A 144,179-nucleotide genomic window follows, 5' to 3' on the forward strand; every position below is an offset into this window, starting at 1 on the left:
CCTTAAAACATTTAGTTCCTTGTAAATGATATTTCAGTAAACTAATTTAATTACTGAAATGAGATCTCTATCATTTAACACCTTGAACCAAACTAAAAGGAAACCATCGTTTTACTTCTTCATCAGAAGCTATAGATGTTCATATCTATGATTAACACTCCCACTCAATTATACTACCGAGCTCCCAAGATGTAAGTATGGGCTAGTCCGTAGGGTAAGCTGGTAACGAACAAGTCAAAGAACTCAAATAATACAATCAGTTAGAATACTAACCACTCAGAATTGAGAATGAATTGACCTATGGTCAACTATATGATATGAATAGAATAGATAATAACGGTATGTTTACTTATCTTATCAACTGTCAATATCGGTCCTGTCCGATGTAACAAATACATCTGATCTTATCTACTTTGCTAATGTTCTGGAAAGAACATAACACTGTAATGTGTAAGTAGATCATATCGTAGATTGGCAAGTCAGTGTAAATCCGGTGCACTGACTAATCTTAGGACTAACTTATTTTGAACATATAATCATATTTATATTCCACTGTGATTACGTCACTATAAATAAGATTAGCTATATGCTCGGGATTTAATAGAAGTTTATATTAAACAAATAATCATGAAAATAAAACATGTGAGCAAAGTGATTGACCAAGTCAAAAAAATGATTTCTATTCTTTTATTGATAATAAAATGAGATTACAAATAATTTGGGTTTTAATTAGGGCATAAAACCCCAACAGTTATCCCCAAAAATTGAAGATCGATGACGTGGCAATAGATGTGACAAGTGGCAGTGCATGGTCCATAAACAACACATTAATAGTCAATAAATATATTGGCTCCTCAGAGTTGTGATAAAGTGATCTGGCTTAGGAGTGACCCGGTAGACCAATGAAGAATTTTGACTGGCCAGTCAAGTGTCATGACCGACCAGGCATGACCTTGTCCAACCAGTCATATGATTGTCTGCCCAGGCATAACCTTGTCTGCCTCTGCCTAGGCATAACCTTGTCTGCCCAGGCATGACCTTGTCTGCCTAGGCATGACCTTGTCTGCCCAGTCATGACCATGTCCGACCAGTCATGACCTGTCTGCCCAACCAAGTGCATGTCTGCCCAATCATGACCTGTCTGCCCAGTCAAGTGCATGTCTGCCCAGTTAAGTGCGTGTCTGCCCAGTGAAGGTTTGGCCGACTAAACTGAATGTGATATGGATCGACTAGATAGAGCAGGACTACGTCAAGATTCCCAGAAACAGCTTCAACAAGAATCGGTCTTGGCATACGCGGGAATCTCTCAATTTATCCCACGAATTTAGTGTATTGTTACATTTTGAATATTATTGTAATTTAAATATAATGAGAATAATAAAATATCTCGATTATGGGGGATATCATCTGTACGATCCTAAGCCTATAAATACAAGGCTTATGGCATCATAAGGGGGACTTTTGGATTTTTGAACTTTTGATCTGAATTTTCTAGAGAGAGAGAGAGTACTTGTATTTGAGAGAATTCTTGTATTCTTGGAATCTGCACTAAAGAAGCTCAGTTGACTCAGATTCATTTGATCTTGAGTGCAGTCTATAATCATAACTCTAAGTGGATTAGGCTATTACCATCATATTGGGGCTGAACCACTATAAAATCGTCTGTGTTGTTTATTTTCTCTTGAAGGTTTTATCGTTTTTGACGTTCACACGTCGTTGGCCAAAAACGCAATCAACATTTTGGTGCTTTCATTGAGAGCTTGAAGAGAAAGACAGATGGTCCCTGAAGTATTATGGAGCCAAAGAACACCAATGCGGCCTCCAAGAAGACAGGCTCTTCTAAAGAGCCTGCCAGATCAGAAGGTCCTAGCCTTCAAGATCGTGAAACTGAGCCTAGGGTCATGCTCGAGGACGTGACTCCAGAAGTCGAAGAACTCCAGGAGGCCATATGGGCCTTCCAGGAGGAGATGGCACAATTCCACGCCAGACAGAAGGCGTTCCTTGAAGAGATGGCCAGGTAGAAAGCCGCGTTAGAGCAGCAAAGGCACGATATGGAGGCCAGAAGCGAAGAGCTCAGACAACAACAGGAGGAGGTCAACCAGAGACATCGTGAAGCAGCACTTGCTCTAGAAGCAGCTACCCAATTGGACCAAGCCAATGCTCAAGCCGCTGCACAAGCAGCCACCTAGGGAACAAGAAATAATAACGCTGGTCGGAGGACCACTGACAGAGCCGATTCTCGAGGACCGGGTAGAAGCAGAAGTAACCCCCTGGTCGGGAAGATGATGGGGACCGATCCAGAACTGCCTCGACGCAAAGGGAGCACTCTAGAACCCCCTCCAGGAGCCACCGATCAGAGACTTCTAGATCAGGAAGTCACAAGTCGGGCAGTAAAAAGACTCCACCCAGGCAGGATCAGACCAAGACTCCTCGAGAGAAGAGGACTTCACAATTCAAAGATGGGCATGGTCGTGATGAGGTTGATAGTCATCACACCGACCAGTCAAAGGAAAAGGAGGGCAACGACCAACAAGGAGGAAAAGACTGCCCAGGGCGTACCGAAAGGCCTCCACTGCACCCCGCCCAGCAGTGTAGTGGGAGAACGCAAGTCCCACGTAGTAAGCCCTCTGGGATCTCGAAGAGTACGGTGGTCGATCGAGCAGGAGAGCAGGCTTCCCGGAAGGATCTAAGGGATGTTATCACCAACAAGAGAAGGACCGTCCCGGTCGAAGGGCGAAATCTGGACCGCCCTACCAGTCAAGTAGAAATACTTGACGACGGCGCGCCAGATGGTAATGCCCGACCAGGTGGTCAAGATCTTGGGACTCCATCAGTTGCACCAGCCATCCAAGCCCAACTGGATGTACTAGCAGCTGCAGTGCAAGGTTTGTCAAAACGACCTTCCGGGATAGATGCAATAGACCACCGGAGTGGCAGCCCATTTTGTGCCCAGATTAGAGCAGCCCAGCCACCGGCAAAATATAAAGCACTGGTACTGCCAGTATATACAGAAAAGGCAGATCCCATCAGACATATTGGGAAGTTTGAGGACCAGATGGAATTGCTAGGAGTAAGTGACGATTATCGGTGTAGAGTTTTCCCGACTACATTATCGGATACTGCCCAGGAATGGTATTGGAAGTTTAAGCCGAACTCCATTACCTCTTGGGAAGCATTCAGGAAGGAGTTTTGTAGACAATTCAACACTGCCCGGACTCCACTAGTTTATGCAAACCACTTGGCAGATATCAAACAAGGAAAAGATGAGTCTCTAAAGAATTATATACAGAGATTCATGAGAGAAGCCAATAGAGCAACTGCTGTAGGAGACGATGGGAAGATGGTTGCCATATCCGCTGGGATAACTTATCGGAGCCCTTTGTGGGATAGTATACATAGAAATCCAATTTCAACGCTTCAACAATTTCTTGACTGGGCGGACAAGTATATGAAATTGGATGATGCAATAGAGAAAGAGGAGAAGGGCATAAACAATCCGGGCGGATCAAGTGACTCTGGTGGAAGGAAGCGTGGAAATAACGGGTCTGACCACCATGAGGAAAAGAAAGCAAAGTTGAATTCAAATGAAAATCCAACCAAGTATGAGCCTCAATTCACTAACTACACCAGCCGAGTGGAGATATATCTTGCTAGTCATGAAGAGGTTCCCTACAAGAAACCTCCACCCATCAGGAAAGAGAAGAGGAAGAGAGACATGAATAAGTTTTGTCGTTTCCATGGAGATTATGGTCACGACACGAATGAATGCAATCACCTCAAGGATGAGATAGAATTTCTTCTCCGGTCGGGCAAGTTGAGGAAGTATCGGACAGAGGCACCCCAAGGAGAAGGAGGGAGCAACAATCCTGGTTTCAAGCGACAAAGATCTCCACCCTTGCAGCCCGAACCTGTGGACTTTACCTTAGACACTATATGTGGAGGTCCACACTTGACTGAGGAAAGCAACGAAGCAAAGGAGAAGTATGCTGAGCGGGAGTGCTAGGATCAGAAACCACTGGAGTGGCGAGCATCGAAGGATATATTATTTCTAAATACCACTTTTAGAGTGGTAGCTTGATTTCGAGTTGTTTGACTTGTTATTTAAGTTTGGTTTATGAGCTGGTTATTTGCTAACGAGTCATTTTATTTTTGAACAATTTTGGTTGTTTAAGACTCATTATTAGACATGTTTTGTCCTTTTTAATTTACGAGTAATAAAAGAGACTACGAGCAGCGTGGTCGATTCTTGCTACAAATATGCATGTGTGTTAGTTATCCGAGCAGTGTTCAACTAGTCGGTAAAATCGGACAGTGTTCAACTGGTCGATACGTTCAAGCAGTGTTCAACTGCTCGAATATTTTCAATATACTCTATGTGTTTCACGAGCAATTAACTGCTCGAACAGATTCGGTCAAGTAGCATGTGACTAAGGATCTTTCAACCCTCGATCACCTGGGGGGCACATGAGGTATACTGGTATATAATGTAACACAGGCAATAAGAGCACGAGTTAATATATCTGTTTTTAGGCTGACTTGTAAATTTTCGAAGTCCAAAAAGGCCATTAAGCTAACTTGTTTGACAAAGCTTAAGTAACTTGGAATTTTTTTAAAATTTCAAGTTAGGAGCAGATATTCATGTGACAATAAACATTATGCTCATAAAATGTTAGAGCAATAAGAGTGTGAGAAAGTATACTTAGTATGGACTTATGAAATGTCTAGAATTTCTAAGTTAGAAAACTAAGCACTCGTGCGAAAATATAAGGCATACATCAGAGTGACTTTACTATTCACAAAAAACTTATAACTTTTTAAGTCTAAAAAGACTTAGAATGTTTTAAGTTAACAAAGAAAAGTAAAGTATAAATGCCAACAGCTCGGTTGTACGAGAAAAATATCAAAGCTGCTAAGCAACAATTGTCTTCACAACAAAAAAGAGAACTACTGGCAAAGTACAAAGTCTAGCTGATCAGGTGCAACGTTTTCCTGGTCGGGAGGGATACAACTTCCCTGGTCAGCTGAGCATGTATCACTGGTCGAGTAGGAAACTCTATTGTTGAGCAAGACTAACAGCGAAGAGTCGCTACTTGGAGGAGTATCGCTCGATTGCGGGATGAAAGTATCAAAATGCGTGTGGTTATCACCTCCCCTATAGTCGAAGCGATTCCTCTACAATAAATAAAAATGGGGAGGTGAGTAACCATACAAATATAATTCAATAGAGCAATGTTTATTTTTCTACTTAGAAAAAATTTATCTAAGAAGAAAATTTTTAGCATGCATGGGAAAAAATAAATTTAGTGCCTAAGAGTGCCTAAAAAGTGACCCATGTGCGTGGTGTCCAAGCGGACACCATAGGATGGCCCAGCGTATTCAAGCGGCTTGCATGGTGTCCGAGGGGCACGCATAAGGTGTCCGACCAGCAGCACTTGTGTCCGAGGGGCACGCCGAAAGTGTCCGACCAGTAGCACTTGTGTCCGAGGGGCTACGTCTGGGTGCCAAGCTACTGCCGCGCCTGTCCGAGCGGATGCTGCATGCCATCCGAGCTGCTGCCGCACTTAGGTCCAAGGAGATGTGCGCTTGCTGTTCGAGGAGATGCGCGCTTGTGGTCCGAGGAGCTGCGCCTCATCCGAGTTGTGTGCCTGGTCCGAGGAGCTGCACACCTTGTGTCCGAGGAGCCGAGGGATCTAGTCCGAGCAGCTCAAGCATCCGAGGGTGCGTGTCCGAGGTGCCGAGGGCCCTAGTCCGAGCCCATGCTTAAGCATCCGATCGGACTAGAATTTCCGAACAATTCCAAGAACAATGGCCAATCGGCCATACCCCAACATACCATAAACCCATTCTGAAAAGCAAAGCCCTAAATTCCATCTAGCACAAACACCATTTCTCATCCAAAACACATACTGCAACAAGATCAAAAAATAGAATTTGAATAAATCAAAAGGCAAGTTCAGTCGTGGGTTTATGTGAAAGTTATCGACCGGATAGGAGCTTTTGAATGACCTCAAGAACATTTTGCTAGAAGAAAAGTTTATCATACAAGAAAATCGTATAATAAACTTGGGGGGCAAATGTTATCCCCAAAAATTGGAGATCGATGACGTGGAAATAGAAGTGACAAGTGGCAGTGCATGGTCCGTAAACGACACATTAATAGTCAATAAATATATTGGCTCCTCAGAGTTGTGATAAAGTGATCTGGCTTAGGAGTGACCCGGTAGACCAATGAAGAATTTTGACTGGCCAGTCAAGTGTCATGACCGACCAGGCATGACCTTGTCCGACCAGTCATATGATTGTCTGCCGAGGCATGACCATGTCCGACCAGTCATGACCATGTCCGACCAGTCATGACCATGTCCGACCAGTCATGACCTGTCTGCCCAGCCAAGTGCATGTTTGCCCAGTCATGACCTGTCTGCCCAGTCAAGTGCATGTCTGCCCAGCCAAGTGCATGTCTGCCTAGTTAAGTGCGTGTCTGCCCAGTGAAGGTTTGGCCGACCAGACTGAATGTGATATGGATCGACTAGATAGAGCAGGACTACGTCAAGATTCCCAGAAACGGCTTCAACAAGAATCGGTCTTGGCATATGCGGGAATCTCTCAATTTATCTCACGAATTTAGTGTATTGTTACATTTTGAATATTACTGTAATTTAAATATAATGATAATAATAAAATATCCCGATTATGGGGGATATCATCTGTACGATCCTAAGCCTATAAATACAAGGCTTATGGCATCATAAGGTGGACTTTTGGATTTTTGAACTTTTAATCTGAATTTTCTAGAGAGAGAGAGAGTACTTGTATTTGAGAGAATTCTTGTATTCTTAGAATTTGCACTAAAGAAACTCAGTTGACTCAGGTTCATCTGATCTTGAGTGCAGTCTATAATCACAACTCTAAGTGGATTAGACTATTACCATCATATTGGGGCTGAACCACTATAAAATCGTCTGTGTCGTTTATTTTCTCTTGAAGATGTTATCATTTTTGACGTTCACATGTCGTTGGCCAAAAACGCGGTCAACAGTAATATCCCAAGATTAATCTCAAACTTTTGACCCAGCCATTTATTGCCACTTGTCACCTTTATTGCCACGTCATCGCATTCAAATTTTGGGGATGACACCTGTGTTTTCTAAAATAATTTAAATAGACCCCTAAACCCGATTTTGATCAAAGTTTTTTGAACTAAAATCACAAATAATTTATCAAACTAACAACTCAAAACAAAAATATAGTCATTCTGCGTAAGAATTGTGTTGTTATATTCAATTTTTTGTTCATCAAAATCAGGTTTAGGGGCTTATTTGAATCATTTTACAAAATACAGGGTCCAAACAGATAATGAGACAAAACATAGGGTCCAAAAATGTGTAAACAAAAAAAAATGTACTACCCAGTTGCTGTCAATATGTTTATGCTAGGTCCCTGTATTTGTGGTGAAAATAATAGTTATTTTTCTTAACTATAGGCATATTCTGTCAATCATCTTGACTGTTTTGATATTGTTTAGATTTGATTACTGTTTGTTTTGAGTTGTGTTGGTGTATCTTGTTGACTTGCGCAAAGTAACTTGAAACCTTCTCTAATCATGATCATGGAAGTTGCATTCAGTAGCAGTACAGCCGAGCCAAAACAAAGTAAGTGCACCTTAAATAGAGTTATTCAGTTTGTCAACAGGAAGAATATAAAGAATTATGTATGTACTTATTGCAATATTTCTTTTGTTTATTATATAAAAAATCAAATATATTATTTAAGTCATCTTTGGAGCTAGGTAGAAAATCTGATATTGAAAACAAATACTATTAGAACTATATGACCTAGAGTTTAAGATTGGATTCTAAAATTATATGTAATGACTTTCAAATAGTCGAGTGTAACTAATAAAATCCTCAAGAAATATAACAATGAGCACTATTAGCAATGCTTGTCTAAAAAACTCAATGCAAAGTGCTGTCGAGAAAAAGAAAAAATAAAAATAAAATTGTCCAAAGATTATTATAAGCTGATAAGAATAAAAATGTTTATTTAACAGGATATTCCTCAATAGAAAATAAAATTGGAACGAAATTACTGATCAATTTTTCTGGCTGAGTCGCGGACAATGTCGCTCTCTTTAAGACGTTTCGTGGCTCTACCCTAAGTGTGCACGGCAATCTATCAACCACGCCGTCCCCAAGATAAAACAGCCTCAGTATACAATTCCTCTCTGCACCAAAAGGCTTCGCTCTCTTTACACACTACAACAAAAATGGCATTTAATATCCAAAGTCGCCGCTAATGTCTATTAGCGGCGACATGTCGACGCTAATATAAGTTATTAGCGGTGACTTTAATTTCGCCCCTAATAATTAATATTAGCAGCGACATTTTTCACCCCGAATAAATCGATCGTCACCCCTAATAATTGTGATTCTCAGATCATATTTCACCCCTGATAATAAAAAGTCGTCTCTAATAATTTAATATTAGCGGCGACATTGGATATTATTAGCGGTGACTTGTATATTATTACCGGCGACTGTTATATTATTAGTTGCGACAGATGTCGCCCCTAATAATTTGATATGATAAAAAAATTTATTAAAATAAAAAATTTAAATAATATTTTTTAATTTATAATATCAAAATTAAATATGCAAAAAATATAATATTAAATTTAAATATGCATAAAATTAATAATTTGTTCAAATTACACAACTAATACAATATTATCCAAATTAAATATTCATGCAATAATATATTAATTAAAAGTTATTATTTAATACATCTCAACCATCAACGTCATCTGTATTGTCCCCTTCTTCTGGTGCTTACGGTTGTGGCGGCGGTGGTGGCTGCGGTGCATGTGGTGTGTGCGGAGGCATCGACCATGGATATTGTGGAGGTAACGACGATCCTACAGGTCCATATATGTATGCATAAGGATATGGCGGTGGTTGAGACAACGATCCACTCATATGAGGAGGCGATGGTTGGGAAGAAGGTCCGCCCATATGAAGATGATAAGCCTGAGGGTACGGAGGCATCGACCATTGATACATATATGGATTAGCCGGAGGTTGAGATGGAAAATTTGGTGCAAACGTGTCGGGCCTGGTGAAGGCCGAGAAGCTGAAGCTTGAGACGTGTGCTGTGTCTGAGTTTCAGAAGACGAGTCGACATACTTCTCGAAAAACCGTTGATATGTATTATGTATATCCACGTTTGTTGTTGGACGTTTTTCAGGCGGAAGCTGCTGATACACGTACTGAAGTTGTTCATTCATGACCTTCACAATGTCAACCAATTCACACATTTCCTCAGTCGGTTGTTGAGATGGTGCCTGAGATTGAGATCTTTGAGATGGACGGGTTAACGATTTTCCCTTTAATGTGCGGCCAACTCCTTGATGGTGGCCTCGCCTTTCACCAAAAACTTGACTTAGTATCTTCATTTGATCGATCGAAGAAGAATCATCGGTACCAGATTCAATTGTCTGTTGAGTCTCAGCTTCAAGAGTTGACTTTAACTTAACCTGTTTTTAAAAAATATTATAATACAAAAGAAAAATATAATTATTTGAATTGATAATAAAATTAAACTTACATAATCTCGTTCAGCATCCTCATTGACAAAACTCTTATCTTTTTGTCCAGTAATACTCCTTTCATTCCTCAATGAGGTTCGGGTTCAACTAATAAAGAAAATGATAATGTTAGAAAACTTATAAATTCATACAACTTAATTAAGTCAATATTTTCACTTACTTTTTCGTGACGAGTGGCCGCTAATGATTTCGTGCCTTGTGTTGTAGAGTACTTTATTTGGTCTCGATTTATTTTGTTATTCACTGAGCACGCAATAAACTCTGGACTCCTGAAAAACTCACAAATTTGTTTCCACTCATCGGCGTTGACATCTTTAGGTGGATTCTTTAGGACCTCATCCCAATCATCTGGTCCTTTGTAGAACTTTTTGAAGTGGGTGTGCTGCTTACTTTTCCTATCTCGGTATCTCTCAGACATCTCAGCATCGATACTGTCAATGAGAGTGGTATAATCTGGTCGTCCATCTATTTGATAAATGTGCTACAATAAAGAAAAAATATGTTAATAATGCTGGAATTATAATACAATTATTATTAAAGTAAATTCTAAAAAATTTACCTTCACTTTACTAATGACATTGTCCTTATACTGTTTTGGGACACTCGTCCAATCCTTGTAATATCCTGGAACCACTGATGTGACTTGGGTGCCCAAAAGGCGTACAAAAGCAGCATGTTCCGTTCCCACCACCTTGTACATGATAGGGTCAACCACTATGGGAAGTGGATGTCCAATTTCTCGTCTTTTGTCATCTAAATTTTTCCTAGCGGCAGGCCCACGACCTTTTCTCTTTAGTGGAGCTACTGTATTTTTTTAAATAAGTGCATCATATAACTTGATATGTTGTATAATAAAGTCTAATTAGAAATCAATTTTAAAATACCTGACTCACAACTAAAGGGGATCATAGTAGGATCCGGTGGATCTTGACCACCACCATCTCCGCCATGGTATGAAGATACACCTGCTGACATCGTTAAACTAAATATAACCAAATTTGTTTCTTAGTATGAATATCATATATATATTATTTAGGGATATATAGTTGTAATGACCATATAAAATTCCAAAACATCAACAACATGACAAATCCATAAATCGTTCAACATTTCTGATATATAATTATTTAAATATAAAGTTTTTCTTACACATACACAAGAACTAAGTACAATAGTCACTGTCATCACTTAACAAATTAACATCTAAAGGTGAAACATGATTGGTGTTATCATCTTCACTAAGGTCAACAAGTAAATCATCCTCATCATCTGCTTCTTCTACGTCTTCGATTTCTTCATCATCATTAATAAAATCATCAGTATCTTGAGTAGTTGAATTAGGTCGAGCGACGTTGCCTATGAATGTTGCTGGTTGATTAGATTGTTGAACAACCAACTCCCCGAGCTCAACAATCAATATGAAATTGGATGAGTTTGTGTCATGTACAACATCATTATCAGTAATTTGATCAGATATGCTCGGAATATCCCAAACTTGCCTATGATTCACTTCTTCAACAACTCTCCAATCTCGACCTCTAAGTAAATCATCGAGATAGAAAACCTGTTTATCTTGGCTAGCAAGTATGTATGGTTCATCTTTATACCATTCGCTGCTCACATTTATACTGGTGACATTATTTTCAGTAATTGTTTTCTTTTTTTTCCAGGTCCGTGTTGAACCATTTACATCGAAACAATACCACTAAATATACACCAGTATAAGATACCTCCAATATCTCTTCAAGTTGTCCATAATAATTAAAACCTTCTGTCCCAGCAACACACACTCCACTATTTTGTGTAATACGATTTTGATCTCGATTGTGTGTAACATATCGAACCCCATTCACTATACATGCTTGATAGGAGTACGCCAAAATATCAGACCCAGATGCTAAAGCTAGCAACTCATCTCCATTCTCTAATGACCCGAGCTGGTGCAAGTCATATATCTAAATATAGCAAAACATATTATAATAAGAAACTTATATTTCAATCTATCAACAAAGAATGTCTTAGTTATAGATTACCTTCTCGTGAAACCAGGAACGAAACCCTTTTTTGTGCAAAAGGTTATGATCGCCCAATGGATCTCTCTGTTTGATCTCAAGAAGGTGTTCGTTGTTGATTAACATAGTGTTATTATTACAGTTGAAATATGCTACATTAAAAACAACATAAAAAATAAAGATAGTTAAATTAACCTACTCCATATAGACTTCAATTTCCGAAGAACTCTCCAGTATGAACCATTCACCTATATTCCGAGTCTTTTCATCGAGAGACACTTGAAGTCCCTTACTCAATGGACGACATTGAGATTGAAACACTGATAGGTGGCGTGGAACATAAACTACATCCGCATTTTGATCCGGACGATTAAATTTGGTTTCCACACCTTTGAAATACATGGAACAAAATGTTAAAGCCTCATCCGCCACACATCCTTCAGCTATGGACCCTTCAGGACGAGCTTTATTCCTGACGTAGTTTTTTAATTTCTTCATGTATCTTTCAAAAGGATAAATCCATCTCATAAATACCGGCCCATCCAATAAATACCGACAAATGCAAGACCAAATGTATCATTATGTCAAAAAAATCTGGAGGAAAAATCAACTCCATTTTGCATAAAGTGTGAATGACCTCCCTTTGAGCTTTCTCCATATCATTTACATTCAAGGTTCGCGAACATAATTGTCTAAAGAAATTACATAGTTCCATTATGGTGCCTGATATAGATTCTGGAAGAAACTTGCGGATACCCACTAGAAGTAATCGTTGCATTATCACATGACAGTCGTGTGACTTCAACCCAATGATATTTGAGTCATTATCAGTAACTTTCTTCTTCAAGTTCGAACAAAAACCATCTGGTAGTTTAACACCTTTTAGAAATTGAAGAAATTCTTGCCTATCTTCAGGAGTCAACACGTAGGGAGCATGTGGTTTCATTAACTTTTTATTCTGATCTTCATATATCCACAATGCGTCCCTAACTCCCATATTCTTTAGATCATGTCTTGTATTTGTAGTGTCTTTGGACTTATCGTTATCCAAGATAGTACCAAGGACACTGTCACAAACATTCTTCTCAACATGCATAACATCTATGTTGTATTTTAACTCATTCGTACTCCAGTAGTCAAGTTCATAAAATATGCTTTTTTCCTCCAGTTACTATCCTCCGCACCTCTTTTTTGTATGAAAAGATCAGAATTGAGCAAATATGTAAGAAACATGCTAGCAAAGAAAGGTAGCTGGCAACATAAATACTAGCTCAAAGAAAATCAAAATCACGACACACTTTGAAAACAGAAAGATTGGGTAACTTTCACTGCTTTTATTCTTTTTTAATATCATCATTTCTCAGTTCTTTATGTTTAATGTTTTTATTCTTTTGAGTATATTTTTGTTTTATAGTGAAAAATCAGCTTGTTTGAAGACACAATTACAATGACCCTCATTTGTTTCATTAGTTTTACTAATACAATTTTGTTTTTGTTGTTTTAGGATGGAAATGGAGGCACTTAGAAAAGAAGCAGATCCTAGGGGGAGTTGGTGGACTTATCAAGGAAGGGGTATCGATTTGTAGTTAAATACTTATTTATTTATTTTTAAACAAAACCAATAAATAATAATTATTTATAAAAAAATAGAAGAGAAAGGGAACATACACAGTAAGCAACAGAAAGGGAACATACACGATGGGATTTTTTGTTTCTTACATTCCTCTCTTTTGCAACATCTCCCCTACATGTAATTACACATTTTCAAGGAGAATATTTTTTATAGACTGATCCGAAACTTAGGGATTTTTGGCTTATTTGAGATTTTTTTTAGAAACGAGGCTATGAGGTTCAACATTGAAAACACAATTGAGAAAGAATAAGAGGAAGAACAGACGGGTAGGGAATTCCCTCTGTTATCATATATTGAGTTTCATCTACAGAGTATATATATATATAAAAAGAATATATAAATAATAAGGAGAAGAAACATACTTACCGAGACCAGTCCAAGATTGAAGCGACGAAAGCCCGTCTGAGTCTGCCGTGAGCTCCGCCAGCCTCCGCTTGTGCTGCTGCGTACGTTCTACTGTGGAGAGGGAGAGATGGACAGACGTGAACGGCGGCCCAAAGATAGATAGATGAAATGGTTATGTTTTAGGGTTGATTCCTTGTAACGTGTCGACTATTAGCGACGACACGTCGCCGCAGATATTTTTTTAATCAACGTGTCGAATATTAGTGGCGACACGTGTCGCCGCTATTACATAATATGTCGTCGCTAATATCCCGTTGGAGGGAAATTTCCCACTTTTTTTAATGGTATTTTAAAATTATTTCCCATTTCTTTTATGGCATTTTAAAAATATTAGTGGCGACAAATGTCGCCGCTAGTAATATTTTTAATAAAAAAAATAACTGTCTTATATCAGCGACGACTAAGCTTTTGTCGCCGCTAATAATGTTATTATCAGCGGCGACCCGCCGCTATTAATGTTGTCGCTAAAGAGTGTATTTCTTGTAGTGACACTCTCAATGCTCAGAAAAAAATTCTATTATTACTATGGTGATTTTTTCTTTTCTATCAAAAAATGTTTTTTTGATAACCCTTATGCAGAAGAAGACGATCTGTATAAAACGGTAAGAAAGACGTTTTTCAAACATGGGGGGAGGAAAAATAGGATCACCATTTACTGCTTCCAAAAAAAACTGTTTTTAGAATTAATTAATAAATAAATAATAAAAAATATTTATTTTATTAAATAATAATTTTTTTCTCACAAAAAATAAAGTACGACACCACACCACCCACCCACCAGCCAGCTCGGCTCGGTCGGACAGACGGCGGCGGCGGCCGCGCATGTGGTGGTCAAGTGTGTGAGTTCTCACCCATGCACACAAAATTGGGTACCCCTTGGGGCACACCCCAATGCATGGCACTTGCAACTTATATACACTCCTAGAAGAATGTTTCAATTCCATGTAGGACTTTTCCCATATCACACACAACTATACTTTTTCCAATATTTTTAATAATTCATTTAAAGAAAAAAAAAGTTCCAACAATCCCTACTTGAATTTATTAAAAAAAAATTCTCGAGCAATTTCAAAATCTATAAGATTGTGCATAAACAAATGTATCTTTCGATTTGAACATTTGCGTAGTGAATACAATTTAGATTATACTAGAGTGACACGTAGTCTTGAACTCTATTTCTAACATCGTACCACGCACCAACCTTTCAAGGGTGTAATAAAAAAGCCCGTGCGTTAATGGCCATGCACGTCTATCCCAGTATAGTGAATGCTCTAGAAATTTTGCCCAAATTCCATAGGAAGCGGCCCCACGTCCACATTCACATAGGTGAGTCTATCAAGAGTACTCCTGTAGCTCGGTACTCCACTCCACATAGAGTATAAATCTCATTAAGAGTTTCTATTACCTCATCCTCTCATCGCTTCAGGAATTCATGCTTCTATATGCTTTAATGGAAATAGCATGATCCAACTCGTATCACTTCACAACTTGTTATTACCCATTGAACCTAGTTCTTGGGATCTCCAGTCTTTAGGTTGGGTTACCATCATGAGTGATTCATCATTCTAAGGGCAATAGTCCCATTCCCTTCGATGTTTTATGGACTTTCTCTCTAGCTAAGCCTTTCGTCAAAGGATCTGCTAAGTTATCATCAGTGCGTACATGATCCACTATAATAGCTCCTACTTAGAGAAACTCTCTAACAGTACTATGCTTACGACGTATCTGTCGTCTCTTAGCGTTGTAATAACAGTTCTTATTTTTTGCAATAGCCGCAATACTATCGCAGTGGATCAACACAGCTAGTATAAGTTTTTCCCATAAAGGGATCTCAGCTAGCAGGCTTCTCAGCCAACCTGCTTCTTCACTAGCTATAGCTAGTGCTATCATTTCAGACTCCATGGTGGATTGTGCCAAAATAGTCTGTTTCTTAGATTTCCAAGAAACTGCTCCACCAACTATACTAAAGATATAACCACTTGTTACTTTGGAGTCATCAGACAAAGTGTTCCAGTCTGCATCACTATAACCTTCAAGAATAGTTGGAAACTTCTCATAATGTAGTCCAAGGTTCATGGTTCTCTTAAGGTATCTCATGACCCTTTCAATAGCATGCCAATGCTCTATACTAGTGTAGAGTCCAAGAACTTTACTTAGCTAATTATTTAGTAGTATTATAGTATGTATAGTATTATCTTTGTAACTGTGGATTTTTGGTTCAGACCGGGAATTATTTGGACACTCATAGTAGTACTTGTAGATTTTCTAAGTTTAACCTATAGTCTAAGAATATTAAGTTTAACCTAAGGTTTGATTATATGACTGATATTAAGGATAATATTTATTATACTATAAGGTTTAGATAAGAACTAATAGGATTTTAAGCACATGTTATGAATGGGTGATTAAGAATTAAGTATTTTGAGGATTAAATTTAATAAGGGTAAAAGTTTGAATGCTATAAGGTCAGTCAGCAGCTTTGAATACGTTGAAGGCTTAGTCAAGGCTGTTTACTCCATTCAAACTTAGCTAAAAATGTGTAATTTCGTGTTTAATTAATCAGCGTGTGCCGATATATCGCAGCACGTAGATACGGAAAACACGAGACGATGCACGATTGCCTCGAGCATACTGGCCCAGGCGATATATCGCCTACAGGGGGCGATATATCGCCTCCTTCAATATGTTTTGAAAGTTTTTGAATTCTTTTTCCATTCAGCCATTAAACCTCTTGATAAGTCCAGCATCTTTTTGAACGAGTCTTCAGCCTCTACTGAACGATTATTCAAATTATTTTCACCTAAAAAACTATTATTTTTATTCAAGTAAAATCAAGATCCTTTCATTCCTAAACTCTATAAATAGGACCTAGTACCTAGCCATTATTCATCTTTTTCTCTAAGTTCAGAGGCTGCAAGTGCTAAGTGAGTGTGAGAGTGTAAACACCTGGTTTGGGGAAAATCATAAGCTTGATCCTCATAAGCTTATCAAACACTTTGGGAAGTAAGGTTCTATAGTATTTCAGTTTGTGGTGTAGTGTTGCTTAAATTTTTAATACACGCAAGTGCACGTATCATACAAGTAGTACTCACACAGGTGAGGTCGAACCCAAGGGAATTGTAGCTAAGTACCAACAAAATTGGATTTATATTTCTATTTGGCTACAATAAAATTTGGTGTTTAAATAATAATGCAGAAACAAAATAAGCAAAATCAACAAATAAGAAATTAAGGGTTTAACAATGGATGCGAAGATAGGGATATGATTTCAATTGCTTCGATTACCCAATTGTTAACGCTAGTTGACTATTCTTCTTCTTTCAATGAAATGATAGATTATAAAATTACCTAAACTCTTTTCAGATCATTTAGGTCCTAAATTGCATTGTCAACTATTGCATTTATGAGATAGCACAACAATCAATTCGCATTGAGTAATAATCTATAAGTCACATAAGCTATGCGAATACTTTCGTTTCGCATCAAAACCTATGTTCATACACTTAGAGCATTCCTAATATTCACTTTTCAGATTTCACATTAGGATCATGAATCATGCTCAAGGTGATCAATCTCAAACATACATTAAGCATAAATATGAACAAATTTCATAGACAAGCGAGAAGAAATAATCAATAGCATTAACGATGGGATAATTTCAGTCAATATCCATCAAATCCCTAATAAGAGTTTAGTTCATCATCTCAAAATTCAAATCCATAATCAAACTAAACAATAGCATAGGAAAATCAAAGAAAAAGAGGATGAAACTAGATGGGGAGTTGTCGGAGATCGCCCACGCTTGCTCCAAAATCCGTCTTCTCTTGTCTTTTCTCTCCTTTTTGTCTGTTTTCTCGTCCAAAATCGCGATCCCCATTTCAGAATGAAGACCTCATTCTATATTCTCCCCATAATGACGAAATTGCCCTTAAAATTATGAAGTGTACGGCCGATAGCGCCGCGGCGCCAATTCCTGCGCCGCGGCCCTAATAGGCAAAGGCAAAATCTCGAGTCTCTGGAAAGGGGCTCGCCGCGGCTCTAATACGCACTAGCGCCGCGGCCCTAATTGAAATTTCAGCATAATCCATTCCAAATGCTTGATTTCTACACAATCCACTCCAAATGCCCAAAGCATAAGCTTAACCTGAAATCAAGCAAAAACAAGCATAATTCCGCTCCAAAAACACAAGAACCATTAAAAAGACACTGATAAAGACACTTGAAAAGATAGGCTAAAATTAGCCTAACATGTAGATTGGTCTTACAAGTCTTTAAGGTAACCCAAAACTATAGTTCATTGGTTTTATGTTATTTTCTTTCTCATAGCCTTCTACTCAGTCTTCTAATCTCATTCTTATTTTGGTTAGGAAATCTAAGTTCTTGAGCACATAAGTTTAGGTAAGTATGTTTCTCAATGGTTTAGTCTTCCCATTCCTTTTCATCTCTTTTTCTTCATTAGACTCACTTTTTTTCATAATGGTTATTAGGAGTGTTCCAAAGTCCCAACACTGTCCACATATCCCGGTAACTTTGGTAAGGAAAATAGGATAGAAATGCATATGTTATATGTTTTATATGTTTCTTATGTTATGATAAGTGTTATGAAATGTGTATGTTTGTAGGCTTGGGCATATGACCCATATGACTAACAAGACCCCAAATAGATTATGGGCATATGACCTACTTAGCTAGTAGGACCCCACTAATCTCATGGGCATATGACTTGTTTAGTCTATGGGACCCCAAGTAATAATGGCCATTATAGTATGTGTATGATTAAGTGTTATGTTATGTCTTTATATTTCTTATGAAATTTATGTTTATGAACTATATGTTAGATTTTCCTTGCTGGGCATTAGGCTCATTCCTTTTTGTTTATATGTGTAGGAAAATAGATGTAGTGAGATTGTGTATCGGTGATGAACGGATTCAAGGAGTCGAGAGTTCGATTTCGAGGATGTAGTTGTTTATTTATGGTCTTTATATGTATTTTCCACACTTACTGTGTAATCCCTTTATTTTATAAATCATGTTATGTTTTGTTTTTCAAACAATGGGATCCCATATCCTTCTTGGTATTTATGTAAGTAACTCTTATTTCTATAAGTTTTCTAATAAAATTATGGTATTTTCGCAAATGTAAGTTTTAGTAAAAATTTGTATGTATAGTTTCGTTAATGGTCCAAGAGTCTAGAATAGTTGGGTCATTACAACTAGGTCTGCTAGTAAACCTGCACAATAATCCCACGACATAGGCAATGTCGGGTCTCGTACAATTAGTGGCATATCGAAGACTGCCAATGATGCTCGCATAGTTAGATTGTCTTACACCGTCACCAGAGTTCTTAAATAATAACTTTACACTTGGATCATATGATGTACAAGCAGGTTTACAATCAAAGTAATTGTATTTCTTTAGAATCTTCTCAATATAGTGAGATTGATCCAAAGAAATTCCCTTTTCAGACCTAGTAATCTTAATACCAAGGATTACATTCGCTTCTCCGAGGTCCTTCATATCAAAGTTAGCACACAACAAAGATTTCACAGCATTCACAGCAAGAATATTCGAACCAAATATGAGCAAGTCATCCACATAGAGACATACAATAGTGCAAATGTCATTCTCATATTTATAATAAATGCATTTGTCACTTTCATTCACTTTAAACCCATGTGAGATAACTAAATTTTCAAAATTCTCATGCCATTGCTTAGGTGCCTGCTTAAGACCATACAAAGATTTATATAACTTGCAAACCTTATGTTCCTGGCCATGGATCACAAATCCTTCAGGTTGATCCATATAGATCTCTTCTTTTAATTCACCATTCAAAAAAGCAGTCTTAACATCCATTTGGTGTACAACTAGATTGTGAATGGCAGTTAGGGAAATCAAAACTCTAATGGATGTTATCCTTGTAACAGGTGAAAAAGTGTCAAAGAAATCTATATTTCTCTCTGCCTAAAACCCTTGGCTACCAAACGAGCCTTGTATTTTTCAACAGTTCCACCGGGTTTCAATTTCTTTTTCAAAATCCACTTACAACCTATAGGTTTACAACCAGGAGGTAAATCAACTAAGTGCCACATTTTGTTAGACTCAAGAGAGTCCATCTCATCATTTATTGCTTCTTGCCAGAGGTCAGCATCTAAAGAAGACAAGGCTTCTTGGAGGTTAGCAGGATCCTCCTCTAATGTATAGACACGGAAATCAGAACCATAATCTTTAACAACTCTAGTTCTCTTACTTCTCCTAGGTTCTGATTCTCTATCCTCAATATGTTCATTATTCCTAATCGTAAGAATGTTGCTAGTAGATGCACCCCCACTATTTCTCAATTTACAAAGAAATCTATGTCCATAAAAATCAGCATCATTTGATTCCACAATAACATGCGCATTTAAATCATAGAACCTATATGCTTTACTATTAATTGCATATCTGATAAATACACATTCATAGGCTCTACTTGCTAGCTTAATTCTCTTAGGATCAGGAATACGAACATAAGCCAAACAACCCCACGTTCTAATAAGACAGGTTAGGTTGGTTATTTTTCAAGCTCTCATAAGGTGAAACTTTACTCTTAGACTTAGGAACTCTATTCAACTCATAACAAACAATCAAAATAATTTCACCCCACCAATGAGATGCAGCACCAAAATTCAATAAAGTAGCCACAACAGATTCAGTAAAAGTTCGATTCTTTCTTTCAGCTTTACCGTTCATTTCAGGTGAATAAGGTGCAGTGGTTTCGTGTACAATGCCATGTGAATTATAAACTCAATAAACATGCTTGAATCATATTCTGAAACTCTATCACTACAAAACCTTTTAATTTTCTTATTAAATTGATTCTCAATTTCTGACACAAATAATTTGAACATGTCAAGCGCATCACTTTTATTTTTCATTAAGTACACATAAGTAAAGTCAGAACAATCATCAATAAAAGTGATGAAATAACGTTTACCATTCCTAGTTAATGTTCCATCAAGTTCACAAATATCTGATTGAATTAAATCTAAAGGCTCAGATTCTCTAGTAACTGATTTATGTGGAGTCTTAGTTATTTTTGCTTGACTACAAAAATCATATTTTTCAAAATCGTTATCTGACACTTTAGGAATTAATCCAATGTTACTCATGTTCTTAATGATGCGCTTATTAACATGACAAAGTCTAGCATGTCAAACATTAAAATCACACAACATATAAGCAGAAGGAGAAACTTTATTGAATTCAACATTTAACTTAAACATGCCATCAGTAGCATAACCCTTCCCAACAAAAATACCATTATTAGTGATGGTGTACAAATCAGCCCCAATAGTTTGAGTAAACCCAGCCTGATTAAGCAGAAAACCAGAAACCGGATTCTTTCTCATCTCAGGAGTATACATTACATATTTGAGTAATAAAGTCTTTCCTGAGGTTAACTTAAGCTCCACATTCCCAATCCCAGCAACAATAGTGGTGTGAGAATCTCCCAACAACACTTTCTTATCATCAGCAGCAGTGTATGTTTTAAACATAGCATGATCATAGCAGACATGGCGAGAAGCGCCAGTGTCTACCCACCACCCATCTGATCCACCAATAAGGTTGATCTCAGAAATCATAGCTGTAAAAGCTTCTTTTGTCAAGTTAGCCTACGGAGCAGTGCTTGGCTTGTTCCTACACTTGCGTGCCATATGACCTGGCTTGTTACAGTTGTAACAAAGGAATTGTCCAGAGTCATTCTGTTTAGGTGGAGTCTGCTGCCTTCCATGTTGGTTCCCGTTATGGTTCCAACTCTGATTGTTGTTTTGAGGAGTGTTCTGGTTGTTGCGGTTGGAATTTGAATTCGAGTTGCGGTTCTGATTCTTAAAATTTTTTCCATTTGGCTTCAGAACCGCAGGTGTGGATTCTTGGGGTTGCTGTTAGAGACAACAAGCACATCTTCTTTTTGGTCTTGTTTCCTTGCTTCCTCCTTGATACAAAGGCGGGTGATCAAACTCTCTAAGGAAAATTCCTTAGTCTTATGCCTGAGAACATTTTTAAAATCCTTCAAGGAAGGAGGTAATTTGTCAATTAAAACATCAACTTGAAACTATTCATCAAGGGATATACCTTCTGAGATAATCTCACGTGCAATTTTCTGAATTTCGTGAAATTGGGCCTCCACAGATTTATCGTCCATCATCTAATACTTCAGGTAGCGACTAACAGCGTATTTTTTAGTCCCCGCCTCTTCTGTATCATATTTCTTTTGCAGCGCCTCCCAAATTTCCTTCGCTGACTTTTTTGAGTTATAATAGTCATAAAGATCATCAGATAAACCGTTAGAATGAAATTCTTACATAGGAAATCATTTTCCACCCAGGAGTCCAAGTCCTTCTATTGCTTCTCGCGTTCAGTCTCCTTGTCTTTGTCAGTTGAGGCTTCAGAGACAACCGACTTCAGAGCAGTGAGTACAAACGCAACCTTCTTCATGGTCAGATAAAAGAGTATCTTCTGTTTCCAACGCTTAAAGTGCAAACCCTCAAAACGAAATGGCTTGTTAATATCAACAAAGGCAGAACCAGAAAAATCATCGGTAGAAGCCATAGTAGAACAGAACGTCTTAAAATTGATATTCCTCAATGTGAAAATAAAATTGGAACGAAATTACCGATCAATTTTTCTGGCTGAGTCGCGGACAATGTCGCTCTCTTTAAGACGTTTCGCGGCTCTGCCCTAAGTGTGCACGACAATCTATCAACCACGCCGTCCCCAAGATAAAACAACCTATGTATACGATTCCTCTGCACCGAAAGACTTCGGTCTCTTTACACTCAATGCTTATAGAAAATTCTATTATTACTACGGTGATTTTTCTTTTCTATCAAAAAATGTTTTTCTGATAACCCTTATGTAGAAGAAGACGATCTGTATAAAACGGTAAGAAAGACGTTTGTCAAACGTGGGGGAGGAAAAATCAGATCACCATTTACTGCTTAAAAAAAAAAAACTGTTTTTAGAATTAACTTGAATAATTTCACTCCTACCAGAATGACATGAACTTGTTCTTAAGTTAAAAATTAGTGTCTTTATTAGTGAAAAGATCCATTATGCTTCTTGAAAGTTGATGCATTAAGTTCTGTAGAATCATGGTCGCGCCGCTTTTCTTTTGTAGCGAAACTAAGCCTTTTCTTTAGTTTTCTTTATTGAAAGATTAACAAATTGGAGCTCTTATTTTCTTTTGGAAAAAATCTGGCATGTCATCTTTAAAATCTGAAAAATGCCATGGTAGTTTTAAGTTTAAAAATGTGAAGATGTAAAACGTTTTTATGAATGTTGCTAAAGTTTTATGTGATCTTTCTGAAAGATTTTGATGCAGTATATTATCAAAATTTAAAGCTACAACAAGGGAAATGATTGCTGCACGGAAAGGAGCAAAACAATTCTGCTATTACTTTGGATTTCAATGGCATATACTGATATACACCTGCTTTTATTGTAATCGTACAGAATATGGAAATACTACATATTTTATTATTTTAAAACAAAGTAGAAAAGATTGGAAGCCAAAGAAGTGAAGTTGATAAACAATTTTTTTGCCTTTTCTCTTTTGATATTTGATACACAGGTGGTTTTTCATCTACAGATCTGCAAACAATGAAAAGCACAAGTTTTGTTATGTTATTAAACTTTAGCTCAGACGTATCATGCAACTAACATCACTTTCACTAATGTGGACTTGAAACTAGTACTGAAAAATCTCTAAATTACACTAAAATATTATAATTAAACCGTATATGATAAACGAAGTTGGAATTGAATGTCCATAAATACTAAACCATATATAGCAGATACATACTCATACAAGTGACTTTTGTAGCTGATGAACAAGGGTGTGACTGGATCATTTCTCATAAATCTTACCCAAACGCAGATTTTTTATCAACCGAATCTTCTTCCAATCTGCACCGATGTCCTTTCTGCACCTCATTAACAAATTGTCACACTCCTCAATCTCTAGTGTCTCTAGAAACTGAAGCTTACGAATTGCTTTTGGCAGCGATTTCAAACGGGGGCATAGTGAGATGACAAGTTTTTCTAGATTTTGGAGTTCGCCTATCCATTCCGGAATTTCCTCAGTACCACAGCGCCAGAGGTGGAGTTCTCGCAAGCTGAGTACATGTTGAAGCCTCTCAGGAAGACTCACCAGGTTTGGCAGACAGTCGAATCTCAGGAACTGTAAGCTTTTCAGATTTCGCCACTCAATCTCATCAGCTTGGAAGTCCTCGATGCCTACGATCCTCAGAGCCTTTAACTTGGAGAGAGGAAGAGATGTCGACGATGATGGTGCTTCTTGTTCTTGGGGTACAGTTTTCTGGTTTAAGGTGAGTTGAAATGGCTTCCAACAAGTTGAGTCCAGAGCCAGGCCTTCCTCTAGAGTCGGAAACAGTGGCATGGATGTCAAAGCAGGGCAATCCTCAATAACTAATTTGGAGAGACAAGGAAACGAAGGCAGCTCTTCAATGTCGACTTCTTTTCTCCACCAACTGCGTAGCTCAGGTAGTTCTGTGAGCCAGAGTTCATCAAGGGAAGGAAAGAAGGGTGTGCCTATGCCTAATGAACAACCACTGTCCAAAATGTATTTTAGTGTGATGAGTTCGTCCAATATCAGTACCTTAAGACTCGTCAACTGATCGAGTGGTGGTAGGATTTGACAATTCACGCATCTCCTCAGTGAAAGTTTGACCAGATTGCTAGGACTACAGCTTGCAGAAAATAGCTTTTTACCCCTAAAACCTTGAAGAGTAAATTCATCAAGAGCTAATAACAAGTCATCACTCTCTAGTGGCTTTTCGTTCTCATCAGATTGAGGTGCATTACTTTCCCATTCCAACGACAGTGACTTAACTTTTGATATTACATTCAAATATTTCTTCATATCAAAATTTTGGTATCCCAAATTTTTAATATGAACCTCTTTTCTCCACCTATTCAGTCCAATATTTGGAGAGGTGTCTTCAGTTACAGCAAGCTGTGATAACATTTGAAGATTAGGCAGTTGAGTGATGCCTCGGGGAAGAGTAGTCAGATTGTAGCATCCATCTATCTCAAGATACCGTAGATTGATCAAGTTTTCAAAGCCTCTTGGCAACTTCTTAAGCCCGAAACAAGATGACAGTTTCAGAGTTTGCAAGTTTACAAGCTGGGTGATTGAACTAGGCAGCTCTACTATATCCTCATTTTCAGAAAGATCAAGGTACTTCAAAAGCTTCAACTTTTTAATAGAAGATGGTACTCTGCTTATCCCCAAAGCATGCATATCTAGCGATCGTAAAAATATGAATCTAGAAACAACAACATCAAGAAGTTGATTACCTTCTATTCTTTCCTGTTTATGTAGTAGAACTATCGATCGTATATTCTTTGCTTGCATTAGCAGAACATCAAGTAAACTCAAGCCCTGAAGTGAGACATGAAAATATCTTCCAATGTTAGCACCAAGATCTGAGTATGAGTTATTTAACATTCTGCACTGGTTCTCAGCTACCAGCATTGCAAGTCGATGCACTGAACGATGCATTTTAAATTTGATCACCCTCTCCCTCACATCTGTTTCAGATTCTAGGAAGAAGCCTCTTCTTAGTAAATCCAAAACATAGCCATAACCAGCATCCTCTAGAGACTGATCTTGAGTCTGTGGCTCAATAAAGCCTTGCGCCATCCACAGTTTTATTAGTGTTTGGACATCATACTCGTGACCTTTCTGATATAAGCTACAGTAAGCGAAACAATGTTTTAGAGGTGAAGGAAGGTGTTCATAGCACAGCATTCGCAGTGCGTGAAAATCACCCTTTAGTATGGTTCGAAATTCAGTTTCGTAGAGCATTTGCCACTCTACTTCTGAGCTTTCTGTACTTAACATGGCTGCTACCATTTTCACCAGAATAGGGAGTCCATTGCAGAAACTTAAAATCTCCTTTCCAACTTCTATCTGGTAAGAGCTTTTAGGCTCTTCCCCAAAAGCCATTTTTTCAAATAAAAGCCAAGACTTCTCCTCATCATGATGCTTGCCTAATAAGTTATAACCTTCCACAGTACCTGTCATTTTAGCTACCATCTGAGATCGGGTGATGACTATTATCTTGCTTCCATTCGCACCCACATGTAAAAATTGTCTTAGCTCATACCATTTCTGATAGTCTTCATTCCACAACTCATTTAATACAACAAGGTACAACTTTCCTTTCAATGCATTTGTAACGAGGCTCTGCACCACTTCATAGTCAAGATTCTCTACCGTTTGATTAGTTGCTCGTACAAGTATAGCCGTCAAAATTTGTCTGACATCAAAGATTTCACCAACAGTTACCCAAATTCGTAACTTGAAATGAACTCGTACCATCTCATCATTGAACACTTGTTTGGCAAGCGCGGTTTTTCCAATTCCTCCGATGCCAACTATGGGAAGAACATCAATACTCTTCTTAGACCTGTTCGGATTCAACAAAGTTTCTAAGATTTCCTGTTTGTAGTCTCTAAAAAGAACCTCTTCTTTGACTACATCAACAGAGTGTTTTTCAGGCTTCATGATGACTTGTTTCTCACTAAGCTCCTCCAGATGAAAATCTCTTCCCTCAACTGCAATTTCTTCTAGTCTCCTCCTAATTTTTTGTATGTCCTTAGACATATTTGGAGCCAATGATGACATGAAATAATTACGTACCTGATTGGCCATTTGATTTCCAGTAGTCTTCATCAAACTCCGCCTCAAAGCTTCGGTAGACAACTCATCCACCAAGTTCTCCGCATCACAGAGTGCTTCTTCAAGCTCCATCATCCAATCACTGACATAATTGTCATGCCAACTCTTCTTATCTGCATCAAGAAGCACAAGAGCACGATCTTGAATGGTCTCCTTTAGTTTCATCAGGATTTCCTGGTGTGCACCCGAGAGGGATCCAATATGTTTCATTATTGTTTCTTCAGAACCCAGCAATTTGATGATCCTACCTGCAACAAGGGTGAGATTAAATCTTGCTGCAGCCATTGATTAAAGCAGAGCAAAAATTTTTGGAAGAGCTAGCTATTATTTTTGCTTAGGCTCGAGAAAGTTGAGACAATGTGACATTGGACTAACTTCAAGGATATTAGTCTTCATCTCAATTAAATCTTTTTTTTTTTGTTTTTTAACTTTTTTCCAACTTCTAACTTCTAACTTTATGTTTTAAACCATAAAAAGAAAAAAAAAAGAAAAAAGAAAAAAGAAAGCCAAGCCAAGCATCATATTAGTCTTCTTCTCTATTCTTTGTAAAATCTGGCCTTGAAATTTCTAGAGAAAGTAAAAAGTATTAAACAGTAGTTATTTGTAGTGATGATACTAGTTTCTTTTTCTTGACTATAAGCATTCAATCTACTATTATTTTTCTTTGTAGATGTTTCAAGAGTTTATTTTACTTTTTTGAGGGAATCTGTCACTTTATATCTTAACCATTATTGGGGCAACTTGCTAATATTGCAGAAAGGTGGCCATGGTCATCCAAAATCATAGTGGACACAGGAATAAGCAGAGAAAGACAAATCAAAATTTCATGAAGTTGACAGTGGTCCATTATTAAAGTTTCTCTGCCAGCCTAAAAAGAATAACACAACTTATCTTTTCAATAATTTTTGACAATTGAATTTAGCTTGATCCAAATGTCTAAAACTGATGTAAAAAGGAGTGCCTAAGGATTTTGGAACTTGCTAATCTTGAACTTGCTTGTGACTAAATTATCATTTGGAGTTATGATTATAACATATGGTGAAAGATAAAAGTTATTCAATTCCAGCTTTCATTCCTATTAGAATGAGGTTATGTAATTAAGTCATGTTAATAAACACATGAATTTTTTCTTAATTTGAAAATGGGCCAAGAGGATATCACTTTACATCAAAGTACATTTATGAGTTTGGCATTTATTTTGGTTGTCTCTTTGTGTCTTTATCTGTGAACTTTGTTGTGAAAGTGGTTCACTCCATATTATTCTGTTTTTCTCTGTTCATCTCTATGTTTTTTAGGCATGAAAACGAGCAACCGTTGATGCTGTGATTCTTAGACTAGGCTTATTCTTTTGTTTTTTGATTGGAAGATTAGCATTCAAAACTGTATGATCACTGGTTCTAGGTGCAGATCTTATTTTGTTTTGGAAAAAATAAGGCATACCACTTTTGAAATCTTAAAATTTCCTCGGTAGTCTTAACTTTTATGTTTGAAGATTTCAAGAAGTAAAAGTCTCCAAGAATGTTGTACAAGTTACATTATCGGATTTAGAAGACTTCTCAATGGTTACTAACTATAGATGAGTACTAACAATTATGATGATGAGGTTATATAGTAACTTGGTATAACAAGTCACCATCAGGTAAATATTTTTTTTCTACATTAATTTCGAATTTAGTTATTTATTTTGCCATAATTAAAGTTGTTTCTAAACAATGAAAGACACTAGCTATATTTAGAAATTAACATGTATTTGAAAAATGAAAAGTTTACTATATTATATTTTCATAATAAATACACGTTTTTCATCAGGTAACCCTTCTAATTGAAAAAATCAAAATTTATTTTTAGAAATATTAATTAACAACTATAAATATGGACCATGGACCATTGATCTTAATCTAATAGTTAATATTAAAGTAACCACTCATGGGTAGTAATAATTAAAAGTGCATCCATATATATATATATATACCCGCCACGTATGATTGTAGATGTACAAGGAAAGAAAGACTAGATATTTAACTCTTTCAAAACAAAGTACAGGAGGAGGTTGGAAACCAATAACACAAGGCCAAAGTTATCATATATTTTCTGTGAAGGGTATATAATCTAAAATTTAAGGAAACCCTTCTCTCTCAAGCTCTCAACAGTGTCTCTCAGGCTTACTTCTAAGGAAGTAAAGTTGATACCCAAAGCTTTTGCTTTCTCCTTTGATATTTGATACACAGCTGGTTTTTCATCTACAGATCTGCATATAATGAAAAATACAAGTTTAGTTCAAATAGAAATAAGGTGAACTTCAATTTATTTATATTTTTCCATAGAAATATATATATTTCTCTTACTTTTTTGGAATGTTTAAAGTAGGGTAGAGTTGTCCTATGATGAGCAAGGCCTCAGAAATAGGTACAACATGTCCAACTACACAATATCTTCCACTGGCTGAAGGAACTTCAAATGCTTGGATATGTGCTAATACAACATCTCTAATATCAACAAATCTATAGACTGAATCTGCAAAAGTTTGAGATCCTGCAGCCAAAGAAGAAAAAATAAGATTGTTTTCTATATCTTGAAAGATTAGCTGCTGAGATATACCATTTATTTGATTCATGATAATCTCTGCAGTGACATTAAGAGTTGGTTGTAACATAGGGCCAATCACAAATCCAGGATTTAGAGTGACCAAATCAATCCCATTTTCTTTAGCAAATTTTGAAGCAGCTTCTTCAGCTAAGATTTTCGAAAGAACATACCAAAGCTGTAGCAATGAAATTCAGGTATTATATATGTGATCATTTAGAGCTTACAAGTTATGATTCTCATGACTGTAACAATGAACATGAAAATGGAATAGTGGAAACACATTTACTCACCTTTGATTGCTCACAGAAAACTGGATCTGAAACCCAAGTCTCATCAACTAACACATCTGGTGTCAATGGTTTCCCACTGAACACAGTTGTGGTAATGGAAGAGGTTAAAACTACTCTTTTTAAAGAAGAGACTTTTGTGCATGATCTTAGGACGTTTATAGTTCCCTTCACTGCAGGATCAAGCAGTTCTGTCTGAAATGTTGACAACGCTTTTAAATCTTCATAAAAATGTTCTATATCCCATTAGGGTGATAATGTGGAAATATATAGCGGCTTCACTTTAAGCCCTACTAGTGGGGATCTTCAGTATTCTCGACTCGTGAATAGTTTTCGGCGCGATTTTTTTTTATGACTATGTATATTGTAGTTGTTTAGAGCATCCTCTAAATTTTCAGAAAATTCTGAATAGTTTACAGCCGAAAACTAGGTTCAAACATGTTGTTTTCCACGCGCATATAAAAATTAGTCCCGAGTGCAACAACATGTTTGAACCTAGTTTTCAGTATTGTAAACTATTCAGAATTTTCTAAAAATCGCGTCGATACTCTAAATAGCTACAATATACACGTTCATACAAAAAAATCGCGCTAAAAACTGTTCAAAGGTCGAGAACACTGAGAGTCTCACCGGTAGGGCTTAAAATGAAACCCTATAGGAGAATTTTCTTTTATATATATATATATATATAACATATGATAATGTAAGGTCATTATGTGAAAGAGGTAGAAAATGAGAACAAGACAAACTTTGTTTATATAATGAGGAAAATTAAGTTGGAAGATCAACCTTTGGGTCAGTGGGTGAAAGAAGTACAGGAGAAGCTGTGTGGAAAACACCTTCACATCCATCAACAATAGAATCAAAAGACCCTTCTTCTAATAAATCTGCTTTATACAAATGAAGTCTTTCCTTAGCTCCATCAAGTGAAACCAAGTGTTCTATTTTCCTTGGATCACCTATGCCAATACACACCCCAAATTAATATATATTTATATATATATGTATATGTATCAGATGACACGAACTTTAGGAAGAATATGATATTATTTATCATCAAAACTTGAATAGGCAAAATACTATTTACTGCTGAGAAGGCTAGATTCAAGATTCAAATGTTTATATTTTAAACAAACAAACTTAGATTGAAAATAATTGTCTAATATACTAACTTGGGTCACGAACAGAAGCTTTGACAGTGTAACCATGATGTAATAAGAGTTTGACCAAATATGATGCTATGTAACCAGAAGCCCCAGTTACACACACTACTTTCCCTGCTCCACTCATCTCCTCAGCTCAAGATTTTTGTGTGAAAACTCCAAGACTTGAAATGTCAGTGATGGAAGTTGATTTCTCTGTTGTGGTTAGATATAATACCAACTTGGCCGGCATAGATATATAGTGTCATCATTATATATGTTTTATCTATTTGTTCTATTTTCCTTCATGGAATATGGTTTCACGTACAAACAAGAAGAAAGTACTGTTAGAGTTATTATTTGAGGGCATTTTAGTCTTTTCTTAATTATTGTTATTTGATATCTTTTGCCATGTATAGTTTTGTAACCTGAATTCTTTTCTCTTTATTTTGCTATACACTCTAGCCTCCCTTTTTCTTATACTTCACTCCACTTCGCTATCTCTATTTGAGTTTTATGAATTGTATCTCTGCATAACTATCAAGTAACACCAAAAGCCACAAAACAAAAAGAAAACAACACTTGATATATAATCACTACAAACAACTTCAACAGTATGACTAAAAATTGGGCAATGTAAAGGTTATATAACTATTTGTTGTTAATTAGAATTGTTCCATTTTAAAAAAATTAGTTTATTTTTATATGATTAGTGTCTTAGAGAGAAAACTTCATAGCTTTGTATTTTCTTTCTGAATTAGCTGAACTGTTTAAAGGCTTAAGAAAATGTTATAATATATGCTTTTAATTTTATTAGATTACGAATTAATATAAGGAGCCGAATTCTTTTGCAGTAGTCTTATCCATACTTGGCTTTAGAAAAATGACATTTATGCAAACCTCAACACCTTGTCCTGTCCAGAAATAGGGCTATCTATACTCTGTTAAATAAAGCCTCGAGAGACTTTAATTTCTCCCAAAAATGAAATATTTATGGAGGTTTATTATAGAATTTCCTTTTAATTAGCACAAAGAACAGTCATCTAGATTACATCATCAACTGAAATTGCATAGAAAAAATAATAATTATAATAAATTGAAAACACATCTGTGATGATTAAAATTAAGAATCAAAGCACCAAGATGATTACAAGGCAGAAATACTGGGAGAGAAATCACTGCAGGAACATGACATAAATATTGTTTTTTGAAAACAAATAATTATATATAACTCCACTTGAGACCAGCTGTGAAGTGTGAACCAAAACCTGTCAATTTATATAAATGAGAAAAAAATATTGATCAATAAATATTTTTGTACAAATGAATATATCATCAGAAACTGAAGTTATACCTATAGCAGAAAAGAGTAACTGATTTAAGTACATGAGACTTAATGTAGAATTATATTTGCTAGATAGCTAAAGTAACTGATTTAAGTTTTAAATAGTGTAAACAAGCAGGAGAAACAAAGAGTGATACCAGTTGGAGCTGTTGTGGAAAGTTACAACGAATTGAAGTCATTGCCATTGCCATGGTCATTGTCATCCTCATCATCAATCGTCTGTTGGGTTGTGATCAATAATTGGCCATCACAGTTAGATATTTGCAAAAACTCTAGAGATGAAAATGGAGCATCCATTGGTTGAGACCTTTGGAGTAAAGGCATTAGTTGGCCACATTCTTCTATTTCAAGCTATCTCAAAGAGGGAAAAATATCAGGCAATGACAATTCGAGTCTCCTGCAGACGATAAATCGAAGTTTCTTGAGACGAGGAAAATCTTCGCCTTCAATAAACGACCACTCTCGAAACTCTTTCATGTAAGCAAAACTCAATCTCTCCAAAGATTTGAATGGCTTTGTATTTGTTGCAGCATGAGAATTGACACTAGTGGAATAATAAAACTCTGACTTTATTCTCACCACACTATCAAAACCTCGAATGGAAATGTCTTTAAGAGAAGGTAGTTGTCCCAACGGCGGCAAGAATCTACAATTTTTACAATTCCATAGAGTCACCCTCACTACATTAGAAAACAAAGGATCTCCAACCCAATTTGGATAACTGCTGCCTTTGTAGCCATTTATATAAAGTGCCTTCAAGTTCACATGAGGCTCAAGAGCACCAAGTAACTTTGTTTTCAGTTGAGTGTCATTATTAGTAGGTTCATGTCCATCACCCCACTCCAAAACCAGCTGACTAAGAAACTTCTTATTCTTCAAATTAGCCTCCAAAACATCCTCAACACTACTAACATTTTCTAGTCCCATAATACGAATGGTTCCATGAAGATTTGGAAGCTCTTTCAACAACTTAATGCCAAAATCTCTATTTTGTCCCACAACCTTACCAATCTGCAATGGCATCTCTTCTAATACAAATGGAACACAAAGATGTCGCAACTTAATTAAATTTCCTATATTAGTTGGTAGTTGAGTTAGTTTATAACATCTCTCCAGCAGTAGTGTCTCCAAATTATACAAATTACAAATTGTATTAGGTATCTCACAAATTTCTGGATAATCTAACTTCAAGTATCTTAAGTACTTCAAATTGCCTAATGAATTAGGTAACTTGGTCACAGAACGATCCGCCATAGATAGCACTCTTAAGCAACCTCTTGTGCTTAGCAATAATTCAAGCAAGTGCTCCATTCCAGAGGGAAAACACCATTTTTCTGACAACATTAGGAAGGTGCGCAAACCTTTAATTTGAGACAAATCCTCAAAAAATTCAGAGTCATGAGCCTGGCCTTTTTCTTGTCTATATGACAAATGACGAATCTTATGTGTACAGCTAGAAAGATTTGTATATTCATGCACTGCCAAACAAAATTCACCAGAGACAAACATAGCTAAATCATGCATCAGATCATGCATCAGAAAAATTGATTCATCCTTACTTGATGGTTGGAAAAACGATCTGGAGATCAGTTCTTTGAAGTACTCCTCTCCGACTTCTTCAATTCTCTTTTCCTTGTTATTAGAATGTAAGAGATCTTCAGCCATCCACAGTAAGATTATGTCTTCTTTTTCGAATTCATAATCTTTAGAAAAAATAGCACAATAAGCAAAACATGGTTTTAAATATGAAGGTAAATAAAAATAACTCATCCATAAAGCTGGAAGAATACCAACGCTTTTCCTATCATACAACTCCCATATATCATTGTTTAAAATGTCATCCCAATCCTCCTTATTTTGCTTCCCTCGTAAAAGACCACCAAGTGATTTTATTGCTAAAGGAAGACCCTTACATTTGTCAACAATTTGTCTACCAATTACATGGAGATCTGAGCATTCATCTGCGTCGTTGACATCAACAACAGAGGCACAATTGGCAAATAACCGCCAACTATCATCACAGGACACTCCTTTCAAGCAATGAATTGACCCAGTTTCCATAATTGATGCAACAATATTGCTGCGCGTTGTCACAATAATTTTGCTTCCACACAACCCCGATATAAAAGTACTTTTTATGACCTCCCAACGATTACGATCTTCATCCCAAACATCATCAAGAACTATGAGAAACTTCTTCCCAGTCAAAGCTATCTTTACTTTCTCTAAAAGCTCAAATCGCTCTTCAAGTTGGCATTTTTCAGAATTGGCCACTTTCTGGATAATTTTTTTTATCACTTTTGAACTATCTACTCTATCTTCATCTCCCACGGTAACCCAGACTTTCGTATCAAACTTTTGATTGACTCTTTGATCATTGTACACCAATTGAGCCAGAGTAGTCTTCCCTATACCACCCATTCCTACTATGGGAATCACACCTAATTTGTCATGACTAGATTCACCCGATAGTAGCAACTTAAGGATAGTTTTTTTATCATCATCCCTTCCATAAACATCACATTCTTCCACCAAAGGAGCACATACCCTCTCTGGATGATTTTGTTTTTTAATACGATTCAAACCCAGATCTTTATTCTCTAAATGAAGTTTCAATTTTCCGAGGATCACTTTTATCTCAGACTGTATTGCCCTATCAAAAGTAGTAAGAGGAGTTGAGATGAGTTGCATGAGTAGTACCTTATTACAACAAGTGTCTCGCAATGCTTCGGTGTTGATCTTATAAACCAAGTCATTTGCATCATAAATGGTGTCCTTGAGATCATCAATCCACTTCTTGACTCTTTGGTCTTTGATCAGCTTCTCCTCAGCATCAATGAGCAGTAGAGCAACCGAGGACACGGTGGTATTCAACTCCTTCACCACCTTAAGAATGGCCTCTTTTCCTTTGAAGAAGTCCTTCACCTCCGAACCCAACTTTTCAATCAACGGATTAAGGAAAGCACAGAGAAGAGCACCTCCAGCAATCTCAGCGGCCATGATCGAAAATTAATGAAAAGATTTTATCAACCCAAATGTTGCAGAGAGTTGAAAGCTGAGAAAAGCCGTTAAATGTGTTCCTCTAGTTTTTTTAATAATAGGTAACGTGGACCAATTTGCATCTTGCATAAAATAATTTTGTTGTTATTATTCATGTAAAATTAAAATTAAATAATTTTAATAATTAGTTGTGAGACATAAATTATAATTTTTTTTTTTAATGTGAACAGTTTTTGGTGCGACTTATTTTGTATGACCGTGTATATTATATAGTATCTTGCAAATTTTCAGAAAATTCCGAATAGTTTTCAGTATCGAAAGCTTGGTTCAACATGTTGTTACACGCGTGACTAATTTTTTTTATGCGCGTGGAAAACAACATATTTGAACCTAGTTTTCGATACTGTAAACTATTCGGAATTTTCTGAAAGTTTGCATGATGCTCTAAATAGCTACAATATACATGGTCATAAAAAAAAAATTGCGCTGAAAACTATTAATGGGTTGGAAAATACTGAGAGCCCTACCGGTAGGTCTTAAAGTGAAACTCCTATAAAAGAATTGTCCTATATATATATTAGGTAAAACTAATAAGAATAAAAATAAATACAATTAAAATTTACATCAATATGTATAACTCATATAGCATATTTTATCAATCTATAATATTGTTGTAAAATCAATTGAAAATAATAGATATTCAAACCTCATTCCTATTGTTATATTTGTGGCCTTTTTTCGTTTAATCATATAATTTAATCAATTATATTAAGGGAGAAAGTTGAGAACTACCCATTTTTAGGAGTAGTTAACTAAAATTAGACACTAAATATATTTAGTTGAACTTTACCCATTATTATCATGAGATTTCCCAAATTACCCTTATTTGAGCACATGATTCTAAATGTTGTTGTAATGTGTATTATATGTGTCATATTATAGTTAAATTGGAAATACATTCTAATTGTAGTGTGTTTAAGAAGAAAAAAAAAAGCATGTAATTGAAGGGGCATAATGGGTACATTAATTGAAAATTTGGGTACTAAAATAAGAGTTAAAAATAGTGGGTAAAAATTAGAGTGGATCATTTAAAATGGGTACAAGATCTAATTTCCACTAAGTACATGAATGTACTAACTCAGTTTTAATTCCACTCATTTCTTATTAAAAAAACAAAAAAAATTCAACTCATTTCAAAATTATTATTTTTCTGTTGGGTCAGAACCTATATATTATTATTTCGATATGACGAGGGCATGAATTTAACATGCTTTGTTTTCTTGATTACAAAGTGGGGCAAAGAAAATAGAAATGAAGGCATGAATTTGACATTCATTTGTTTATTTTTGTGTCATTATCACTGAAACGTGCAATTAGAGATAATTGTGCATTATTTAGTGAAAGTGGAGTCTTAAAACTAATTAATCAACATATTACTCTATTGTGGAATCTCTTGTTTTCCCATCTCCACAACATGCCTCTGTTTTCTCCAGTTTCTATCAACTTTGTTATCAATGGATTTTACTCCATGTTCCTCTGTTTTCCTCTGTTCGTGTTCGCATTTTTGAGAAATGCGAACGAGCAACCGGTGATGATGCTGTGACCCTGCTGAGTTTTCTCTTGATGCCTTCATTGAGGCATTAATCCTTTGGTTAGCTACTTCACATCATGCTCAGACAAATTTGGAAATTCAAATTGAAACTCAACCTCATGTTCCTCTATTGCCTTATCTATGCTTTTCCCCGTCTTCAAAACTTGCCTCTGTTTTCCCCTGTTTCTCTCAACCTTGTTGTCAAAAAGTTTTACTCTCTATGTTCTATCTGTTTTCCTTTGCTCGTCTTCGTGTTTTTGAGGAGGGCGAACGAGCAACCGCTGATGCTGTGGCCCTGCTGAGTTTCTTTTGATGCCTTCATCGAGGCACATACCTTCTTTCTGGTAGACATATTTGTTCCCTATAGATGATCCTTAGACAAATATGGCCATTTTAATTGTACATTGGTCACATCGTGCTGTGTTCTTGTTAGTGCCTTGTTCACTTGTCTTTCTGAGAGAGAAACTCTTATTTTTTAGCTTTTTGGAAAAATCAGACATACCATCTTTGCATGTGAACTATAACCTTTTTTTTGTTGTTGTTTTGTCACTTTAAAGATATGAAGATGTAAAAGTTTCTAAGAATGTTGTTGAAATTTTATGTGGTTTTCAATGAAGTTATATTATTGATTTTACAGCTAAAACAAGTGAAATGAGTGCTGCAAGGAATTGATCAAAGAACAATATTTTATCATTATACCTTATTGCTCAACACTCTTTCACAACAGAGTACAGTAGGAGGTTAAAAACCAATAAAAAAGGTCAAACTTTATCATATATTTTTTGTCAAGGCAATATCAGCTAATGGGTAAGATTGTATAACCTTGTGCATACATGTGGTTTTCAAAGTCTTCATCCAAATGACAAAAATTTACATTACATCCGAAGAAATAATTAAAAGAAAATTGAAATCATCATTTAGCAAAGTTCTAGATGGCACCAGATGATCACCAGATAAAATTATTGGCTCCTCTGGAGACCAGCTGTCAAATGTGAGCCAAAACCTGCCAATTAATATAGTATTGAGTATTAGACTATTGTGTTCTACATGGAATAAGTGTAAGAATATTGAACCATTAATAAGGACATGTGTAACTCCACTAATTACCAATTGGTTTTTAAATGAAGTCTTATGATTCTTGTTATGGTATCAAGAGTCAATTCCCTAGCGGGCATTCGATCCACACCGATCCCAAAGAGTGAGCTAAGCCGCACGAGATCCGCATAGTGCGAAAAGACACTTGAAATCCAAAAAAATAAGCGAGCTGAAAAAAAAATAGGCCACTTGTGATCAGGTGATTCAAGATTAGTGAGTGAAAAATCGCCACCATCTTGAGGGAGATATTAGACTATTGTGTCCCACATGGGATAAGAACATGTGTAGTTTCACTAATTACCAATTTGTTTTTAGGTGGAGCCTCATGATTTTTGTCATTGAGAAAGAAAAAAAATGTAGATCAATAATTATTTTTGTACAAATTCAATATTCCAGCAACTAAAACTATAGCTGTAACTAAAAGAACCATTGCAAGTACAGTTCCAAAATCGGAAACATAGAGCTGCAATTTTTTTTAGAGAAGGTTATACCATGCTTATTAATTATTACACAATCTTTTAAACTAAAGTAAATAATTCGAAGGGAATATATCTAATAAGAAAGGTAAGGAAGATGAAAGATGAGAGCAACTTACATATATAGATTTGTAGTACTTTATATTCATTTCCTTCATTGATTCTTGGATGAAAGTGTCACCATGAATTAAGCTGGAATCTGGTGTTGGGAATAACATATATACATAGATAATTAGAAATTCAAGTCGTAGGTAAAAGTAAATAATTGAGGTGGACATATATATAAAATTAAACTATATTAATATAATAAAAAAAATTATAAGTATATATTCTTAAAAACTCAGTCTTTGACATATATTTAAACATCGTGATAAGTAACATATATAAATAAATACTCTCATATACATATATAACTTGTGTTTTAATTTCAGCTACTAGAGCAACTTGTTGATCCAATACCAACAGTACTTGTCATGTAAAAGGAAGCATAAAAAATAAGTGTCCAGTGAATCTATTTATACATTTCTTCGATTATTTTACAAACATAAAGAGTAGTGTAATAAACAAGTAGGAAAAAGAAGAGTAATTATACCAGTTGGAGCTTGTGTAGAAAATTAGAATCGTCACTGTCATTGCCATCTTCAACATCATCTTAGAAATGTATCATCTTATATAACGCCCCACGTTACTATGACTGTTTCCTGGAATGATGATTGACCCTACAAACCAATACGAATCTTTCCAGCGTACTTTGTCCTCACTCGCACACTTCCTGGGAAAACTTCCCAGGAGGTCACCAATCATTAGATTGCTCCAGGTCATTCTCAAGTGATGGGCTACCGAAAAGATGATGCATCTTGTTGGCATAGGTAGTACTCATCAATCCGCTCAAGTCATCTTCAATTGTGTAGTCCCATACCTACACAGTCTTAGAATTATCAAACTTAACATTCCCAGACGATGTGGGATTGCACAGCTTTTTTCCTGGTCTTTCCTCCTTCGGATCACAGGATTCTGACTGTCACATCTCAATACTCCACAACAATAATATTGGGGATGTGAGCAATAATTGGCCAATCTTCCCCTAGGTTTTTCTCCAGCCGTGGTTCTAGCATTGTACAATGCCTAATGCATAGATGAGAAAGTGAAGTGGGTAGTTCTTTTGACAAGTATTGGAGGTTACCACAGTATTCAATTTGCAACTTCTCAAGGGAGGTGAGGTGTTGAAATGCCTCCTCATCTAAGGCCTTCAAGTTTCTGCAACTGACAATTTCAATGTACTTTAAACTCCAAGGCAATCCCCTTTCTAAGAGTGATTCCTGCCCATCACATCCTTTTATTTGCAAAATCTCAAGAGGTGGAAATGAGGCCTCTGTTGGTTGAGCCACTGGGAGAAATGACATTAGTTGCTCACATTCATCTATTACAAGCTCTCTCAAGGAGGGAAAATAATTAGGTAATAATGACACTTTGAGTTTTTCACAACTTTCAAAGCCAAGTTTCTTAAGACGAGGAAAAACTCCATTCTCAATAAACGACCACTCTTGAAGCTCTCTCATGTCTTCAAAACTCAAGCTCTCCAGATATCTAAATGGCTTTGTCTTTGTTACCAAAGAAGAATCAGCACTAGTTGAATAATAAAACTCAGAGCTTATTTTCACCACACCATACAAACCTCGAATTACAAGGTCTTTGAGTGAAGGAAGTTGTCCCAATGGTGGCAAGAAGCTACAAGTCTCACAATGCCACAGATTCACCCTTACTACATTGGAATGATTTCCAATCCAATTTGGGAAACTATTACCCTCTGTAGCCACGTATAGTGAATGCCTTCAGACTTGCATGAGGTTCGAGGGCACTGAGTATCTCTTTTTCTCTTTCTGAGTCATGGGGTTTATGAGTTTTAGCCCAAAACAAATGTAGCTGACTGAGAAACTTCTTGTTCTTTAATTTAGCCTCCAAAACATCCTCAACACTATCCACATTCTCAAGTCCAAAAAGACGTAGTGTCCCTCGTAGATCTTGAAGCCCTTCTAAAAGTGTAATGACAAACTCATTTTCGCCTACAACAAACCTATTTAGCGTTTGAAGATTTTTCATTTTACTAATTTGCAATGGCATCTCTTCTAAGTAAGGAGGAATATGAAGATGTTGCAGCTTGAATAAATTTCCTATATTAGTCGGAAGTCGAGTAACTTGACCACATTCAGACAATATTAGTGTCTCCAAATTATACAAGTTACAAATTGTATCAGGTATCTTTTTCATTTCACAACATTCTAACTCCAAATATCTTAAGTACTTCAAACTACCTATTGAATCGGGTAATTTGTTCATGTAATGATTGGCTATAGATAATACTCTTAAGCGTGGGAAAGCTTCATGTAATTGCTCTATAATCGACAACCATACTTGATCTAGTTCTATCCATTGGAGTTTTAATAAGAAGGTTCGCAAACACTTAGCTTGAGATAACTCCTCCTCAAATTCTTTAGAGTAAAAAATTCCTCCACAATCTCGCATATAAGACAAATGACGAACTTTGTGAGATAATTTATTCTCATTCAGCACTGAACAAAACTCACCAGAAACAAACATAGCTAACTCATGTATAAGTTCATGCATGAGAAAAGTCGACTTATTCTCACTTGATGGTTGGAAAAATGACTTTGAAATCAACTCTTGAAAGTACTCTTCTCCAACTTCTTCAATTCCCTTTTCTTTTTTAGAATGTAAGAGACCCTCTGCCATCCATAAAAAGATTATCTCTTTTTGTGTGAACATGTAATCTTTTGGAAATAGAGAACAGTAAGCAAAACATTGCTTTAATTGTGAAGGTAAATAATAATAACTCAACCACAAAGCTGGAAGAACGTTTATGTTTCTTCTTTCATACAACCCCCATGTGTCATTGTTCAGGCTGTTCTCCCATTCCTCTTTGTTATGTTTCCCACGTAAGAGATCACCCATTGACTTAATTGCTAAAGGAAGACCCTTACACTTGTCAACAATTTTTTCCCCAACCTCTTGGAGATCCGAGTACTCATTTAAACCAACGAGTAATGATATGGGCACCCAAAATATGCGCCTAAACATTACACACAGTGACGTGTCATTCATTTTTTAAATAGTGGATCTCAATTTTAATAAATGTGATTGGCTAACTTAAACTGACACATGACTGTGTATAATGTTTGAATGTATATTTTGGATGCACATATCATTACTCTTAAGTCAACATCGACTGAGGCATGTTTCGCTAATAACTAGTTCCAACCATCAACATCGGATATTCCCACTTAGTAGGATCCTCATCCCAAACGTCATCCACAACAAATAGAAACTTCTTTGTACTCAAGGCTTTCTTTATTTCATCTTGAAGGTCATATGGCTCCTCAATTTCACATTTCTCATATTTGACTTTCTCAAAAATTAGTTTCATCACTTTCATGCAATCAAGTTTACCATCTCCCATCATGATCCATACTTTGGTATCAAAATTTTCATCGACTCTCTCATCCTTGAATACAATTTGAGCAAGAGTTGTCTTTCCAATACCACCCATCCCAACTATGGGAATCACAGAAAATTTGTCACCATCAGCCGCGTCATTTGAATGTAGCAACTTAATAATAGCTTCTTTCTCATCATTCCTTCCATAAACATCAGATTCTTCTAGCAAAGGAGCAACTACTCTCTTCGGAATCTTCAACTTTTCTATATGTTTCAAACCAAGATCTTTATTCTCTATAAGAAGTTTTAATCTCCCAACTATATCTTCTATCTCAAGTTTTATAGCCTTTTCGAAAGCAGTAATAGAAGTTGGGATGAGTTTCATAAGTACCTTACAAGTGCAGCCGCTTTGAGATTCGCCTTTCAATTTGCTTCGCAACTCTTTAGTGTCGATCTTATAAACCAAGTCATCAGCATCATAAATCGTCTCCTTGAGATCATCAAGCCACTTCTTCACTGCTTGGTCTTTGATCAGCTTCTCCTCAGCATCAATAAGCAGTAGACCAGCCAAAGACAACATAGTTTTCAACTCCTTCACTAGCTTAAGAATGGCTTGTTTTCCTTTGAAGTAGTCCTCAACCTCCGAAGCCAACTTTTCAACCAACGGATTAAGGAAAGCAGAGAGAAGCGCTTCACCAACTAATTCAGCCATGATGGTTTCAAACTCCAAAAATGATTATTGGAGAAGATGATGAACACAAATGATATTGAAAAGAGTTAGAGATAAGAAATGATCCGTTGACTCTTATGATTAATAGATAGTGTTTTAAATAAAAGGCAACGTGGCCCAATTTGCATCTTGCATACCATAATAAAAATCGAATTGACCGTAAATAACCGTCAACGCAAAAGATATACCACATATTTCAACATCGTTCAATGTAAAGAACTTTTTTCCACAAGTAAAAAATATCACAATGTGACTGTTATGGTAAGTGTTGCTATCAACGTATTCCATGGGGTTTTGTAAAATCAATTGAAGCTTTATTATTATTATTTTTATTATGGCTTGTATTTGCTTTATTTATTGATTGTTGCATCAGTTTGAGATGTCTTAGGCAGGTGCAAAATTGGCTTGGTTGGCATGCAGATGCTACCTCTCTTCTGGCTGTGTTACGATGGATTGAGAGAGCTAAAATCAGCAAATTCAAGAAGCTGACTTATTCTGCTGCAATTGCATCTTTGATTTATCAGGTTTGGCATGTTCATAATGAGGTTTTGTGGCTGCATAATTTTACTCGACCTGATCTAATTGTACAGTGCATAAAAGTGAATTTAAAGAATAGAGTTTCGTAGCCAAAATGATATAGATTTGTTTGAAGGATTATAAAGGGGGATTTGGTTGTACAGTAATTAGTTTTTTAAGGCCTTGATTAATGTGCTTTAGGTTGTAATTGGAGTTGAAGTAATGCAATCTTTCTAATTCACCAAAAAAAAAAAATGAAAATCACCATGTATAATATATAAATCAAAACATAAAAAAATACCAAAATTTAAATTATTATGAACACCAATCAAACTAAAAAACAACATTAAATAATCTACTTTTAAACTAGAATGTATCATATTTTTATATGTAAAAAGTATGTATCTTACAAATTATTTTTTAATGATTTTTTTAAATAAAAATTATGATATTATTTATTTCTTTTAAAACTATAGAAAATATTTTGGCTTATTTTTTTTAAAATATGTTTGTGTCATTATTTTATAATATATGAAATTTTTTATTTATTTAAAATTTAAATGATAATAAAAAAATATAATAATCTATATATATATAAATATATATAAATGAGAGCTTTTAAGGAGATGATGTGGCACTCTAAAATTACTCAAAACTATTTTTTCTATTTTCTCCTTTAATCTAATTTTTTTTATTCATTTTTAATATTAATCTATATATCTATATATATCTATATATAAAGGAGAGCTTTTAATGAGATCATGTGGCACTCTAAAATTACTCCAAACTATTTTTTCTATTTTATCCTTTAATCTAATTTTTTTATTCATTTTTAATATTAATTATTTAAACTTTATTTTTTTAAATATTTAAATAAGATATTTTTTAATTAAATACCTAATAAACTAACAAAAAATAAAATAAAACAACAACTACATTAAACGTTATTTTTATAGATATTTAAATAATATATTTTTTGAATTAAATACCTAATAAACTAACAAAAAATAAAATAATAAAAAAAACTACAAATATATACTATATAATATACTAATAAAATAAAATCTTTGAAGCGGTATATAAAAGATTATATGGTGTGGTGATAAAATATAGTAATAAAAAAAACGTAACTACTAACTACGCCTATATATAAATTAATACATTCAAAAATATATATTTTATAAACTAATGAAATAATGTATTTTATGTAAATATTGTTTTATTTTAGATATATGTGTTTTAAAAATGTAGTTTAAAAATAGCATATATCTATAGATAAAAAAAACATAAAGAACTGTTAATTAATACTTAAATCTATATATATATATATAAAGGAGATGATATGGCACTCTAAAATTACTCCAAACTATTTTTTCTATTTTCTCCTTTAATCTAATTTTTTTATTCATTTTTAATATTAATTATTTAAACTTTATTTTTTTAAATATTTAAATAATATATTTTTTAATTAAATACCTAATAAACTAACAAAAAATAAAATAAAACAACAACTACATTAAACGTTATTGTTATACCCAGATTTCGAGCCATGTTAATTATGACCTCGATAGTTGGATTCGCAAATAAGTGGAATCATAAGGTTGGAAACAAGCTCGGGGATCATATGCCGAGCTTGCAGGATATAGACGATCTCGAGTATGGTGACCTCGAAGAGTTCATGATCTCGAAAGATAGCTCCGGGAACACATTCATCTTCGGGGACAACTTCGGATCAGGGGTCTCGAGCTCAATGTACGTACGATCTCGAAAGCCACGTGAACTCGGGAGATGTCATTAGCTCGGACGATAACCACCTTGAATATCTACAAGTATTGTAAATATGAGATGTAATCCTCATTTATTAATGTAAATCCCCTAGAATCGTGGGATATTATTTGGTCAGTTATGCGTTTCCTGGTCTTCAGGGACGTTTCCTTTTATATCTGATTGTAGGCATTTAAAGCCATTTATTTTATTTACACAAAAAGAGTAACTACCCAAAATATGTGGGATAGTATTCTTGTTGCTTATATTTTAATATATGCAAGTGCACGTATCATACAAGTAGTACTCACACAGGTGAGGTCGAACCCAAGGGAATTGTAGCTAAGTACTAACAAAATTGGATATATATTTCTATTTGGCAACAATAAAATTTGATGTTTAAATAAAAATGCAGCAAACTAAACAAGCAAAATCAACAAATAAGAAATTAAGGGTTTAACAATGGATGTGAAGATAGGGATATGATTTCAATTGCTTCGATTGCCCAATTGTTAACGCTAGTTGACTATTCTTCTTCTTTCACTGAAATGACAGATTATAAAATTACCTAAACTCTTTTCAGATCATTTAGGTTCTAAATTGTATTGTCAACTATTGCATTTCTGAGATAGCACAACAATCAATTCGCTTTAAGTAATAATCTATAAGTCACATAAGCTATGCGAATACTTTCGTTTCGCATCAAAACCTATGTTCATTCACTTAGAGCATTCCTAATATTCACTTTTCAGATTTCACATTAGGATTATAAATCATGCTCGAGGTGATCAATCTCAAACATACATTAAGCATAAAGATGAACAAATTTCATAGACAAGCGAGAAGAAATAATCAAATAGCATTAACCATGGGATGATTTCAGTCAATATCCATCAAATCCCTAATAAGAGTTTAGTTCATCATCTCAAAATTCAAATCCATAATCAAACTAAATAATAACATAGGAAAAATCAAAGAAAAAGAGGATGAAACTAGATGGGGAGTTATCGGCGATCGCCCACGCTTGCTCCAAAACCCGTCTTCTCTTGTCTTTCTCCCTTTTTTTTCTGTCTCTCCGTCAAAAATCGCGATCCCCTTTTCAGAATGAAGACCTCATTCTATATTCTCCCCATAATGACAAAATTGCCCTTAAAATTCTGAAGTGTACGGCCGATAGCGCCGCGGCGCCAATTCCTACGCCGCGGCCCTACTAGGCAAAGGCAAAATCTCGAGTCTCTGGAAAGGGGCTCGCCGCGGCTCTAATACGCACGAGCGTCGCGGCGCCAATTCCTGCGCCGCGGCCCTAATTGAAATTTCAGCACAATCCACTCCAAATGCTTGATTTCTACACAATCCACTCCAAATGCCCAAAACATAAGCTTAACCTGAAATCAAGCAAAAACAAGCATAATTCCGCTCCAAAAACACAAGAACCATTAAAAAGACACTGATAAAGACACTTGAAAAGATAGGCTAAAATTAACCTAACAATTCTGCAGCCTTCTCTATAAATAGAGAGGCCATGCACCATTGTAGAGGACCGAAATTCTGATCCTTGAGAGAAAACTCTGAAGAATTCATGCTTAAGAATTTTCAGAGATAATCTTGAGATTAATAACAGAGACTCGTGGACTAGGTAGATTTAATTGCTGAACCACGTAAAAATCGTGTGTTTGATTTGTTTTATTTCATTTGGCAATTGTCGTTCATTGTTTATGTGCTCTTCTTTTACTGTTTGACGAAAAACGGCGTCAGCAGTTATTTTTTTAGATATTTAAATAAGATATTTTTTGAATTAAATACCTAATAAACTAACAAAAAATAAAATAATAAAAAAAACTACAAATATATACTATATAATATACTAATAAAATAAAATCTTTGAAGCGGTATATAAAATATTATATGGTGTGGTGATAAAATATACTAATAAAAAAAACGTAACTACTAACTACGCCTATATATAAATTAATACATTCAAAAATATATATTTTATAAACTAATGAAGTAATGTATTTTATGTAAATATTGTTTTATTTTAGATATATGTGTTTTAAAAATGTAGTTTAAAAATAGCATATATCTATAGATAAAAAAAACATAAAGAACTATTAATTAATACTTAAATATATATATATATATATATATAAAGGAGAGCTTTAAGGAGATGATGTGGCACTCTAAAATTACTCAAAACTATTTTTTCTATTTTCTCCTTTAATCTAATTTTTTTATTCATTTTTAATATTAATTATTTAAACTTTATTTTTTTAAATATTTAAATAAGATATTTTTTAATTAAATACCTAATAAACTAACAAAAAATAAAATAAAACAACAACTACATTAAACGTTATTTTTATAGATATTTAAATAATATATTTTTTGAATTAAATACCTAATAAACTAACAAAAAATAAAATAATAAAAAAAACTACAAATATATACTATATAATATACTAATAAAATAAAATCTTTGAAGCAGTATATAAAAGATTATATGGTATGGTGATAAAATATAGTAATAAAAAAAACGTAACTACTAACTACGCCTATATATAAATTAATACATTCAAAAATATATATTTTATAAACTAATGAAGTAATGTATTTTATGTAAATATTGTTTTATTTTAGATATATGTGTTTTAAAAATGTAGTTTAAAAATAGCATATATCTATAGATAAAAAAAACATAAAGAACTATTAATTAATACTTAAATCTATATATATATATATATATATATATAAAGGAGAGCTTTAAGGAGATGATGTGGCACTCTAAAATTACTCAAAACTATTTTTTCTATTTTCTCCTTTAATCTAATTTTTTTATTCATTTTTAATATTAATTATTTAAACTTTATTTTTTTAAATATTTAAATAAGATATTTTTTAATTAAATACCTAATAAACTAACAAAAAATAAAATAAAACAACAACTACATTAAACGTTATTTTTTTAGATATTTAAATAATATATTTTTTGAATTAAATACCTAATAAACTAACAAAAAATAAAATAATAAAAAAAACTACAAATATATACTATATAATATACTAATAAAATAAAATCTTTGAAGCAGTATATAAAAGATTATATGGTGTGGTGATAAAATATAGTAATAAAAAAAACGTAACTACTAACTACGCCTGTATATAAATTAATACATTCAAAAATATATATTTTATAAACTAATGAAGTAATGTATTTTATGTAAATATTGTTTTATTTTAGATATATGTGTTTTAAAAATGTAGTTTAAAAATAGCATATATCTATAGATAAAAAAAACATAAAGAACTATTAATTAATACTTAAATATCTAAGTTTTAAAAAAAATAAAAAACAAAAAGGTAAAATTTCAAATTCCAAACCAAAATATATTAACAATTAAAAATATCAATAAATATACACATCAATATATATACACATGATATTAATTTGATTAAAAATTTATTTAAAGAGCTGTTAAAACGTAAAAAAATTCAAATTCAAAACCAAAATATCTTAACAATTAAAAATATCAATACATATATACATAATATTAATTTTCTTAAGCATTTATTTAGCTTCATGACTTGGCTCTCAATTAGTCAAGTGAGTAATAATCAATAATTTAAGTTTTAAGGTATTCAATCTCACTCTCACTCTCTCTCTCTCTCTATATATATATATATGAATATATGTGTATATATATAAATTGTATATCTAAAATTATTAGTTTATGTATATATATATCATATTAGTATATATAAACAAATATAAAATTACGTTAAATATATATAGTTAAATTACAAAATATATAAATTCAAATTATAATATTTATCAAACAAATATAAAATTACCTTAAATATATATTTAAAATTATTATAAAAAAAATTACGCAAAGGCGGGAATATTTTCTAATATATTTATATGATGTGACACTCTAAAATTGCTCTAAAGTGCACTTTCTATTTTCTTCTTTTTTCACATTTTTTAATTTGAATTCAAATTTTATTAGATATTTAGTTACAACAACTGTTTAATTAAATTATAAATATAAATAACCGTGAACTTTTCTTATTTTTTATTTTAATTTCCTAATTTATGGCTATTAATTAATTAATAAAAAAACTTTATCTATTTTCTCTCTTTTTTCTCTGTTATCCCCAAAAAATGGAGATTGATGACGTGGCAATAGAGGTGACAAGTGGCAGTACATAGTCAGTAAAAGACACATTAATAAGTCAATAAATACATTGACTCCTGAGAGTTGTGATAAAATTTTGATTGGCTTGAGAAGTGTCATGACCGACCAGGCATGACCTTGTCCGACCAGTCACGACTTTGCTGCCCAGAAAAGTCATGCTAGACCAGAGTGTCATGTTAGAGGAGAGACATGGCATGCTAGACCAGAGTGCCATGTTAGAGGAGAGACATGGCATGCTAGACCAGAGTGTCATGTTAGAGGAGAGATATGACATGCTAGACCAGAGTGCCATGTTAGACGAGAGGCATGTGCATGTCCTACCAGCAAGTGCATGTCCTAGCAGCATGCATGTGTCCGACCAGCACTTGCATATGTCCAGCATGCATGTGTCCGAACAACACTTGCATGTCCTACCAGCAAGTGGTCCTACCAGCAAGTGTATGTCCTACCAGCATGCACATGTCCGACCAGCAAGTGTATATCCTACCAGCTAAGTGCGTGACTATCCAGTAGAGGTGTGTTCGACCAGCTTGAAGGAGATATGGATCAACTAGATTGAGGAGGACTAAGTCAAGATTCCCAGAAACGGCTCCAACAAGAACCGGTCTTGGCACACGCGGGAATCTCTCATTCTTCCCACAAATTGGGTGTTCTGTTATATTTTGAATATTTTTGTAATTTAAATGTAATAAATATAATCAAATATCCCGATTCTAGGGGAGAGCAGATGTATGATCCTAAGCCTATAAATATATGGCTTATGGGATGAGAGAGGGGGCTTCTTCTTCTTTTTAGACTTTTTGGGAAATTTTGGGTCTGAGTTTTCTAGAGAGAGAAAGTGCTTGCATCTGAAAGAATTCTTGTATTCTTGTAATCTGTACTGAAGAAACTCAGTTGACTCAGTTCATCTGATCTTGAGTACAGATCTATTATCACAACTCTAAGTGGATTAGGCTATTACCAACGTATTGGGGCTGAACCACTATAAAAATTGCGTGTGTTATTTACTTTCTGTTCAAAAACTATCTGTGTCGTTATATTTCTCTTGAAGGCTTCATCGTTTTTTACGTTCTCACGTCGTTGGCCAAAACCGCGGTCAACATTCTCATTTTTATTTTAATAATAATAAAAATAGATGTCAATTAAAAATATCTATATATAATAATAAATAAATAATCTATCTATTTTTATTTATAACTTGTTGACAAAATACGAGATCCAAATGTCAATTTTTAACAATAAATTATCCAAACGAGTAAACACAAGGTCCACAAGTTAATTTTAAAAAATAAAGGGTCCAAACAGGTAATCAGCTAAAATACAAAGTTCAAAATGGTGTGAACCCTTAAGTAAAACATAAATTATTTATTTATATAATTTACTTTCTATAAAGAATTTTTAACACTTTGAATAAATACATAGTCCAAAGGTTAATTTTTAAAAATAAAGAGTCAAAACGAGTAATCGGCCAAAGTATTGTGTTCAGATAACCGATCTATCTATTCCTATTTTTAACATTTTGACAAAACTTGAGGTCCACAAGTTAATTTTTAAAAATAAAGGTCCCAACGGGTAATCGGCTAAAATACAAGGTTCAAAATGATGTAAATCCTTACAAAAAACACAAATTATATATAATTTAATTTTTATAAAGAATTTTTAACCTTTTGAATAAATATATGATCCAAATGTTAAATTTTAAAAATAAAGGGTCAAAACGGGTAATCGGCCAAAATACAATGTTCAAATAATCGATCTATCCAATCTTATATTTAACCTTTTAACAAAACACGAGTTCTAAAAGTTAATTTTTAAAACTAAAGGGTTCAAACAGATAATCGCCCAAAATAAGTCTTACACAAAACTTAAATTTCCATATACATAATTTAGATTTTTTATAAAAAAAAATCACGCAAAGCGTATAATAATGATAATAATAATAAAAAATAAAAGCACAAGTACAACAAATTTTTTGAACTTTGTTTTCGGTACTTTAATTATTCAGAATTTTTCAAAAACTTGCAAGAGGTTTGATATACAAATTACAATGGATACCATTATGAAAAAAAATTGTGGTCAATACGCCATCACGTGTCCATATAAAGAACATGTTATACGAGTAGGGTGAAAAAGAATCCATGTCGTAGCAATCTCCTAAAAGTATTTTAAAATATGTATATTTTTTAATAATTACAAAAGACTGCGCGAAGTGCGGTTATGTTTTCTAGTTTATAAATAAAACTAAGCAAATGTGCACTGCACGTTGCTTATACCTACTATATAATTTAAATAATTAAATAATATTTATTTAAAAATAATAAAGGCATACATATCATTTTTTATCTTATAAATTTGTGTGATGATTTATTTTTTATCAAGTGATTGTAGCTCTTTTTTCATCAAATTCACCAAAAGATATTGTGAGATACATTAGAAAAACTAAGAATAATTTATGCATGTATACTACTGTCTACACTATAACTTTTTCTATTCTTATTTTATTTCTATTATTAATTTCTTTTTAAATATTATTTTATTTTATATATATCTCATATAGCCATATAAATATATATCTATGTCAATGTTATGTTTATAGATGTCATATATAGAGATTATTGATATAAATATTTATATATAGTATAATTTATTCTAATATATATATATTTTAAAAAAAGAGTAAACTAATTTTTATTAAAATTATAGATAATGTTTACAATTTTGAAACTAAGCAAACATGCATTGCACGTTGCTTCTACCTATTATATATATATATATATAGATGAGTTTTCAAATGGTTACGTAACTATGGTAGTTATATTTTTAGTGACCTACTACGATAGCTTGTAGTATGTTGTCTTTAAAAAAGTTTCAATATTAAGAATTAAATTAGTTATTTATCAATATGATAATTATGTAATTATATACCTTTTAATATAATATAAGATAAACACTATATTTTTTTAATTTTGTTCTTGGCCAAGTTAGCCAACTCAAGTCTATTCCTAATTCTATAATCCTCAGTATTACCACCTTATTAATATTTTTTATAAAATAAGTGGAAATTAAAATAATAATCTTTAATGTTAAATAAAAACTATTCAGAATGTATCATTCTCTTCACAATGTTCTGTCATGTTATTTTCCTTTGGCTGTAGGATCTAAAACTTTCCTAGAAATAATTTACAGTTGAATAGCAACAATGTTTGACATGTTATTAGAGATGTTGTACTAGCACATATCCAAGCATGTGGAAGATACTGCATAGTTGGCCACATTGTACCTGTCATCGGACAACGCTAAGAGATGCTTATTTTGAGTAGTTGAGTTGTTTTCGGTGTAAAATGATTTAAAATAAATGTAATATTAAACTCTTGTGCACAAAATGATTCACTTTACCCTTCAAATATATGTAAGACTCACATAAATTATTAACTTTATCCCTTAAAATTTGAACTAAACATAAAAAAGAATTTAGATTCTTATTCTCATATTTACTTTGCCTCGTACCAAACACCTCCTAGTCATTCCATAAATGTAGGTAAAAAAATCACTTATTTAGAAGTAACCTAAGAGATACAGTTGACAACTTGCAAAAGAAGGATTTTCTTGAAATTTAGACAGAAAATATATGGATGAATTTTCAGCACACAAGACAAAGTTTGCCTTCTGTACTTTGTTGTGAAAGAGTGGTTATATATATTAACAATAGGGGGTACGTATAATTATATATATATTTTAAGCAAATACCAGTACAATCCAAAGCATTATTTGCACATACTACATCATGGCACTAATTTCACTTGTGGCCATAAATTTCGATAATTAACTTGCATTAAAAAAAATTCAGAGGATCATTGAAACTTTGACGTCTTGACATCTTTAAACAAGGCATAATGGATATGAATGTCGTACAAGCATAATTCCTGCCAAGTGTATGTGGAAACTGTTAGATATTCATACAACATTTTACGAATAATTTTGTATATAATTTAGAATACAATAAATAATTAAAGAATATAGTAAACATGATTCACAGAAAACATAAATTGTTAGTGCAATTGCAATTATCAAACTACAGAATAACAACAAGTTTACATGGCTGATTGCAAATCATAGAGATGAACAGAGGAACATGGAATAAATGAAAAATGACAATGTATGTGAAAAACGACAATTTATCGAGATTATAGTACTGTATCTGTTTAATTGATATATTACCATCAATATGCTTGATTATAAGATTAAGACTAATAGTTGAATCTGTAAAGCAATGATAATGCTTAAACACTACCATTAATTGTAAGTACATATAATATTATGAAGCTTTCCTTCTTTTTTTTGTAATGATAATGCTCATTAAACTGGCGACTCCAACAATTTCAGTAGTAACATATCAGTCAAATAAAGTCACAACATTTTCAAAGGAGGGATATTTAATTTGTTGACAGTGACAAAACGATGTGTACCTTATATCCGTTTCTTGCCCTTAATGGTCCAATCATCATCTTCCTCTTCAGCCTTGTTACTTTTACCGTCATCATCGCAAGCATGTGTTCTTTGGTGTCTTCGGCAAAACGAAAATAGGCAAATCTCCATTCTCTTTTAAACACTAAAATCCCAATAACTGTCCATAAGCCAGTTACATATCCAAAAAATATGACAAAGTAAAACCATATTTTTTGGGCCTTGTCTTCAACTTCCTCATTATCATCTTTGTCTGCATTGCTGGAGATCAATGGAGGTTGGGTTGAATCAGGATCAGTGGGACATTTCTTTGGTAATGGAACCCCGCAAAGCAGTGGATTTCCTTCATAAATTGACAAATCATTCAGAGTCTGAAGCTGATTGCCGAGTGGAATTTTGCCTGACAAGTTGTTGTGAGACAAGTTGAGGTAGCTTAGTGTGGTTATGACAGACAAGCTTTGTGGGATCGTGCCAACCAATTCGTTGTGTGAGAGATCAAAAGACTCCAAAAACTTGAGCTTTCCAATATTTTTGGGCATATTGCCTGACAAATGGTTGTGTGACAAGTTCAAACCATGCAATCCGACGAGCTTGCAAAGCCCCTCCGGAACAACTCCATCGAGCTCATTACTTGAAAGGTCCATAATCTCGAGTAGTTGCAGCTGCATTTTTGAGTACTCAAGATATAATCCTTTCATGGATGCCAAAATCATTTCCTCGCTCCTGAATTTTTCGAAATCCATAATCTCACTCACAATCTGATATGCTTTCTCGGATATTCTGTAATACTGGGGAAAAGCCAAAGCCGAACGATCTTCATTTATTTCTGTAGCCATACCAATAAGCAACTCGAAGCAACGTGGAATCCCTCTTGTTAATTTATTCCCAGCAAGGTCCATGATTTGCAGACCACTGAGCTGACACAATCGTGATGGAATATCACCATTTAACATATTGTTTCGAAGCCTGAGAATTTGCAATGACGAAATCTCCCCAATCGAATATGGTATAGTTCCAGAAAGATTATTGTCTCCAACGTCTAGAAGTTCTAATTCAGTGCAGTTACTCAAAGATTGAGGTAGCTCGCCACTGAGACTGTTGTTATTCAAGTGCAACCATCTCAGAAAACAATGTGAAAAAGAAGGAATAGTCCCTGATAATCTGTTAGACGAGAGATTTATGAGCGAAAATTGTGTATCACCATATCCCCAACATTTAGGTACTTCTCCAGAAAGCTTGTTTTTTGAAACATCAAGAAATAGGAGAAACTCTAATTTACACCATGAATCTGGGATTGAACCATTTATGAAGTTGTTGGCAAGACGTAAAGTGAAAGATAAGTTGCTAACAAAATTGGTTGGAAGATTTCCACTTATTTGGTTCATTGAGAGATCGATGTAGATGAAAGAAGATTGCCATGTTGGAAAATTTCCGGAAATGCTAGTGTTGGAAAGATCTAGTACAATAATGGAAAGATTCCTAAGCCACTCAGGAAATTTGGATCGAATTTGACAAGATGACATGTTAAGAACTTCTAGCTGCAAAAATGGAGGAGTCCAGTTTGGGTCGAATTGGCAAATTAGATGGTTGGCACTAATGATCAACTTCTTCAAATTTGAAAGGTTGGCAAAGTGAGATTCAGTGACAACACCTTCCAAGAAATTACATGAAACATCGAGTGTCCTTAAATGTACTAATTGCCCAAGACTGTAAGGAAGAGATCCGATCAACTTATTATTTGAAAGATCTAAGTGTTCTAAGGTCAACAATCTTCCTATAAATGGTGTGATGGTACCATTCAATTGGTTATTTGAGAGATGCAGTTCTTTCAAATTAGACAATTGTCCTAACCAATCTGGTATGCTACCATATACTCTATTACCACCTAAATCCAGAAACTCTAAACCAAATTCTCGACATCTTGATGGAGTGTTTTTGGTCTCTAACACATTCCCATAAAACTGATTGGAAGACAAATGTAATGACTTCAAGGAACAAGCATTATTCAATAATGACCATAGTCCACCTTCAAAATCGTTAAACTCATTCATTTCAAGATTGAGATAAACAAGGCTGTTAAGATTGCCTAACCAGAATGGAGAAGTGGTATCATTATAAGAATGAAACGATTGTGTCATGTTTGGGAGAGCAACATGAATTTTTCCATGAAGCATATTAGAAGCAAGACTCAGGGACTGAATACTTGAAGGGATTAATGTAGAATTAAAAGAGCTAGGAGAAAAGTGAACGTTATGGATTCCACAATTTTCTAACCTTACGTGTGGAAGAGAAGGAAGTGTAATGAGTACCTGCATTAGATCAACTGCCGTTGTGAGGTTCACGTAGTTCATGTCAAGATGTTTCAAATACACAAGTCTTGAAACCCACTTGAAATTTTCGGCATACAAAGCACTATTGGTGAACTTTGTCTCTTGATTACTCAGATCAAGAGTTTCCAAATGACTAAGGTTTCCAAGTTGTTCAGGAATCTTTCCCTTGAAATATGCACAAGAAAGATTAAGATATCGCAGACTCTTCAAGGAACCAAGGAAATGGGGAATATGGCTTCCTTGAAAGTTGTTTCCACTCAAATCCAAGTACTCTAAATGCTTCAACGCCACCACGGATGAGTCAACCATAGGAGATGATGTTGACTCGGTACCGCCGGGAAATTGAATGGAAAGATTAAGCTTGAGAACATGTCCAGTAGTCTTACTACAACTCACTCCTTCCCACTTGCAGCAATCTTTTCCAGTCCAGGAAGGAAACCAACTTGAAATGCCGACTTTAAAACTTTTTTTCAGTTTTAATAAAGCTACTCTCTCCTCTTTTATGCAGCCCAAGGTCGAGTTTGAACTGACACAAAGTTGTACTACTACTCCAGTGAAAAACAAAACAAATAGGAAGAATCTATTATCACTCAAAACTCTTTCCATCTTTGATAATCAAACTGTCTCTCATAAATCTTTGTTTCTTGGGGAATAATCTCCGAACTCTAGATAAATATATAGAGGAAGAATGAAGTTCCCAAGTCCATCTTAGCCGTCGATTATCTCATTTCTTTTATTAGTTTAGCTTTAATCTGAGATCATGTTTGCTTTAATACTTAAAATAATATTATATGCTTATAAAGAAATAATACAAACATATATAGGTAGTAGTTACACTATTATTGTATTTAGAAAAGAACTAAGTGCTGTTTTGGAATCAAGATCACCTCTCGGATTATTGTGTCCCATAGTGTGTCTCATGGTGTGTCCAACTAATATAATTTTGACACCTCATATTACTAGAAGATGTAACATTATTTTTAAAGAAAAAAAAAATTAAATAAAGTATGTTAGTATTATATTAGTTTGACATATTATAAAATAGAGTAATCTCACAATGGATCTTGATTTTTTTTTTGTATTATATATTCAAAGTATACTACGGATTTGCTTTTGTACAAGTCTTGTAGGAACTGTGGAATTGATTCTTGAAGCCGATATGTCATTTATATTTATATGGAAAGTCTTCATTACTGTAGTTATTTTTTTTTCTCGTATTGGGAAATGATTCTGTTTGATAATTGGATAAGTTATTACTATAATTTTGTATATGATGGGTTATATTTTAGTTATAATAATAAGCCTCCTATCAGTTTTAAAGAAAATATAAATTTGGTTGAAATAAGACCAAATTGTCTATTTCATTCTAGTACAAAAATACTGATTGCATATATTACATGCAATACGCCAGAGACGACTACATCCATAAGGTTAATCCTTTTACTTAATTATTAGGGGAAGTCATGTGCAAATTAAATATATATATATATATATATTTAGGACAATTTTTTTTTATAGAGGATTCACTTTAAGTTTTATCGGTAGGGCTCTTAGTGTTTCTCAACCCGTGAACAGTTTTTGGCACGACTTTTTTTTTATGACCGTGTATATTGTAGCTATTTAGAGCATCCTGCAAATTTTCAGAAAATTTCGAATAGTTTACCGTACCGAAAACTAGGTTCAAACATGTTGTTTTCCACGCGCATAAAAAAAATTAGTTACGCGTGCAACAACATGTTTGAACATAGTTTTCGATACTGTAAACTATTCGGAATTTTCTGAAAATTTGCAGTATGTTCTAAATAGCTACAATATACACGGTCATAAAAAAAGTCGCGCCGAAAACTGTTCACGGATTGTAAACACCGAGAGCCCTACTGGTAGGGCTTAAAGTGAAGCCCCTATAGGAGAATTACCCTATATATTTATAGAACAATTCTTTTATAAGGGCTTCACTTTAAGCCTTACCGGTAGGGCTTTCAGTATTTCTCGACCCGTGAACCGTTTTCGGCGCGATTTTTTTTATGACCTTGTATATTGTAGCTATTTAGAGCATCTTGCAAATTTTCAGAAAATTCCGAATAGTTTACAATACCGAAAAGTAGGTTCAAACATGTTGTTTTCCACGCGCATAAAAAAATGTTTGAACCTACTTTTCGGTACTGTAAACTATTCGGAATTTTCTGAAAATTTGCAGGAAGCTCTAAATAGCTACAATATATATGGTCATAAAAAAAATCGCGCCGAAAACTATTCACAGATTGTAAACACTGAGAATTCTATCGGTAGGACTTAAAGTGAAGGTCCTATAAAAAAATTCTCATATATATATTATAATATCACTAGCTTTGTGAGAAAGTGACACTTATATGATGTAATTGCATAGTTATAAACATAGTCTAACAGTAATACACATGTAATGATATGTTAATTATAGAGTACAAATTTGATCTTTTGGAAAAAAAAATATTAATTATATGCGTGAGAATTGATGGCTATAAAGTCTTTCAAATTTGAAGTATTTAAGTCCTGATATTTTATTTTTTTGGCAGCAATAATTTCTAACATTCATGTTATTTAGTCTTTATTTTAATAAATGAATAATAGTTTTGAGAAAATATGTACCAATTAAGTAATATTAGAGACTTTTATCAATGATAAATAAATAAATAAATAAATAAGAAACTTAAATGCTACTATTATTAAAAAAACAAGACTTTCATCACTAATTACGTTTTAAAAGTTACAGTCAAATTTTGGTTTTTTTGCCGACAAAATACCACCACAAAAGTATTGGTTATCCTAGTACATACTGCCTATCTCGATTGACACGGGCAATTGCAGTCAAAATAGAATGTATGGGAGACCTATTTCAAAAGATAGAGGTCAAAAGTTTAAGAAATAAAATAAATTAAAATTATACACTTAGGCCCAACGACAATATAGGCCATTAAAAATATATACAATTTCTTGGCACTATTTAATCATCATCATTACACATGTCTACAAGGTTGGTTCTTCACCATGATAAGTATATTTTATATTGTTTGCTCGGCACGCCGAATTCTCATCTCCTTTTAAGAAGGATTTTCTAAACATAATGAAAATTTGACTAGGCTTGGTGGTTCATTTTATTAATAAAACTTTTAAATATTATTTTTATGCAAAATTTACAAATAACAATTATCCCCGTAAGAAAAAAGAGTTTTAAAGGCAACACTATTAGGAGCAAGAGCTTGTCACCCCTAATATATATATTATTAATGTCGACAGGTAACTAGTCGCTGCTAATATAAAAAAAAAAAGTATTAAGGGTGTGCGTCGCCCCTATTAATGTGAAACTTTGACCGAAACCAAGCTGAGGAAATTAATTTTTCGAGTTTCATTATGGTGGAAATTATTGAAAAAATGCATTTTAATATTAAGGGTAACGCGTTACCCATAACAGTTTAATCTATCGCCCCTAATAATATTATATACCCGGATCCCATCGTATTCTCCCCCACATCTCTCTAAAACCCCTAAATCAAAAATTGAAAAACCTAGACCCCCTATTCCGATTCTCCGTGTCTCTCTCATATATTATCTTCCATTCTCTTCTCCTATTCTCTCTTCCTCACCTCCAATACCCCTTTATTCTTCTCATCACCTCCAATCTTCCTCACAGGTTATACCACCTTTACCACTACCACCACCACCATTTGCTATATATATTAGATTTTTTCATTTCTCTATATTTATTTATAAATGTATATTGACTTTGTTTGTCTAGAAATTGAAGGAGGGTTCTCTCTAGGTACCTCTCTTGGAGACACCTTTGAAATATTTGGGGCAGCTGATGATATGAATTTGTCACCCAAAATACCCCAAAAAGGATGAGGTAGAGCTTTTTTTATTTCATTTACAGCATAGCGACCTTTTTGGGGCAACACGTCTCTCCTAAAGCCCTTTAGGAACGACTTTTTAGGGCTTTAGGGGGGAGATGCCTCACATTGTAGTAGTGTGTGTTGAGGTAGCTTAGATGAATATTATTTCATAAATTAGATAAATATATAGAGGATGGATGAAGTCCTCATCAAGTCTATCTTAGCCATTCATTTCTTTTTTAGCTTTAATCTGACCATGTTTGTTTTAAAAAATTTAAGTTATTTTGCATATAAAGAAACACTACTACGAAAAATTCTTATTAGTGAGCCCTAAAAAGTTGTTAGGACTCGTGGGGCACATGTCCTCTATTTGAGAGCCTTAAAAACTTAGGTTTTTTAGGACTTCCATTGCGAGCCCTAAATGAATGTCTTAGAGCTCAAAACGAGCCTCAGGCCGCCCCACACCATTGATGGTCGAAGCTCACGCCTTAGCTTCAACGATAACAACGGCGGCGCCACCCCATCGGCAGTGGTTGAGGAATCAACCCTTGGGTTTTGAAGTAGAAGTCGAAGGGGACTCGAAAATGGTGGGGGTGAGACTTACCACCCACTATGGCGGTCGGAATAACGTCGAGAACCCTCGGGTTTCCACGATATCGGCGAGCACCTCCGGCGACATTTCAGACCAATCTCCATAGGGGTTTTGATCCCCTTGAGCTAACGAACTTGGCCATGCTACCCATCAGCCGAGACGACGTCGAAACCGCCGGAAAATTGCTTGTGAAGCCATGGCGGCGGCGGAGCTTCAAATATCCCGTCGAGGCAGAGTACGGTGAGTGGGGAGGCGAGGTTCTGCGGCTTTGGGTTTCAAGGGCTCGGGAACCCAGTGGTGTGGCGCGTGTCGCCGTCTGGTGGCCGGAGGTCTGCAATTCGGGTCTGGCAGATGCAACGCCAAGGTGAAGGAGAGAGAGGGTATCGGGAATAACAATAACAATAAAAGAGGCGTGCAATGCAGGGAATGTGAAGGATTTAGTCATATTCAATTTGAATGTGTCAACACACTAAAGAAAAATAAAAAGGTGATGGCAGCTACTTGGAGTGATCAGGATTCTGAAAGTAGTGATGAGGAAGATAACTTAAATCTTCCTTTAACCTCTGTCGTTTCTAGATTAACATTGAACTTGCACGATAATAAAAGGGTTATTTGTTTGAACAACACAATTTTGAAAGATAATTCTGAATGTGAATCCAGTGAGTCTAATCTAGACGAGGATTCCCTAAAAGAATCATACAAAGATATGTATGATCAATGGTTAAAGGTTTGTTCTGATAATCGCTTAATGGCAAGCAATAATAAATCCTTGTAGGAAAAGAATGTTGATCTTGTAAACACTATGAAGAATCTTGAAGGAAAACTTATTGCAAAAGATTGTGAAATTAAGAGATTATCAAATGAAATTAATCACATGGTTAAAAATGTTAAAATGCTTAATCCAAATTCCAGGATTTTGGATGATGTTATTGGTGCAGGACAAAAAGCTAGTAATTTTTCTGAATTAGGATCTGATGGTTTTAAATCAAAAGGCAAAACCATTTTTGTGAAATCTAGCATACATTCTGTTGCATCCGCTAACATCTCTGCAGGTACATCTTAGACGGTTGATTTGACAAAAAGCAAATCTGTTTCCACATCTGTTAAACAGACCAATTTTCTCAAAAGAACCAACACAGATTGGTTCATTCCAATATGTCATTTTTGTGGACTGAAAGGGCACATCCAGCCCAGATATTTTACTATGATGAATTTTTTCAAAAACAATTATTTAAATCATTATAGTAAAACAAAACATGTTGTAAGAAAACCTTCAAAAAGTGTTTGGGTTGAAAAAGCAAGAAAAAATTGTCTTGCTGCTTTCACTTGTCATAAATCTCGTGCCTCTAATTCTTAGTATTTTGATAGTGGATGTTCTAGACATATGACAGGTGATGCAAATATACTCACCAATTTCAAATCTATGAAATGTGGTGCAGTAACCTTTGGTGATGGAATGTTAGGTAATATTGTTGGAAAAGGCACTCTAAGTCTTGATGGATTACCAAAATTGAGAAATGTTTTACTTGTTGAAGGCCTTAAGGCTAATTTAATTAGTAGAAGTCAAATTTGTGATCAAGGCTTCACAGTAAATTTTTCTCGTGATGATTGCAATGTTATTGATCAAAATGGTGTTAGTGTATTGAAATGATATAGATCCATTGATAATTGCTATACTCTTTTCCCAACTCTCACATGTCACTCGGCTATATGTAATACCACTGACTTATGGCATGAGAAACTGGGTCATATAAATTTCAAAAGTTTAAAAAAGATTCACTACAACAAAATTGACATTTAATGACTCTATATAATGACTTACACTATTGGTGTAAGTCATTAAAAGTATTCAGTGATATTTAAAGTCATTAAAAGTTTTTGTTGATGACTAACTAGGTAAGTCATCAAAAGTGGTGGGAGACGTTATTCTTAAAAATATGATATAATTTTTTATTTTTTTTTAAATATAAGAAATTGGGCCGAATATAAATAAGGGAAGACGTGCCTAGCCTCTAACGTCTCCCTTGGGAAGACGTGCCATATCGGACGTCTCCCAAGGGGAGACGTTAGAGGCTAGGCACGTCTTCCCAGGGAGACGTTGAAGGCCTCCCCTACTATATTACTTAGCCCTTTTTCTTCTTCTTCCCCGAGAGCATACACACGAAACAGAGAGGCGGAGATGAGGCGTTTTCAGACGATTTTTTAGGTTCTCTTTGACGATTTTGGCCAATTTTAGGCCATAAAATTCCATTTGAGGTATGATTTTATCATTTATAAGTGTTGTATAATAGTTAGGATAATTTTTATGCTTATTTTATCTAAATATTAAGGGATTGATATTGAGATTTTAGGGTTTATGATAGTTGCGGTTTTGGGTGATTTTTGGCTCATCAAAGTGGATTTAAAGCATATTTGAGGTATGATTTCAAGATTAAACAATGTATTGTAGTGATAATGGTTGAAAAAATTGTTTTTGTGCTGATTTTTTTTTATAGTTTTTGTGGGTTTTATTAGAAATATTAGTTTAAAGTATGAAAAATATTTTTTATGTATATTTGAGATATTTCATTGTTTAATTTTAACATGTTACCACATTATTTACTATTTATAAATTTTTATTTACTATTTATTTAGAAAATTATATATTTTTAATTAATTTTTAATGTTTGTTAAGTATATATATGTAAATATGTTTTGCTAAAATGTATTAAATAACTTTGTCTAAAATAAAAAAAAATATTAATTTGACATACTAAATAATAATTCAGGTTAATATGTTTATAATTTTTTTTAATTTATATTATTATTTAATTAGAAAATTATATATATATTTGTAATCTTTATTAACATTTAAGTAGGTTATTTATATATAGTTATATTTTTTTATTGATTTACTAATCTTTTATTATTTAATTAATAACATAGTGCGCGCGTTGTCAAAGTAAAGTAAATTTGTTAGCAAGGACTATTAATTGCAAGAGGTAATTACATTATCTTATTTCTTGTTTTAGTATTATTAAACTTTTGTTAGAAGAGTTTGAATATCTTAAATATTCATCCATAGTGAAGTAGGTTCTGAGATTAAAATTGTGTGTTGCAGTGATAACAGAAGGTTGAGAATTGTGTGTTTTAGTGAAGTAGGTTATGGAAAATATGTTTATGTGCTGCGGAGCTATAAGGAAGAAACTTATTGTGTGTTGTTTGATTTGTTTGGTTTATTGTTCACAAATGATTATTTCACTATTATAGGGGAAATGCTGCTCGATTTTGTCTAAAATTATGTATTCTATTATTATATTTGTATTGTGTTATACTTATTTGATTAGATTGACAGATGTTTAGGTTACTAATATAAGGGAAATGCTGGCCAATTTTTCGTATGCTTATATAGTTTTATTGTTTAATTTTTCATATACATAGGAAAAGATATGGATAGACTTAGACGTTACTTGAAGAAAGAGATATGTATATATATAAATTTATAAAAATTTTACGGTTTATTTATTATTAAAGTAGATATAATCAAATAATAATAATTAAATAATATATTGTACTTTATATTTTTTGTAGCTGAACACTCCGCCATATACACCAGCACAGATTAATGAAATGCGACAACATCGGGCGGACGATATGGTGCCGATAGTTCAAAGTCATCGTCCCAAACAATAGGTTTTTATTGTTTATTTTTTCTATCTTACTATATGTCCAGCTAGCTACTGTAATATTTGTTAATTTTGTATGTTTAACAACAAATATTACAATTTTGTATATTTAGCTAGCAAAAACATATTAGATACACATTTCGGTTTTATTAATGAAAATTCAAAATTTAAATTTGCATATAATTTAGATTTTTTAATTAATATATTTAATTCTATTTAAAAAAATTAATATATTTAATTCTATTAATTAATATACTGAAAATAATTATTTAATTTAAAAAAAAATACAACAACTAATGATGACTCGTTATATGAGTCATTGAATGTCTACAAAGTCTCCCCATGGGAGACGTCATAGGTACCTACAACGTCTCCCCCATATAGCCATTAAATGTATATTTTGTTGTAGTGATTGCAAGTGCAGAGTTAGTTCGTGGGTTACCCAAATTGGGTAGAGAATCTACAGGTAAATGTGCACCTTGTCAGTTAGGGAAACAATTAAAAAACTCCCACACAGGTGTCACGGGAATCAATACTTTAAAAGTTCTTGAACTTTTGCATATGGATCTCATGCGTCCCATTCAAGTTGAAAGTATTAATGGAAAAATGTATATCTTTGTGTGTGTTGATGATTTTTCTCGTTTTACTTGGGTTGACTTCTTAAGGGAAAAATCATACACGTTTGATGCCTTCAAAAATCGGTGCATTAAATTAAGAGTTGAAAAAGATTGCAATATATGTAAGATTGTGAGAATTAGAAGTGATCATGGTAAAGAATTTGATAATACTATTTATGATGATTTCTGTAAATCTCTAGGGTTTTCCCATGAGTTCTCAGCTCCCAAGACTCCTGAACAAAATGGGGTTGTTGAGAGAAAAAATAGAACATTGCAGGAGATGGCCAGAGTAATGCTAAACAGTAAGAAACTCTCCAAAAGATTGTGGGCAGAAGCAATATTCACTGCTTGCTACACAATCAATCAAGTATTTCTTAAGCTAGGTACTTTCAAAACTCCCAACGAAATTTGAAAAGGTAAAAAGCCCAATGTAAGTTGTTTTTATGTTTTTGGATGTATGTGCTATATTCTTAGAGATCGTGAGAATATTGGAAAATTTGATTCAAAAAGTGATATAGGAGTGTTTCTTGGATATTCTATGAATAGTAGAGCTTATCGTGTCTATAACATGAGAACTCAAACTGTTATGGAATCATCCAATGTTGTTGTTGATGATTTAAGAGATTTTTCTGAATATTCCAATGAAGAAGAAATTGATAGGTTTATTGCTGAAACCTCTCAGACACAATCTCCTGCAGTGAGAATAGGTGATGTTGTGCCCTCTCATACCGAATATGTTGCAATAAAAGTTGAATCTGTTCCAACATCATCTGATCAATCAACAAAGGAAGGGCAAGAAATCATCACAGATTCAATACAAAGAGAACCTTTTGCCAGAATTAAAAAGAATCATCATTCAGATCTCATTCTTGGTGATATTGAAGAAAGCATTGTAACAAGAAAAATGTATGTGAATTTGGTTCAATTCGTTTGCTTTACATCCAGCTTTGAACCAAAAAATATGAAAGAAGCCTTGAATGATGAGTCATGGATAAAAGAAATGCAAGAAGAGTTGGAACAATTCACAAGAAATGAGGTATGGACTCTTGTTCCTAGACCAAATCATACAAATGTTATTGGTACCAAATGAATCTTCAAAAATAAAACCAATGAATTTGGTACAATAATAAGAAATAAAGCTAGGCTAGTTGCTAAGGGGTATACTCAAATTCAAGGAGTTGATTTCGATGAAACTTTTGCCCATGTCGCAAGACTTGAGTCAATAAGATTGATATTGATTGTTGCATGTGTTGTTGGATTCAAATTATTTCAAATGGATGTTAAATCTGCATTTTTAAATGGAATTTTGAATGAGGAAGCATTTGTTGAACAACCAAAAGGATTTGAAGATCCACATAATCCTAATCATGTTTTTCAACTTAAAAAAGCTCTCTATGGTCTAAAATAGGCTCCTAGAGCTTGGTATGAAAGATTCACTCAATTTCTTGTTTTGAATGGGTATAAAAGAGGAGGAGTCGATAAAACTCTTTTCATCAAAAATGTTGATTATGATATTGTTATTGCTCAAATCTATGTTGATGATATTGTTTTTGGCTCTACTTCTAACACTTTAGTGCAGGAATTTATCAAACAAATGACGGATGAGTTTGAAATGAGCATGGTAGGTAAGTTAACCTATTTTCTAGGTCTACAAGTCAAACATTTAGAAGATGGAACCTTCATTTCCCAAAGTAAATATGCAAAAAATTTGGTCAAGAAATTTGGGATGGAGTCTGCTAAACACGCCAAAACACCAATGGGAACCATAGTCAAACTAACCAGCAAGGATGAAAATGGTGTTAAAGTAGATCCAACTCTGTACAGAAGCATGATTGGAAGTCTTCTATATCCCACAGCCAGTCATCCTGATATAAGCTACAGTGTAGGGGTATGTGCTCGATATCAAGGGAATCCTATGGAATCACATGTGACAGCTGTAAAGCGAATCATTCGTTATGTAAATGGTACTTAGGAATATGGAATTTGGTACACAAAGGAAACAAACTCTAACCTTGTTTGTTTTAGTGATGCTGATTGGGCAGGCAATGAAGATGACCGAAAAAGTACAAGTGGTGGATATTTTTATCTGGGAAACAATCTGGTTTCTTGGCATAGCAAGAAACAAAATTCAATCTCCCTGTCAACTGCTGAGGCCGAGTACATAGCTACATGAAGCTGTTGTACGCAATTATTGTGGATGAAACAAATGATGACAGATTATGAGTTTGATCTTAAAACCTTTACTATTTCTGTGATAACACTAGTGCTATTAATATCTCAAAAAATCCTGTTCAACACTCTCGCACTAAACACATTGACGTTCGCCATCATTTTATTAGGGAACTCATTGAAAATAAAAGTTTGATCTTAGAATATATTGAGACTGACAAACAGATTGTAGATGTTTTTACAAAAGCCCTTGATACAGTCAGGTTTGATTCCCTCAGGAAATCCTTGGGGCTTTGTCACAATTAATTTTTTTTGTGCTGTAACTTATCTCTGTGCTTGAAAAAGTTGTGTGATGTCTTTTTATCCTTGCTCACCGAAAAAGTCTCAATCATTATGTCAAAATATATTTTTTACTTCAGGTTAAAAATTATAATTAATATATTTCATGCTCATTTTTTTAATATAAAACTCAAAACATATAGTCCCTCCAATTAATATTCTTTCAAATCAATCTGTGTTTTTTGTGTATGAGCATTTGATCCTTGAAAAATATTTCAAGCTCCATCTTAGAATAGAGCTACCTACACTGTTGTGTAAATTGCTAACTTTGAGTAAGTTGGAACTATGTCACTACAAGAAAAATAGGCTTCAACGAGGACAAATTTCGTCAGTGAAGGGTGCTTCTTTCGTCAGTAGTAGCTATCAATGGCGACATGTCGTTAGTGATTGGTCGTTGGTGATACCTCGTCGGTGAAAGTCAATATCAATGACGACTTTACAAGTCGTTGGTAAAAAAAAGTATCACTGACGACAATATCGTTGGTGATAATTTAACCTTTTTTTTTTAATGCTTTTAACTATTAATGATGACTTAGTCGTCATTGATAATATTATCAATGACGACTATGTCGTTGGCGATAATTTAACCTTTTTTTTTTTTAATGCTTTTAACTATTAATGACGACTTAGTCGTCATTGATAATATTATCAATGACGACTATGTCGTTAGTGTTATTTATTTATTTATTTATTTTTAAATTATTAATTAATATAAAAATAATTAATTATTTTATTTTTTTATAACTAATTAATATAAAAAATAATTTAATTAAAAATAAAACATATAACAAACTAAAAATGTTCATATTAAATTTTAAAAAGTCATACATGGAAATATAAAATACTAAAGTGTTCATAAAACATAAATAAATACATAATCAATAGTCCATAAAACGTATATAAAAATACTAAAAGAAATTTGTAGTAGCATCGTCATCGTCATCATCACTAGCATTTCTCGGAATTTGTTGTTGAGGAACATTTGGCATCTGTGGGTAGTAGGGCAGCACCTGCGAACTTGGCATCATCGGCGATGTTTGCTGCCCATGTGGTGTAGGCATCATTGGCGATGTTTGCTGGCCATGTGATGTAGGCATCATCGATGATGTTTGCTGCCCTTGTGGTATCGGCATCATCTGAAAAGTATGCGGCATCTGAGACATTTGTTGTGTCGGCATCATTTGTGGCGTCCGTGACTGAGAAACTTGAGACGTCTGAGGCGATTGTGTCATCATCTGCATCATTACTTGTGAACTGTTTGGCGACTGTGACATCATCTGGAAGAATGACTGGAACATATGATATTGTTGAAATTTAATCATGTGTTCAGGGGTTAAAGATGCAGACGAATGAATAGGAGGTTGTTGTAGTAGTTGCTGAAAGGAAAGAGGAGTCTGTTGCGATTGCTGATGCTGAAAACCCATTGGCTGAAAAGATGGACCAGATCCATCTCTAGGCATATGAGAATGAGATGGTCGTGGATGCGTTGGTTGCGTTGGAGCTGCATTATTCATCTCAAGATCCATTTCAGCACGTTCCTCAGGAGACAGTTTTTGAGACAATATCTGAACTTGTCTTTGCAATTGAGCTACTGTCTGCTGTAAGTCGGGCTGGTTAGTAGTTGTTGGTTGTGTACGCCGTTTTGATGATTGTCCTTTCAATTTGCGACCCACTCCTCGGTTATGGCCACGCCTCTCTCCAAGAGTCTCATGGAGTATCTCAATCTCAGAAACTTCTGTAGAGTCAGAAGTACTAGATCGGCTGTCATAAGTATTCTTCATCCGTTCCTATTTTAAGAATAAGTCAGAAAGTAAAATCAAATTATAATTATTTGAATATATTTAAAAGTAATTAATTTATATAATCTTACCCATTCATTTTTGGCATAGTCGTTGACAAAGGTGTTTGTGCATTTCTTTGTATGACAATCCTTCCAATTCTCAATGTAACCCTTGCTTTGCTGATAAATATAAATTGTAAGAAAATTATAATTAAATTAAACTTCATTAAATATATATTATATATACATTAACTTACATTTTCATGAAGGGTTTCAGCCATTGTTATCGACCCTTGTGTTGAAGAGTATTTCATCTTCTGCCGATTGAGAGAATTTTGCTTAGAACGAGCAATAAACTGAGGAGATGTGAACAACTGACATATTAGTCGCCATTGTTCTTCATTGAGTTCATTGGGGGGGTTTTTGACAGCGTTTTCGAAGTCTTATGGTTTTGTGTAATATTCCTTGAAATGTGCCAGCCTAATATTCTTTCTCGTCTTGTATTTTTCGGCCATCTCAGCTAATGCTATTAATGTTGCATTGTCGTCAATCTGATAATAATACTGCATTTGACAAAAAAAATATGTTAATAACATACTAATAATAACATTTATTAATTTATATATAAATTTTTAAAAATTTACTCGAAGTTTGGTTAAGATAAGGTGTTCGTATTGCTCCGGAACATTTGCCCAACTCTCAAAATGTCCAGGAACATGCAATGTAATCTCCCTCCCTACCAAACGAGGGAAAGCTTTACTCTCCAACCCTACTATTCTGTTGGAGGTGTTATCCACTAATAATGGCAACGGGGCCCCAGCTTTTTTTCTTCTATCTTCCAAATTTGCTAAAACATTCCTCCCGCGACCTTTCTTCGATTCACTACCTATATTGTCATCGAAAATATATAAATAAGTGTATTTAAGTTAATAAATGAAACACTTTACTTAAAAAAAAAAAAAAAAAATACCAGAAGACTCGCACGAAGCAGGTTCCCTAGTAGGATCTAGCCGGTCATCACCACCACCATCTCCACCATGATAACTAGCAACATCTGCAGACATTTTATACTAAAAAAGAATAATAAAATCATATGAGCCCTTATTTTAAAAAAATAACAACAATTCCTTATCCTAGCAATATCTACCCTTAATTTAGTCAACTTAGATAAAATAATAGTAATAATACAATATTCGTTCATCGAATCAAAATAAAATAAGAACAATTAGTATTAAATGTACTAAATACAAATAGTCATCAATACAAATAGTACTAAATACATTAATCACAATCATCATCACTAATCAAAAGTAAATTTGTTGGGGACGAATCTTGAATTTCATCTTCAAGATGATCAACTAGCAAGTCATCATCCACATCTTTTACAATGTCTTCATCTTCGTCGTCTCTAATATTATCAACATCTAGCACCATCTCGGAACTTTGAGAGACATCTAAAATCCTTGGTGGTTGATTAGTTCGTTGCACAATCAATTCCCCCAAATCCACAAACAATGTAAAATTAGATGAGTTTGTGTCATGTACAACATCAACATCATTAGTCTCATCAGAAGCATCAATATTTTCCCAAATTTGGCGATGATGCACATTATGAACAACTCTCCAGTTTCGACCTCTAACAAGATCATCCACAAAAAAAACTTGCTTAGCTTGATTAGCAAGAATGTACGGGTCATCTTTGTACCATATACCACTAACATTTATGCTAGTGATATTATTTTCAGTAATTAATTTCTTCTTTCTCGGATCTGCATTGAACCATTTACACCGAAATAATACTACCGAATAGGCACCACTAAAAGTCAAATGCAATATTTCTTCAAGCTCCCCATAATAGTCAAAACCTTCTATCCCTACAGCAGACACCCCACTGTTTTGAGTATTGCGATCTTTGTCTCGACTGTTTACAACAAATCGTACCCCATTAACTATACATGCCGGATATGAATACACAACGAAATCAGACCCAGATGCTAAAGCTAGCAATTCATCACTATGTTCTAATGACCCGAGCTTATACAAATTGAAAATCTGAAGAAAAAAAAAACAATCAGGATTTGAGAGCTTATACAAAAAATGCTGGAGGATAAATCCTCTCCATTTTGCATAAAATTTGAATGAGGTCTCCTTGTGCCTTCTCCATGTCTTTTACATTCAATGTCCTAGAACATAAAATTCTGAAAACATTACACAATTCTATTATGGTGGTTGATATTTCCTTCGATAAAAACTTGCCAATACAAACAGGAAGTAGCCGTTGCATGATAACATGACAGTCATGGGATTTCAATCCAACAATATTGTTGTCAGTTACTTTCTTCTTCAAGTTCGAACAAAACCCATCTGGCAATTTAACTCCTTTCAAAAATCTACAAAATAATTGCTTATCTTCAGCAGTCAACACATAAGGGGCATGGGGTTTTAGCAACCTTTTGTGAGCATCTTCGTAAATCCATAAGGATTGACGAACTCCCATATTTTTCAAATCTTGTCTTGCATTGGTGGTGTCTTTAGACTTGTCATTATCCAAGAGGGTGCCAAGGATACTATCACAAACATTCTTCTCCACATGCATAACGTCTATGTTGTGTTTCAGCTCATTGGTACTCCAATACTCTAGTTCATAAAAGATGCTTTTTTTCCTCCAATTACTTTTAGTCTCACCTCTTTTTCGTTTCCCCGGAGCTCGTTCTGATATAGCATTCACTTGTTCTAATATCTCTAAACAAGTAAATCGTCTTGGAGGAAGCCTCTTTTCAACTTTTCCATCAAATTCACGGTCCTTTCTCATACGATGATTGGATGGCAAGAAACGTCTATGGCCAACGTAAGAGGTCTTACCAATCACTCGAATAGAACTAGTATCCTCATTGCATGTAGGACAAGCTTTATATCCTTGGCCACTCCATCCAGACAAGCTACTGCGAGCGGGAAAATCATTAATTGTCCAAAGAAGAGCTGCACGCATCTTGAACATTGAATTGCTTGTCGCATCTCTTGTCTCAATCCCGTTAGTCCACAATTCCTTCAGCTCGTCCACCAAAGGCCTCAAGAATACGTCCATGTTTTTACCAGGTGATTTAGGTCCGGGAATAAGGAGAGTCAACAAGAAATTGTTATCCTTCATACACATCCATGGTGGCAAATTATAATTCGCCAAAACTACAGGCCACATACTATACGATAAGCTCATGTTGCCAAAAGGATTAAATCCATCGGCAGCCAAGCCTAAGCGCACATTCCGTGGATCTCTTGCAAAGTCCGGATGTCTGCTATCAAAGTTTTTCCACGGGGCAGAATCAACAGGATGACGCATAACACCATTTTCTTTCACACGCCCAGTACGATGCCATACCATCTCTTTGGCGGTAATTCTTGAACTGTATAATTTTTTCAATCTTGGAGTTAATGGAAAGTAACGCATCACCTTATGCGCTATCTTTTTTCCACTTGTGTTCTCATTAATCCATCTACTGGTCCCACATACCAGGCAAAAATCTTTCGATGCATGGTCATTGTAAAATAAACAACAATTGTTCTTGCACACATGAATTGATTCATACCCTAGGCCTAATTTACTTAGTTTCTTCTTCGCCTCATAGAATGTTGGAGGGATTTTGTTTTCCTTCGGAAATGCAAACTTCAACAATTTCAACAATTCATCAAAGATATAATTTGGTATTTTTCCCAAATTTTTTAAGTGCATCAACTTTGCTACAAAGTTGAGGGAGGATATCCAATCGCAACCGGGGTACAACTCTGCCTCGATCTCCTCAAACATCTCATCATAATATTGACCCCTCTGAATTCCATCGTCGGTTGCTCTTCCATCGTCATTTATAGGAGGAAAGAAATCTTCAATGACATCAACCATCTCATCGGCATCGGCATTGTTAGCCTCGATTGGTTCATCTGGCTCCCCATGGTAAGTCCACCTCTCATAACTGCTTTCAAAACCCTTGGTAAAAATATGTGCCTCCACAGTATCTAAAGGATGCAGTCTGGTATTCTTGCATCTAACACAAGGACAGAAAATTCTTCCGTCACAATCTTTGTGTTTAGACGCGAGTGCCATAAAGACTTGGAGACCTTCCCAGTAAGCAGGATCCTTACGATTTCTCATGGTCTCCCAAGTCTTATCGATTGTCATCTACCAAAAATTTAAAATAAATTAATATTAATCAAATTGGTTTGTGAGGTACAAATTTTATGATTAATGTACAAGTTGAACAAAATGTGTTTTATGTTATTTTATGATTTTTTTTAACTTTTATTTTAAATATTATTTAGATAATTCTAAAAGAAACATTCAAATAATTAAACTTATAATATATTTATTGATTTTAAAAAATAATATTAATCTTTTTTTAGCACAAAATTTTATTATGTTAAAATTAAATATTAAATCATTTAAATTATTATTTATGATTTATTAAATTAATTGTCTAATTATTTATTTTTATTAAATATTATTTTTTATAGAAAATATGAAATAATATTTTCTTACTTAAATTACTAATTCTGAAATTAATTTTATCAAAATTTTTAAATTGTTAATTATTTAAATAATAATCCTTTTTAAAATTAAACTTTTCAATAAAAAGATGGAAATTCAATTATAGGGGACTCGAAAAAAATTACTTTTCACAATTTTATCCCATTCCCTTTCAAAGAAAAAAAAAATCATATCCCATTAATATTATGGACAATCACACTGGAATAATATATAACTGGACTAAAAATATATATAAGAGGGTCTAATTACAGTTGTGGTTTTGATTGTGAAATAATTACCAGCAGTCTCTTATTTGACAAGCAGAAGCCTTTACTTTTTTTGCAACTCCTCTGCTGTTAATGAGCCAACTCCTGTAACAATGATCGAATATAAGCCAGAATTACAAGTCACCAATAGAGTAAAAACTAGCAGCATTTCCTTTATTAAGGGAGAAAGAAGAAGTTTAAGGTCCAAATTGGAAATTTGATTACCAAACTAGTAAACTACAATACACAGCAGTAGGCATCTGGGTTATATATATAAGCATGAGGCATCTGGGTCTACACATTTATATATTATATATTATATATGCTGAGAACCACCAAAGATCAGAGGCAAAAATATATACCGGAGCTCTCTTTGGAGGAGCGACTGTGGGGGGTTCGCGGTGGTCGGAGACGAGCGGCTAGTGGAGGAGCGACTGTGGGGGTTTCGCGGTGGTCGGAGATGAGCGCCGAGTGGAGGAGTGACTGTGAGGGGTTCACAGTGGTTGGAGAGGAGCGGCGAGGGTCCGATGGAGCGATGGAGAGGAGCGGCTACTGTTTCGTTGAGGAGAGAGGCGAGAGTGAGGCAAAGAGGGAGGAGACGGCAGAGGGAGGGGACAGGAGGGGAGGGGACGGCGTTCGACGGGAGGGGAGGAGAGAGCTTCGATCTGAAAAAAAAACTGAGAAAATGGGTTAAGGGGAAATGGGGGCTCGGGGTTGAAGAAGATGTTTTTAATGATTTTCACCAACGACTATCAATGAGGACAAAGTCGTTGGTGATTGGACATCACTGACGACGTGGCAGAGTATTACTGACGACAAAGTCGTTGGCAATACTTTTTAGAGGGAAAAAGCCCGCCACTTTAACGGTTCATTTTCAAAAACAGTAGAAAACATCAATGAGGACAATGTCGTCATTGATAAATTTATCAATGACGACATTGTCCTCATTGTTGTAATTTTCGTTGGTGATATTTTATTTAACCAAAAGAAAGAGGTATTACTGACGACAGTGAAATGTCGTTGGTGATACTATGACTTTTACTAACAACATTTTGCCGTCAGTAATAGTGTCGTTAGTGATATTAGTTATTCTTGTAGTGTGTAACTAATAATTATGTAGAAGATACTCTACCACTGTTAAATACAACATTCAGTGTAGTGTGAAAGCGTCTAATTTGGGTACTCATTGTGGTTATTTTTGCTTCTCTAACATCCCCTCAAGTTGGTTCGATGGTAAGTGGCTCTTTTTGGCTCACTATCCCTAAATTACAACAAGGGCTCTTTTTGGCTCTCTTTTTGGACCGGTTTCATATTTGGATTGTGTCTTCTTGTTAGAGTTTTCTTTGGCTCATGATACCAATGTGGAAAGTGGTCTAGAAGTAGAATGCGGTGCATGGTAAAATGCTTGTGGTTCCATTTCAAAACCAATTAGTGATGACTAAAGTAACTCATTCTCTTACAAATTGTTTAAAATATCTCATTTTGCTTAATTGATGTTGTTTTTAGTTGACAAAAAACGCTATCAACAATAATTATAACTATAACAATTTCTTTCATAGAAAATAATTTACGAGTAAATATTATATTTAAAATAATTAGAATTGACTTAGGCAAAAATTAATCACTAATTTTTAATATATTTTACATCATGATATAAACAAATATAGGTTTTTACAACATAATTAGCCAACTAAAATAAAACAAAATACAAGAGAACCAATAGTAAATTTGAGAAAAGTACGTCTCATGCATGAAGTTACAACATTCAAGGGACAGAAAGATTAAATGAAGAAAAAAAAACGTATTGATGACACTAATAGTGCTCAATAATCTTTAACATGACTCAAGTCTCGTATTAATATTTAATTACACCAATCACTACCAAAGTGGTATTAGACACCTTATTCTTTCTAATATATATTTGAACTTAATCATGCACAAGAACTACCAAACCATGCCTAGCATTTACGACTGATGAAGTTTTTGCCGTCGTGCAAACATTTTAGTATCCTAAGAACTAAGCGAATTGTGAACCACGCCCCCCAAAGCAGAAATATCCCACACCAAACCAAAACAAATAGGAATAAAGAGCCACAGTATTTATAAATATGAGCGGGATTCACCATTGTCATGGCTAAGAAGAAAGAGAGACCCACAAATGCCAAGGTGACACACAAGACCAAATTAAAGAGCCCGATGCAGACCTTATTCTTGATAGGTACTCCCACCATAATCAGAAGTAGGATACTGACTGAAGTCAGGAATGCCATGCTGTTGAGCCATAAGAATAAAAAATACCTGCCGTGGTCCATATGTGCTAGTACCGAGGTTCCCGCTAAACATGTACGATTTTGGCAATCAAAACGATTTCCAATGCCATTGGTTGTGTTGTACGTTTGTTGCCAGACTCCGCCTGGAGGGTTAATTGTGGTCTGAAATGTCATTGACACGATCAAGGTGGCCACCACCATGATTGATCCTTCTACATCTTTCGGCCTTTTACTCTTTAAGCGCTTAAGAATCAGATGGAAGCACCGGCTTATAAATGATTTTTTGGGCAACTTCACACCCAACATATGTTGGATTTTGACTGTGTTGAAATCTGTTGCTCGAACATCAACGAGGTCAGAGACTTTATGACCTTCGTTGTTCACGCTGTCTTTTTCCAACCCATTGATCGAAAGCAAGTACTCTACAGTCTGGATAATATATGCACAAGTATAGATTTATATCTCACAGAAAGATTATAAAAATTATTAATTAATAATGAGATTAAAAGATTGTACCTCAGATTGCTCCAGCGTGACTGCTAAATGCAAAACAGTGTTCCCAGTTTCATGCTCTTTGGCGTTGAGGAACATGGCGTTGTCAGAGTCACGACCCGAGGCTTCCACCAACAGTCTCAGAGCCTCCAAGTGGTTATACCGAACGCATAAATGTAGAGCCGTTTCTCCACTGGGAAGCTCCTCAAAAACCGACTTACTTTGGGCATCAACCAGAAGTTGAATCACATCCACGCGACCTCTCATGGCAGCATAGTGGAGAGGGATTCTTCCATGTTGGTCTTTAACAAAGCAAACATCTTTATTTGCACGCAACAAGGCTCGGGCTATCTCCATGTGCCCCTCGGCGGCAGCCAAGTGAAGAGGTGAGCGTCTTAAGGAGTCCAGCTCCGAAGCAAGCTGCGGCTTCAGCTTCAGAAGCTCTACAGTGAAATCGAGGTGGTTGAGCGCAGCTGATATGTGTAAAGGCGATTCAGTGAAAGTGGTGAGTGAAACTCTAGTCAAGATCAAGGGATCATTTTTTATCAAGGCATTCAAGGTCGCTACGGATCCTTCCTTTGAGGCCTCAAATAAAAGTATTGACCCTGTGATTCTATTAGTGTCATCTCTATCAGTCCTGCTCGATTCCCTTGTAAATAGAATACGTAGATTAATTAGATAATGTGAAATAAGCAAGAAATATGGGATTAGAAGACAGACTTTTGCCGGTTGGAATTATTATACTGCTTCGAATAATCATTCCTATAATTAAAAGTTTACAATATAAACACATTCAAAAGATCCTTCTTGACATAAGACAAAGCAAAAACATATATATATATATATATATATATGCTTACCTCAATGCTACCAAATCCTTGCCTTCAAGATTGTTCATAATTATAACTCAATATATAAACTGCAATAATAATAGTAAAATTTACGAAAAGAAGAATTTATAAAATTGTATAAATTTAAAATATAATATAGCGAGAGAATTATCTTGAAGAACACTCACTTCTGTGCCGGTGTGGATCTGAAACATGTGCACTCATTTAGGAATCTATAGCTTATATACCTTTATAAACATGTGCACTCTTTCCTTCTTTTTAATTAACTTTCTTTCACCAGCTTAATTAATTATTGGAAGAGAGAGAGAGAGTAAAAAAGAGGAAGCCGTTGTCTTTTTCTTTTCAATGCTATCATTCAAAACAATATAACTTTTAATTATTGTAATATAATTAGTGTACTTTAAGACCCTACAAACTAAAGTAATATTATCTGGTTCGGAAGATTTCCACCACAGGTACCATTATTACATCGAACGTAATATTTAGTGACGTAACTCAAAAAATGCTTAGTGACGTCACTCATACTTTTTGTTTGGTAGAAAAGATAATTGATAGATGATCAAGGAGTGAGAAAACTTTTTGTTTGGTAGGAAAGATATACTTAGAGAGAGAGAGAGTACAAGTAGATGATATTTAATATTTTTAGGTGTATTCGATCCGATCTAATTATTCATTGGATGTTGAATTTTTACAATCGATCCAATCCAATTAACTTGTCTCAACCGATCTGATCTAATCCAATTATCTATTGGATTTAATCGGTTTTATCCATTGGATGTGTCCTATTGGTTATGTAATTTGATGGGATTAGATCCATTCAATATTTTTGAACATTTATTTAGCTTAATTTGTTTAAATAATGCATAATATTATAAATAGAAAGACTAATTTGTTCAATATAATACAACCATATAAATACTATATGAATTCTGAGCATAATTCTAAATAAATAAATATATTTTTAAAATACATATATATGCAATTAGATTGCTTTGATTTTATTAGATTTTTGCATATATAATCCAACAACTGATGCGATCCAATTTGAATATTCAAAATCTGAACTGATCCAATCATAATTAGATATTCAATTTTTGGCGGTCTATTGTAATTGGATCGATCAGTTCTAATTGAATTGGATGACTTTTGCACACTCCTAAGTAGAAGGGGAAGGAATATTTAATTTACGAAAAAAAGAATATTTAACATTTTGAATTTCATATATAATTTTTATATATTTTCTCAGTTTTTGTTCTTTTTTATTTGAAAAAAATATCACAATTTGAATTAATTTCTTTTAAACTCTTCTCTCAAATTGTTTTTCTCGAGTCTCATACATGCAAAAATATAATTGAACTAATTACCACAAATTATAAAAATAAAACATGTTTAAATAAAGGGTTTTTACTGGCGAAAATACTCAATGTTTTCATGTTGTTCCACTTTTACACTCAATCTTTATTTTTCGCGGTGAATATACCCAAACCCACATGAACTGTGTCTCCGTCACTACTTAACCCCTAACAGCGTTAAAAACGCTTACGTGGCCAATTGCGTGTACAAACTCATACACATCATTTAGCCCAGGTAAGTTTTTAATTATTGATTGAAAAAAAAAGCTTTAAATCCTTAAATACCATATGCACGAGAGATCGCCATTGTAGAAGAAGAAGAGAGAAGAGATGAAAGGGGAAGACCCAAGTGTGTCTTGGGGCGAATCAATAAACCGAGGTGGAGCCAAAATGAGGTCGTCGAGATCTAGGGCACAAGGTGTATTTCAAGCTTGTCGTAAGCATTGTGATTGTGGGGCAGAAACAGTGGAGAAGACATCATGGACCGATGATAATCCAGGGAGATGGTTCAAATCTTGCTATAGGATGAAAGTGAGCCAGTTAAAATTTTTTGTCTTCTTTTTCCTTTATATATTATTAGCTTGGAAATAAATTAATTCAAGAAAACTATTTCTGAACAGTGGAATGGGGGTTGTAACTATTTCCAATGGATTGATCCCCCTATGTGTGAAAGGTCAAAGATGGTGATACTTGGTTTGCTAAGAAGAGTACGTGAGTTTGATGGTGATCTGGGCAGATATTATGAATATGAAGATAGATATGAGTCTTGCTTTGAACCTAGTGTGGAGCCTTTTCAATGTCGAAATTGTGGCTATATGAATGGAAGTTTGGATGGAAGAGTTCATGCAAGTTCCTGGTTGGTAAAGGGAAATGTGAGGAAGATGATGTTGTTGTTGTTGTTTTTTTTTTTTTTTGTAATTGTGTATTGGTTGAAAAAAATTATGTAATGTTCAACTTCCCTGTTTATTGTATTTAGTGTTGCTTTCAAGCATAATAAAAGTGATGTATTTTATTTAGTGTTCGACCATTCCCTGAAAAAAAAAATCATGGCTTCATTGAAATAGTGTAAGAGAAATATAGTTATTTAGTGTTGCTTTCAAGCATAATAGAATGATGCACCAAACCATGACATTTTGTCATTGATTAATATTTTCAACTTTATAGAGCAAAAGTATGACATATTGTTAAGTAGCATAATGTCTACATGTCAAAATTATTCCTAATGGCCAAGATGTCCCAAAATATTGATAAAGTCAGACTGAATATCTACATGTCAAAAGTATGGTAATGCCTATATTGTATGGCGACTACACCAAAAAGAAAACAAGTTTTCTACATCAAAAGGGTTTAAGATTAAAGAGCAGCTTCTTAGTTGGTTTGAGATGTGGAACCACCATTCCTTTGCTTCTGTCTCTTAGCTCGCTCCTTCCTTTTAATAGTTTCAGTAGTAGGATTCTGAGATGGTGGTCTTCCTCTCTTTTTTTGCCTTGCAGGCTGTAATTAAACCAAAAACATAACTCATCATACTTAAGCAAATCACATTCATTTTAACTACAAGCATAGGGAAACAATGCTTAGCAACATTCTTGCTTTTCTCAATGATGTCCATAATTCTTTTGGAAACAGGATGCACCCACTTAGAGACACTCATTCTTCTATTGCAGAACAAACTCATCATCCAATGCCTAATATTTTCTAGCAGAGTGATAATAGATTTATCTCTGGCATCAAGAATGGCATTGTTGAAACTTTCACAGAGGTTATTAATAAGAATGTCACATTTCACATGCTCCCTGAAATGAGACTTGGTCCATTCTTCTGGGTTTTTTTTCATCAGCCATTCATATACCTTGAAATTCTCTTGCTTAATTTCATTCATCCTATTTTTCCATTCCACTTTAGTTGTTGCCCTTGCAGCGGCCCACATTATTTGCTTAAGTAAGAGTCCAGGGAATTGCTTCTTGAAATTGGCATGCATATGTCTCACATAGAATCTCACTTCCGAACCTTGAAATACAGTACTTAATGTCTTTTCTAAGCCCTTTTGCCTATCTGAAATCATTGTTATTCTCTTTGGTTCATCAATCTTCAAATCCTCCTTCAATAAATTTAAAAACCATGTCCAGCTGCCTGTGTGCTCCTTCTCCACTACAACATAAGCCACTGGAAACATGGAATTTGCTGCATCAATGCCAATTGCAGCTAATAACATTCCTTTGCAATATCCTTTTAAAAAACAACCATCCAAGCAGATAAGGGGCCTACAACCATTGAGGAATCCATCTTTACAAGCTTTAAGACATATATACACCATTTCAAATAACCTCTTTCCATCCTGCATTCTGGTTTTCAATATTGATGTGCTCCCAGGATTTGTCTCTAACAGTTGCTTGCAATAATCTTCCAGTATGGCATATTGTTCCCTTATAGTCCCTTCTAACATCACTTTTGCACAATTCTTTGCTCTGTAGAAAGTTGACCTTGTTGTTCTTGAAAACTGAGTACGTGTTGTTAGCTGCATGAAACCTGTGCAAGTTAAGTTTGGGTTTATTCTGAACTGTTCAAGATAATGCTTTGCAAGCCAATTGGAGGTTGCATGTTTGTTGTTGAAAACCAATCCACACGTGTGCCTATCCACCAATGTATTTACCCTGAATAAGCGCTTGTCTAACAGTTGGACTCTTGCATAAATGACCCAATTGCAGCCTGCACTCTTGCATTTTTCCCTTACCCTCCTTTGGTCATTGGCCAACCAAACATACTCCCTGTTAATCTTAATAAAATGCTCATTCAATGTAGTCCTAAATTGGTCCACGGTAGCAAAAGGCATGCCTAATTTAAATCTGAAGTTATCCATGTTTGTTGCATGATTGAATTGGTTGTTGGATCTTTTTCTCCTCCTGGCATTACCATCCTCATCTGAACTAGACAAACTTTGTAGGTCTTCCTCACTAACATAAGCACCTTCATCATCATTTGGATCAGCTTGGCTACAACCGTCTGTAACTAAATGCCACCATGTTGCAGGATTAGCATTAGCGCAAACATCTCTTCAGCCTCACCCTCATTCTGCCTGTACTCTTCCTCCTCCATAACAAATTCAGACTCTTCATTACCTTCACCTTCATTTTGCCCATTCTCATTAATTAACAGCAGCTTCATCATGCTGACTCTCTAGACCCCTTTCACCAACATCACCTTCACTCTGAATATTCTCACCAACATCAGCTTCATCATGTTGACTTGGGCCAAAATCATTATACTCATACTCATATTCGACCTCTTCTCCAAATTGGGCCTCTTCTACAGCACAATTGAATTTTGGATTGACAACCACATCGACAAATACATCTGCATCATCAGGCAAGTCTTCAATGACACAACTAGATTGTGTCCATTCCTCTGGCATATTGACAACAAAAAAAGGGTCCTCATCGTCAAAGTTCACAGAGTCAATGTCTACAACTTCAGGACCATCCTCATATCTAATTTCATTGTGATCAAACCAAGGATCTTCATCATCTGATAATGGGTTGACCACTACATCTGCTGGGATAGTTGTATCATCAGGCAACTCTTCTATAGTGCACACCGTCTTCTTAGAAAGTTCTGGGATATAAGGAATTGCATCTTTCTCCTTACTCCATTCCAACTCCAAAGTTCTTTCTGGTTGGACCACAAAAATATCCACTTGTCTATACTTTCTCCTTATCATATCTTCAACCATTTCAATAACTTGTTTTTCACCAATTACCATTTCAGAAAAATTCAAATGCTTCTCCTTAGGCTTCCACAAAAAATCCACAGGAAATTTATACCCTAAGCATTGCACCATCCAATCCAACTCATATCTACTGAAGTAATCAGTGTGATTCCAGTAAAAAAAAGAAACTTTACCTCCATGATACCTTTTGTTGCCAAATGGAGTGAAGAATTTTCCTCCATGGTGCATTGCCACAGTAAAATGGCCCCCACACAGATCTAGCATATCAGATAATAAAAAAAATACAAAGAAAGTTAGTGGGAAAATGGACAAACTCATGTGATATACGACAAAGCACATTACCCAAACAAAACAAAGAATATCCCACAAAAGTACATGCACAACACAGTCAGGGGCTTACCATATCCAGGGGGTTCTTCGTCCTCAGTCCGAAGCATGGGGATTTTGTTCCAGTTCCTCCTCCTGCTTTGTCGTCGTCCTCAATCCGAAATGGTAAAAAGCAGGGGGTTCTTCGTCCTCAGTCTTCGTTGTCCTCCTCAATCCGAAATGGTAAAAAGCAGGGGGTTCTTCGCCCTCAGTCTTTGTCGTCGTCCTCTGTGATCTTCATAGTCTCAAGAAATTAGTTTTAGAAAAAACTTTGAATGTGGGTTTGCCTTTTCTACATGAAATGTGGGTATAAAGAAAGCATTCCCTGTTTAAGCCGTTGGAAAACTTTTTTTTGATTTGCAGTTAATATTTTAAAGCATGTGTGTCTGGGTTTGTACACACAATTGGCCACGTAAGCGTTTTTAACGCTGTTAGGGGTTAAGTAGTGACGGAGACACAGTTCATGTGGGTTTGGGTATATTCACCGCGAAAAATAAAGATTGGGTGTAAAAGTGGAACAACATGAAAACATTGGGTATTTTCGCCGGTAAAAACCCTTAAATAAATAATAAAAAGTATGAAATAATAAACTGAATAGTTTTGGGAAATGTGATGCTTTATGCTTTTTAATATATTATAATTATATAATATGCCAATGTAAATATTGAACAAAATTACTGCTACAACCAAAATTTGTTTTAATGAGATTTAAATGTGCTATAAAAATCATTTTCTTTTTTAATTTTAAAATTAGAAAAGTCAGCGTTTTCCTTGATCATTCCTCTCCACATCTAACAAGGGGTAGCCAAAAGGCGGTAATCATCACTTCCCACTTTCGAAACGTGGGGAAGTGGACAAGCAGTCAGATTTCCTTTTTGGAAACCGAAAAGACTTTATTAGACATAATTATGTCACAGTTTTCGACAATGCACGGGGACTCTGACAGACGTGGGAAGACGAACGGTTGTTCCCTTAAGTTTCTTTATTACTGGTCGCAGTAAACAAACTTGGGGGGCAAATGTTATCCCAAAAATCAGAAGTGAATGACATGGCAGGAATTAATTGCACGTGGCTGACACCTGGCAAAACCTGTGTTCGACTATCGACCAGGAAGATATTCGGCATTATGCAATCGGTTTCTTCATACGACCAGTCTGGTCGTATGCACGTAATAGGCAAAAGATATCTTAGGCAATTATGATGGAATCCGAAATTCTCTCCCATGATTTCCTGAGTATCCGATTATTTAGGAAATCATATCTGTAACAAATCAATGTAAATCTTCCCTGAGCTTATAAATAGAAGAAGAGGGCTCAGGGAAGTGGATCCGATCCTTTTTTCTCTTTTCTGACTTCTAAATCGCCTGTGATTAGAGTTATCATATCAATCATATTGTATTGTTCTTCAGAGGCTGGTGAAACTCATTGAACCCTAGTTCTTTGATCACTACTTTGAATCTCACATCAATAACAATCTAAGTGGACGTAGGTTATTACCAGATCCTGGGGCCGAACCACTATAAAATATCGTGTTCTTATTATTTTCTTCATTACGTTCTTTTTAACGCATTCATCCACGTCAAGCGTATTTTGACTCCATGTCAGTTGCCCAAAAACAGGGTCAACAGTTACAAAATTAAGTGCGGAAAAATAATACATAGAAATCATAACTAAAAGACTAAAAAAAAACTTCATCCTCTAATCGAACGCTCAGTCTATCGATTCCATCCTGCCTCAATACACATCCCCAAGCTGCCAAGAATCTTTTCGCCGCCATAACTATTTTCCTGCACATATAAAACATAAAGGAATGAGCCTAATGCCCAGCAAGGAAAATCTACTACAAGCATGAAACATAATCATACACATAACTATAAGCTATAAACATATAACATATATCTATAAAGACGTACATCATATAATACTATACTATTAATGGCCATTAAAACATGTGTCAACCATCTACGTCCCCTTTCTAATATCTGAGGTAGGTTAGATCATGTGGTAGGTTTATGATAACCCATCTATGTCCCCTGTCTAATATCTGAGGTAGGGTAAATCATAACCATGAAACATAAGAAAACATAGCATAACATACTATAGCATAAGTTATCATAACATATCAACATAACATATAAGCATATAAAACTATCCTATTTTCCTTACCAATATACCAGGATGATGAGAACAAAGTCGGGATTTTGGAACACTCCTAAAAACCATAATAGAGAGGTGAGTATACTAAAGAAAAGGGATGAAAAGAATGAGCTACAACATCGAAAAGATACTTACCAATAAGAATCTTACGTTCAAGATCTTAGATGCCTAACCAAGAATAGAGAATACGAGTTAGGATTTGAGTAGAAAAACTATAAGAACAATACAGAAAGGAACTAGAATAAGGAATACTTTGAATGCTTCTATGACCGAACTATACCTCGAAACTGAAATACACTATAACCTTACTTCCCAAGTGTTTATTAAGCTTATAACCTCAACCCAAGTGTTTATCACTCTATAGTCTCACTAGCACCTGGAAGGCTCTGATTAATGCTTGAAGAATTAATGAAAAGGCTTGATGCTAGATCCTATTTATAGAGTTCTAGGAATAAAAATCTTCTTTTTGGCTTTGAATAAAAATAATGAATTTAATTGAAAATATTTGAATATCCTTCAGCCAAAGGCTTAGGACTTGGTCAAATTGTTCAGAGAGAGAGAGAGAGAGAGAGAGGTTTCAGGAGTCAAAGCTTGATTTTTAAAACAAAAATAATAAAAACAAATAGAATCCTAACTTCTAACTCCCTAAATCTCGTAACTCTAAACTCACATGCAGTAAAATCAACATATCTACAGTTGTAGGACTTCGATTTAGACTCTCTTTATATCGTTAGAAAGCTAATTCAATTATCTAAAACTTTCTAAAAATACTATTTTTCGAAATTCATAACATAACTGGGTCAAAAATAGGTCGAAAGTTACAATACCTTAAAGTTACGGAAAATCTATTTACAACCTAATCCACAAATAAATAAAATTGTGACAAATGTTATGCTCCTAACAGATTCTAGTGAAGACTAAGTCTTATATTTTCCCTATTTTATCATTAAAATAATAATTCATTAATAATCATGTATATGACAAGTGTCATATTCCTATTGGCTCTATCTAAACCTTAGGAATAACCATGCTCATGACAAGTGTCATATTCTTATTAGCTCTATCTAAACCTTAGGTTATAATAATTATCATATTAATAACCAGCAATTTTAATCAAACCTTATGTTATAATTAATATTCTTAAACTATAGGTTAAACTTATAAAATCCATAACTATTGCTAGGAGTTTCCAATTAAGTCCTGTCTTGAACCAAAATCCACAGTCATAAACATACTACAACTACTACTAGTTATTACTATTACTATCTAACTAGCTAAGTAAAGTTCTTGGACTCTACATAAGTATTTTGTCCTAATTTTTATTTTTTAAAAGTTTGAGAAAATTGATAAATGTATGTTGTTTTATGGTTGTTTTAGGTTGAAAATTCGGTGTGTTATCTTCATAGAAGACTAAATGCCAGTGAACCATTGATTTGGAGCTATTTTTGATAAGGTTTAAATTTTAATTTTTTATATTTGGCCGAAAATAATATTATGATTTATTTAGTTTGTGTTTTTTTTATATTATGTACTTAAATATATTGGTAATGATAGTAGTGATAACTAAATTATTGTAAATTAGTTTAGATAATTTTTTCATTTTAATATTTATATTTTTTAATTTTGGCTGAAAATTAATATTATAATTTATTATTTCAATTTTTTAAATATGTTAAGTTGTATATTGTGTTAGAAAAAAAAAATTTGTTATAGACATATATGTGTTAAATTGGTTATTTTGACCTAATTTTTTATTTTGAAAGTTTGTATAATTATATTTTCTTAGTTTATTAGTTTAATGAGTTATGATTTTAGAGTTTATATCTTTTTTATTGTTAATATCTTCACATAATATTATTAATATTGTAGGTGGATTTGGAATGACTTAACACTTTGAAACGTATGTTTCCATAAAATTTATGACATATTTATATATATATATTATGAAAAAAATTATTGATTATTAGAGAAGAATAGGGTGTGAGACTTGTGTACTGCGAAGAAATAAAGATGAAATTTGTTGTGTAGTATTGTTTGAATGTTTTGTTGTGATTTATAAAATTATGGATAGTATGTAGAAATAGGAGAAACCCTGCCCAATTTGTTTTAACCCCGTAGATGATTTTCAATTTCTTGTTACAAAAATTGAGATATATGTTTAAAAATTTATAACATATTAATATATTATGAGAAATATTAATGATAATAAGAGAAGAATTAGAATCTGAGACTTGTGTTCTGCAAAGAAATAATGATGAATTTTGTTGTGTGGTATTGTATGATTTGTGATTTGTAAACTTATGGATAATATGTAAAAATAGGAGAAACTCTGCTCATTTTTTTTAACTTTGTAGATAATTTTTAATTCCTTATTACTAAAACTGAGATATATGTTTAATCATTAGGTTAGTATCACCATATGCTTACCTATAATATTATTTGAAGGTATTAGGTGATTTTAGTTAGAGATAGATAGAGATTGCATGAAAAAAAAATAGATTGTCCAAAGAATACGAAGAGGTAGTTGAATATTTCATGAAATTTGCTATAGAGAAATGGAGAGGACCCTAATATGATATCTTGCCCTTATGTGAAGTTTAAATTTTTTTAAAAATTTAAATATGTAGATGTAAAAGGACATTTATATTTAAATAGAATAGATCAATCTTACCAAAAATGGATATGGCATGGTGAGACTATGTGTCGGTCCACGTTTTCCAAGAGAGCATGCAACGAGTATGTGTCGATTGACGATTTACATATCGATATGACATCTAATGTGGAAGAAAATTTTGTGAATCATCAGGATGAATTCATAAAAATAATTGAGGAATTAGAGAAACCCATTTACCTGGATCTAAGGTTTCCAAAATATCATTATTGATTAAAATTTATAATTTAAAAGCTCGAAATGAATGGAGTGACAATGAGTTTTATCAATTACTTTCTTACATGACAGAGATATTTCTAAAAGATAACAATAACTGTAGTAGTATTATGAGGCAAAGAGGACATTCAAAAGCTGCTTTTAGACAGTTTTGTCATTATCATTTATTCTATTGTAGAATTTAAGATAAGAGTTGTAACACTATTTTTTTTCTTGTAATTTTATAACAGAACCTACTTCACTTAAAACAAAGCAAAAAAATAAATAAATAAGAAATAAAAGATATTACGTACAAACTGTGTTTTAATAATTAGAAAACTTTGAAGAAAATATATATATATATATGCTTACCTCAATGCTACCAAATCCTTGCCTTCAAGATTGTTCATAATTATAACTCAATATATAAACTGCAATAATAATAGTAAAATTTACGAAAAGAAGAATTTATAAAATTGTATATATTTAAATATAATATAGCGAGAGAATTATCATGAAGAAAGAACACTATCACTTCTCTGCCGGTGTGGATCTGAAATATATGCACTCATTTAGGAATCTCCAAGTTATATATATATATATGGAAGATTTTTTAATAGTTATTACCCAATAGATAAATATTTTTTTTTTCTATATTAATTTCGAATTTAGTTATTTTTTTGCGGCATAATTAATTGTGTTTTCAACCAATGAGAAACACTAGTTATATTTAGAAATTGACATACATTTGAAAAATGAAAAATTTTACAATATTATATTTTCATAATAAATACACATTTTTCATCCGGTAACCTTTCCAAAAATTTAAAAAAATCAAAATTTATTTTTAGAAACATTAATTAACAACTATAAATATGAATTATTAATCTTAATCGGCCAATGGTTAATATTAAAGTAATCATCTATGGGTAGTAACTATTAAGAAGACACCCATATATATATATATAAACGATCGATATACCTTTATTTTTTTGGTTCTTTCCTTCTTTTTAATTAACTTTGTTTCACTAGCTTAATTATTGGAAGGGAGAAAGAAAAAAATAGAAGACTTCTACAAAGCAGCGTCAACGCAATAATTTGATTTTAAAACAAAAGAAGAAGCCGTCGTCTTTTTCTTTTCAATGCTTTCATTCAAAATAACAAAAAAATAATTGAGAGGGGAAAATATATATATATAGACAATTTAATGCTAATTATTATTATATTCCTATAATATAATTAGTGTCCTTTAAGACCCTACAAATTAAAGTAAAATTATCTGGTTTAGAAGATTTCCACCACAGGCACCATTATTACATCAAACGTAATATTTAGTGACGTAACTCAAAAAATGCTTAGTGACGTCACTCTTACTTTTTGTTTGGTAGAAAAAATAATTGATAGATGATCAAGGAGTGAGAAAACTCTTTGTTTGGTAGGAAATATATACTTATAGAGAGAGATTCAATTATTCATTGTATGTAACTGATCTAGTAAATTAACTTCTTTTAATCGATTTAATCTGATACAATTATTTATTAGATTTGATCGGTTTTATCTATTAAATTGAATGTGTCCCTTAGTTATATATTTGATGAGATTATATCCATTCAATATTTTTTAATATTTATTTAGTTTAATTTATTTAAATAATTCATAATATAATAAATAAAAAAATTAATGTATTCAAAATAATACAACAACATACAAATACAACATAAATTACGAGCATAATTCTAAATAAATATATATTTTTAAAATACATATATATAATTAGATCGGTTCAATTTTATTGGATTTTTGCATATATCATTCAACAACCGATCTGATCTAATTTGAATCTTCAAAATCTGATACGATCAAATCCAATCATAATTGAATATCTAATTTTTGACAGTGTGTTGTAATTGAATCGATCAGTTTTAATTAGATTGGATAATTTTTGCACATCCCTAAGAAGAAGGGGAAGGGATATTTAATTTACTAAAAAATAAGAATATTTATTTGAAAAAATATCACAATTTTAATTAATTTCTTTAAAAATCTTCTCTCAAATTGTTTTTCTCGAGTCTCATACATGCAAAAATATAACTAAACTAATTAACACAAATTATATATAAAAAAAAAATGTTTAAATAAATAATAAAAAGTATGAAATAATAAACTGAATAGTTTCGGGAAATATGTGATGCTTTATGCTTTTTAATATATTATAATTATATAATATGCCAATGTAAATATTGAACAAAATTACTGCTACAACCAAAATGTGTTTTAATGAGATTTAAATATGTTATGAAAATCATTTTCTTTTTTAATTTTAAAATTAGAAAAGTTAGCGTTTTCCTTGATCATTCCTCTCCACATCTAACATGGTGTTATATGAAAAAAAAAATAAGTTCATCGTCACTACAAAAAATGTTGTTTTTACCGAGAACTCTATACCAAGAACATGTTCTCGATAGAAACATTTCAGAACCGCGCCAATGCTACACGGTATTTTTTTCATTTTAGTTGCTATACCAGGAACATGTTCTCAGTAGAAGTCCCTTATATACTGTCTTCTTCCCCGAACAAAGGTCATTTTCTCTGAAACATAAAAACCCCAAAACCCATTTCCTCCGATTTCTCTCTAAAAATACTCACACTCTCTCACTATAAAATCCATTTATCTCCAATTTCGGTTATCCCATAGTTAGATTTTGAGTTTCATTCCAAGATTTGAAGGTATGATTGTGTTTTAATTTAATTTTTTTTTTGTTATTATGTTATTTTGAATCTGAGATTTATGTGTATTTTTTTTATCTAGTGTTTTTGGTTGATTTGGTATCTACAAACAAATTCCAAGATTGACCTGGCTCCTAATGGTAAGATTTCTATTTTTTTTTAGTTGGTTTTTTTCACCATTTTTGTTATTGTGTGTATATATATATATATAAATATACTTGTTATTTAAATAATTAAATTAAAAATTCAGATTTGAGTTTAATTAATATGTATGAAAATGTGTTGTATAATTATAAATGAAAATATAATATTTGTGTGTTAATTTTTTAGTTTGGGATAATTAAAAAATTGGGACATGCTGTCGCTATAGGTCACAACGATATAACCACCAGCGCCGCCCAACCCCGTTTTGACCAATTTTTGCCAAGTTTCGGTAGTCTAAACCCACTATCTTGCTATTATATCATTTAATATGTATTTTTTTTGTAAATATATGTGTGTATTTTGTATTTGGTGGAAACGAGTTTTGACATTTTTTTTTCATTTTCAGATTTGGGTATTGGATCATCATCTCGAGTCTTGGCCTTTGGATAATCCCCAGCTCGAGCCTTGGGTAATTTTTTTTAACAAATATTTTGTGATTGATTAATGGTTAAATTATGTTTTTAATTGTGTAATTGGTTATTTTAGATAGTGTTTAATTTTTTTTTTCATTTTACGAATTTTTATTATTAATTTAATTATATTTGTGATTTATAATTTTGTTAATTTTCTTTTATGTTAATTTAATGTAAATTAATTAAATGTTATGTTATAAAAAATATATATGTTAAATATATGTATAAGTATATGTATATAAATGTGAATGTGAAATATATTTTTAAATTGTGTGGTAGTTAAATAAATTTTTTGTTTTCAATTGTATATATATGTTAGGTTAAATAATTATTTTTTTTAATTATATATAAGTTAGGTTATATAAATAATATGTTGATTTGTGAATATGTTTATAATATGTTTTTTTTTTTTTTTGTTTTTTTGTGAATTCAAATGATTGTATTAAATTTATGTATGTACTGGGACTGATTTATATTTTTTTTATGCAAATTTTAAATTTTGGGATAGATTTGATTACAGTTGTTATGCTGCCAAATTTTTTGTAGATTTAAAAAAACTAAACATTACAAAATAGTTTTAAAGTTAGTATGATTTAATGAATAAATTTTAAAGCAATCAATAAAAACTAATTAAAAAAATTATAAAGTATAAATTAAAATAATAATTTTACAAGTATAAGACTTTACTAATATTTTCTTATAAAATAAATAGAAATTAAAATAATAATCTTTAATGGTAAATTAATAAATTTATAATTAATATTTTTTATTTAATTAATTTTATAATATATTCATAAAATTTGATAATGTTACACCCAGATTTCGAGACCTGAGGTTGTGACTTCGAAAACTGGATTCGTCAGGTGTGAGCTCGTGATATCTAAAGTGCATGTTCGTGGTCCACGTGCCAAACCCTCGAAGCAAGGTGGCAACCTCGAAGTTCTTTCTAAGCTCGATAGACATAGCTTCGGAGTATATCCATTGTCGGGTGTCTCCGGATCAGGTAGCCCGAGCTTGGCATGGGTATAAGCTCAGAATGTAACGGCCTCGGTGGTATTTACCCACTCCGAGATGGTCTTGGGGTAAGGTGGCTAGCTCATAATTTACCTAAAGACCTGGTCCGACATGATACTGACTACCGATCTCGAACGACGTAATGAGTCATCTGATGAGACGCGCTCCATGCATTTAATAAAGATATTTATTGTTGTAACTTCCCTACATTAAAGGGATATTAACTAGTCTGTTATATGCCTCCTGGTCTCAGGGGACGTTTCCTTGTATATAGGAGTTACATAATTTAATGTAATTATTCCCATTAATGAATAGGAGTATCTTCCCGAAATATGTGGGAACGAACTCTGAGAACCCTCTGTAAATAGAGAGGTCATGAAACTTGTGAGGGACAGATTTTTGATATCTTGAGAGAATTTATGGAGAATTCATTCCTGAAGAATTTCCTGAAATATCCAAAGTCTTAATAAAATTGACTCGTGGACTAGGCAGAGTTAACCGCTGAACCACGTAAAACTCTTGTTGTTATTCTGTAGTATTTATCTACGCTATAGTTCTTGTTGTTTAATTGCTCTACGTTTTAAGTTGACGAAAAACGACGTCAACAGATAATATATGTAGAGAAAATAAGTAATTAAGTTAACTTTACTTAAAATTAAGTTAAAATTAAAATAATAAAAAATTATGGTTATTTTAAAAAAAATAAGAAGTGAAAATTATAATAAGAATTTGATAATTATTAAAGAACATAATAATAATTATAATGAAATATTTTTTTATATAATGAAACTTTACAATACATTCATAACTAAAAATAATATATATTCATAAAATTTGATAATATATATTCATAAGATTCAATAAGATTTCACAATTTACTTGAAAAAATTAGTGTTTTGGTGATAAAAAAAATTATTAGCAAATAAAGGTAGTTTTTTATGATTATCATATTGTGATAATTTATTTTCCACTTGAATCAGTTATGACGATTGACAAGTGTTGGATAACTAATAGACAACATAGCTCTGATGAGTTTTGGAATGGTCTTCAAGTATTTATGCAAATGACCAAGAATCATGTGAATGATTCGGGAGAAGTCAGATGCCCATGCGTTCAATGTGTCAATATGCTAAATCAGAAACTGGATGTGGTGGAGGTTCACATACACGGATATGAGTTTCTGCAGCGATACGTAAAGTGGACCTACCACGGTGAAGTTGATATGCCTCCAGTAGTGGATGACGGGGCTCCAGTGATTGATGAGATGATTGACATTATCAATGATGTTATTGGTGAACAAGACACTAATGAAGAAGGCGTAAATGAAGGAATTTCAGATGGTGGTGGCAATAGTGCGGAGAATCAATTTGATGACCTGTTTCAAGAGGTCGAAGCTAAGTTATACCCTGGTTGTACTTGGTCGTCTCTCTTAAAGTTCTTGGCGAAGATGATGAACATGAAGGTTATGAATAAATTGATAAATAGTTCATTTTATGAACTTTTGAAGTTTATGAAATTTTCATTCCCGAAGGAGAATAAGATTCCAGCTTCATTATATGAGTCTAAGAAAAAAATGAGGAAGTTAGGTTTAGGTTATCAATCATTTCATGCTTGCAAGTACGACTGTTGTTTGTTCTGGAAGGAGAACTCCCAAAAACAGAGTTGTCCTGTGTGGTGAGAGCCAATGGGTAGACAAAGACACAAATGGGAAAAAAGTCGCCCACAAAGTGTTGCGCTGCACTACAACAAAATAGAGGATTTATGACTTTAATTGGGAGACATTGGAAGTCTACAACGTCTCCCACTTAGTGAGATGTTGTTGCTAAGGTCATTGTAGGTATATATCCCACGTCTCCCATTGGGAGACGTGGGAAGTGACTCACCTCTCCCAATGGGAGACGTGGGAAGTCCCTAGGAGACATCCCACGTCTCCCATTGGGAGAGGTGAGTCACTTCCCACGTCTCCCAATGGGAGACATTGAAAGTCTCCCACATTTAAAAAAAATAAATTTATAATTAATATTATTTTAATTTGATTTAATAATTAATTAAATTGAAATAATATTAATTTAAATTGAAATTATTTTAATTTAAATTGAAATTATTTTAATCTAAATTTAAATTAATTTAATAATCAATTAAATTGAAATAATATTAATTTAAATTGAAATTATTTTAATCTAAATTTAAATTAATTTAATAATCAATTAAATTGAAAGAAAAAAAATATATTTGTTAGATATATACAAGAAATACAATATTTGTTAGAAATATTCAAAATGAACAAATATTGCATTGTGTATGAAGAAAGAGTTAAAAAATTAAAAAAAAAACCTATCAACGAGGTCGGTAACTTTGGATTATCGGCAACATATATGTCGCCCATTCTTGTCGCAACTCATCAATTTGTGCCTCTGTATATGATGTGCTTGTTAGCTGCAAAAAATATAAAGTAAAATATATTAATTAATTATTTGATTACATTTATAGTTTCAAAAATAATTTGTAAATTTTAATTAATAATACCGTTCTCAAGTAATGCCCAGGACTCGCATGTTCAATCAAATCCTTCAACATCCTCATTAAGTAGTATCCACATGCCACATTGTCCGGTTGGTGTGGACACTAATTATTTCAAAATATGAGTAATTTATTATTAAATTGAAACTTTTTAAAAAATACATACATATTATTCTACTTAATTATTATAAATGTTCAAAAAAATTCTGCTAAAGTTACTTACCTGAGGTTGCTTAATGCGTAGAGTATCAGGGATCTCGACATCAGGAAGATTCATAGAGAAAAAAAGATTGAAAGCGCTGACGATCACTGATACAATCTCCTCACGGTTATTTAGCTCTGAATTCACCGGATCACAACAATAAACATGATATGCATATGGTGCCAAAATAAGCTTCATCCAATGTTCACTGTATAAGAAAAATAAAAAAATTATAGCTCAAATGTTAAACAAAGAAATTATTGATATGGGTCGGAAAAATGACAACGTTTTAAACTTACCCATGGTTCCAAGGGACAAGCATAACTTGTTCTTTTGATTTTACGTCATTGCAACGTCTGAACAAATTCTGAACACGATCGTCGAATGAACTCCCTTGAGTGGCGACGATATTAGGATTGACAAATAAAAACTTATTTTGGCGACCTTGTTGTACCACATATCTGTAAATGAACCTAATACAAAAATATGAAAAATTGTTATATGAATGAATAAATCAAATTAGAAAATTAAATGAACAAACTTATTTGTGAGATATATACCTCATGTAGCTGACGAGTACTGCTTGTCCAATCTTCTCCTTTCGAGCAAACTGAAGTATGTCATCCTTAAATATATAACACTGAGACATATCCTAATCAAAAACTTCAGACTCTATGCCTAGATTGACACACTCGCCATCATCCCAATGAGATACGATATTCTGTAATCGTTCCAATGGAGTGTGGGCCAATTGTGTTGGAGGAGTTTGTTGTCGTCTTCTTTCTCGAGGTTGTTGTGTTGATGGAGCTCTTGGTCATTGTGATTTGGTCCTACTTGTAGAGGGAGTCTGTATACAATTATATCAACAATTAAAAAAATTACAAACAAATATAGAATTGTAAAGATAATTATGTAAAAACATGGCATCACCTCATGAGTTACATCTTCAGATATAATGACAAAATCCTTAGGCCACGCTATTGGCGTCCCAATGGCCTATGCAACTATGTACATGTCCAAATCAGGATATGCAAAAGGGAGAGGACAGGTTGGCTTAAGAACACTCGTAATCATAACTTGGAAGTTGTTGCCTGCCTCTCTTTCAATGAGTGTACCTGATGCAACAATGTTTGAAACCGAACCAATTGCTAATTGGCATGCTTGGCCCTGAGTAAGAAACATATTATATACAAATAATCATGTTGAAGCAGTAAAGAAATTTATTTGGTTTCAGAATATTCAAGAAAGTTTAATTACCTCTTGCAAAAGCGGTTGTAGTGCAACAATGTGGTGTTCTGCTTGAGGCACTACTGGGTCTGGAGTATAGTAGGACGCCTGCGCTGGTGGCACTGGTGGGTCGGGCATATAGTATGATGATGGCGCTGGTGGGACTCCAACGTTAGATCCTGACCCGCTCTGTTGGGCCAATAATTTTCTCAAGAGCTCATCTTGTTGCTGAAGGCGCTCTTCTAGGCGTTGTGCTTGTTGACGATGCTCTTCTTCTTGTTTTCGAAATCTTTCTTCAAATTCCTTTCTAATGTCGTCATTCGAAGAAGAGGCTTTTGATTTATTTTTCGTTGAGGTAGGTGTTGGAGTATTCCAGTATACTGAGCGGGACACACCGTGTCCTCCAGCCCTAACACGTCCTCGAGGCTCAGGAGTGCCCAACGCCCTCGTCAGCACATCATCAGGGCCATCAGGTGCCCATTTACCCTCAGCTTGGAGTTGCCGGTAATGATCCTGTGAAACAATATTCACAGAAAGTTATATATATAAGCTAATAATTTGACATATCAACATTATTAAATATGAGCACTTACAATATTTTTTTGAATCTCAGAGGCCTCTCCAATGAGCTCTCCTTTTGCATTCCGACGACCCATGCTCCATAAGTCTACCCTATCAAGTTCAGTCAGACTTTTCCCACTTTGTTCCATTAACATCTCTTCAATACGCACATAGCCTCCTCTAGAGAGGTTGTGATTGTATTTATTCAGTGCTCGATAATTTTGCATCTCCTCTCTCTTTCTTTGCCACTCGGGAGTTAATCTTGAGTTCACAAAGGTTAACCATTCATCCGGAGTTATGACATTCTCAAATCCAAATGGCAAAGCTGGCGGGAACTCATTTGGGTATTTTTTCAAAGCGTCGTAAACGTGTACCCTAGTAAGATTAGTCTTCCAATTTCGGAAGTACTTTCCCGCATCCTTCAACATCTGTTGCTTTTGTTTGGGGTCCAAATCATAAGTTTTCTGCAAGTTTGAAAGTAATAAGAAGCATATTATCAAAATAATATATATTTTAAAAACATTAAATGAAATATAATTAATAAAAATATACCTTCATTGTGTCCCATATTTTATTTTTATCCACCACACTAACATCTTTCCAACTGTTAATGTTGATGGACACAGTTGCTCGAACAACTGATCCAAGCTGTGATGAAACATTACTTCTAGATCCACCCACTAGTTGACCATACTCATTGTATTCAACAGGAGTAAGATGTCCTTCACTCCTTTTTTTGGTGTTTCTAGACATCCATGTACGTCTTCTCACAGATTTATTTTCTTGCTCCACTGACTGAGAATGAGGGCGTTGCTCTCCCTCATCAGAACTACCACCAAAAGGATCAGCCTCCATCTGTGAAACATAAATATCATTATTATAACAATTTTGGACACTCATAATTAAAAGATGAAACACATTGTGATAACAACTAAGAATTTCACATATCATAAACATATGAAACCTATTAAATGGTACCTCAAGACCTATTATCATCAACCCACAATCCTTCACCATTTTCACGGAAATAAATACAATCATCATCAACTTCGTCATTATCTTCTATTGCGGTGAATGTGACAAGTTCTTCTTCGAGAGGTATATCATGTAAATCACCATCTTTAGTGTTCCATTCTCTTGTTTGCGTTGGAAGAACAATTGACCATTGGTTGTCTGAAGGATCATTCACATAAAATACTTGTTTCGCTTGTGAAGCTAATATAAATCGATCATATTTGTGCCCAAATCAATTTAGATTAACTAATGTGAAACCAAAATCTTCATATATTATGTCGCTGTCACTTTTCACCCAATCACAAAAGAAAACAGGTACTCGAGTTGTAATATAATCTAACTCCCAAATTTCATTAACTACTCCATAAAAAGTCATATCACATTCAACTGGATTTTTATCTTTTGCACTAGAGACTTGCACAGTTTTAGCAACAAGGCTAACACCACTGTTTTGTGTGTTTCTGTTGTTATCGCGGTCCTTAGTGTTAAATAGAGTACCGTTAATCATGTATGATGAAAACTTGATGACATTAACTGAAGGTCCTCGAGAAATCCACTTAACAATGTCTGAAACCTTATTTGATGTGTTTTGTAATTCTGACACAACCTATCAAATCAACATACCAAAAACAACCAAAAATGTCATCTTGTAATTAAGTACTAATTAATGACAACTTTCAATAATCAACACAATTTACCTTTTGTTCAATCCAACTACTAAAAGTTCGATAATGTTCGTCTTGTAACCATTTTGAGTTCCTTGACTTGGATGGAAATTTGGTCTTTATCCAATTAAAATGTTCCCTTCAATTATAAATATGTTGTTAAACAATTGAATATACGAAATTACACAACTTAAACTTAATGTATTATATGAATATAACTCACTCGATATAAGGTTGAATTTCATTTATATTCTGCAACACAAGACGATGCCCTTCATCTAGAAGATCTCGACTTACTGTGCATACAACGCTACCACGATGACTCTGAATCTCAACATTTTCAACATCATTTAACCCAATTTTCTGTACACCAGGCATGTATTCAGAACAAAATTCAACTGCCTCTTCTGCAATATAGCATTCGACGATGCATCCTTAAGGCCGACTTCTATTCCTAACATACCCCTTAAGAATCTTCATATATCGCTCAAATGGATACATCCATCTTAAATAAACTGGACCACAATATCTTAGTTCTCTAACCAAGTGAACTGTCAAATGGATCATTATATCAAAAAATGTCGGCGGGAAATATTTCTCCAACTCACACAATACCTCAACAATTTCATCTCTTAACTTAGGTAACTTTAGCGGATCAATCACCTTACAACACAGTGACTTGAAAAACAAGCATAACCTTGTGATTACATCTCGAACTCTCCTAGGCAACACAGATCAAATGGCCACTGGTAGCAAATGTTGCATTAGAATATGACAATCGTGAGATTTCATGCCAGTCAGAATACAACTTTTCATGTCTACCAATGACCTTATATTTGAGGAATATCCGTCTGGAACTTTTATATTAAACAAACATCTGCAAATTTCCATTCTTTCCTCTTTAGTAAGAGTGTAAGCTGCAGGAGGTAAATATGTTCGTCTCTCATCTGGTTTTGGAGTTAATTCATCCCTTATAACTATTGCAACCAAGTCTTGTCTAGCCTTAATTCCATCTTTAGTTTTCCCAGGAATATTCAACAAAGTGCCAATCAAACTATCACATACATTTTTCTCTATGTGCATAACATCTAAATTATGACGTATAACTAAGAAAGGCCAATATTCAAGTTCAAAGAAAACAAATTTCTTTTTATAACACCCTTTTGTCTCCTCCACAACCTTGGCCTTGCGACTACGTTTCATCTTTGTAGGTGTACGAACTTTGGGCTTCCCTAACTTGAACACAATTTTAGACATCTTCTCAAGTACTTGGATCTCATTCAATGGCTCAAGAGCCTCTTCAAACTCTTGTTTACCATTGAATACCTTCTTCCAAGTCCGAAGTTTATGCATATTAGGCAAGAACTTCCTATATCCCAGATAACATATTTTCTGAGAGTGTTTCAAGTATTCAAAACATGTTTTTTCTTGACAAATGGGGCAAGCTTTATATCCTTTCACACTAAACCCAGATAAATTTCCATAAGCAGGAAAGTCATTAATTGTTCACAATAAGACCGCTCTAAGATTAAATTCTTCCTGCCTATACGCATCATAAACCTTAACCCCTTCATCCCACAAAGTTTTCAAGTCATCTATAAGAGGAGCTAGATAGACGTCAATATCATTACCAGGTTGTTTAGGTCCTGATATCAACAAGGTCAAAATTGTAAACTTTCTCTTCATACACAACCATGGGGGTAGATTGTAAATAACAAGCATAACAGGCCAACAACTATACTTACTGCTAAGGGATGCGTGTGGATTAAACCCGTCAGTCGAAAGACCTAGACGAATATTACGAGATTCATTTCCAAAAGAAGGCCACTTCAAATCAACTCTCTTCCAAGCAAGGGTGTCAGCTGGATGTCTTAATTTACCATCCTTTATTCTTTCATTAGCATGCCACGACAAACTTTTAGCATGTTCGGCATTTCTAAACAATCGGATGAAACGAGGAATTGGTGGAAGGTACCACAAAACTTTGGCAGGTACTCCTTCCTTGACATCGTCACCATTTCTTTTCTTTTGCCATCGTGACTCACCACAAGTAGGACATGATTTTGCGTCTGCAAAACTATTTCGATATAATATGCAATCATTAGGACATGCATGAATTTTTTCGTACTGCATGCATAATGAGCATAACGTCTTCTTTCCCTCATAAAATGAAATTGGAATTTCATTAACTTCAGGCAATAACTCTTTCAAGAAACCAAATAATTCAGTAATGCTTTTATCACTCCAGCCATGTTTAGCTTTTAGATTGTACAACCTAAGAAGCGCAGATAATTTTGTAAATCTTGTACAACCAGGGTAAATTGGTTTCTCGACATCATTAAGGAGTGTCTCAAACTTATTTGGGTCTACTCCTGATCCATAATGTGCGTCGTCAATCATTTCATCTAATGGATCCCAGTTCTCCTCCACTATATTCCTCCTCACTCCTTTTGGTCTACTTGGCAGAGTTGGAGCAATCGGAGCTATCTCCCCATGGTAATACCAAATTGTGTAACTCTTGTCGATCCCATTGAAATATAAGTGTTCTTTAATCTTTTTAAGATCCATCTTTTTAACATTTCCACACTTAAGACATGGACAATAAGTAAAATTTGGGTCTTTCACATTTTCCGAACAAAACCTTAAGAACAAATCGACCCCGTTCCTATATTCCGCAGATAACCTATTTGCTGACATCCATTGTTTATCCATATATTCTCCTATGTCTATGGAAAAGAAAAGAAACAACACTAAATAAGCACGTGATAAAGTTGTATGTCTATATAAAACTAATTTTTTATTATCCTAGATAAAATCGGGCAGCATTTCCCCTATAATAGTGACCTAACCATCTGCATGTGAATATCAAAACAAACAATTCAAACAACATACAATAAGTTTCTTCCTTATAGAATGTCTATATAAAACTAATTGTTTATTATCCTAGATAAAATCGGGCAGCATTTCCCCTATAATAGTGACCTAACCATCTGCATGTGAATAGCAAAACAAACAATTCAAACAACATACAATAAGTTTCTTCCTTATAGCTCCGCAGCACACAGTCAAATTTATCAGAACCTACTTCACTAATACACACAAGTTCTCAACCTTCCGTTATCACCGCAGCACACAATTTTAATCTCAGAACCTACTTCACTATGGATGAATATTTAAGATATTCAAACTCCTCTAACATTTGTTTAATAATATTAAAAGTAGAAGTAAGAGAATATATATGTACCTCTTGCAATCTTTAATCCAAAAGCTAGCAAAGCTACTTCACTTAGTAATCAAATTCGCTATTAAATCCACAAACCAATAAAATTAAATTAATAAATAATAAATAAAACATTACTAAATATCTAGCAATATATAACGTATTATTGTAATTTTAGAAACTTAATTACCTCAAATGTGTGATTGATATTGGAATTTTGATGCAAAATATTCTCTAAAATCTCACCACAAAAATCACAACCTATGAAATTAAATTAATTAATATGTTAAACATTACTAAACAAATATCACTAAATATCTAATAATAGTAAATGATATTGGTAAACAAATAAAAAAAATCTCAATGTGCCACTAATTATAACCTCAACAAAAAATCAATATAAAATTTCATAACCTAAAAACTTAATAATAAACAAAAACATAAAAAATTTCATATATTTATATTTTATAAATTATTTAATAAATTTATTTTAACATAACTATATACATATAACAAAATAGTTACAATTAAAAAAAAAAATCAAATATACAAAAATATATCTAAATTCCGAAATAAAAAATGATAAAAATTTAAAAAAATCATAAACATATATACTCTAATGAAATCTATACAATGTGATAGGTTTAATTAAAAAAAAAACTAAAAAATCATAAATCCCTAAAAACTTCCATGGAAAAACCACAAAAACATACAATGTATATAAAAAAATGCATAAAAATGTAAAACTAACACAAAATCATGTATATTACTCATCCTAATGCAAAACCTATGATTTATTTGCTCCCATGCACATCCAACGTCTCCCACTGGGAGACGTGCCACGTGTCCCACGTCTCCCAGTGGGAGACGTTGGATGTACCCATAAACACTACCCCAGCCTATTTCCAACGTCTTCCACCATTTTCAATGTCTTCCAATTGTAGCCATTAATATACACTTTCAATGTCTTACACCATTAGACATTTAAAACCCCTGATAAGTTGTAATGTCTTACACCAATGGTGTAAGACATTGTAGGGAGTCATTGTATATCAAATTTGTTGTAGTGCTACTTCCCTTTAACTCCTAGGCTGAAACGTCTTTATGGTTCAAGGCATACAGCAAATGATATGACCTGGCATAGTACAAAAAGTTCGAAAGAAGATGGTGTGATGCACCATCCTGTTGGTGGGGGTGCTTGGAAACAATTTGATTCTAGATATCCTGATTTTTCCAAAGAACCCAGAAATGTTTGATTGGGTTTGGCTGCTGATGGTTTTAATCCATTTGGTAACATGAGTCTTTCTTACAACATGTGGCCGGTAATATTCTGCACGTACAATATGCCTCATTGATTGTACATGAAAGAGTCATCATTCATGCTGACCTTATTGATTCTCGATCTAAAGTCACTTGGGAAGGACATTGATGTCTTTTTTAGACCTGTGGTAGACGAATTGAAGGAGTTCAAACCAGAGACGCTACAACGAACAGTGTATTCAGAATGTGTGCAACACTATTATGAACTATCAATGATTTTCCAGCCCATAGTAGTTTGTCTGGTTGGAGTGGCCAAGGATATATTTCATGCAACGAAGACAGTCCTTCATGCCACGTAATTGGGAAGACGGATTATGTTGGTCATAGAAGATTCTTATATTCGACGCATTAGTGGAGGAATATTCGCTTGTTTGATGGGAATTATGAAAAAGGACGTCCTCCAAGGAAATTCAGTAGTCAAGACATACTCGAACAATTTGCGCATGTTCAAAAAAACACAGTTGATCTAATAGCTGAAATTAAAACATATATATAAAAAAATATAAATAAAAACTCTCATATAAGTATATAACTTGTGTTTTCATTTCAGCAATTAGAGCAACTTGATCCAATACCAACAGTACTTGTCATGTAAAAGGAAGCATAAAAAATAAGTGTCCAGTGAATCTACTTATACATTTCTTCTATTAGTTTACATACATAAAGAGTAGTGTAAACAAGTAGGAAAAAGAAAAGGAGTAATTATACCAGTTGGAGCTTGTGTAGAAAATTAGAATCGTCATTGTCATTGCCATCTTCAACATCATCTTAGAAATGTATCATCTCATATAACGCCCCATCATTAGATTGCTTCAGGTCAAGCACGCTTAACTTTGGAGTTCTAAAGTGATGAGCTACCGAAAAAAAGATGCATCTTGTTGGCATAGGTGGTACTCATCAATCCACTTAAGTCATCTTCAACTATGTAGTCTCATACATACACAGTCTTAGCATTATCACACTTGATGACCTTCTCAGGCGATGTGAGATTACATAGCTTTTTACCCGGTCTTTCCTCCTTCGGATCACGGATCACGGGATTCTGATCACGGGATTCTGACTGTCACATCTCAATACTCCACAACATTGATATTGGGGATGTGAGCAATACTTGGCCAATCTTCCCCTAGGTTTTTCTCCAGTCGTGGTTCTAGCATTGTACAATGCCTAATGCATAGATCAGAAAGTGAACTGGGCAGTTCTTTTGGCAAGTATTGGAGCTTACCACAGTATTCAATTTGCAACTTCTCAAGGGAGGTGAGGTGTTGAAATGCCTCCTCATCCAAGGTCTTCAAGTTTCTGCAACTGACAATTTCAAATGTACTTTAAACTCCAAGGCAATCCCCTTTCTAAGAGTGATTCCTGCCCATCACATCCTTTTATTTGCAAAATCTCAAGAGGTGGAAATGAGGCCTCCATTGGTTGAGGCACTGGGAGAAATGGCATTAGTTGCTCACATTCATCTATTACAAGCTCTCTCAAGGAGGGAAAATAATTAGGTAAAATGACACTTGGAGTTTTTCACATCTTTCAAAGCCAAGTTTCTTAAGACAAGGAAAAACTCCATTCTCAATAAACGACAACTCTTGAAGCTCTCTCATGTCTTCAAAAGTCAAGCTCTCCAGATATCTAAATGGCTTTGTCTTTGTTACCAAAGAAGAATCAACACTAGTTGAATAATAAAACTCAGAGCTTATTTTCACCACACCATACAAACCTCGAATTACAAGGTCTTTGAGTGAAGGAAGTTGTCCCAACGGCGGCAAGAAGCTAAAAGTCTCACAATGCCATAGATTCACCCTTACTACATTGGAATGATTTCCAATCCAATTTGGGAAACTATTACCTCTGTAGCCACGTATAGTGAATGCCTTCAGACTTGCATGAGGTTCGAGGGCACTGAGTATCTCTTTTTCTCTTTCTGAGTCATGGGGTTTGTGAGTTTTAGCCCAAAACAAATGTATCTGAGTGAGAAACTTCTTGTTCTTTAATTTAGCCTCCAAAACATCCTCAACACTATCAACATTCTCAAGTCCAAAAAGACGTAGTGTCCCTCGTAGATCTTGAAGCCCTTCTAAAAGTGTAATGACAAACTCATTTTCGCCTACGACAAACCTATTTAACGTTTGAAGATTTTTCATTTTACTAATTTGCAATGGCATCTCTTCTAAGTAAGGAGGAATATGAAGATGTTGCAATTAAGTAAATTTCCTATATTAGTCGGAAGTCGAGTAACTTGACCACATTCAGACAATATTAGTGTCTCCAAATTATATAAGTTACAAATTGTATCAGGTATCTTTTTCATTTCACAACATTCTAACTCCAAATATCTTAGGTACTTCAAATTACCTATTGAATCAGGTAATTTGTTCATGTAATGATTTGCTATAGATAATACTCTTAAGCGTGGGAAAGCTTCATGTAATTGCTCTATAATCGACAACCATACTCGATCTAGTTCTATCCATTGGAGTTTTAATAAGAAGGTTCGTAAACACTTAGCTTGAGATAACTCCTCCTCAAATTCTTTAGAGTAAAAAATTCCTCCACAATCTCGCATATAAGACAAATGGCGAACTTTGTGAGATAATTTATTCTCATTCAGCAATGAACAAAACTCACCAGATACAAACATAGCTAACTCATGTATAAGATCATGCATTAGAAAAGTCGACTTATTCTCACCTGATGGTTGGAAATATGACTTTGAAATAAATTCTTGGAAGTACCCTTCTCCAACTTCTTCAATTCCCTTCTCTTTCTTAGAATGTAAGAGACCCTCTGCCATCCATAAAAAAAATTATCTCTTTTTGTGTGAACATGTAATCTTTTGGAAATAGAGGACAGTAAGCAAAACATTACTTTAATTGTGAAGGTAAATAATAATAACTCAACCACAAAGCTGGAAGAACGTTTATGTTTCTTCTTTCATACAACCCCCATGTATCATTGTTTAAGATGCTCTCCCATTCCTCCTTGTTATGTTTCCCACGTAAGAGATCACCCATGCATTGGCTTAATTGCTAAAGGAAGACCCTTACACTAGTCAACAATTTTTTTCCCAACCTCTTGGAGATCCGAGTACTCATTTAAGCCAATGAGTAATGATAACATTACATACAGTGACGTGTCACTCCTTTTTAAAATAGTGGGTCCTAATTTTAATAAATGTGATTGGCTAGACTAAACTGCCACATCACTGTGTGTAATGTTTGGGTGTATATTTTGGATGCACATATCATTACTCTTAAGTCAACATCAACTGAGGCATGTTTTTCCTAATAACTAGTTCCAACCATCAACATCGGATATTCCCACTTAGTAGGATCCTCATCCCAAATGTCATCCACAACAAATAGAAACTTCTTTGTACTCAAGGCTTTCTTTATTTCATCTTGAAGGTCGTATGGCTCCTCAATTTCACATTTCTCATATTTGACTTTCTCAAAAATTAGTTTCATCACTTTCATGAAATCAAGTTTACCATCTCCCATCGTGATCCATACTTTGGAATCAAAATTTTGATTGACTCTCTCATCCTTGAATACAATTTGAGCAAGAGTTGTCTTTCCACACTACTACAAAATCACCTTTTTAGGACACATTTTTAGGACACTCACATAAATGCGAGTCCTTAAAGAATTTGTTTTAGGACTCGCAGAGCGAGTCCTAAAAACTATGTGTGTCCTAAATATTTGAGATTTTTTTTTAAAACAAATACCTCCTGGACTTTTTAGGACTCGCATTGCGAGTCCTAAAAACTTATGTGTATCCTAAAAGTTTAAATTTAAAAAAAATTCAAATTCCCTCCAATTTTCCTTAAAAATTGTTTTTAGGACTCGCAATGAGTGTCCTAAAAACATATATGGATCTTAAAAAACCTTAATAGAAAATTTAAGTGTAATATTAGTTGTGACTTTTAAGGACTCACTTTGGGTGTCCTAAAAACTTTTAAGTAAAAAATAATAAATAAATTAATAAATTAATGCTTTATTTTAATAACTAAATTAAAAAAACAGATTTTTATTTTATTTTCTAAAAAAAGAAAAAAAAATTGAATTTTATTTATTTGGTGTTATACCCAAATATTGTATTTAAAAAAAAAATCTGACCTAATAAACTAAATCCTACCCTAAAAGCTTCAGCCCCCAGCCGACCCTCTCTTCTCCCCTGCCCTGCCGACCCTCTCTTCTCCCTCAGCCTTTCCATGCGTCTCCCTCAGTTTCAGACTCGCACCTGGCCGCACATGGACGCCGTCGACGAGATCCGTGGCTCGCTCAAGCAGATGCGGAGAGGCTCGCTGCAACGGTGGCTCGCGGCTCACGATGAGGCGGTGGCTCGCGATGAGGCGACGGGTTCCAGCCGTGGGTTCAGGTATATATATTGCGAGTCACTCTCTCTCTCTCCCTTTCTGGTTTGGCTCTCAATCCCTCATCCTCTCTCAACTGTGGACTAAGGCTCGATGAAAAAGGGACAAGCAGGGGCTAAGGTCGACAATGAAGGGATATCGACAGAGCTCTAATGGCGAGGGCTTGAACGGCACAGGCGAGGGTCGACTGTGTCTTCATTGAAGAGGTCGAACAGGTAAGTTTTTCCTCAACCTTTTTTTTTTTTTTTTTTTAAATATCTGGGTTCAAAATGGAGATATGTAATATGATATTTGGGTATATATTTTTTGTTTTGAGATCTCTGTATATATTTGGGTTTAAAACTGGGTTCAAAACTGAGATTTGAATTGTGGGATTAATCATTTTCCTTAGTTTGTTCTTATGTGAGATCTAATGGCTAGAAACTGATCATCATCTTCAAAATTGAGGTATTGTAGCACTACTTATTACCTCAAGATGCCTAATTTCTCTGTTATGAACTTCATTGATTTTATGTGTTAGATTGATTTTTTTGAATCGAAAAGTTCTAGTTTGGGAGCACGAGGTGTCTATATTTGATTTAAAGTATATATTGTTTGAATGATTAGATGCATGATCCATCTCTTATTGTTTAATTTTTTATTATTGTATATAGATTATTGGTAGTACTCCACAGGTTTATTTATTCGGAATGTTGAAGAGGATTTTCCAAATTGGTTGGCTTTGAGACTAATTCTCAATACTTGGTTCTATATAAGAATTGAGTGACCAGAAAAGAAAAAATGAGTGTCCTTTTAGGAGTAATGTATAAAGATGATATATGAGTATTTCGTGATAAATACATGAGTATTTATTGTCATCTTTCTTTTAGTCTTGCTTTTGGTGATGTTGGGGATGATTGCAATAGAGATACCAATCTTTATATACAATATATAATAAAAGCAAATGACTCAACTGTTAGTTATATCTAACAGCTAAAATTTTATCTCTTCTCTAGAGATTTTCACAATATTTTTCTTGTTCCCCGCTTCTACTTGTTGCTCTGTTAATCTCTTACATCTTGCTCCGGTCTTTCCTTGTCTTCATGTTATTCATATATGATTTCTCTTTAAATTGTTTAAGGTCTTCATCCAATTTGCATTGTTGAAAGGTAATTGCTCAAATTTATTTGATGCATTCGTTTTGGGTAGCTTATTGTGCTTTTCAAAATAATAATTTTGCTGGGTTTTCTTTTTTCAAATGAGGGATCTTTTGTCTTTTGGATCATTGTTGCTAAGTTGAATGTCAGCTCTTCTATTCTCTTATTTAGGTTTAGGATTTTATTTGCTTATCTTTTAATCTGAAATACTAGTTTAATTATTTATTAGTTATAGAATTCATATTACGAGTAGAAATGCTGAAAATGTATTTTTTGTGTTGTAATTTCTTTTATATTTTTAGTCCAAATTGTAATGTTTCTGAAGAATATTTCAAACCCTCATAAGCAGATTATTTATGGTTCTATTATAACAAGACTTTTATATGTGAAAGTTTCAAACTAAGATGCATAATTTTAATCTATACATAATTTTTGTATGTGTTTTGAATTTATTACCACTAATATAATTCTAATTAAAGTTTTGTTTCTTTGTTTTTTTCAGTTCACATCTGACAAACCATATACTACTCAAGAAATTGACGAAGTTCGAGAAGAATGGGCAATGTCATTTTTACAATTCGTTAGAGCAAAATGAATGATGTTATAGCTAGCTAATTACAATACATGTTTAGAAATTTTAAATTTATTTCGTAAAATTTTTTTGCCATTTTTTTAGTATTTTCTTTTCAAATTTCTTTTAATACATATTCGACACTCAAATGGATATATATTTTTAAATCAAAATTAAAATTGTAGTAGTATTTTAAAAAAAAAAAAATACTTTTAAGGGTATGCAAAGCGAGTCCTAAAAAATTACTTAAAGACACTCAATGGGATTTTTTAGGACTCGCAAGTTACTTAAAGGCACTCAACCAGATTTTTTAGGACTCGCATTGCGAGTCCTCAAAACTTAATTAAAGGCACTCAACCAGATTTTTTAGGACTAGCGTTGCGAGTCCTAAAAACCTTAGTTTTTAAGGCTCTCAAATAGAGGACTCGCGCCCCGCGAGTCCTAAAAAGCCCTTTTTGTAGTAGTGCCAATACCACCCATCCCAACTATGGGAATCACAGAAAAATTGTCACCATCAACCGCGCCATTTGAATGTAGCAACTTAATAATAGCTTCTTTCTCAACATTCCTTCCATAAACATCAAATTCTTCTACCAAAGGAGCAACTACTTGAAAAGTCACCACCACCTCTAAGTTTCTAGACTGTTCTAGAAATTTCTATCATTACTAATACTATAGAATTATCTAGAATTATATAATTAAGTTTCATAAAAGTCATAGAACATTCTAGAAGTTTGTAGTGTTTAGAAGAAAGGTGATTTGCTAGATTTTTCTAGTCTTTGGGCCAAGCCCACTATCAAGTAGTTTCTAGAGCTCTCTAGCATATTAAAGTTGAGTAGTATAAATAGGGACCTTAGGTCCCTTGGAAGGGTGTCAAAGAGTGAGTACACAAAGTGCATCTAAAAGTGTTCCAAATAATGTAAGCTAGAGTGTTTAGTGTGTGCGGTCAAGAATTGTAATCAAGTCTTGGTGTAATTATTTTTGTATCAATAAAGTAATTACATTTTCACGTGTTGTGGTGTCCAACACTACTCTCTTCGGAATCTTCAACTTTTCTATATGTTTCAAACCAAGATCTTTATTCTCTATAAGAAGTTTTAATCTCCCAACTATATCTTCTATTTCAAGTTTTATAGCCTTTTCAAAAGCAGTCATAGAAGTTGGGATGAGTTTCATAAGTACCTTACAAGTGCAGCCGCTTTGAGATTCGCCTTTCAATTTGCTTCGCAACTCTTTAGTGTCGATCTTATAAACCAAGTCATCGGCATCGTAAATCGTCTCCTTGAGATCATCAAGCCACTTCTTCACTGCTTGGTCTTTGATCAGCTTCTCCTCAGCATCAATAAGCAGTAGACCAGCCAAAGACAACATAGTTTTCAACTCCTTCACTAGCTTAAGAATGGCTTGTTTTCCTTTGAAGTAGTCCTCAACCTCTGAAGCCAACTTTTTAACCAATGGATTAAGGAAAGCAGAGAGAAGCGCTTCACCAACTAATTCAGCCATGATGGTTTCAAACTCCAAAAATGATTATTGGAGAAGATGATGAACACAAATGATATTGAAAAGAGTTAGAGATAAGAAATGATCCGTTGACTCTTATGATTAATAGATAGTGTTTTAAATAAAAGGCAAGGTGGCCCAATTTGCATCTTGCATACCATAACAAAAATCGAATTGACCGTAAATAACTTTCAACATCATTCAATGTAAATAACTTTTAAGTAAAAAACACCACAATGTGACTGTTATGGTAAGTGTTGCTATCAACGTATTCCATGGGGTTTTGTAAAATCAATTGAAGCTTTATTATTATTATTTTTATTATGGCTTAAGTATTTGCTTTATTTATTGATTGTTGCATCAGTTTAAGATGTCTTAGGCAGGTGCAAAATTGGCTTGGTTGGCATGCAGATGCTACCTCTCTTCTGGCTGTGTTACGATGGATTGAGAGAGCTAAAATCAGCAAATTCAGGAAGCTGACTATTGGGCGGCCCAATATATTCGGCTCAAAGTTCTTTCCTCATTTACCAAATATTCAAAATAGATTGTTTTGGTCTGCAGAAGCTCTAAAGGCAGAAGTCACGGGTCAGAGGCGGTCTGTGCCTCTAACCTCCGAATACATAATTTAAAATCAGCGTGTTTTGGAAGGAAATTCGGTTATCTTTCCTCGATCAATCAAGGGTTTGTTTGAACCAACTAACCACTTTACATTTTTGCTCTATAAATATGAGATTCTAATTTGAACAGCGGGATCGAAACTTTTTACTGACTTAGGCATCGAAGTGTCTTTCTTGCAGGTATCCCCGACGAGTCAAATGCGATCTTCATCACCGAAACAGTGTCAAAGCATCATTTACCGTTGGTTCATACCTCCAAATATAAAAAGACAAATTTGTTGCTTCAACACTGACTTATTCTGTTGCAATTGCATCTTTGATTTATCAGGTTTCGCATGTGTCATAATGAGGTTTTGTGGCTGCATAATTTTACTCGACCTGATCTAATTGTACAGTGCATAAAAGTGAATTTAAAGAATAGAGTTTCTTAGCCAAAATGATATAGATTTGTTTGAAGGATTATAAAGGGGGATTTAGTTGTACAGTAATTAGTTTTTTCAGGCCTTGATTAATGTGCTTTAGGTTGTAATTGGAGTTGAAGTAATGCAATCTTTCTAATTCACCCAAAAAAAAAATGAAAATCACCATGTATAATATATAAATCAAAACATAAAAAAAAATACCAAAAATAATTAAATAATATTTATTTAAAAATAATAAAGGCATACATATAATTTTTTATCTTATAAATTTGTGTGATGATTTATTTTTTTTATCAAGTGATTGTAACTCTTTTTTCATCAAATTCACCAAAAGACATTGTGAGATACTTTAGAAAAACTAAGAATAATTGATGCATGTGTATACTACTGTCTATACTATAAATTTTTCTATTCTTATTTTATTTCTATTATTAATTTCTTTTTAAATATTATTTTATTTTATATATATATATCTCATGTACCCATATAAATATATATATATATATCTATGTCAATGTTATGTTTATAGATGTCATATATAGAGATTATTGAAATAAATATTTATATATAGTATAATTTATTCTATTATATATATTTTAAAAAAAGAGTAAACCAATTTTTATTAAAATTATAGACAATGTGTACAATTTTGAAACTAAGCAAACATGCATTGTACGTTGCTTCTACCTATTATATATAAATATATATATATATGTATAGATGAGTTTTCAATGGTCACGTAACTATGGTGGTTATATTTTTAGTGACCTACTACGATAGCTTGTAGTAAGTTGTCTTTAAAAAAGTTTCAATATTAAGAATTAAATTAGTTATTTATCAATATGATAATTATGTAATTATATAACTTTTAATATAATATAAGATAAACACTAAAAAAATTTAATTTTGTTCTTGGCCAAGTTAGCCAACTCAAGTCTATTCCTAATTCTATAATCCTAAGTATTAACACCTTATTAATATTTTTTATAAAATAAGTGGAAATTAAAATAATAATCTTTAATGTTAAATAAAAACTATTCAGTATGAATCATTCTCTTCACAATGTTCTGTCATGTTATTTTCCTCTCGCTGCAGGATCTAAAACTTTCCTAGAAATAGTTTACAGTTGAATAGCGACAATGTTTGACATGTTATTAGAGATGTTGTACTAGCACATATCCAAGCATGTGGAAGATACTGCATAGTTGGCCACATTGTACCTGTCATCGGACAACGCTAAGGGGATGTTTATTTTGAGTAGTTGAGTTGTCTTCGGTGTAGAATGACTTAAAATGAAGGTAATATTAAACTCTTGTGCACAAAATGATTCACTTTACCCTTCAAATATATGTAAGACTCACACAAATTATTAATTTATCCCTTAAAATTTGAACCAAACATAAAAAGAAATTTAGATTCTCATTCTCATATTTACTTTGGCCCATACCAAACACCTCCTAAGCATTCCATAAATGTAGGTCATACCAAACACCTCCTAAGCATTCCATAAATGTAGGTAAAAAAATCACTTATTTTGAAGTAACCTAAGAGTTACAGTTGACAACTTGCAAAAGAAGGGTTTTCTTGAAATTTAGACAGAAAATATATGGATGAGTTTTCAGCACACAAGACAAAGTTTGCCTTCTGTACTTTGTTGTGAAAGAGTGGTTATATATATTCACAATAGGGGGTACGTATAATTATATATATTTTTTAAGCAAATACCAGTAAAATCCAAAGCATTATTTGCACATACTACATCATGGCACTAATTTCACTCGTGGCCATAAATTTCGATAATTAACTTGCATTAAAAAAAATTCAGAGGATCATTGAAACTTTGACGTCTTGACATCTTTAAACAAGGCATAATGGATATGAATGTCGTACAAGCATAATTCCTGCCAAGTGTATGTGAAAACTGTTAGATATTCATACAATATTTTAGGAATAATTTTGTATATAATTTAGAACACAATAAATAATTAAAAAATTATAGTAAACATACATGATTCACAGAAAACATGAATTATTAGTGCAATTATCAAACTACGAATAACAACAAGTTTACATGGCTGGCTGCAAATCATAGAGATGAACAGAGGAACATGGAATAAATGAAAAATGACAATGTATGTGAAAAACGACAATTTATCGAGATTATAGTACTGTATCTGTTTAATTGATATATTACCATCAATATGCTTGATTATAAGATTAAGACTAATAGTTGAATCTGTAAAGCAATGATAATGCTTAAACACTACCATTAATTGTAAGTACATATAATATTATGAAGCTTTCCTTTTGTTTTTTTTAATGATAATGCTCATTAAACTGGCGACTCCAACAATTTCAGTAGTAACATATCAATCAGATAAAGTACAATATCCAAAGTCACAACATTTTCAAAGGAGGGATATTTAATTTGTTGACAGTGACAAAACGATGTGTACTTTATATCAGTTTCTTGCCCTTAATGGTCCAATCATCATCTTCCTCTTCAGCCTTGTCACTTTTACCGTCATCATCGCAAGCATGTGTTCTTTGGCGTCTTCGGCAAAACGGAAATAGGCAAATCTCCATTCTCTTTTAAACACTAAAATCCCAATAACTGCCCATAAGCCAGTTACATATCCACAAAATATGACAAAGTAAAACCATATTTTTTGGGCCTTGTCTTCAACTTCCTCATTATCATCTTTGTCTGCATTGCTAGAGATCAATGGAGGATGGGCTGAATCAGGATCAGTGGGACATTTCTTTGGTAATGGAACCCCGCAAAGCAGTGGATTTCCTTCATAAATTGATAAATCATTCAGAGTCTGAAGCTGATTGCCGAGTGGAATTTTGCCTGACAAGTTGTTGTGAGACAAGTTGAGGTAGCTTAGTGTGGTTATGACAGACAAGCTTTGGGGGATTGTGCCAACCAATTCGTTGCGTGAGAGATCAAGGGACTCCAAAAACTTGAGCTTTCCAATATTTTTGGGCATATTGCCTGACAAATGGTTGTGTGACAAGTTCAAACCATGCAGTCCAACGAGCTCACAAAGCCCCTCCGGAATAACTCCATCGAGCTCATTACTTGAAAGGTCCATAATCTCGAGTAGTTGCAGCTGCATTTTTGAGTACTCAAGATATAATCCTTTCATGGATGCCAAAATCATTTCCTCGCTCCTGAATTTTTCGAAATCCATAATCTCACTCACAATCTGATATGCTTTCTCGGATATTCTGTAATACTGGGGAAAAGCCAAAACCAAACGATCTTCATTTATTTCTGTAGCCATACCAATAAGAAACTCGAAGCAACGTGGAATCCCTCTTGTTAATTTATTCCCAGCAAGGTCCATGATTTGCAGACCACTGAGCTGACACAATCGTGATGGAATATCACCATTTAACATATTGTTTCGAAGCCTGAGAATTTGCAATGAAGAAATCTCCCCAATCGAAGATGGTATAGTTCCAGATAGATTATTGTCTCCAACGTCTAGAAGTTCTTCAGTGCAGTTACTCAAAGATTGAGGTAGCTCGCCACTGAGAATGTTGTTATTCAAGTGCAACCATCTCAGAAAACAATGTGAAAAAGAAGGAATAGTCCCAGATAATCTGTTAGACGAGAGATTTATGAGCGAAAATTGTGTATTACCATATCCCCAACATTTAGGAACTTCTCCAGATAGCTCGTTTCTTGAAACATCAAGAAATAGGAAAAACTCTAATTTACACCATGAATCTGGGATTGAACCATTTATGAAGTTGTTGGCAAGACGTAAAGTGAAAGATAAGTTGCTAACAAAATTGGTTGGAAGATTTCCACTTATTTGGTTCATTGAGAGATCGATGTAGATGAAGGAAGATTGCCATGTTGGAAAATTTCCGGAAATGCTAGTGTTGGAAAGATCTAGTACAATAATGGAAAGATTCCTAAGCCACTCAGGAAATTTGGATCGAATTTGACAAGATGACATGTTAAGAACTTGTAGGTGCAAAAATGGAGGAGTCCAGTTTGGGTCGAATTGGCAAATTAGATGGTTTGCACTAATGATCAATTTCTTCAAATTTGAAAGGTTGGCAAAGTGAGATTCAGTGACAACACCTTCCAAGAAATTACATGAAACATCGAGTGTCCTTAAATGTACTAATTGCCCAAGACTGTAAGGAAGAGATCCGACCAACTTATTATTTGAAAGATCTAAGTGTTCTAAGGTCAACAATCTTCCTATAAATGGTGTGATGGTACCATTCAATTGGTTATTTGAGAGATGCAGCTCTTTCAAATTAGACAATTGTGCTAACCAATCTGGTATGCTACCATATATTTTACTACCACTTAAATCCAGAAACTCTAAACCAAATTCTCGACATCTTGATGGAGTGTTTTTGGTCTCTAACACATTACCATAAAACTGATTGGAAGACAAGTGTAATGACTTCAAGGAACAAGCATTATTCAATAATGACCATAGTCCACCTTCAAAATCGTCAAAGTCATTCATTTCAAGATTGAGATAAACAAGGCTGTGAAGATTGCCTAACCAGAATGGAGAAGTGGTATCATTATAAGAATGAAACGACTGTGTCATGTTTGGGAGAGCAACATGAATTTTTCCATGAAGCATATTAGAAGCAAGACTCAGGGACTGAATACTTGAAGGGATTAATGTAGAATTAAAAGAGCTAGGAGAAAAGTGAACGTTATGGATTCCACAATTTTCTAACCTTACGTGTAGAAGAGAAGGAAGTGTAATGAGTACCTGCATTAGATCAACTGCCGCTGTGAGGTTCACGTAGTTCATGCCAAGATGTTTCAAATACACAAGTCTTGAAACCCACTTGAAATTTTCGGCATACAAATCACTGTTGGTAAAATATGTCTCTTGATTACTCAGATCAAGAGTTTCCAAATGACTAAGGTTTCCAAGTTGTTCAGGAATCTTTCCCTTGAAATATGCACAAGAAAGATTAAGATATCGCAGACTCTTCAAGGAACCAAGGAAATGGGGAATATGGCTTCCTTGAAAGTTGTTTCCACTCAAATCCAAGTACTCTAAATGCTTCAACGCCACCACGGATGAGTCAACCATAGGAGATGATGTTGCCTCGGTACCGCCGGGAAATTGAATGGAAAGATTAAGTTTGAGAACATGTCCAGTGTTCTTACTACAACTTACTCCATCCCACTTGCAGCAATCTTTTCCAGTCCAGGAAGGAAACCAACTTGAAATGCCGACTTTAAAACTTTTTTTCAGTTTTAATAAAGCTACTCTCTCCTCTTTTATGCAGCCCAAGGTCGAGTTTGAACAGACACAAAGTTGCACTACTACTCCAGTGAAAAACAAAACAAATAGGAAAAATCTATTATCACTCAAAACTTTTTCCATCTTTGATCAAATTGTCTCTCATAAATCTTTGTTTCTTGGGGAATAATCTCCGAACTCTGGATAAATATATGGAGGAAGAATGAAGTTCCCAAGTCCATCTTAGCCGTCGATTATCTCATTTCTTTTAGTTTAGCTTTAATCTGCGATCATGTTTGCTTTAATACTTAAAGTAATATTATATGCTTATAAAGAAATAATACAAACATATATAGGTAGTAGGTACACTATTATTGTATTTAGAAAAGAACTAATAAGTACCTTTTTTGTATTATATATACAAAGTAATTACGTATTTGCTTTTATACAAGTCTTGTAGGAACGACATGTGGAATTGATTCTTGAAGCCGATATGTCATTTATATTTATATGGAAAGTACTTCATTAGTGTAGTTATTTTTTTTTTCTCGTATTGGGAAATGATTCTGTTTGATAATTGGATAAGCTAATACTATAATTTTGTATATGATAGTGTATATTTTAGTATAATAACCCTCCTATCAGTTTTTAAAAAAATATAAATTTGGTGGAAATAAGTTCCAATTGTGTATTTCATACTAGTTCAAAAATATTGATTGCATATATTACATGCAATACGCCAGAGACAACTACATCCATAAGGTTAATCCGTTTACTTAATTATTATTAGGGGAAGTGCAAATTATATATATCTGTTATGATATCACTAGCTTTGTCAGAAAGTGACACTTATATGATGTAATTGCATAGTTATAAACATAGTCTAATAGTAATACTCATGTAGTGATATGTTAATTATAGAGTAAAAATTTGATCTTTATGAAAAAAATATTAATTATATGCGTGAGAATTGGTGGCTATAAAGTTCTCGTTCTTTCAAATTTGAAGCATTTAAGTTCTTGATTTTTTATTTTTTAGCAGTAATAGTTTTTGACATTTATGTTATTTAGTCTTCATTTTAATAAATGAATAACGGTTTTGAGAAAATATGCACCAATTATGTAGTATTAGAGACTTTTACCAGCAAAAAAAAGTAAATAAGGAATTTAAATGCTACACTTGTTAAAAAACAAGACTTCTGACACTAATTACGTTTTAAAAGTTACAGTTAAATTTTGGTTTTTTGCCTACAAAATACCACCACAAATTTTTTGGTTATCCCAATATGTCTATCTCGATTGCTCGTGTCAATTGCAGTCAAAATAGAATGTATTGGAGACCTATTTCAATAGATAGAGGTCAAAAGTTTAAGAAATAAAATAAATTAATAAAATTATACACTTAGGCCCAACAACAATATAGGCCATTAAAAATATATACAATTTCTTGGCACTATTTCATCATCATCATTACACATGTCTACAAGGTTGGTTCTTCACCATGATAAGTAGATTTTATATTGTTTGCTCGGCACGCCGAATTATTATCTCTTTTTAAGAAAGATTTTCTAAAACACATAATGAAAATTTGACTAGGCTTGGTTCATTTTATTAATAAAACTTTAAAATATTATTTCTATATGCAAAATTCACAAATAACAATTATCCCTATAAGAAAAAAAAAAGTTTTAAAGGCAACATTATTAGTCAAGAGCGTGTCGCCCCTAATATACATATTATGAACGTCGACAGGTGACTAGTCGCTCCTAATATGAAAAAAAAGCATTAAGGGTGTGCGTCGCCCCTATTAATGTAAAACTTTGACCGACACCAAGCTGAGGAAATTAAGTTTCCGAGTTTCATTTTGGTGAAAATTATTGAAATAGTGCGTTTTAATATTAAGGGTGATGCGTCACCTTAATATACCGCCCCTAATAATGTTATATGCCCTGATCCATTGTCTTCTCCACCACATTTCTCTAAAACCCCCAAATCACAAACTGAAAACCCTAGACCCTCTATTCTAATTCTCCATATCTCTCTCATATATTCTCTTCCATTCTCTTCTCCCATTCTCTCTTCCTCCAATACCCCTTTATTCTTCTCATCACCTCCAATCTTCCTCACAGGTTATACCACATTTACCACTACTACCACCACCACCACTTGCTATATATATTAGATTTTTTTTTTATTTCTCTGTATTTATTTATAAATATATATTGAATGTGTTTGTCCAGAAATTGAAGGAGGGCTCTCTCTCTAGGTATCTCTCTTAGAGACACCTTTGAAATATTTGGGGTGACTGATATGAATTTGTCACCCAAAAAACTCCAAAAAGGATGAAGTAGAGCTTTTTTTTTTTTTGCATTTACAGCATAGCGACTTTTTTGGGGCAACACGTCTCTCCTAAAACCCTTTAGGAACGACTTTTTAGGGCTTTGGGTGGGGGGGGGGGGGGGGGATGCCTCACATTGTAGTAGTGTGTTGAGGTAGCTTAGATTAATATAATTTCATAAATCTAGATAAATATAGAGGATGGATGAAGTCTTCATCAAGTCTATCTTAGCCATTCATTTCTTTTTTAGCTTTAATCTGACCATGTTTGTTTTAAAAATTTTAAGTTATTTTGCTTATAAAGAAACACTACTACAAAAAAGGCTTATTAACGAGCCCTAAAAAAGTTTTTAGGACTCGTGAGGCGTGAGTCCTCTATTTGAGAGCCTTAAAAACTGAGGTTTTTTAGGACTCGCGTTGCGAGCCCTAAAAGAATTTTTTCAAGACTCCCATTGCGAGCCCTAAATGAATGTTTTAGAGCTCAAAACGAGCCTCGGGCCGCCCCACACCATTGATGGTCGAAGCTCACGCCTTAGCTTTGACAATGACAACGGCGGCGCCACCCCATCGGCGGTGGTTGAGGAATCAACCCTTGGGTTTTGAAGTAGAAGTCGAAGGGGACTCGAAAATGGTGGTTGTGAGACTCACCACCCACTGTGGCGATCAGAATAACACTGAGAACCCTCGGGTTTCCACGATACCGACGAGCACCTCCGGCAACATTTCAGACCAATATCCATAGGGGTTTTGATCCCCCTGATCTCACGAACTCGGCCATGCTACCCATCGGCTGAGACGACGTCGAAATCACCAGAAAATTGCTTAGGAAGCCACGGCGGTGGGGTAGCTTCAGATATCCCATCTAGGCAGAGGACGATGAGTGGGGAGGCGAGGTTCTAGGGCTTTGGGTTTCGGGGCTTGGGAACCCAGTGGTGTGGCGCATGTCGCCGTCTAGTGGCTGGAGGTCTGCAGTTCGGGTTTGGCAGATGCAACGGCAAGGTGAAGGAGAGAGAGGGGATCGGGTAGAGAGAGAGGAGAGAGAAACCGAGTGGTTAAAAAATATTTATCCATTAGGGTTTCTAAATTTATTTTTATTTATTTATTAAATTATTAATAAAACTTTTGTTAAAAAAATTATTCAAACTTTTAGGACACACATAAGATTTTAGGGCTCGCAATGCTTGTCCTAAAAGAAATTCTATAAGTACTTTCAATGAGTGTCCTAAAAAGTCGAGAAACTTTTGTTAAAAAAAAAATAGTTCAATCTTTTAGGACACACATCAGTTTTTAAGGCTCGCACCGCATGTCTTAAAAGAAATTCTCTAAGGACTCTCAATGAGTGACCTAAAAAATCAATGAGCTGTTTTTAGGGCTCACATTTAGGTGAGTGCCCTAAAAAGGTGTCATAAAAGCATGTTTTTGTAGTAGTGAAATACAAAAATAGGTAGTAGCTACACTATTATATTGCATTAGAGAGGAACGAATCACGCGTATTTATGCTTCTGCAAATGTGTCTAGTAGCAACAACGTAATTAACCATGCCAGAAACAAATTATAAACATATACAAATAATGTTGTATATTACTTGTAGTTGAGAAAGTGAAAATTGAGATGAGAATTTTGGAGAGAATGAATTCTTTTACTAAAGAGAAGAGTATATATATATACTCTATTACAGTTGGTGCATATTACAGTCGGTGCACTTAGAACTAATTACCAAGATTCTGTTTAACAGAATAACTAATTACAACTCAGCAATAACAGAAAGCTAACTAATTACAACTCATCTATAACAGAACTAACAGTAGTGCCTAACAGCCCCCCTCAAGCTATAGTTGGAGTAGTCCAAGTTTAGCTTGTTACAAAGGAACTCAAAGCGAGGTGAGGAAATTGGTTTGGTGAAGATATCAGCAGGTTGTTCTTCTGAAGATATGTACCGAACCTCCAGTTGTTTGTTAGCTAGGAGATGTCGAATGTAATGAACATCCACTTCAATATGCTTGGTTTTGGCATGAAACACAGGATTGAGAGCTAAAGCTTGTGCTCCTTGATTGTCACACCAAAGGACTGGCAGCTGAGAAGATAGTTTGACTCCTACTTTAGTAAGAAGCGAATGAAGCCACACTAATTCTGTTGCAGCAGAGGCTAGAGCGCGATACTCAGATTCTGTAGAAGAGCGAGCAACAACTTGTTGTTTTCGTGAGGCCCAACTAATGAGATTTGCACCAAGAAAGAGGCAGTAACCACTGGTAGACTTTCGATCATCCAAATTAGAGGCCCAGTCGGCATCTGAATAGGCTGCTAAGTTAAGAATAGGAGATGACTGAAAGTGTAGGCCAAGATGGAGTGTGCCTCTGATATAGCGGAGGATGCGTTTGCAAGCATTCCAATGGTTTATGGAAGGATCTTTTAGAAATTGACTCAGTTTATTAACTGAGTATGAAAGATCTGGTCGTGTAAGTGTAAGATATTGTAAAGCACCAATGACACTCCTATACACTTCAGGTTTGTCAAATAAAGCACTATCACCAAGAGACAACTTGTTGGCAAGAACCATTGGAGTGGGAACCGGTTTAGAGTCATAAAAGCTTGTCTTGACAAGTAACTCAGATGCATATTTGGATTGTGTTAGATATAACCCAGTGGCTGTCCTTGTTGCCTCAAAGCCCAAAAAAATAACTAACAGATCCAAGAGACTTTAACGCAAACTTGGTGTGCAATTGTTGAATAAGATGAGCGATAGACTCTGAACTTGCACCAGTAACTAGAATATCATCAACATAAACAAGGATGAACAAGGGAGACCCTTGCGTTGTTTTGTAGAAAAAGGAGTGATCGGAAGTAGAACTCTTGAAACCCCAGCTTTGTAAGGTGGTTTTGAGCTGATCAAACCATGCTCTAGGAGCTTGTTTAAGGCCATAGAGTGCCTTATGTAGAAGACAAACATGATGTGGATGTTGAGAATCAATAAAACCAGGTGGTTGTTTCATGTAGACCCTTTCTTGTAAAACTCCATTTAAGAAGGCATTGTTGACATCTATTTGTTGAATATCCTAGCCATAAGTAACAGCAAGAGCAAAGACCACTCTTATTGTAGAAGCTTTGATAACTGGACTAAAAGTGTCAGTGAAATCAAGGCCCGACGTTTGTTGAAATCCCTTGGCCACCAACCGAGCTTTATACTTATCTAAAGATCCATCAGTTTTGAACTTGGTACGATATATCCATTTGCAATTTACAACGTTCATGTTGGCAGTGGGTGGTACTAAACTCCATGTGTTGTTCTTCATTAAGGCTGCATATTCAACCTCCATAGCATTTTTCCAAGCTGAGATACTTAAGGCATCTTTGACAGAAGTAGGAGCACCCAAGATCTTGTTTGAAGCAGCAGCAACATAAATTTTTGGTTTGTATATGCCAGATTTGGATCTTGTTTGCATGGGATGCCCACTTGGTAAGATCGGTGGTACAGGAGGAAGAACATCAGCAGAGTTTAGTGGTACCTCTAATAATAATGAATCAGTAGAAGAAGCACTTACCTCAGTTGTGTTAAGAACATCGTTGGAAGGAGGTACTACTTGAGAGGATGATGATGAAGGATCAGCTTGATTCAGTGAGATATGTTGGCCAGAATTGGAAGGAGTGGACTCACGGGAAGAAGGAGTTGGAAAGCTCGAAGGAGTTGGTGTTATAGGCGAAGGAGAGGGTATGATAAAGGCAGGGGCTATAGTGTTTTGCCGAGATATGGAGGGGATATTGGACTGTGAGAACAAGTGAGTATATGGAAATTCAAGTTCATTGAAATTTACACTTCTAGCAATATATATACGGCCAGTGGGATGTAGACAGCGATATCCTTTGTGAAATGGACTATAACCAAGGAATACACACTTTGTGGTTTTGAACTCAAATTTGTGATGACGATAAGGGCGTAGATATGGAAAACAAGCGCAACCAAAGACTTTTAGAAAGGTATAGTCAGGTGCAATATTATACAAGCATTCAAAAGGAGATTTGTATTGAAGAGTGAGTGTGGGTAGTCTGTTTATGAGGAAGACAGCAGAAACACAAGCATCCCACCAGAAATGTAAGGGTAGATTGGCTTTGGCTAGGAGTGTAAGAGCAACTTCTGTGATGTGTCTATGTTTTCGTTCTACTCGACCTTGTTGTTGATGGGTGTGAGGGCAAGGGTGGCGAAACAAGATACCAAGTTTTTGAAGATGAGTTTGAAATGGGCGAAACTCTCCCCCCCAATCTGTTTGTAAGCATTTTATGGGTAGATCAAGTTGTTTTTCTGCCATTGTTTTAAACAGTAAAAAAATACTAAATGCTTTAGATTTGAGATGCATAGGATAGATCCAAGAATACTTGGTGAAATCATTAACAAACAGAATGTAATATTTGTACCCTTCAGGTGATAGATTTGGTGAGGGTCCCCATAAATCAGAGTGCACTAATTGCAAAGGTTTAGTTGTTTTTAGTGTAGAACTTGGAAAATGCATTAGATGGTTTTTACCATATTGACAGGAATCACAGAAATTAGAAAGAGATTTTGAACAAGAAACTTGAATTTTATTAAGAACTTTGTTTAGAACAACATGAAAGGGATGTCCAAGTCGGTTGTGCCATAGAGCTACAACTCAAGAGGACTGAGTACAATGAGGAATTTGTGAAACAGTAGAAGAGTTATTGCTACTGGTATTATTGAAAGCAGAAGAAAAATCGCTAACATAGGCAGTAGGTTTGGGATTGAAGGGAGCTGAAGTCTTGGTAGAGGTTGGAAGCATGAGCTGATATAGTCCTTCATGTAGATGCCCCTGAAGTAGTACCTAGTTCGTAACAATGTCCTTAACAAAACACAAGTTAGGTGTAAATTCTAAAGAAACATTATTATTTAAGGTAAACTTAGATATACTGATAAGATTTTTCTTGATGGCAGGGACATGCAATACATTTTTAAGATGTAGAGGTCTACTAGAATGTATATAAGCATCACCAATATGATGAATATGAAGTTGGGAGCCATTACCTACAACTAGTTTTTCCTTGCCTTTGTAGCTGGTGGGAGAGGTGAGAGAATCAGTGTGAGCCGAGACATGATGAGAAGCTCCACTGTCCATATACCAGGAATTGTCAGCAACAGTTGCAGGAGTGGCAAGAAGTGCTTGAGGAGTAGGATCCTGAGACAAGCCATTAGAAGGAGTGGTGTTGTTGATTGGTGCTGCATCACCTTGGTAGTTTAGATCAAAGCGGTGATAACATTTCAGACCTATATATCCCATTTTGCCACAAATTTGACAAACCGGTCTGTTGGAGGTGTTGTTGTTGCCATGCGGTGAATAACCACGGCCACCACGTCCTCTTGGTGGATAGCCACGACCACGGGATCCTGGAGTATAGTTGTATGAATTTCCACTTTTCTTTGTGGAAGTAGTGTAGTTGGCTGATGGATTTTGAAGATCCACAGTAGCTACAACTTGTTGATTCTCAAGTCTCATCTCATGATTTTGGAGATTGAATTGTAGGTCAGATAAGGTGACTGTCTCTCGAGCAGTAAGATTAACCACAACGGACTCATATTCCGGACCTAGTCCGCCTAGAATGTACAAAACAAGTTCATCATCTGTGATTGCTTGTCCTGCAGCCATTAAAGCATCAGCCAAGCATCGCATCTTAAGAATATACTCATCAATAGGTGCCGATCCTTTTTTGGCCAGTTGAAGATGAGTACGGAGTTGAAGAATACGAGCCTTAGAGGTATTGGAGAATAGTTGAGCAAGTTCATACCAGATTTGAGCAGAGGAGACATATTGAGCTACATGACCGAACATGTTTTCAGAGATGGAGTTGAAAAGCCAGCTCATTAGAAACTGATCAAGCCGCAACCAGGAAGTAACTTCAGGATTTGAAATGTGATGATCATGGTCCAGCGGATCTAAAATGGTTGCCGGCGGGCGAGATTGGTCACCGGTGAGAAAACCTTCAAGATCGTAAGCTCGAACGGTCGAAAGAACTTGAGATCTCCAGTACATGTAGTTGGTGCGAGTTAATCGGAGATTCAGAGGAGCCATGTGTACTGGAAGTGGAGGACCAGTCATCGGAAGAGAATTGGCCTGTGATGCAGCAGCTTGTGTGGTAGGACGTTCTTGAGGAAGATTGCTCGATGAAGACGCCATTGACAGAGGAATGAAGAACACTCGAGAGAAGAAGAAGAGAAAAAAAAAGGAGACCTAGGCACTGATACCAGTTGAGAAAGTGAAAATTGAGATGAGTATTTTGGAGAGAATGAATTCTTTTTGTAAAATCCTTTATTGGCATTTTTGACAATTATGACAAAATTAATTAAAATGGTATTTTCAAAATTAGTAGTTTCCTCTTTTGTAATATTTTGTGGTGAATTTCGAAAATGGGTAGTTTCCTGTTTTGTTGAAATATGTCTTTCTATTTTCAGATTTTTATTTATGTGTTAATAAAATAAATATATATATTTTCCTATAAAAGAATATCTTTTTCTTGAATTGGAAATTATTAGTATTTATTTTATTTATCTGATTTGGTTGCCCAGAAATCGTGTACAGCTTGCAGTCATAAAGGATATATTGTTTCCTTATTTATTTAAGGAAACTGGGTTGAAAAACTGTCCAGGTTCAATGAATCTGTTTGAACGGATTGTCAATCTGTTTGAAGAGATTCTGACTTTCCTGTTTTGGAAGATTTTCCATTTATTGGCTGTTTGATTTCTGATTTGTTTTCCACGACCTAAAAGGGATTCTGAAAAGTATTTAATCATCCTTAGGTCGTTGGTTTTGATTATCTCTCTTGGTGTATTATTTTCTAAATATTTCTCAAGTTTTAGAGAGACTTTTTGTTATGTGAAGAACTTGAGTCCAGCAAGTTCTTAGTGGTTTATTACAGTGTACTTCTATATTGTTTTCTTTGTGTTAATTGTGCAGGTTGAACACACTTGGACATTGGTCATCAAGCTTCGGGAGAAGTCTTGTTCGCGAGTCACTTTTCGGGAGGAAAAGTGCAAGTGTTATGATTTGAAGGGAGTTCAAGATCTTAGCACTTCAGAAATTTGATTAGGAGTTTAGATTACAACAGTTGCGACAAATTCAAGAGGGAGTCTTTATTTGTATAAGTCAATTTGGTTTTGTAATCATTTAGATATTCTTCTAATAAATTTCATTCTCTGGGCGTGGCCTCGTGGACTAGTAGCAATCTGCAAAGATTGCTGATACCACGTAAAAATTCGTGTGTTCTTTACTTTATGTTCGTTTTTATCTTCTGGTCACAAACTGTTTAAACATATCTGGTTTCTGTTCAAACAGTCTTTGTATTTGTTTAAACATTTCTGTAACAGTTCAACAATTAATTATTTAATTTAAATAATTAAGTTGGTAATCATAAAAAATGAAATTTCAATTGGTATCAGAGCGGTTCACTAAACTCTTAGTGAGATCTTGTGGTTATTTTCCGTTTGATTTGTTTTGTGTGAAATGTCTTTCTTTGCAGAAGGTAGTTCGGTGCCTCGACCTCCATTGCTAAATGACTTAAACTATCCATATTGGAAAGTTAGGATGAGAGCTTTCATAAAAGCTCAAGATGAGAAAGCATGGAGAGCAATTTTGTTTGGATGGTCACCTCCTACTGAAAAAGGTGAAGATGGAAGCACAATTGTAAAATCTGAACTTGTTTGGGACACAGAAGAAGAAAAATTATCCAGTTATAATAATAAAGCTCTTCATGCCATATTTAATGGTGTTGGAGAAAGTTTTATAAAAATTGTTTCCACATGTGTCTCGGCTAAAGATGCTTGGACAATTCTTCAAACTCAGTTCGAAGGAACTGTAGATGTTAAAAGGTCTAGATTTATTATGTTACAAACCAAGTTTAATGACCTTAGAATGTCTGATTCTGAAACACTATCTGAATTTTATGAGAGATTATCTGATATTTCTAATGAGTATTTTGCACTTGGTGAAAAACTTGATGATTCTGTTCTTGTTAGAAAAATCGTTCGAGTTCTTCCTGACAGGTTCAATGTTAAGCTCCCTGCTATGGAAGAGGCAAAAAATTTCAGTACTATGAAGGTAGAAGAACTGATGGGGTCACTTCGTACCTTTGAGTTAAATCAAAAGATTCGTCAAAAAGACAAGCCAAGTACTTCCAAAGAAAATGAGAAAACCATAGCTTTCAAGAGCACTGAAAAGGAAGTCTCAGTTGATGAAGATGGTGATAATGAAATGGCAATGCTTGCAAAGAATTTTCGAAAATATATGAATAAGATAGGAAACAAGAAATTCAATGGCAAGATGTCAAAAGGTAATCCTTCTTCTCTTAAACCTTTTCAAACTAATAAAAAAGGTATTCAGTGCAGGGAATGTGAGGGATTTGGTCACATCCAGTCTGAATGTGCAAATACTTTGAAAAAGAACAAAAAAGGTATGATTGCTACTTGGAGTGATAATGACTCTGAAAGTAGTGAAGATGAGGAAGGTAATGTCGCTCTCACTTCTATTTTACCTGGTTCTAAATCTGAAAAAGAAAAAATTGTTTGCTTGAATAATGTTTCAAAAGATGAAGAAAATTCTGATAGTGATGAATCTGAATTGAATGATGAGTCTTTGAGTGAATCTTACAAAAAGATGTATGGTTCATGGGTGAAAGTGTGTTATGAAAATCGGTCATTGGTAAGCAAAAATAAAGATTTATCCCTTGAAATTAAACTACTTACTGATTTGAATGAAAATTTGGAAAAAGAAATAATATCAAAAAATTTTGAAATTAATAAGTTGTCTAAAGATTTGGATACTCTTGAGAAAAATGTTAGAATGCTTAACCCCGGTTCAACTATTTTTGAGAATATTCAGAATTCAGGTTAAAGAATTCATGTGGGACTGGGTGCTTCAAGTTCTCAAAAATCAAAGAAAACTGTCTTTATCTCGGCTGGGATGTTATCGTCAGATGTTCCTGTGTCATCCTCACTAAAATCTGTTGTATCTGGTACTCGGATTGTTCCAACAGAAAGGACACAGTCAGCAGGTAAAACCAATGGTAAATTCGAAAAATTCATTCCAATCTGCCATTTTTGTGGTAGGAAGGGTCATATTCGTCCTAAGTGTTTTACTCTTATGAATTTTGCTAAAAATGAATATTTTGAAAAATTCAATTATTTAGATGATTTCAAAAGAGTAAAAAAGGAAAATGTTCAATCAAAGAAAATATGGATCAAAAAGAATAATTGTTTTGCTGGTTTTACTAATGAATATGATAGATCTGCTTCTTCATATTGTTGGTATTTTGACAGTGGTTGTTCAAGACATATGACAGGTGACAAGTCTATTCTTACAGACATAAAACCTATGCATTGTGGGTCTGTTACTTTTGGCAATGGAATTGAAGGTAATGTTCTTGGTATGGGTACTCTTAACTTTGAAGGGTTGCCTAGAACAAAAGAGTGTTACTTGTGGAAGGTCTTAAAGCTAATCTTCTAAGCATAAGTCAAATTTGTGATCAAGGTTATACTGTTAACTTTGATAAAGACAATTGTTTTGTTTTAAACAAGAATGGTGAGAATGTTCTTGAAGGTTATAGATCTAATGACAATTGCTACACTCTTCTGCCATCTATTATGTGTCAATCTGTTGTGAGTAATAAAACTGATATGTGGCATGCTAAACTTGGTCACATAAATTTCAAAACCTTGAAAAAATTGTCACATGCAGGGAGTGTTCGTGGTTTACCTAAGCTAGGTAAAGAATCTGATGGTAAGTGCAAGAGTTGTCAACTTGGTAAGCAATTGAAAATTACACATAAAAGTGTTTCTGACATAAACACTTCGAAAGTTTTAGAATTGCTTCACATGGATCTTATGGGTCCAATTCAAATTGAGAGTTTAAATGGGAAAAGGTATATTTTTGTTTGTGTGGATGATTTTTCTAGATATACTTGGGTGGATTTCTTGAAAGAAAAAATCTGACACGTTTGATGCCTTTAAAACTCTTTGTTTGAAATTAAAAGTTGAAAAAGATTGCAACATTGGAAAAATTGTTCGTATAAGAAGTGATCATGGTAAAGAATTTGAGAATTCTGTCTATGATGATTTTTGTAAGTCTGCAGGTATCTCTCATGAGTTTTCAGCTCCCAAAACTCCTCAACATAATGGAGTTGTAGAGAGGAAAAACCGCACTCTTCAAGAAATGGCTAGAGTGATGCTAAACAACAAAAAATTGACCAAACGGTTATGGGCAGAAGCAATTAACACTGCTTGCTATATCATAAATCGTGTTTTTCTTCGTCCAGGTACATCTAAAACATCTTATGAAATTTGGAAAGGTAAGAAACCAAGTGTGGCTTACTTTCATGTTTTTGGATGTGTTTGTTACATTTTGAGAGATAGAGAAAATCTTGGTAAATTTGATGCTAAAAGTGATGAAGGTGTTTTTATTGGATACTCCACTAATAGTAGGGCCTATCATGTGTATAACATGAGAACCCAAACTGTAATGGAGTCAGCTAACGTTGTTATTGATGATTTCAGGGATTTTTATGAGTTTTCTACTGAGGAAGAAATTGAAAGGTTTATTGATGAACCTACTGAAAAACACGAAGAAGCTTGTGTCAGTGATACTACTGTTGCAACGTCTGGTCCATCTATTCCAACAAATCGCGAATCCGATGAAACAGATTCTGGACAGACAAAAAAGAAATTTCCAGATATTATTTTGGATGAAGTCCAAAAGGAGCCATCAACCAGAGTTAAGTTAAATCATCCAGCAGATTTAATACTTGGAAATCCAAAAGACAGTATGGTAACACGAAGAAGGTTTAGTAATGTTGTTCAATTTGTTTGTTTCTTATCTCTAATTGAGCCTAAAAATGTGAAAGAAGCTTTAACTGATGAAAATTGGATTAAAGCTATGTAGGAGGAATTGGAACAATTTTTTAGAAACAAAGTGTGGATCCTTGTGCCAAGACCGTTGCATACTAATATTATTGGCACAAAATGGATTTTCAAAAATAAATCTGATGAATTTGGTACAATCGTGTGAAATAAAGCAAGATTAGTGGCACAAGGGTACACACAAGTGGAAGGAATAGACTTTGATGAAACATTTGCACCTGTTGCAAGACTTGAATCAATTAGATTATTATTGTCAATTGCTTGCTTGATTGGTTTCAGGTTGTTCCAAATGGATGTCAAATCCGCATTTCTCAATGGGATCTTGAATGAAGAGGTATATGTTGAACAACCCAAAGGGTTTGAAGATCCCCATGCACCTGATCATGTTTACAAATTGGAGAAAGCTCTATATGGGTTGAAGCAAGCCCCTCGGGCTTGGTATGAGAGACTCTCTCAATTTCTTGTTTCTCATGGATACAAAAGGGGTGGAGTAGATAAAACCCTGTTTATCAAAAATATTAAATCTAACATAATTATTGCTCAGATTTATGTTGATGATATTGTGTTTGGTTCTACTTCTGACAATGAGGTGCAGGTATTTGTGAAGCAAATGAAAGAGGAATTTGAAATGAGCATGGTGGGAGAATTGACCTATTTCTTAGGTTTGCAAGTCAAGCAATTAGATGAAGGCACATTTATTTCTCAAAGCAAATATGCTAAGAACTTGGTGAAAAAGTTTGGACTTGAAAGTTCAAAGATTGCCAAAACACCAATGGGAATGACTGTGAAGCTATCCAAAGATGAAAATGGTGTCAAAGTGGATCCTACACTGTATAGAAGCATGATTGGTAGTCTTCTTTATCTCACTGCTAGTTGACCTGATTTGAGTTATAGTGTTGGTGTGTGTGCTAGGTACCAAGGAAATCCCATGGAGTCTCATGTTGCAGCTGTTAAAAGAATCATTCGATATGTTCATGGGACTGCTGATTATGGTATTTGGTATTCAAAAGAAACTAACCCTAATCTAATGTGTTTTAGTGATGCTGATTGGGCAGGTAACACTGATGACAGAAAAAGCACTAGTGGAGGATGTTTCTTCTTGGGAAATAATCTTGTTTCTTGGCACAGCAAGAAACAGAATTCTATTTCTCTCTCAACAGCTGAGGCCGAATACATTGCAGCGGGAAGTTGTTGTGCACAACTTTTGTGGATGAAGCAAATGATGATGGATTATGGGTTTGATCTTGACACTTTAACTATTTTTTGTGATAATACAAGTGCAATTAATATTTCAAAAAATCCTGTGCAACATTCTCGTACTAAACATATTGATATTCGTCATCATTTCATAAGAGAATTAGTTGAAAATAAAGTTCTTGTCTTGGAATATATTGAAACACATAAACAAATTGCAGATATTTTCACTAAAGCTCTTTATTCGGTTCGCTTTGATTTCCTCCGAAAATCTTTGGGGGTTTGTTCTCTTTAAATTCTCTTGTTATGGTGTTGTCCGCTTGATCTAATGTGTGTTATTTTTGGTTAAGAAAATTGTCAATCAATTTGAAAATTTTGTTGTGTGTCAAGCTGGATAATCTGTCTTGTGTTTATGAATCTTTGGTTGTATATTCTTGAGAGAAATTTAATCTATTCCTCCTAGGCATATTCGAGTAAATTAATCAATGTTTAATGTTTGAGCTTCCTTTTGTGTAGCATTGTTTCAAGCTCCTGTGCAAGAATAGAGCTACCTGCATCAGTGTGTGAAAGCCGTCTTTTGAGTAAGTTGGAACTTTGTAATTCGGAGTTATGAAGAGGATACGCTACCATAGAAAAGGGCTACCACTGGTGTAGTGTGACAGCGTCTTCATGAATTACAATTATTTTAATTTCGAAAAAGACTTATTTTTCATTGGGCAATGTTTCCTTGCATACACTGTCACACACTTATGCTTGAAACAATGCAATAAAAAAAAAAATTTGTACACAGTTTATAAAAAAAAATGTGTGTAAGACTCATACATGTTGATTGATTCACTTAAGAATATGTGCTTGTGACTGAATTGTGTTTTATTTCTCTCGAATATTCTTTCTAATTTTTCATTTTCCCAAGTGTTCTTATCTTTGGTTTACACTAATACTTATTTTCATTTGCTTGATTTTATTCTTATCAGGATGACTCTCTTTGATCAATGCAGATTTTTTTTTGGGTTGAGTTTTTATTTTTGTGCATATATATAAAATAAAAAAAATGATAATCAAGGAAATACATGGTGGACCGAATCATTGTGGTGATTATGAGAAATTATGCATTTAATTGTGTGATTTAATATATTCTTTGTCTCCAAGGAATTTATTTTTGTCTTCTTTCTCATTTTGGAATATCATGATTTGTATCTTTATTGTCTTGTACTTTGTTTAGGATTTTTTTTTTTAAAAAAAAAACAAAAAGGGAAAAAGTCAATAAGGAGATCGTGTAGGGTATTTGTTTCTGGTTACCTTTTTTGGTTTGGGTTTTTATACATACTACATTTTTATAAACAGTTTTTTTTTTTTAAAAAAAAAAGGAAAGTTGTATGTGGATCGTGTGTCTTCAAGATTGTTTCCTTTTCTTGTTTAATTAAAACAATTTTTTAAATAAAAAAGGGAAACCTCTTTTTGCCGTGGGTATTCATTTTGGGTAAGTAATATATTTAAAAAGGCATGCCATTACCCTATTTCCTCTCACCCACGACTTCATTCAGTTATCTCTTCTCCTTCTAATTTTTTTTTCTCTCATTTTCTTGTAAGTGTTTTAGTTTTTTTTTTCAGAGAAAAAAATGGTAAGAACTCGTGGTGCTTCCTCCAAGAAGACTCCTGTTTCTCAATCCCGAAAGATACCATCTCCTTCGCCTCCTCCATCTGTGTCAACAGCGCCTCTTTCTGTTCTAGCAGCTCCCACATCTGTTGGAAAGTCCTGCAAATCCAAGGCACGCAAGAAGGTGTTTTCGCTCTCTCATGAACACCCTATGGTGTTTCCAGATATCTCTGCTGACATTGTTGCACCACCATCTGAAGTGGTGGTGCCCTCTCGAGCCAAGGACCATTCTCCTCTTCCGTTTGATTCGTCTTTGGAGGCTAGGGCAAAATCGAAATCTGTTTCATCCTCTTCCAAAGCTGTTGCTGCTGGGTTGCTCAAATTGCCCTTGAAGCCGAGTCAGTCCAAGAAAAATTCTGTGACTCCCAAAAGGAAATTGGGGTTGGACGCGTCTCTTTCTCCCTTGTCTACTGCCAAGAAAAAATTGAAAGCTCATCCCCCTTCACTGTCTTCCTCCGAATCTGATCCTGAGGAAGAAAAGTCAGAATCTGAAGCAACCCATGATACCACATTGTCTGATGAAACGGTTCCTGACAATGCAGAATCAGAGGCTGAGTCTGATGAGCCAGAAAAAGAAGACATTGTCCCCTCTGAACAAGAAGCCGAATCTGACTCAGACCAAATTGCATCTCCTTTGACATCCAAAGCTAAAGGGAAGAAACCTATTTCTGGTTCTACACCATCTCCAAAACGTTCAGGTGTAAATTTCAAACCTTATTCTTCCATTTTTTGCTATAATGATAATGCACGTGATATGGTTCTATATGCTCAAAGGAAATTTATCATTGAAAGAAATTATGTCTTGAGTGGTCATCGTCCTTTTGGTGTGCTAACAATGCTTCAAGATCGACAATGGACAGGTTCTTTGGTTAAATTTTCTGGTTTTGTAGATAGAATAGTCAAGGAATTCTATGCCAATCTTACTAATGAAATTATTGAACCTTCATCTCCTCTGTATAAAAAAGTGTTTGTTAGGGGCCATTGGTTCTCTTTTTCTCCTCAAGACATTGCTCTTGCTTTGCATCTTCCCCTTGATGTCGAGGATGATGTTGATGGTGCCTCTCTTGACAAGGACATGGTTATCACTGAGTTAGTAGGTCAAAAAATGGTATGGCCATCTAATACAGTCATCTCAGTCTCCAATCTCACCTACACGTATGTTGTCCTCCATAAGTTTGCCACAACAAATCGGAAGCCCACTTCTCACACCGCCACTATCTCTTTTGATATGGCCTCATTTTTGTACAAGGTGGGGACCGATCTTGGTATAAATTTGGCTTCGGTTATTCATGATCAAATCATTGGGTTTCGCAAAGGTAACAGGAAAAACTTGAATCTTCCTTTTCCTCAAGTTATTTATAAAGTGTTGAGTATGCAGAAAAAAGATCTCCAACGTGATCAAGAAGACTTGGTGGCACCCACTACTGCTGCTTCCTACAAGGCCTCTACCCCTCCTACTGTAGCCACTGCTGCTCCGTCCTCCAAGAAAGTCAAGCCCCAATCTCTGAAGATTGCCTCGGATGACATTCCTCATGCCTCCTCCTCTGTTGCCACAGATTCAGGAATTGTTGCAACAGAAATAGCTGTTGTTCGAGCCTCTGTTGATTCTTTGAGTGCTCGAGTGATGTCAATTGAAGGACTGCAACGTTCTGCGTTGGAGGTTCAATCTCTGTCCAAAGATCGAATTGTTTAGTTTTATTTTAGTTTTTGTCCATTAAACATTGATACTCTTTTTTGTTTTATGGTTCTTTGGCTTCTTTGAAAGACACAAAGGGGGAGAGTAGTTACTTTTTCCAAAAACCTGTTTGATTATTGTTTTTTTTAACTCTGGACCTTCTTATTTTGAGGGGGAGTTAAGTCTAGTTTATTTACATGTTTGTTATAAGTTCATGCATGTTTGTAGGGGGAGTTATTTCTCTTTACTTATCACTAACATTTGTGTTGCAGGTTTTTGAATTAATTTTGTCTATCAAATTGCCAAAGGGGGAGATTGTAAAATCATTTATTGGCATTTTTGACAATTATGACAAAATTAATTAAAAGGCTATTTTCGAAATTAGTAGTTTCCTCTTTTGTAATATTTTGTGGTGAATTTCGAAAATGGGTAGTTTCTTGTTTTGTTGAAATATGTCTTTCTATTTTCAGATTTTTATTTATGTGTTAATAAAATAAATATATATATTTTTCTATAACAGAATATCTTTTTCTTGAATTGGAAATTATTAGTATTTATTTTATTTATCTGATTTGGTTGCCCAGAAATCGTGTACAACTTGCAGTCATAAATGATATATCCCCAATTGTCAAGCTCTTCTGAAGTGAATCCTCTGTAAGATGAATTTCTGCCACCGCTTTCTCTACTATGTCAACTTTGAAACAGCTGTCATTGACATTTGCAAACTTTAAGGCCTTAAACACGTTGAATACTACTTCTTCGTCCTGAACTCGCAATGTCAGCTCACCTTTCTGAACATCAATCAAAGCCTGCCCAGTAGCTAAAAATGGCCTGCCCAGAATGATTGGTACATCCATATCCTCCTCCATATCCAAAACGATAAATCAGCAGGAAAAATAAACTTATCCACCTTCACAAGAACATCTTCAATAATTCCCCGTGGATGTTTTACCGATCGATCTGCTAGTTGTAGAGTGACGGTTGTCGGTCTTGCCTCACCCAAACCCAGTCGTCTGAACACAGTTAAGGGCATCAGATTAATACTTGCCCCCAGATCACATAAAGCGTGCTTACATTCAAATTTTCCAATGGTGCAAGGTATGGTAAAGCTCCCCGGATCTCTCAACTTTTGGGGCAACTTCCTCTGCAATATCGCACTGCACTCTTCAGTGACTGCCACCGTCTCATACTCCTCCATCTTTCTTTTCTTTGACAAAATCTCTTTCATAAATTTGACATAACTAGGCATCTGCTCTAATGCCTTAACAAATGGAATATTGATGTGCAACTTTTTGAATACCTCTAAAAACTTAGAAAACTGTTTATCCAGTGTAGTTTTTCTAAGCCTCTGAGGATATGGAACTTGAAGTGGCTGACTATCAACAAAGGGAGGACACTTGTTTGAACCCTGGTGGTCTTCAGTAACCCCATTCGCTTTTGTATCTGATTTCTCACTCAACTCTTCATTCTGAACCACTGACTTTTGTACACTGGGCTGCTCCACTTGCTTACCATTCCTCAATGAAATTGCTTGACAGTTCTCTTTAGGATTTACCACGGTATTACTAGGAAAATTCCCTTGCGGTCTGTTATTAAGCATGTTGGCCAACTGACCCACTTGTGTCTCAAGGTTTCGAATAGAGGATTTGGTTTCAATCATGAATTGAGTTTGAGTATTAGTGAGGGTCAACAAGGCTGCTTGCAACTCATTAGGCTTTTCTGGTTGATCTTGCGGTCTAGGCTGGTGTGACGATGAGGCTTGATTCATAGGCTGTTGTGACATGTTTTGCTGGTATGGCCCTTGAAACTGTGACTGTTGGCCCTGATTGTTTCTCCAAGAGAAATTTGGGTGATTTCTCCACCCATGATTATAAGTATTGGCGAACGGATTCTGATAAGGCCTCTGAAAATTACCAACTGCCTGTACCTGAGCCTGATTAACTGGCATATTACCATACATGTTGGCCGCTGTACACTGTTCATACAAATGAGGCCCTCCACATAATTCACACCCTGATTGCATCTGTATAGCCTGGACTTGAGCTGAGATCTTGTTTTGTTGCAACTGCTTTGTCAATGAAGCAACCTGAGCAGTTAAAGGAGTGATATCATCTAATTCATGTACCCCAGCTACTTTTCTCTGTGAAGTATCTCATTCGGCAGGCCACTGATAATTGTTCATAGCCATCTCCTCTAACAATTCATATGCCTCATCAGCCCCTTTACTCATGAAAGCACCACCTGCTACTGCATCTATTATAGTGCGAGTAGTACCGCAAAGCCCATTATAAAAATTGTGGACTAACATCCACTTCTCTATACCGTGATGAGGGCATTTCCTGAGCAGGTCTTTGAATCTTTCCCATGCATCGTACAATGACTCTCCCTCATTCTGATAGAAGTTATTGATTTCTCCCCTCAACTTAGCAGCTTTTGTAGGAGGAAAAAACTTTGAGAGAAACTTCTGAGCTAGTTCCTCCCATGTATTGATTGAGTTGGCCTGTAGAGAAATAAGCCAACTTTTTGCCCTGTCCCTTAGTGAAAAAGGGAACAATCTCAGCCTTATTGCATCATCGCTCACCCCATTAAACTTAAACGTTGCACATAGCTCAAGGAAATTCATTATGTGCAAGTGTAATGACCCACTAATCTAGACTAATTGGACCATTATCGAAACTATACATAAAAACTTACATTTTACGAAAATACCATAATTTATTGAGTAACTTGAAAATAAGAGTTATTTACAAAAAACGAATACTAAGAAGGATTTTGGGATCCCATTGTCTTTAAAACAAAATAAGATTTAAAATAAAAGACATTACATAATAATGCGGAAAATACATGTAAAACCATAAAAAACATAAAAGGAGACTACATCCTCGAATCGATAACGCTCGGCCCCTTGACTCCATTCATCATCGATACACATCCTCCCAAGCATCACGAATCTTACCGCCTCTAAGCTTATTTTCCTGCACATAAACAGAAAGGAGTGAGCCTAATGCCCAGCAAGGAAAAACCTAACACATAGTCATATACACAATTTCATAAGAAAACATAAAGACTTAACATAATACATATAACATACACTTATTATAATGGCCATTATTACTTGGGGTCCCATAGACTAAACAAGCATATGCCCATGGGGTTAATGGGGTCCTACTAGCTAAGTAGGTCATATGCCCATAACCCATTTGGGGTCTTGTTAGTCATATGGGTCATATGCCCAAGCCTACATACACATATACATATCATAACACTTTTAATAACATAAACATATAGATAACATAAGCACATAACATATTAATTCTAGCCTATTTTCCTTACCAAAGTTACTGGGATAAAATGGACTGAGTTAGGACTTTTGGAACACTCCTAAAACCACAATGAACAAGGGTGAGTCTAAAGAAAGGAGATGAAATGAAAGAGAATAGGAAGACTAAACCATTAAACGAAAATATGCTTACCACCACTTAAGTGCTTAAGAACTTGGATTCCCTAACCAAAAATACGAATAAGGTTAGGGGACTGAGTAGAAGGTTTTGAGAAAAGAAATAACATAGAATACAGAAAGGACTAGAGTTTTGGGTTTACCTCAAAGATTGCAAGATCAATCTAACATCCACCGAAATACTATAGCACTCACTTACTTCCCAAGTGTTTGATAAGCTTATGATGTTTAAGCTTATAGTTTTTCCCCAAACCAAGTGTTTACACTCTCTCACTCACTTAACACTAGCAGCCTCTGAACTTAGAGCAAATGGTGAATAATGGCTGGGTACTAGGTCCTATTTATAGAGTTTGGGAATGAAAATATCTTGATTTTACTTGAATAAAAATAATGGCTTTTTAGGTGAAAATCATTTGAATAATCGTTCAGCAGAGGCTGAAGACTCGTTCAGAAGATGCTGGACTGTTGAAGGAGTTTGAATGGCTGAAGGGAAAAGAATTCAAATGTATTTGAATTCATGCTGGTGGAGGCGATATATCGCCCCCTATAGGCGATATATCGCCTGGACCTTTGTTCCCGAGGCGACCGTGCATCGATTCGTGTTTTCCGTATCTACGTGCTGCGACATATCGCCCCCTATAGCTGCGATATATCGGCATACGCTGAATATTTAAACACGAATTTACACATTTTTAGCTGAGTTTGAATGGAGTAAACAGCCTTGACTAAGCCCTCAACGTGCTCAAAGCTGCTGACTGACCCTATACATTCAAACTTTTACCCTTATTTAATTTAATCCTCAAAAATACTAAATCCTTAATTACCATTCAAAACATGTGCTTAAAATCCTATTGGTTGATGTCTAAACCTTATAATATAATAATATATTCCTTAATATCAGACACATTAATCAAACCTTAGGTTATACTTAATATTCTTAAACTATAGGTTAAACTTAGAAAATCTATAAGTACTACTATGAGTGTCCAAATAACTCCCGGTCTGAACCAAAAATCCAAAGTAACAATGATAACACTAAACATACTATAATACTACTAAACAATTAGCTAAGTAAAGTTCTTGGACTCTACAGCAAGTTAGGATCCTCATTGGGGAGACCGCCAAATTGGACAGAGGTCTGGACCATTTGTATCATCGCCGGCTTAATCTCAAAGTTATTGGCAGTAACAGTCGGTGGCCTAATGCACGAGTGCACTCCTGTGACAGCAGGGAGCACATCATCTCTTAATGCTCGCACATTTTGGTCCTGAGCGATGTGATTTTGACCATCATTGTTGTTAACCCCGTCTCTTTGGTTGGCAGCCATTGATGCTTCCAACCTCTTTTTCCTTTTGTTTTGTCTGCAGGATCTTTCGATTTCAGGATTAACAGGCACAAGATTTGCAGATCCTTCACGTCGCATACAAAAGATTCACCTATTAAAACAAAGTGCGACAACTTGGATTAGTTCAAATAATAAAAATAGCCAAATTAGAATAAAAATTAACTATTTTGATATTAATAGAATATCAATTCTCCGGCAACGGCGCCAAAAACTTGTTGCGAATTTTTACTACTGCGCAAGTATACGCAATCGAATAAACAAGTAATAGTAGTGGAAATATATTATCGTTCCGTCAGGGAATTGATCTAATAATTACCAATAGAAAACTTTTATTTCTATTTGACTAATGAAATTTTAATGACAATTAGCAATGAACAATAAACTAAGGAAGCACAATTTAATTAACGAAATTTAATATAAGCGAAAGATTAGAGTATTCTAATTTCATCAACCTTCAATTCTATTCAATCAATAATACAACTAATATGTTTCTTTGATCTATGATTATAGCAGGTTTACTATTGACAATTCTATTCTTTCTCAAGATATAAAATATTCAGTTTACTTGTGAATTCTCTACATGTCTGTGATAAATTCGACACATAAACCGCATTAAGAACAAAAACCTAATTGCTACACAAACCAATTTGATACTTTCATTCTAAATTGAAATCTATTTCTATTGTCTAAAGCTATTCCAATTCTCACTTTTCAGATATTGAATTAAAACCAATAATCATGCAACAGATGGCCAATCAATTACAAGCATTAAACATAAGAACAATAGACAACCATAAATTCAAAGATTCATAGAAGTTGCATTAAAGACGAATAGAATATCCAGTGACTACATTAAAATACTCTAAATACGAAATTAGTTCATAATATTAATCTTCATCACACAATCTAAAATTCAAAAGCATAAATAAACACAAACAAAATAAACGTGGATTCTTCTCTGTTTCTTTCCCTCTGCCGTCAGAATGCTTCCTCTCTCTGTCCTTTTCGATCTTCTTTTTATTCTCTTTACAAAAATCCAAAAACCTACGAATTTCCATAAAAATTTCCAAAAATGACCTTGTGCCGATATATCGCCTATGATGATGCGATATATCGCCTGTTGAATCTTCTCGATAAAAACGCGAGTTTCTGATGTCGTTTCTACAAAGCCAAAATTTGAAATTCCTCCTTATGCCGATATATCGCCCAAGGCAGGCGATATATCGCCTGTACCAAATTTCCCAAATGGTCACCAATTCTGACTACTCAAACAAATATTTATCAACATTCTCGAACAAATCAGAATTATTACGACACACTGCACAAGTTCACCAAACAGATTAAATAGAAACTTTATCTTGAGAAAAACAACCAAATCAATCCGAAAATGTTATAAATAAGCGTATATTTTGTACGCTTATCATTGCCCCAAAAAGGTCACTATGCGGTAAATGCAAATAAAAGTTCTACTTATCATTTTTAGAGTTTTTTAGGTGACAAATTAATATTTATCTAGATTTATGAAATTATATTTGTCTATAAGCTACCTGAACACACACTACTACAATGTGAGACATCTCCCCCTAAAGCCCTAAAAAGTCGTTCCTAAAGGTTTTAGGAGACACATGTTGCCCCAAAAGGCCACTATGCTGTAAATGCAAAAAAAGCTCTACTTCATCCTTTTTGGGGTATTTTGGGTGACAAATTCATATTAGTCACCCCCAATATTTATCTAAATTTATGAAATTATATTCATCTAAACTACCTTAACACACACTATTATAATGTGAGGCATCTCCCCCCTAAAACCCTAAAAAGTCATTCTTAAAGGCTTTAGGAGAGATTTGTTACCCCAAAAAGATCACTATGCTGTAAATGCAAAAAAAGCTCTGCTTCATCATTTTTGGGGTTTTTCGGGTGATAAGTTCATATCAGTCGCTCCAAATATTTCAAAGGTGTCTCCAAGAAAGATACCTAGAGAGAGAACCCTCCTTCAATTTTCTACACAAACACATTCAATATATATTTATAAATAAATACTGACAAATAAATAAATAAATTCTAATATATATATATAGATATATAGCAAGTGATGAGGAGAATAAAGGGGTATTGGAGGTGAGGAAGAGAGAACATGAGAAGAGAATGGAAGAGAATATATGAGATAGATATGGAGAATTAGAATAGGGGGTCTAGGTTTTTCAGTTTGTGATTCTGGGGTTTTAGAGAGATGTGGCGAAGAAGACCATGGGATCAGGGTAGATAACATTATTAGGGGCGATAGATTAAACTATTATGGGCAACGCGCCGTCCATAATATTAAAACGTATTGTTTTAATAATTTCCACCAAAATAAAATTGGGAAAATTAATTTCCTCTGCTTGGTGTCGGTCAAAATTTCTTATTAATAGGGTCGACGCATTACCTTTAATACTTTTTTTTTCATACTAAGGGCGACTAGCCACATGGTGACGTTAATAATATGTATATTAGGGGCAACAAGCTCTCGCCTCTAATAGTGTTGCCTTTAAAACTCTTTTTTCTTATAGGAACAATTGTTATTTGTGAATTTTGCATAGAAATAATATTTTAAAGTTCTATTAATAAAATGAACCAAGCGTAGTCAAATTTTCATTATGTTTTATAAAAAATTTCATAAAAAAAAGATAAGAATTCGGCGTGCCGAGCAAACAATATAAAATATACTTATCATGGTGAAGAACCAAACTTGTAGACATGTGTAATGATGATGATGAAAATAGTGCCAAGAAATTGTATATATTTTTTATGGCCTATATTGTTGTTGGGCCAAGAAATTGTATACATTCTATTTTGACTGTAATTAACACGGGCAATCGAGATAGACTGGGATAACCAAAAATTTGTGGTGGTATTTTTGTAAAACTTTAATTGTAACTTTTAAAACGTAATTAGTGTTAAAAGTTTTGTTTTCTTAACAAGTGTAGCATTTAAGTCCTTTATTTACATTTTTGCTGGTAAAAGTCTCTAACGTTATATGTAATTGTTGACGCGGTTCTTCGGCAACAGGTAATTAAGAGAAAGAGAGGAAGGGATTAGCGCTGAATGTAGAACCGTAACAGATATAAGATCTTAGTGAATGAAATAGATGACTCAAGACACATTTTTAAGTGGTTCAAAGGTTAAAATCCTTCTACTCCACTAGCCAATATTATTGATATATTCTGGGTATTTGGTTACAAAGTATATCTCTCCAGAGACTATTTTTTCCAACCCTTATCAACTCCCTGGTCTCCATATTTATAGGAGAAGGCACCTGGAAGTTGGTAAGGTGGTCATCCTGTGACCTTCTTATTTGTCATATCAACTCTGTGACATTCATGATTAATTCCTAAACCTGACACATAAGTATGGTTAAATCGATAGGTAAGGAGATAATGGGCCGCACGGCCCAACCCAGCCGTGGGTGTCTGAACACGCACGTTCCTGCAGCGTGTCCGAGAAGTCAGGGAGATATCAGACACGTGATGTCAGATATATGCACGTTTATCTTGCGTGTGTTGACTTTACAAGGGGTCATAGCCTCCATATCTAGCTCGTACCACGAGCTGTGTATCTGACCCGACCTTCGGCCTTCCGATTCCTTGCTCCAGTCTTGGGAGTCTTGGCGAGTCCTTGAGGATTCCTCGAGCTAAAAGGGGGGGTACGACCTCAAGACAGGAGCTCCGACCTAGGGGATGTTTATGGACTAACCCTGATTAGTCCGAAGCTCGGCCTGCTAATCAACCCGTGGGAAAAACAGGGCGTACATCTGCCCCCCAAGCTCCTGCTCGTGGTATATGACGTCGTATATAAGACCATAGCAGGGGCTTTTAGACTCCCCCACAACTCTTCGCATTCCACTCTTTACGCAGGCGCCTGATACGTGGCACACCATGGGTGGTGACGGTACATCTTACGAGAACCGCATTTAATGGCCTAGCCTATGCCCAGCCGTCGTTTCGTATTTCGAGTGGAAGGCCTCGGATCCCTCATCAGGGCCATCCAAGGGCCTTCTACACGTGATCCTTCTCGCATATAAAAAGGGGGTGGCCACCCTACGCACGGGCCACCCTTTCATTCGAAATTTTTCAAACCTCTTTTCCTCTTTCCTCTCCATATTCCAGAAGAACGAAACCCTTGACTCTGCTGCTGCCATTTTCATCGTTCAAGAAGCTTAGGCGCACGGATTTCTCCGAAGCTTTGGAAGCTACTACACCGACGAAGCTCCTACCAATGAAACACTCTCGTCTACCTCCCAGTCATACACAGTAAGTTTCCTGACCCTGCATACTTTGAAAACATGCTACTGTAGCTTAGGTAAAAAAAATTCACTGTAGCCGCATGCAAGGGTTTTCTGGGTTTTGTGGATATGGAGGGTGACAGCCCTTTTTAGGTTAGGGTATATTTGTTGTAGGAAATCGCTTTAGAGTATGGGTTTCAGGATACTTTTTTTGGGGAAAATTTTTGGGTAGGAGTTTTGGGAACTTTGGGTGCAAAACCGGGTAGCTTAGGGAACACACCTCATAAGCGGTTTTGTAATTTTCTGCCTATTGAAATTTCCCCCCCAAGGAAAATTCTATTCTGAGCCTCCTAACACACGAATTCCGAGTAATCTGGGATCTGTTGGGAGTATACGCGCGTGTTCACTGAACCGCGTGGTTCCACCCTCCACGAGCTGGGCTTACCTCAGCTCGTGCAAATAATAATTGCTTCTTCCTCCTGCTTGGGTCGCCTTTTCTAAAGTGTTTTCTTTTGTTCGCTAGGCGACCAGATGGCTCCAAAAAAGAATCTCCCCCAGAAGAACGTTGGAAGCTCGGCCTCCCAGCAGGAGAAAGGAAAGGCGGTGATGCCTAGCTCCCTGATTCCCCGTTTCGGGCCGGCAGTGGAGAAGGAGGTCGAGGTGGCCCTTGACGCATTCTTTGAGGCGGAGAGAATCGTCTCCAAGATAATCGATCAGACGAAGATTAACAAACTCTTCCTCACTCACAATATCGCGCTGGGGAAAGCTTCCGTCATAGCCCGACCTGCTGCGGAGGGCGAGCGAAGCTGCTCGCCGCTCAACGAGTCGTTCGCGGCCTGGAGCGGTGAACACTTTAAAGCAGGGGCCTTCCTTCCCCTGGATCAGTACTTTGCTGATTTCTTGAACTTCGTGGGGTTGGCCCCATTTCAGCTCCCCCCCAACTCCTATCGTCTGCTGGCAGGGTTGAGGTAATTATTCCAGAAGCATGAGTGGGAGGTCCTCACTCCTACGGATATTTTATATTTCTTTTGCCTCAAAGCCAGCCCGGACCAGCAGGGGCAAGGCGACGGGTTTTACTATTTAACCTATTTTCCTAACATGGCGCCGGTCATCGAGCTGCCCAGCCACCCCAATG

The 144,179-nt window shown here is 34.6% G+C and overlaps 13 protein-coding genes, 1 long non-coding RNA gene and 1 other non-coding gene across 17 annotated transcripts; 2 read left to right on the forward strand and 13 right to left on the reverse strand.

Moving 5' to 3' along the window:
• Window positions 1-23,122: 23,122 nt before the first annotated feature.
• On the reverse strand, window positions 23,123-27,069 carry LOC133829700 (putative disease resistance protein RGA3). Its single transcript, XM_062259467.1, has 2 exons — window positions 23,500-27,069; window positions 23,123-23,288 (listed from the first exon to the last, which is right to left on the reverse strand). Exon 1 carries the CDS (start codon window positions 26,686-26,688, stop codon window positions 23,545-23,547), a length of 3,144 nt encoding a protein of 1,047 aa, XP_062115451.1. The 5' UTR covers window positions 26,689-27,069; the 3' UTR covers window positions 23,123-23,288; window positions 23,500-23,544.
• Window positions 27,070-28,388: 1,319 nt separating this feature from the next.
• On the reverse strand, window positions 28,389-30,746 carry LOC133828776 (phenylacetaldehyde reductase-like). Of its 2 annotated transcripts, XM_062258881.1 has the most exons (6): window positions 30,449-30,741; window positions 30,066-30,235; window positions 29,280-29,471; window positions 29,002-29,164; window positions 28,749-28,935; window positions 28,389-28,651 (listed from the first exon to the last, which is right to left on the reverse strand). In XM_062258881.1, exons 1-6 carry the CDS (start codon window positions 30,564-30,566, stop codon window positions 28,513-28,515), a joined length of 969 nt encoding a protein of 322 aa, XP_062114865.1. In that variant the 5' UTR covers window positions 30,567-30,741; the 3' UTR covers window positions 28,389-28,512. The 2 variants fall into 2 exon arrangements, with proteins under 2 accessions (XP_062114865.1, XP_062114864.1); XM_062258880.1 differs by having other exon boundaries at window positions 28,749-29,164; window positions 30,449-30,746.
• Window positions 30,747-31,355: 609 nt separating this feature from the next.
• LOC133829701 (putative disease resistance RPP13-like protein 1) lies at window positions 31,356-34,457 on the reverse strand. Its single transcript, XM_062259468.1, has 2 exons — window positions 31,901-34,457; window positions 31,356-31,686 (listed from the first exon to the last, which is right to left on the reverse strand). Exon 1 carries the CDS (start codon window positions 34,452-34,454, stop codon window positions 32,115-32,117), a length of 2,340 nt encoding a protein of 779 aa, XP_062115452.1. The 5' UTR covers window positions 34,455-34,457; the 3' UTR covers window positions 31,356-31,686; window positions 31,901-32,114.
• Window positions 34,458-37,150: 2,693 nt separating this feature from the next.
• Window positions 37,151-42,159, reverse strand: LOC133829702 (putative disease resistance RPP13-like protein 1). Of its 2 annotated transcripts, none has more exons than XM_062259469.1 (4): window positions 38,518-42,159; window positions 38,045-38,124; window positions 37,462-37,618; window positions 37,151-37,357 (listed from the first exon to the last, which is right to left on the reverse strand). In XM_062259469.1, the coding sequence occupies exon 1, from the start codon at window positions 41,043-41,045 to the stop codon at window positions 39,726-39,728; it is 1,320 nt and encodes a 439-aa protein (XP_062115453.1). In that variant the 5' UTR covers window positions 41,046-42,159; the 3' UTR covers window positions 37,151-37,357; window positions 37,462-37,618; window positions 38,045-38,124; window positions 38,518-39,725. Both variants share the same exon structure in this region, with proteins under 2 accessions (XP_062115453.1, XP_062115454.1).
• A 10,276-nt stretch (window positions 42,160-52,435) lies between these two features.
• On the reverse strand, window positions 52,436-55,984 carry LOC133830704 (receptor-like protein EIX1). Its single transcript, XM_062260743.1, has 2 exons — window positions 53,051-55,984; window positions 52,436-52,507 (listed from the first exon to the last, which is right to left on the reverse strand). The coding sequence occupies exons 1-2, from the start codon at window positions 55,982-55,984 to the stop codon at window positions 52,436-52,438; spliced, it is 3,006 nt and encodes a 1,001-aa protein (XP_062116727.1).
• An 11,550-nt stretch (window positions 55,985-67,534) lies between these two features.
• On the reverse strand, window positions 67,535-68,622 carry LOC133830708 (uncharacterized). The gene is made up of 2 exons (XM_062260750.1): window positions 68,497-68,622; window positions 67,535-68,413 (listed from the first exon to the last, which is right to left on the reverse strand). The coding sequence occupies exon 2, from the start codon at window positions 68,405-68,407 to the stop codon at window positions 67,535-67,537; it is 873 nt and encodes a 290-aa protein (XP_062116734.1). The 5' UTR covers window positions 68,408-68,413; window positions 68,497-68,622.
• Window positions 68,623-74,894: 6,272 nt separating this feature from the next.
• LOC133829703 (ankyrin repeat-containing protein BDA1-like) lies at window positions 74,895-77,060 on the reverse strand. Its single transcript, XM_062259471.1, has 4 exons — window positions 76,969-77,060; window positions 76,811-76,869; window positions 75,975-76,599; window positions 74,895-75,887 (listed from the first exon to the last, which is right to left on the reverse strand). The coding sequence occupies exons 2-4, from the start codon at window positions 76,846-76,848 to the stop codon at window positions 75,147-75,149; spliced, it is 1,404 nt and encodes a 467-aa protein (XP_062115455.1). The 5' UTR covers window positions 76,849-76,869; window positions 76,969-77,060; the 3' UTR covers window positions 74,895-75,146.
• Window positions 77,061-79,521: 2,461 nt separating this feature from the next.
• LOC133830717 (uncharacterized) lies at window positions 79,522-81,246 on the reverse strand. The gene is made up of 3 exons (XM_062260769.1): window positions 81,216-81,246; window positions 79,709-81,159; window positions 79,522-79,647 (listed from the first exon to the last, which is right to left on the reverse strand). The coding sequence occupies exons 1-3, from the start codon at window positions 81,244-81,246 to the stop codon at window positions 79,522-79,524; spliced, it is 1,608 nt and encodes a 535-aa protein (XP_062116753.1).
• Window positions 81,247-83,758: 2,512 nt separating this feature from the next.
• On the reverse strand, window positions 83,759-87,815 carry LOC133828777 (uncharacterized). The gene is made up of 3 exons (XR_009891316.1): window positions 87,638-87,815; window positions 87,071-87,173; window positions 83,759-84,029 (listed from the first exon to the last, which is right to left on the reverse strand). It is a non-coding gene; the product is annotated as an uncharacterized LOC133828777 (long non-coding RNA).
• Window positions 87,816-103,422: 15,607 nt separating this feature from the next.
• LOC133830720 (putative disease resistance RPP13-like protein 1) lies at window positions 103,423-105,143 on the reverse strand. Its single transcript, XM_062260771.1, has 3 exons — window positions 104,705-105,143; window positions 103,862-104,519; window positions 103,423-103,651 (listed from the first exon to the last, which is right to left on the reverse strand). The coding sequence occupies exons 1-3, from the start codon at window positions 105,141-105,143 to the stop codon at window positions 103,423-103,425; spliced, it is 1,326 nt and encodes a 441-aa protein (XP_062116755.1).
• An 8,167-nt stretch (window positions 105,144-113,310) lies between these two features.
• On the reverse strand, window positions 113,311-114,346 carry LOC133828778 (receptor-like protein EIX2). The gene has a single exon (XM_062258882.1). The coding sequence runs from the start codon at window positions 114,321-114,323 to the stop codon at window positions 113,433-113,435; it is 891 nt and encodes a 296-aa protein (XP_062114866.1). The 5' UTR covers window positions 114,324-114,346; the 3' UTR covers window positions 113,311-113,432.
• A 17-nt stretch (window positions 114,347-114,363) lies between these two features.
• Window positions 114,364-116,357, reverse strand: LOC133830726 (receptor-like protein EIX1). Its single transcript, XM_062260776.1, has 2 exons — window positions 114,462-116,357; window positions 114,364-114,390 (listed from the first exon to the last, which is right to left on the reverse strand). The coding sequence occupies exons 1-2, from the start codon at window positions 116,355-116,357 to the stop codon at window positions 114,364-114,366; spliced, it is 1,923 nt and encodes a 640-aa protein (XP_062116760.1).
• Window positions 116,358-132,268: 15,911 nt separating this feature from the next.
• LOC133830738 (uncharacterized) lies at window positions 132,269-133,999 on the forward strand. The gene has a single exon (XM_062260785.1). It carries the CDS (start codon window positions 132,269-132,271, stop codon window positions 133,997-133,999), a length of 1,731 nt encoding a protein of 576 aa, XP_062116769.1.
• Window positions 134,000-134,045: 46 nt separating this feature from the next.
• On the reverse strand, window positions 134,046-136,604 carry LOC133830740 (uncharacterized). The gene is made up of 7 exons (XM_062260789.1): window positions 136,191-136,604; window positions 135,673-136,121; window positions 135,345-135,567; window positions 135,145-135,242; window positions 134,934-134,994; window positions 134,577-134,844; window positions 134,046-134,059 (listed from the first exon to the last, which is right to left on the reverse strand). Exons 1-7 carry the CDS (start codon window positions 136,602-136,604, stop codon window positions 134,046-134,048), a joined length of 1,527 nt encoding a protein of 508 aa, XP_062116773.1.
• On the forward strand, window positions 136,300-136,406 carry LOC133833227 (small nucleolar RNA R71). Its single transcript, XR_009892621.1, has one exon. It is a non-coding gene; the product is annotated as a small nucleolar RNA R71 (small nucleolar RNA).
• Window positions 136,605-144,179: the final 7,575 nt, after the last annotated feature.

This window comes from Humulus lupulus, chromosome 4, assembly GCF_963169125.1.
Source record: "Humulus lupulus chromosome 4, drHumLupu1.1, whole genome shotgun sequence".
In the NCBI taxonomy this organism is placed as follows: Eukaryota; Viridiplantae; Streptophyta; class Magnoliopsida; order Rosales; family Cannabaceae; genus Humulus; species Humulus lupulus.

Bases quoted from the DNA above. Each gene is read 5' to 3' on its own strand.
- LOC133830726 (XM_062260776.1), bottom strand. From the start codon at position 116,357: ATGGAAAAAGTTTTGAGTGATAATAGATTTTTCCTATTTGTTTTGTTT. The intron at 114,391-114,461 runs GTTGGAGACAAT...GCAAATTCTCAG, and splicing joins GCACTGAAGAACTTCTAGAC to GCTTCGAAACAATATGTTAA.
- LOC133828778 (XM_062258882.1), bottom strand. From the start codon at position 114,323: ATGGACCTTGCTGGGAATAAATTAACAAGAGGGATTCCACGTTGCTTC.
- LOC133830740 (XM_062260789.1), bottom strand. From the start codon at position 136,604: ATGAATTTCCTTGAGCTATGTGCAACGTTTAAGTTTAATGGGGTGAGC. The intron at 136,122-136,190 runs GCATATGAATTG...GATACTTCACAG, and splicing joins TGAGTAAAGGGGCTGATGAG to AGAAAAGTAGCTGGGGTACA. The intron at 134,845-134,933 runs GTAAAACATCCA...TTGGATATGGAG, and splicing joins TACAACTAGCAGATCGATCG to GAGGATATGGATGTACCAAT.
- LOC133830704 (XM_062260743.1), bottom strand. From the start codon at position 55,984: ATGGAAAGAGTTTTGAGTGATAATAGATTCTTCCTATTTGTTTTGTTT. The intron at 52,508-53,050 runs GTACACATCGTT...TACACTTGGCAG, and splicing joins GGGCAAGAAACGGATATAAG to GAATTATGCTTGTACGACAT.
- LOC133829703 (XM_062259471.1), bottom strand. From the start codon at position 76,848: ATGAACAATCTTGAAGGCAAGGATTTGGTAGCATTGAG. The intron at 76,600-76,810 runs GTAAGCATATAT...TCTATTTACAAG, and splicing joins AAGGATTTGGTAGCATTGAG to GGAATCGAGCAGGACTGATA. The intron at 75,888-75,974 runs GTACAATCTTTT...TATATTATCCAG, and splicing joins TCACGCTGGAGCAATCTGAG to ACTGTAGAGTACTTGCTTTC.
- LOC133830708 (XM_062260750.1), bottom strand. From the start codon at position 68,407: ATGAAGAATACTTATGACAGCCGATCTAGTACTTCTGACTCTACAGAA.
- LOC133829700 (XM_062259467.1), bottom strand. From the start codon at position 26,688: ATGGCTGCAGCAAGATTTAATCTCACCCTTGTTGCAGGTAGGATCATC.
- LOC133830720 (XM_062260771.1), bottom strand. From the start codon at position 105,143: ATGGCAGAGGGTCTCTTACATTCTAAGAAAGAGAAGGGAATTGAAGAA. The intron at 104,520-104,704 runs GTAATTTGAAGT...CTCCTTACTTAG, and splicing joins CAAATTACCTGATTCAATAG to AAGAGATGCCATTGCAAATT. The intron at 103,652-103,861 runs GTCATTTTACCT...TGTCAGTTGCAG, and splicing joins AGATGTGAAAAACTCCAAGT to AAACTTGAAGACCTTGGATG.
- LOC133830738 (XM_062260785.1), top strand. From the start codon at position 132,269: ATGGTAAGAACTCGTGGTGCTTCCTCCAAGAAGACTCCTGTTTCTCAA.
- LOC133829701 (XM_062259468.1), bottom strand. From the start codon at position 34,454: ATGCAACTCATCTCAACTCCTCTTACTACTTTTGATAGGGCAATACAG.
- LOC133828776 (XM_062258880.1), bottom strand. From the start codon at position 30,566: ATGAGTGGAGCAGGGAAAGTAGTGTGTGTAACTGGGGCTTCTGGTTAC. The intron at 30,236-30,448 runs GTTAGTATATTA...GTATTGGCATAG, and splicing joins AGCTTCTGTTCGTGACCCAA to GTGATCCAAGGAAAATAGAA. The intron at 29,165-29,279 runs GTGAGTAAATGT...TCATTGCTACAG, and splicing joins TTTTCTGTGAGCAATCAAAG to CTTTGGTATGTTCTTTCGAA.
- LOC133830717 (XM_062260769.1), bottom strand. From the start codon at position 81,246: ATGGAGGAGGAAGAGTACAGGCAGAATGAGG. The intron at 81,160-81,215 runs GTGAGGCTGAAG...GGTGGCATTTAG, and splicing joins AGAGTACAGGCAGAATGAGG to TTACAGACGGTTGTAGCCAA. The intron at 79,648-79,708 runs GTAGTTAAAATG...GTTTAATTACAG, and splicing joins AGCATTGTTTCCCTATGCTT to CCTGCAAGGCAAAAAAAGAG.
- LOC133829702 (XM_062259469.1), bottom strand. From the start codon at position 41,045: ATGAATGACACGTCACTGTGTGTAATGTTTAGGCGCATATTTTGGGTG.